This window comes from Suricata suricatta, chromosome 6 (genome assembly GCF_006229205.1).
Source record: "Suricata suricatta isolate VVHF042 chromosome 6, meerkat_22Aug2017_6uvM2_HiC, whole genome shotgun sequence".
NCBI lineage: Eukaryota > Metazoa > Chordata > Mammalia > Carnivora > Herpestidae > Suricata > Suricata suricatta.
In genome coordinates, this window is record NC_043705.1 from 15,177,902 (window position 1) to 15,297,227 (window position 119,326).

The 119,326-nt window shown below is 41.8% G+C and overlaps 1 protein-coding gene and 2 long non-coding RNA genes across 5 annotated transcripts in view; all 3 read left to right on the plus strand.

Annotated features, from left to right (window-relative positions):
* Nucleotides 1-38,346, plus strand: part of LOC115294628 (zinc finger protein 474-like) — a 61,693-nt gene extending 23,347 nt beyond the window's left edge. Inside the window, exons 2-4 of one of the 3 annotated variants that reach the window (XR_003910006.1) lie at nucleotides 5,717-6,959; nucleotides 30,886-30,971; nucleotides 35,114-35,202. Coding sequence is in view for 1 of the 3 variants with exons in the window: in XM_029942598.1 (XP_029798458.1) it covers nucleotides 5,925-6,959; nucleotides 35,114-35,294; nucleotides 37,634-37,785 (1,368 nt within the window). In the remaining 2 variants the exon portion in view is untranslated. Of the gene's footprint in view, nucleotides 1-5,716; nucleotides 6,960-30,885; nucleotides 30,972-32,134; nucleotides 32,224-35,113; nucleotides 35,295-37,633 lie in introns of those variants that run through there. The other 2 variants (XR_003910008.1, XM_029942598.1) reach the window with 2 other exon arrangements.
* Nucleotides 38,347-45,392: 7,046 nt separating this feature from the next.
* On the plus strand, nucleotides 45,393-50,283 carry LOC115294629. The gene is made up of 3 exons (XR_003910009.1): nucleotides 45,393-45,500; nucleotides 46,963-47,014; nucleotides 50,187-50,283. It is a non-coding gene; the product is annotated as an uncharacterized LOC115294629 (long non-coding RNA).
* Nucleotides 50,284-52,419: 2,136 nt separating this feature from the next.
* LOC115294477 lies at nucleotides 52,420-111,012 on the plus strand. The gene is made up of 3 exons (XR_003909902.1): nucleotides 52,420-52,540; nucleotides 90,081-90,139; nucleotides 110,911-111,012. It is a non-coding gene; the product is annotated as an uncharacterized LOC115294477 (long non-coding RNA).
* Nucleotides 111,013-119,326: the final 8,314 nt, after the last annotated feature.

Below are 119,326 nucleotides of genomic sequence, written 5' to 3' on the forward strand. Positions count from 1 at the left end.
CCAGCACCACCTGCTAAAGAGGCAGTCTTTTTTCCATTGGATACTCTTTCCTGCTTTGTCAAAAATTAATTGACCATACATTTGTGGGCCCAGCTCTGGGTGGATTGTGAACGAATTTCTTAAGAGCCATTGGTTCATGTCTACAGTTTCAGTTTTTTTATTTCTAATTTTTAGGAAAAATTATATATTTAAGAATTCAGTTTTGCCCCAAATATGTGCTGTCTCAAATAAAGAAAAACTCTCCCATTAAAAAACTTTAAAATATTGCTGTTAGAATTCATTTTGTGCTAGTCCAATGATAGCTATTAAAATATAACTGTTACGGGGCACCTGGGTGGCTCAGTCAGTTAAGCGTCAGGCTTCGGCTCAGGTCATGATCTCACAGTTCGTGGGTTCAAGCCCCATGTCGGGCTCTGTGCTGACAGCTAGCTCAGAGCCTGGAGCCTGCTTCAGATTCTGTGTCTTCCTCTCTCTCTGACCCTCCCCTGTTCAGGCTGTCTCTCTATGTCTATCAAAAATAAATAAACAAAAAAATTAAAAGAAAATAAAATATAACTGCAAGGTTTAATAGATGGAGGCAGAGATGGGAGGACAAAGAGACCACGTTATGGAGCCAAGAAGGCCTTTATTGGGATCTGCGATTCCCGGGCGAGGTTCCGTGACTCTGGAGCAGGGAGTCAGGGAAGTCGAGCCTGACATGGGAGAGCAAGGTCTTTTATGGGTGCAGAAGTTCCGGGTTTGAGCTCAGGTGGGCCGATAGCCACGTAGGGTCATCTTTGGACGGTGGCAGGATTCAATTGGCTGTTCGCTTCGGTGGGGAGGGCGATGCTGGAATTCCATGGTGAGACATTACAGTTTGAGACAGTCCAGATTGAGAGTGGGGGTCGTCAGTCCTGGTGGCGCCTGGATCTGTTATCTGTCCTGCAATAAAATGGCCGCTGGTGCTTTTCAAATGGCTTGGGTCATCCCAGGTTTGCAAGTGGGGGTTGTCAGTGTTTGCAGCTCTCCACATCAAAGTTGCCGCTCAGTTGCTTTCCCACGGCAACTCTTACAATAACTGTCACTCATTAGAATTAGTCTTTAATTATAGATGTTATGCACATAGAAGATTCTTTAAAGGTGACTAAAATAAGAGCACATTTATTTCTATGTAAACAAATGGTGACACTCGAGAGTTTATCTGGTGGCTCCCCTTTTACCAGGGACTCAAATCCATACATGTCTGTGCTCTGTCATGTCGAGGGTCACGTGAATGTAGTCTGGTCCAAGATGGCTGCTAGTGCACCAGCCATCACATCTGTGTTTCTTACATCAGTGTGAAGGAAGGGAAAGGAAGAATACTTCTTCCTTTCAAGAAGTATTCTTGCAAGACTTACACAATCCTGCAAAGGGGCCTTCAGACCTAGCTTGTAAATCATGTGCTCAGCTAAGAATGGGGGCTCTTTTAATTTGAGGGAGTTGGACAGAATAACTACTGGTGGGGAACTAGTCATCTTTGCCAGACTCTGGGAGGGATATTATTGCATCAGTCATAAGCCTTGGTGTGAATAATTCTATCAGCTCCCTTTTGAAACTACATTTCCAAAGTAAGGAAGACTGGCAAGCACATTAGGGCTCCAGGCAGGGGAGAATAGAGCCTCTTGAATGAGGCGGATGGAGAATATTAAAGACAAGCCTCCTCTGTTTTACAGTTTTGCTCAGAGCCAGCACTAGCTCAACTCCATCTTTCTTATTTATTCATTTGTCCATTTAAAGAATTTGGATTCTATACTAACAGGGAAGGGGTCATGCATCACTTATATTTATTTTGTTTCAAAAGACTACATTTTAAAAAAAGATTTAATTCTTGGTTTGTGCTCTTTCCCCTCTTTTATAAGGAAACACCTTCTTGTGCCAACATAGGTTTGGATTTCAATGGTTATTATATTCATCTTTGTGAGTGTGGCTCTCCCTTCCTGTGAACCCCAAAGGGCATGGAAAAAATGGCATCATATCGATAAAATGTGGTGCCTTCCAAGGCATTCTTTAAATATCCTATTTGCAAATATGGTCAAAATGAATAATTCAGACCAACTGTAGTGAACATTTCTCCACGGTTGCTTGGGGTAAAGCTGGCTGGCTTTGCAAAGGAGTTCTCTTTAGAAACTAGCAACATTACTTTATGATGTGACTGCGTGGCAAACCAATTTCTTAAGTGATTCAAGTCTTTGCATTTAGTATTTTTCAGTCCTTTGGCTTTTAGAACTAACATAGGGGAGAGCTTCTGGCCATGTCAGAGTCTGACCTTGTCAGAATCGCTGATGGAAATTTCCTAAGTGTCTCCATTTGACCCCGCCATTCCCCAAAATTTCTCTCACTTCTCTCCATCTTTCCTATTTCGATACTTTTAATCACAATAAGACAGGAATTTCAGGAGGACATTGAAAGAGGAAGGAGATGGTAGAAAAGCAAGAGAAAGATGCAATTAGGAACTTGATGATGCTCTTGTGTTTGCCGCAGATGAGGTATCTAGGGTGCAAACACGCCCGTGCAGGAGATCCCTCCCTAATCCAACCGGTTACCTGGCTGCAAAGAGAACACCTGGCCCCCTGGGGCAGCCTTCACTCCCCCCTGCACTCCCTGTCCCCAATTACCCCTCCTCCCTCCCCATGCCTGGGTAGTAATGTGGATTTCTCTCAGGGATGTTGGTGAGATCAGGAAAAGGATCCATATTGCATATCATGCAGGGAGAAAATGTCATTGAGAAAACCAGTTCCAGCAAAATAAAATGACCCCATTTGGTTGAGGGGGATGCTGTCCCCAGTACCGCCCTCTCTCTCTCTTCTGCTTGTTCGTCTCTGAGGCTTCTCTCCTGCATCTGTTTGCCTCTTCTCCTTTGCCTCTTCCTCCTCCTAAAGGGCAACATGCAGCCTGGTGAGAGCTTAGTTACCTTCCCATGAGACATATGAATTGTACATTAAAAAAGGGATAAACACTAAAAAGAAGAAGCTCTGTGGGTGGAATGTTCGGCAGAGTGAATCATGGAAAGAGCCGGCTCCTGGAGCCGAAGGAGCTGGAAACGGTCCCCAGTTCTGTCACTTCCACATTGACTCTTGGGCAATTCACTTGTCTTTTCTGAGTCACCGGGTCTTTGGTTTATAAAACTAAAAAATGTTTGGCTCATTTGAGATTTGATTGAAATTATCTGTAAAGAATTAGTATGATATCTGATGCATAGTTGGTGTTCAGTAAATATTAATTCTCTCACCTGATCATAATGAGACGGGAGTTGTCAAGGAAAGTTATGGGGCCTTCCCAGTATTCTGATCGGCTGGGAGCCGTGTGTGTATATGTGTGTGTGTGTGTGTGTGTGTGTGTGTGTGTGTGTGTATGTGTGTGTTAGAGATAGAGAGAGAGAGAGAGAGAAAGACAGAGAGGGGGAGGGAGGGAGATTGTGAGCAAGTATAGGGAAAGTAGGTTATTTAATTGCACTGATTTTTTTCTGTCTTCTTAAGTCCTTTTTTTGTCTATAACTTCTGGGTATGAAGGAAAATGGAAAATGAAAACAAAGGGTCCTTGGTAAATAAGATACTAGAACCAACCAAAGCAGTGGTTTGGGGGTGATTTCCCCCATAGGCCAATGAAAACCTAATGAAATAATTGTGCTAGATTCCTTGTGGGTTTTTTTATATTTTTTTAATTTTTATTTATTTTTTGAAAGAGAAAGAGTGGGGAAGAAACAGAGGGAGAGGGGGACACAGAATCCGAAGCAGGCTCCAGGCTCTGAGCTGTTAGCAGAGAGCTCGACACGGGGCTTGAACTCATGAACTGAGAGATGATGACCTAAGCCAAGTAAGATGCTCACTCGATTGAGCCACCCAGGTGCCCCTACTCCTTGTGGTTTTTAGATCCACTTTCTTTTTTGGGTGGTGCCAATCAGGTGACACATTTTGTTCCTCTGAGGTTCATTTTCTGTGCTGGCTAGTCTGGGGCCAATACATTCTTTTGTCACATGTGTTAATATCACTATCTTAGGATCTGTCAAAATGAAGAATAGCTTCATTTTCTTTTCCAAGAACCAGTCTGATAGTCTTAAGTGCAAAGATTCAGGCCTTCCTCTGCATGAAAATACAGAAACTAAGCATAGGTCTCCCAGCTTTTTTTTTTGCCCTTCACAAAGGCCATGCCCAAACAGTGTTTGGACATGACCAGCAGCTGTCCTTGTGCTGCGGGAGTCCAGGCTTCTCTGCAGGGTCCAGCCTCGGATCAGCTGCTGCCCTCTTTATGGTTGGGAGTGAGCACTACCCACAGAGCCTCTCATCCAGACCAGAGTCACTCGTCAGGAAATGCAGAAGGCTCCAAGACTTCGAACAACAGTCTTTCCTGGGGCCTACATGGTAATCTTCCCCCTGGGTGAAGCTGACTCATGCCTTTTCCCAAGGTAAAAATGCCTTTGCCTTTAGCCTATAATGAGATTTTATCAGCCTTTCCTTGTGGTTTGTATGGGAAAATCACAAGCCATGTTTTTATAAAAATTATTTGGAAGATGGATTGATAACCTCTATAATAGAGGTCATACATCATATCATACATAATATGATCATATGCAATTATTTGTAATAATAAATTAATGATTAATATTGATAACTAAAATAACTTAAATTTAAAATAATAAATTATATATAATGTAATATATAATATATAAATATATTAATAGATATTATCTATATCTATCTTCCATACTATGGTTATTATATATTATATACTATGTAACTATAATATATAAATAGATATTTATCTAATTGTATATTATCTAATCTTTATTATCTATGTTATCCATCTGTATAGATATAGATACCATAGAGATAGAGATAATATAAGGAAGTGAGTTCAGTAGCTATAAAAAGAACATGAAGCAAAATGTAAGCATGTTCATCACAGGGAACATCTACAGATATTTTACCAGGAAGGGTATAGGCCTGGGTGGCATTCTTGGCTTGAAATATATGGCCACAGTTTATTCATACTTCATTCGCGTAATAAAGAAGTGGAGACCTGGTAGGTCATAAGAAGTTTATCCACTCTGGGGGCTTCCTGATAACTCTCATAATATTCACTGTTGAATTACTGTAGCAAGGGCCCTTGACCTTCGGCTCCCAGGCACTCATTACGTCTGGCATATTACTGTGTCTCGAATATAACCTATACCACGACCAAAGATATTTGACAAATTATTTCAACAAAATTAGTTCCACCTGTAAGAGTAAGAATTTTTATTTTTGGCCTTTAAAATCATTATTCTGAGAAGAGGTTCATAGGCTTCAGAGAACTATGAAAAGGATCCATGGCACTAAAAAGCTGCAAATCCTTAAGGGAGTGGAAGAAAGTCTTTCTACATGACCCACAGCCTCATTAATGTCATTCTCACAGTTGCTGGTTTTTTCTTCAGTGGTCTCACCACCATGCCCCTATTGCTGTGTGTCCTCTGTGTCTATGCTACACTTAACTGTTGGGCTTTCTTTGGACAGAACACTTCTTTCAATACAGTAAACTTCATAATGGAAATTTTCTTCAAATTTATTTCAACATTTATTGAATGAATCTTATTTACCAGTTACTCTGTGAGCCAAAGAAGAGACTAGGTCAAAAAAAAATTACTGTTCTTTATCAACTTACAATCTAAGAGGGATGTGTGTGTGTGTGTGTAATAACTTCTTGATTTATGTTTTCCCCCCAGATCTTGGAAGCATCTGAGGTTTAATGAGGACTTTCAAGCATTCCAGACCGCTGCCCTGCAATGAAGCTCTGAGTCACGGTCTTTGGGTCTAAGGTGTTGGCAACAATGTGAGACTCCAAGACAGCCAAGCTGATGAGCCTTCGCTGTAACCAGGATCCCAAAAGGAGTCTGGCGTGAAGTCAGAGCATAGAGAAAGACTTGCTTGTTAATGGAAACAGGAAAGGAAAAAAGGATTTCCAACAAATTGCAACAGACTTTCCTCCATTCTAAGGAACCCACCTTCCTTATCAGCCAAACCAATCTATCTAGTGACTCGCAGTCCAGCCTTTTGCCAAAAACAGAGCATGTCAGTCCTACTGGAAAAGTAAAGACAGAACCTCAGAAAACAAGACCTGGAACAGTGATCCTCTCAAAACGGTCCAGTAGGAGAATTATGTCGGAAAGTCAGCCCAGCCCGCCTGTGATCCCGACCCGCAGGCCTGCGTTCCGGGTATGCTATATCTGTGGCCGGGAATTTGGCTCCCAATCCATTGCCATTCATGAACCCCAGTGCTTGGAGAAGTGGCGTATTGAAAACAGCAAGTTGCCCAAGCACCTGAGGAGGCCAGAACCCTCCAAACCACAGCCTCTCGGGGGCAGTGGGTCCTACAGTCTTCAGGCAGTGAACGAGGCAGCGTTCCAAAGTTCCCAGGCTCAGCTGCTGCCTTGTGACTCCTGTGGCCGCACATTCTTGCCAGATCGTCTTCTTGTTCACCAGAGAAGCTGCAAGCCGAAGGATGAGGGGCCCAGAGCACCAAACCCCAACAGTTCTGATGATCTTACTGGTGCCAGGAAAGCATCTGGTGGCATCCCAGCCCGACCTAAGACTCTCCTCTGCTACATTTGTGGTAGGGAATTTGGCACTCTGTCCCTTCCTATTCATGAGCCCAAATGCCTAGAAAAGTGGAAAGTAGAAAATGACCAGCTCCCCAGGGAGCTCCGCCAACCACTCCCCCAGAAGCCTCAGCCCCCTCCAACTGGACAGTCTAACCAGGAGGGGCCGAGTCAAGCTCAGATGGGGCCCTGTGCAAATTGCGGCCGGACCTTTGCCCAAAACCGCCTTCTCGTACACCAGAGAAGCTGTAAAGCTCAACGCAGTGGGCCAAAAGTTCAAAATTTGACCTTAGGCAGTAAGGGTGGCCTGAAAAAGTCCACTAATTCCAAGCAGCAAAGGAACATGGCAGCACCCACTGTGACTGATAAGGTAACTCGTGACACATGAGATGCACTGGGGGGACCTGAGGGTACATGCTGTGTCCCCATGCTCTGTGAACAGTGAGAGAAAACTGTCCCCAGATTGCCCCCACCCCTAGGATGGTTTCTTTCAATGCCTTATTTCTGCCTCCGTGCAGCCTGTCTGAGTGGACCCCTGTCAGACCCAAGGGGCTGTATCTCTGATGGCAAAGTTGATGTAAGAACACCCCTGCCAGGTGGACTTACAGTCTGCCGCCTAAATGCAAGAGAGATAGATGTCTTTCTCCCCTGGTTCCTCATACCAATAATCCTTGGGAGAGACTGTTATTTGAAAGTGAGTCATTAATGCTGTGTCTACATTGCAGAGACATAATCCCCATTCCAACGGCCCATATTTATTACTGGTTTATTTTAGTCATCTACCTTAGGAATTCATTTTTGGCAAGGCCAGGTTATTCTGAGTTTATCTTGCTAAAATAGAATCTGTGTCAAAAACCCCAAATGACTTTAACAACAATTAAACACTGGAGCACTTGCAGAAATAGACACGCTCTTCAAAGACAGTGTGTTTTCCTTTTAACACTTATACCATTATAATATGTGGGAGATTAATCCAGGGGAGACTCCAAAGCAACTAGGGGTGGGTTCATGGTTCTAGGAAGGGCTCAGGCCCCACTGCTGCTCTGTATCCTGAATTTGGGTTGGATACCAGGCTCTGCTCCCCATTTACACAATTGGGAATAAGCATGACCTGTGGGCCTCCAACTTCTATGGTGAAGTATTGTTTACGTGAAGTGTCAGTGTCAAAACCAGAGTCGGGGAAAAATACACGTGGCTCCTCACACAACATAATCCGTGTGCTGTCAAGAACCCCAGGGGGTGGATATGCTGTTCTGTCTCATACCTTGCAGAATGTCAAATCATGAGAAAGCAGTCAAAATCCTTTCTCTATGGCTTGCTACTAAAACACCCACCTCTGCAAGGACTTTTTTTTTTTTTCTGCAAGTAGGCTCCACACCCAGCTTTGGTCTAGAACTCATTACCCTGAGAAAAAGAGTCACATTCTTTTTTTTTTCTTTAAACATTTTTTTTAATGTTTATTTTTGAAAGAGAGAGAGAGACAGAGCACAAGTTGGGGAGGGGCAGAGAGATAGGGAGACACAGAATCAGAAGCTGCTCTAGTTTCGGAGCTGTCAGCACAGAGCTGGACGTGGGGCCTGAACCCACAAACTGTGAGATCATGACCTGAGTGACAGTTGGTGGATTAACCGACTGAGCCACCCAGGTGCCCCAAGAGTCACATTCTTTACTGACTGAACCAGCCAGGTACCCCTGCAGGGACTCTTTAAAGGATGGTATGGGAAACTGAGGTTACCCAAGCTATTGTAAAGGACTCAGCCAGAAGGATTGGGAGGCGGAAGGGTGGAGAAAGCAGTCTTTATTTTTAATGCAACTGTTCTTCCTTACATTTTTTTATTGCATTATATTGGCAAGCCTCTAGTACTTTTCCCTAACTTTCATGTTTAAAATGAACTTATTAGAAACTTACTGGTTTCCAAGACAATGATTCTAAAGCCAAAGGGTCAGACTAAGAGATCCCAGGCAACTTTTCCAACGCACGTTGAAGCAAGGAGGGCTAGTGTCTGTGCCGAAATCAGAACCCAAACTCTTTAAGTGTGACATGGGTTGCAGGCTGGTCATACACATGATCTGTTTTTCCCATCTTCTAGCTGTTGCTTTTCTTCCAAAACGTGTGGGGTCTGGATTCAGAGAACACAGGAATTCACAACTCAGAAAGCCTGTCAGCTCTCTGACTTGCAGCCCTGTTTCCAGATTGTACGCGTTTACTTCCCATGGTCTCGGTACAGATCTCGAGATAGGGAAGACCACGGTCAGGAATCCTGCGCTTGTGACACAGACTGTGTGCCAGCAGGCTGAGCACAGCATGTTCTCGCTCAGTCACGACTGCTGAACCAGGCTGGCCTGGGACCACGGCTTCGCGGGAAGACACCTCCTGACTCACCCAGTCATCTGGAGGGGAGATGTCAGAAGGAGAGGTCAGCGATGGCCCTCAGTGACTAGTGCCTTTAGATCAAAGTAGGCAGAGTCTGTTAGAACAAAGGCGTCTGGAGGATGGGCTCGGTCACAGGGTAACCCACCTGGCTCTCAGACCTGAGAAGGCGCGTGTCAGGGAAAAACTGGCACCCTCTGCTGTCAGATGTCTGCTGGCCTATTCGGGGACCACACAGGCGTTAGTGGAGGGTATAGGGAGGTCATCCAACACAGGGTCCCATTAGCTGCCAGACTTAAAGCAAGCATATGTTAATTAAAATGGAGAAGACGGGGTAGGCTTCAGAGAGGCATAAGATCTCTTGGAACACTGAGCTTTAATCCTTCCCTAGAAGAGATATTTGCCATTCCACAGTGCTTTCCACAGGAAACCTCTCCCGGATAGTGTGGTTTTCTCTTTGGGTTACGATTTGATCCTGTTCTAGTGCTGTTTTTCTTTCTTTGTGTCATTTAAAATTTACACAGTACCGTTTTCTTGTATCATTCAAAGTTGAGATGTTACAGGACATAATCCATTTCCTGTAAAGATCCCTGCTTTGTGCTCAATTAGATTACTGTATTTCATCTGCCAGTGACAGCCGACTTTTGGCCACAACACGACACACACCCATTCTTTTCACAATCGGGACATGTGTTTCTTTTCTTACCTTGTCAATCAGAGCAGTTTTCCTCGAGAATCCTTGAGCCGACCGCAGATCAGAATCTGCAATCTTGCCTGATGCTCTCAGGGGGCTCAATCTCGTGTGAATGCAGGTGAGGAAAAATCTTTTCAGAACCATGATCATAGTGCTGGAAAAGCCATTTGCTCCAGTTGGGCAACAATGACCATTTCGCTTGCAGAGTGAACTCCCCTCTGCTTGCAATGTTCCTCCTACATAGACTGGCTCAGTTCTCTTAGGACACAGGGGCTCCTCTTACCCTTCAGTCAAATCTAAACACAAATAATAGCCACCGAGACAAGTTCTTCTCAAAGACTTTCGTGGCCATTTGGCTTTAGCTCCGCCTTGCCCATGAAACCACGGTATGGGCTGGAGCATTCTCTCTGCTTCTCTTCCAGAAGACAGGCCTGGATTTACCCTTTCTGATCTCACAGGCAAGCTGTGAGGGAGACTAAGCAGGATGTAAGAGGATTAAAGCCCTGGGTGGGGATTTTTATTTCAAAGGTGGAGCTGATCTGGGGTGGCTGCATCCACATGACCTGGTATCATGAGCAGAATCACACTTCGTTTCTTTCCTCCAAATAAAGTGAAAGCCTGCATGAGCCATATCAACTTTAGCGGGATTTTAGACATGGCAAGAAATCCAGATGAAATTTTGAGGCATAATATGGAAACGGATCAGTTATCATTTTACATGTTAATATTGGCCTTTAATCTATTAAATTGCATCTATTTAGTGAGCCTTTTGTCTATGTTAGCAAGCAGTTTCCTAAGTGACACTAAAGGGTCAGTAATAGAAATCATTATTGCTCCTTACTTAAATATGAATGAATACATTTTAATGTTTGCATTTAATATTTGGAAAAAATGTTGCCCTTTTCTAGAAGCCGATAATATTTCATTCTTCGACTCCAAGCCTTTTCTGGCTATTTGGAACACAGAGCAGCAGTTAATTAAATGTAACCACAAACTGAAATGAAGCCTTTGTCGCAGTCCCTTTTATTAGGTAGATAATGTTTGGAGTTATTTTCTTAGAATTTTGCTTATAGCTTGTGAAAATCCTATACTCTATTACAAAATAGGCATGCTTTTCTTTAGGAAATTATCTTTTTCTATAAGTGATTCTCTCTGAATGTAGTTTAAAGCTACTGTTGGCATCTGGGATGCTTAGGTTTGAGCTAAAAATCCCGTCAGACCCATCTCTAGCATCTCATGCTGCCATCTGGTGTTTTCTTTTAAAGTAGAGTGTCTACACTGTCAAAAATAGTATTCTTTTGTGTTACCTCCACATATATTTAAGAAGGTGCCCTTAGAATACAAACCCCAGTTATTGAGAGCTACAATTATACATTTGGTTTCACCTCATAAGTGCTGTTCTATGCCTAAGTATCTCCTTCTCTAAAGGCGAGACTCACTGGGAATGTCACCATCAGAAAGACTCAGAAGGACAGGATGCTTGTTCTTAAATGTGTGTACACATTTGTATCTATTGAGTTAGAAGTATTTAGAGTTTGTAAAAAGGTGTGGGAGAAAAGAAACCAACTTTTTATCACGTACCTTTATGATCAGTACACTTTACCCATGATCTCAGTTTAATATTCCACAATATTACCCAAGATAGATATTATTTTCCTACTTTCTGTGTGGAGAGACTGAGGCTTAAAAACCAGACCAAAGTTACACACTGGGTTTGGTTGTGGGTGTCGGAGCAGATCTAATTTTGAAGATTCTGTCTTTTCAAGTCTATAAGACATGGAATGTGTGCAACACAGCATGGGTGTGGCCACTCTGGCCGGCTGTGAGTGCTGAGTAAGACAAAGTGGACAGAAATGTGCTCCTTCAGCAAATATTTATTGTTAGGCATCGGACTAAGTACTGAATATCAAGTCATAAAAAAGACACGGTTCTTGATTTCATGGAGTTTTCATTCTTATGGAGGAAATAACAGGAAATAAATATACAATTAAAAATTGTGATATGACAGTGTCTAATGACAGGAGGTGGACATTCAGAATCTTGGTTAGAGAAAAGCTCAGTGAAGAAGTGACATTTCAGATGAGCCATGACCAGTAAGAAAAAACTACCCAGGAGCAAAGATGTGAGAAGGGAGTAGTAAGAGGAGGAGACATTCTGGCTGAAGGTGGTGTGGTCGGAGCTCAATGAGGGGGTGACAGGCACATGAGATCATGCTGTAGAAACACCATCATCCCTGCAGCTGTCCAGTGCATCATCAGTTGTGTGGCTCTTGCAGGAAGCCAGCTGAGAGCAGATGAAAGCCTGGCTGAGGCATTGGTAGCAAAGACAGAGATAAGGTGTATGGACAGAATTTGGTGGTCATTGGGATGTGAAGGTGTGAGGAGGGGTCAAGTGTGAGTCCCAAACTTCTAGCTTGGGCAGGTCCTCTGGTACCATTCTCTAAGATGGGAAGACTTGAGACAGGGTAGGCTCTTGGAGAGTAAGACCAATGGTTCCTTTCTGGACACAACAAATTCAAAGTGCTTGTTGTGTATCTAAGTGGGTAAGTCAGGCTGAATATAGATGTCAGGATCTCAGAAGAGAGGATTGGACTGGGATATATGTGTGTGCATTATTAATATATATTTAGAGTCATAGGAATGAACAGAGAGTTGGAAAAGGAGGTGCCGGGCTGACCCCTGAGGCATCAAATGACTTGGGCATCAAAGGAGAAGGGGCTGGATAATAAGAGCCTGGAGACACTGCAACAAATGTCACGAACAAGTGTGTGGAAAGCAAGGTGGGATGCTGAGAGGTGGAGGATGAGGGCCAAAAAATACCTATTCGATTTGACAATGTGGATTGAGTCTCATAAGCTTGGAGAGGACATATCTGCTGTAGTGGTAAGGGTTCGGAATGTGCAGATGCTGAAGATCACATTTGGCATTTCTGCTTTGACTGTCTCCGCCACAGACATCTCTGCCCCAAGCGTTTTGCTACAAACATTTCTACCATGTAACAAATTGGCTGTATGGCAATTTGGCCATAAAATATAAAATAACTCGTTGACAGTTTGATTTCATTTCTGTATTGATAAAGTTCCAAGTTTTATATTATGTAAATATTAGCTAGTCCTCACAAAGCTCTGTACAATGATGAATAGATGTTATCTTAAAATAGTGAACACCAACACCATATGTAGGCTTGAAAGAAAACAGAGTGATAAAACTTACTTGAAGGGGGAAAAAAGAGGGTGTGAAGCCAGACTGCATACTATGCTGAACTGTACCATACTAGAAAATGATAACATACCAGTGCCGATGGTAACAAAGCCCAGTAACAAATGCATTACAGCATTAGCATTTCTTGCACATTTCCCATAGAACTCTGGAACATCTATCGACAGACGTGTGACAATATGCCAAGAATGAACAGCGTAGAAGGCTTTCACAATGCAATGCAAAGCTCACCTTCAAATATGCATTCTCCTATTTGGAAAACTGATACCTCTTTTTTTTTAAGTTTATTTATTTTGAGAGAGAGAGAGAGAGAGAGAGAGAGAGCGAGCACAAGTGAGGAAGGAGCAGAGAGAGAGGAAGAGAGAGAATCCCAAGATACTGGGCTCGAACTCACCTACTGTGAGATCATGACCTGAGCTAAAATCAAGAATCAGATGTTTAACAGACTGAGCCAGCCAGGCACCCCAAACTGAAACCTCTCTTAATGAAGGAAGAAATTAATAATTTAATCACAGTTTTATGTTTCATTATGTCCTTTTTCCTGTCTGCCTTTTACTTTTTGTTATTTTATCTTTTATGACGAAATTGTCTTATGGCCAATTAGCCACGCGGAAAACATGCTTGCAAAAGATGTGTAAGGCAAAACTACCTAGAACCAGTAACAGCAAGGTGTGTGCTGAGAAGTTTGGCTCTGAAGACCAGGATAGAAATCATGGGTGGACTAGAAATAGAGATGTTGGGTTAAGAGAGGTTTCCTTTGAAGATGGGAGCGTCCAGGCCATATTTGAATGCTTAGGATCATGGTCCCATGGAGAGAGGGAGGCTGAGGAAACAGAAGATGGGGGAGACAGGGACAAGGGGGAAGCCTGAAGAAGAAACATACAGTGGGACCCCAGCACCCTAGGGGAGTGCAGGATTTCAGGAGGAGGCGCTTGTGAATGTCTGAAGGAGGTTGACTGCAGATAAAGCAAATTTGGAGACTGCTGGTGGACCCGAGGTACCTACAATCTGTTCACGTATATCTCATTTATTTTTTTTTTGTAAAATACCAGTCATGCTTATCAAGTCTATCACGGCATTGGGAGAACAAGGTTAACTTGAAGAGTCTGCTTAGTCCTTTGTCCCTTCATGTCTTGAGCTAGACTGAGTTTCTAATATCAAGACTAAGCCTCCCAGGGGCACCTGGGTGGCTCAGTCAGTTAAGCGTCCCACTTCGGCTCCCGTTGTGATCTCACAGTTCATGTGTTCGAGCCCTGCATCAGGCTCTGTGCTGACAGCTCAGAACCTGGAGCCTGCTTCAGATTCTGTGTCTCCCTCTTTCTCTGCCCCTCCCTTGCTCGCGCTATCTCTCTCTGTCTCTCAAAAATAAATAAAAAACTTAAGAAAAAGAATTAAAAAAAAAAAGACCAAGGTTTCTGGAACCATTTGCCTCTCGGATTTCCGAGCACAAGAATGTTGCAGAAGTGTTGGCAGGTGGTAGATAAAACGTTCAGTGGGATCCTTCTGGAGATTCGTACCCTTATGGTCAGTGCCTCTAGTTCACCTCTTGAGCTGTACTGATGTCATGAAATCCAGTGTTGACCTCACAAACTGCCCCCTGATGATGTGGTCAGCTGGGCTACTGATGTCCAACCCCATGTGCCATTTCTTCATCTTTCCTTGGTGCCAACCATGCCTGCATATCAGAGAAGCATTCTAGGATCCCCTGGCCTTTAAGTGCACAAAGAACAACTGTAAGGTAACCAGACCAGTTCTCTTGTGCACTCTTGGTTCTAGCAGCCAGGCCTAATGAATCTGTGTGTGTGTGTGTGTGTGTGTGTGTGTGTAGTGCATGGATGGACTATGTATGTATTGAGTGGGGAGGTGGGGGGAGAGGGACAAATTTTCAAGCAACAGCATCACCGGTGAAATTGATGTGTCACTTCCTAATACGAAAATGTGAAAAGTCGTGCTCATTGGTATGAATTACAAACAATTATTTTTTTATTTAAACAATCTTTTTCAATGTTTATTTATTTTTGAGAGACACAGAGAGACAGAACATGAGCAGGAGATGGGCAGAGAGAAAGGGAGACACAGAATCTGGAGTAGGCTCCAGGCTCTGAGCTGTCAGCACAGAGCCCAATTTGGGGCTCAAACGCATGAACCATGAGATCATGACCTGAGTCAAGGTTGGATGCTTCACTGACTGAGCCACCCAGGCGCCCCCATAATTATTTTTTAAAATAAGCCTCAAATTATGATTATATATGTGATGGGAGAGACCATAACAGAGCTACCTAACCCACAGCCCAAAGACCAAAACAAAAGTAGGTAGTCATTGCATTGGTGTTCCAATACGTGGCTTTCCTCCCTCCTAGAAACAGAAACACCAACTGTAAAGTCTGTGAGAGGAAAGTATCACATATGACAAATTCTAATATTACTCAGGCCTAAAAATGAACAGAGCTACAACATGACATACTCTCAGAGAATTAATCCAGCTTAAATAATTTCATATGTCTTCTTATGCTTGCTTCTCCCTATTGTTCCCATCTCTCTGCTTCCAACCCCAAATAGACATCCGTGATTTCTAGTTGTAAATTCTTCGTAAATGTCTCCGTAATGACAGAATGGATGTACATAGTTCTTAGAAATCCAAATTCTAAGCTCAACAACTAGGATCTCTCCCAAGAGTCTTAGAACTTCACTAAGGCAGTACAATACCACCTTACAGAAGTTGTTATGGAAACAGAGGCAATTGTCCTGTGAACAGAATCTTACTGCTAAGCGTCATATGGTTGAGCTTTATAAATAGGTGAGTTTCAAGTGGATCTGACTTAGGACTCTATGTCTCTTTTTTTTTTTTTTGAGAGAGACAGACAGAATGTAAACCAGGGAGGGGCAGAGAGAGTGGGAGACACAGAATCGGAAGCAGTCTCCAGGCTCCAAGATGTCAGCACAGAACCCAATGCAGGGCTCAAAGTGACAAACTGTGAGATCATGACCTGAGCCCAAGTCAGACATTTAACCGACTGAGTCACCCAGGTGCCCCATCGGATTCTATCTCTTGCTTTCCGTTCATATTTTGTAATTCACCTCCTGCTTATATCCATTTCTCTTTCACATTTTTACCTCTATGAGGTTTCCTTACATGAAGAAATGTCCTATGAATGGAAGAAGATCCTAATACACTCAGGAATTCAATAAGTTTCCAATATTTCAATTTATCAATATTCTAATATCCTTCTTTGGCCCTTCCTCAGAGCTCAGTCTCCTGAACCATGAGATCATGACCTGAAGTGAAATCAAAAGTTGGACTCTTAAACCACCAGGCACCCCTTCAAGGAGAGTCATTCTTAAGAATTTGGCAAGACCTGATCATATACCTCACCTTCCAACCTTCTAAAGAATCAGGGGGGAACCACTTTTATCTCAAATGTGAGAATTAAAAAAAAAAAAAAAAAAACTTCAGTCAAGAAACTGTATTCCTTTCAGGAACAGTGACTCCTGAAATTTGGAACTTGTTCTTAGACTTATATTTTTTCAGCCTTGTATCTCAGGATGGGCAATTAAATAACCAAAATGCCAAGCATTTATTCAAAATACCAGGAGTTTTTATTATTTTTTAACGTTTATTTTTGAGAGAGAGAAAGAGCACAAGCAAGGAAGGTGCAGATAGAGAGGAAAATGCAGAAGTGGAAGCAAGCTCCAGGCTCTGACCTGTCAGCACAGAGCCCAATGCGGGGTTCGAACTCACGAATGTTGAGATCATGACCTGCACTGAAGTGAGACCCTTAACTGATTGAGCCACCCAGGTACCCATACCCCTCCTCACAGTAGTCTGTTTTTTAAAAATCAGGTACACGAAGATATTTGAATATTAACAGCATTTCCAAATGATTGGCAAAGGCTTTCTTATCGTTCCGAGAAGCAAAACAAAACTCCAAATCATGAGTAACAGACTCTAATAGTTGGCCAATCCACAGGCTGGATTGGAAAATTCCTTAACGTGGCATCCAGTAATTTCCAAAAACAATTCAATTTCAAACAACGATTTTTCCAGATGTGACATTTGGGTAGACTTGTTTGAAAACACCAGAAGTAAATGTGAAATACCAGTGGTTTTTAGACAATGAAACTACGATTGTTGAGGTTTGAGATTAAGCTACACAGTTACTCCTGTGTATGAAATGCTATTTGTACTTCGTCTGCATGTGTATGACATGCCTGGGGGGAATGGAAACTTAATTATACACATCTAGACCAGTCAAGCTTATTGAAATTCTGCTTTAAATGGCCGCTGGCAAAATTCTGACTTTGGGAAATGAGTCCCTGGTGACCCGGTCTCAGATTCTGATCTTGTTTTCCTTTTTAGCACCTTGGATACCCTGTCTGTCACTGCTCGCTCCCACCTCTTGATCTTGTTAGAAACGGGTTGGGAGATTCTAATAAGATCTTTCCTGGGGAAAATCTCTTCTGTGGGACTGTTTGTAATTTTTTAAAATGTCTTTATTTATTTTTGAAAGAGAGAGACAAAGACAGAGACAGAGCATGAGTGGGGGAGGCGCAGAGAGAGAGGGAGACACAGGATCCGAAGCACACTCCAGGCTCTGAGCTGTCAGCACAGACCCCAACGTGGGGCTTGAACCCACAAACCATGAGATCATGACCTAACCCAAAGTCAGACGCTCAAATGACAGAGCCAACCAGGTGCCCCAAGGCACTGTATGTGTTTTAAAAGAGGATTTGGGGAGAGGGAAGGGCTCATCCCAAAGGAATGAGCATTTGAGGTAGTCGAGAGAACAGACCTGGGCATTTTGCTGGTTTCTCTCAAATCCTACCCGGTGGCTGACTCTGTACACGCCCTCCATGTATGATGCTCCACTGACCACTGGTGTTCTTACTTCCACCATGTTTCTAGAAGCAGCTGGAATCAGACAGACCTGGAATCAGATGATAGGTGGGCAACAAAGTCACACATATTTGAGCAAATTACTAAACTTCTTCAGCTTCAGTCCCTCCACTCTGAGGACTAGGAATGAAAGAGCTCTTGCCAAGGACCTGAGATGTTGTCTGACAAATCATTTCTAGTCAGCTCCTTCCTGCCCCTTCCCAGCAGCTGGGACGGGAGACCTACTGTTTGAGTGAAAACAAGGTTTACTCCTTGCCTAACTGCTCTGTGCCTCAGTTTCCTGGTTTGCAAAATGGGGACACTGAGTCTTGTCCAGAGGATTGTAATGAGAATTATTGCCCATGAAAGCATATTACATGGTTAGTACAAGGCTTGGCACTTAGAAAGTGCTGGGTAATTATTAGCTGCTACTTGGTCAGATATTTCCAATATTGAAAACCAAAAATTTCTTTTTTTAGTCTTTTTTTTTACTGTTTGTTAATTTTTGAGAGAGAGAGAGAGAGAGAGAGTGCACGAGCAAGCGGGGAGGGGCAGGGAGAAAGGGAGACACAGAATCCGAAGCAGGCTCCAGGCTCTGAGCTGTCAGCACAGAGCCCCATGCGGGGCTTGAACTCACAAACGGTGAGATCGTGACCTGAGCAGAAGTCATACGCTCAACCCACTGAGTCACCCAGGTGCCCCTGGAATATTCACAAGGATTTCTAAAAGAGATTTTATTCAAGTACGGAGGAGAAAAACTTTCCCTCTTCTTTCCCCATCCCAACTTGCTGCCTTGTGTGATACCCCTTGTGCACTAACCACAGATTTCAATTATTTGGCCCTAATGGAATCGGGAGTGTGGAAAATCTAAAACAGCAGTGATGGCCTAACTTCTTTATGTTGAATTTTGTCATGCAGAGAGAGGAACTCTGTCAGTGGAATGATAGCCATCCAAAGTGCTGCACAGTCCCTCAGACCGAGGTTTTGACAGCCAGCCACCAGGAGTAGAGGAAGCAAAAATCCTCTAGCATACGCAACTGTGCGTACGGTTACCCTGCAGCCTTGGAAACCAGTTTCTCCTCTTAATATAGGAGCATCTTAAGACCTAAGCACGTGCTTGGAGACTCCATTAACAAGTTCCATTGTACTTGCCTAAGCGCTTAAATTCAAAGAAAGGAGGGAATTTTGAGTGTGACCATCCATTCATTGTCACTGTACCTCCTTTTTCTAAAACACCTCCCTGCTACCTGGCGAGTTTTTATTTTTCTTTTACTGTTTATTTTTGAGAGAGAGCAAGTACGGGAGGGACACAGAGATAGGGACAAAGAGAATCCCAAGCAGGCTCAGCACTGTCAGCGCAGAGCCCTATGCGGGGCTTGAACTCCCGAACTGCAAGATCATGACCTGACGGGAAAGCAGGAGTCAGACGCTTAACCGACCGAGCCAGCCAGGCGCCCCATGGTGAGTTTTTAGTTTCACAGTCTGAGATCACTCCTTTGAGTCAAAGCACTGACTCTGCAGGACATCCCAGCTAAAAGGCAAAAGATTTCCTAGATAGGTCACAAACCCTCTTTAGCCACAGGCACATTAATGCCAAGTGACCAAAAGTGCAGCCCATTTCTTAGAATGTGGGGGAAATAGCTACTCAGAGCCACAAGTTCAGTGCTTTCAGGGGTGAGCAGGCTGCCTGTAGAACCACAGGGAGCAGTGGAGTCTGCTGCATTGTAGACACGCAGTCCCACCTGATGATGTCTCATTTAAAACTTTTAAGAACGTTGTGCTGGTCAAGTAAAACATGTATGTCTGTCGGGTGGCATGGTCATTGGTCCTACAGTTTCCAATCTGAGATCCAGAGCATGAGGCCGTGGGGAGGCTGTTCTGGGGGGCAGCCTGCATGAGATGCTGTAAAGGGGACAGCCTGAGGCGTGAAGGACCCATGAAGGGACACCCACAGTTATGTGACAGTTGTGTGCCTGGACGACTGACATGCGCACTCTGTGCCTGAGCACAGGCTAACTTGCCTCAGCCGCCACCGTCTATTTGGATCACCCATGGGGGATCCCCAGAACAAGCATTCTGGAATGGCAAACATCCAGGCGCCAAACCTAAGAATTTTACAGGGCCACCGAAAGCGCAGGATCCAAGAGATGTTCCTCAGTCTGGAGCGTTGTTTTCAGAACTTACAGTCTGAGTTTAAATATATCAGTGGGTAGAGAGGTGAAGAAATGCTTCCTTAACTTAGTGGGTTCCTTCATCACCCTGTGCCTGCTTCTTGCTGTGGGTTCCGTGCGTGCCACATAGCCATCTGTCCACCTGACCTACTTCCCCAGAGAGCTTTAGAAAAAGTGAAAAAATATTTCCCAAATCATGGTGGGGAGTTAAGTACAGTTATCCCAACTCTTCGGACCCAACTCTTAAGTTGTGTACCTAGCATGGTGCCTGGCACACAGCCTGTAACCAGAAGATTCTTCCTGAGCAACAACATCTGGGCTGCACGGAATCACCTCCTGATGGACAGCCCGTTCCTCCAGATGCATTTCCGCTTAGGGTAGGTCTCAAACTTTCAATAGCCTGAGCTGTGCTTTTCGTAGATGTCTCTATGTTTTTTCTGCTCACAAGCAACTTCATTAGCAATATTTTTTAAAAAACTCTTTGGTGTTTATTTTTGAGAGACAGAGGCAGCATGGAAGCAGTGGAAGGGCAGAGAGAGAGGGAGAACCAGAATCTGAAGCAGGCTCCACAGGGCTTGAACTCAGAAGCTGTGAGATTATGACCTGAGCTGAAGTCGGACACTTAACTGACTGAGCCACCAGGTGCCCCAGTATGAATATTTAGAACTTCATTGCTTTACTGGGTTTCTGAAGTTGGAAACAATCTGATCCAACCCAGATATTTACAGACTACCCATACTGTGCTCATTACCAGTCACCCTCTGAGAAATAAACATACAGTTGATCCATATGTTGGATCTGAGAATGGACCAAGGCCAAATCTTGAGATCAGAAGGATTGTCATGTGTATCCCTCTCATGGCCATCGCTTTTTAATCTTGCATCTCTACAAAAATCATTACAGATTAATGATCACAACTGGATGGTTTGAAAGGTGGGGCACCTTTTTCTAATGTACTCATCAAAGTCACAGTTTAGACCAACAGGAATGGTTTCCTTTTTCAAGATGTTCTCACTCCTGACTTCCTTGCTTCCTCTCTGACTCAGGTTGATGAATGTCCCCCAGCGAGCACAAGATATGTGGCTGTTTTGATGTAGGGATGATATGATGCACCCTTAAAAAAAGCACAATTACACTTTCTGCATTTTTGGTTTCATTTCCAAGCAGTGTGTGAAGCATGTTACTTGGAGGAGAAAGGCAGGCATTTTTATTTACATACATATTTGGTAATAAGAAGACGTCTTTGGCGTTTTGATCTGGTCACTTGGACACGGCCCCACTGAAGTGATCTTCTCAAAAGGAACCGCTAACTGCTTCCACGACAGCAGACAAATCTAGCAAACTGCTGCCTCCCAGTGTGCAAATGTGGGCGGCTTCCCCTGTTCCCCAGGAGCAGATCACTAATTGTACATGTGACCCTTCTAGAACCAAAGCTCTCTCTGTCTTTCCTCTTGAGGTGAATGAGCTTCAAGAAGATAACTGTAGGCTGGAGGGAAGGCAAGGACACAGCCAAGGAAAATGTAAAGGAGCGCGATGGTGGGAGGGAACGGAGGCTTTTGATATCCCTGACGTCAACTGAGGAAAGTGACTGACCTGACCTGTGTCTTTTGTGCACACGTTCACACACACACACACACACACACACACACACACACACACTAAAGGACTTTGAAGTTCCTCTTGCTGAAAGATGAGAAACTAGCGTGAGTAATATTTCAAACAGACCAGATGCCGTGCACATGGGCACAGAGGGATAGCCTTGGCCTTGAACTAGTCATCTGCCCCAGGGCTAGGGCCTGGCAATCTAGAATTGGACTTCTCTGGATGAGATTGTTTGTGAATGGGGTTGCCACCTGGTGCTTTGTCTCTGGCCAAAAAAAAATTGATGTCCTGGGGGAAAAAAAACTCAATGAAACAATTTGTAATTTTCTCCTGTCCCTTTTTCTTTTTTCTGTTTTTTTTCTATGGTGTTGACTTTTTTCTTTTTTTTTCAAGAATTTCTCAGGAGACAAATTTAAGGGTTTAGAATCTAGATGACTTAGGGGCGCCTGGGTGGCTCAGTTATTTAAGGGTCCAACTTCGGCTCAGGTAATGATTTATAGTTCATAGGTTAGAGCCCGCATTGGGCTCTGTGCTGACAGCTCAGAGCCTGGAGGCTGTCTCAGATTCTGTGTCTCCCTCTCTCTCTGCCCCTCACCCACTCATGCTCCGTCTCTCTCTGTCTCAAAAATAAATAAACTATATAAAAAAAATTTAAAAAGAATCTAGATGACTTATCAATAGTTTCTAGTGCCTGTGTCACGTCACCCTAAAATCCATTATTTGATTCTGCAATTTCCTCTGACAATGTGTACTGCCGACTTGGAATTGCATCAAGGCAAAATACTCACCGAAACTAGGTCTGCACAAGAGGTTTTTAACCGGCTGTGCTGAGGAATGATACACAGGCAAGAAACTGCATTCGTTAAATGCATGCAATTCAGTGAGTTTTCACAGTCTTATATGCCTGTTATATCACCATCATAATCAAGATAAAGGAAGAACAATTTGGGGTGCCTAGGTGGCTCAGTCAATTGAATGTCTGACTCTTGATTTCAGTTCAGGTCATGATCTCGCTGTTAGTTGGTTTGAGCCCCACGTTGAGCTCTTTCCTGACAGTGCTGAACCTGCTTGGGATCCTCTCTTCTCTCTCCAGCCCCCGCCCCTCCACTAGCTCATGCTTTCTCTCCTTCCCTCTCCACCTCTCTCTCAAAAATAAATAAATAAACTTAATAAAAAGGTACAGAATATCTTCAACATCCCCAAAGAGTCCTTATACCTCTTATTCTTCCTTCCACCTCCAGACAACCCTGATTTCATTAAAAAATTTTTTTTAATGTCTTTATTTTATTTTGAAAGACAGAGACAGAGAGCAAGCAGGGGAGGGGCAGAGAGAGAGGAAGACACAGAATCTGAAGCAGGCTCCAGGCTGGAATCCATGGACTATGCGATCATGACCTAAGCCAAGGTCGGATGCTCAACTGACTGAGCCACTCAGGCGCCACAACCCCTGATTTCATTTGTAAGCCCCAGCCTAGTGTGGATTTTCTATCCCTGGAATCAGGCAGTAATGGACTTTTTCATACCTGCCTCTGTCACCATAATGATTCTGTGTGTTACCCATATTGGCACAAGTAGCAGTAGTATTTTTAGAGTTTACTTATTTTTGAGAGTGCAACTGGAGATGGGACAGAGAGAGAAGGAGACACAGAATCCAAAGCAGGCTCCAGGCTTTGGGCTGTCAGCACAGAGCCCGACAGAAGGGCTCACACTCACAAACCATGAGATCATGACCTGAGCCCAAAGCTGGATGCCTAAGCGACTGAGCCGCCCATGTGCCCCACTTTTTTTTTCTTTATTGCTGAGTCATAGTCCGTTGAATGGCAGTATTATGTTTTATCTGTGCATGGGTGTTTCTAGGTGTGTTACTGTTTTTATTGTCATGTAAGAGTGCTGTCTACATCAGTGCAAACAGAACCAGTTTGTATTTCTTCAACAAGAAAGTGATCAAGATGTTTTACTATATGAAAATAACAAAGTGCTCCATCTGGCCCATTTCTGGATCTGATTCCATCTCAAAGGTATAAGGTCCTCACCCTTATACTCAGGTCTCAACCCAATCGAGACCCTTTTCCTTACTTTTTTCATTGCCCTCTCTCTGTCTGATGCCCCTGACAACCCAGGGCCTGAAGCTGTGGCTGATGTCCTGGAAGAGGAAGTACTGGCTACCAGTACCTTCTGTCATATCGCTACCCAGCACCTGAGGCACCGCCAACTTCTAATGACAGGAAGGTGGAGTCTGGGGTCAGGGCCAAGGTGGGAAGGTGGCAAGACACTTGGAAGAGCCAACCTTGGCATTCTCAAGGACTTCCCACCTGTATTGAACAGACTGCTCCCTGCATACTTTCTCAAATCAGTGTTTGTGATCCACTTTAAGGCCTTCCTGTTAACTTACTTCAGTAATATTAAACAACTGAATCGGTCATGTTCCTTTCTACCTGTTCAACAGCCCATTTGACTAGCCCCTGTGGGTCTCCAGCTATCACAGCACTTACAAACTTGGCCTTCTATCTGAATGAGTACTTGCTGTGTTGGTCTCCATTACTAAGGAGAGCTAAGGCTTGGCATGCCCAAGGACCTCTAGCGTGGGGAAGATGCTTTCCTCAGATTAAAGAGTTACTGCTGGAAAAAGCAGATGAACAAAGTCATGGAGGTTGCAAAGTTGAGGACTGTGGGCTCTGGCTTGGGGACTGGGGCCGAGTTTGGTGGGGCTAAGGTGGGCACAAATGAAGTCAGCATGAAGCGTTTGGCCTTTATTCTATAGCCAGGGAGAACCACGGAAATTCCTGATGCCACATCAGACAGGCCAAGTCTGCACAAAACATACATAGTCAAGTGCAGAGGGGAGGGGGGCCACTGGGAGGCTGAAAATTATATGTTGATTTCTCAGTCCGGCCACAAATAGACAACACAGGACCTATGGGATGGTATGTCTATTTGCCCCTTAAATTATTTTTCATTGACACTTCTCGGTATAAGATGGCTAATACCGAATAGTCCCATTTAGCTATTTCTGAATTCAGATTTTGGCTAATGCAACCAAGCCAGAGAAATGAGCCCGAATAACATTAAAATATCAATAAAAGCTATATTTAGATTACTTTAAAGTGGAAACAATTTCATGCTAAATTTTGTCTTCAAAATTTTTTATTCCAGGTCTTTTCTAATGCTTTTTAAATAATGGAGCAGAGGGGGACCTGGGTGGCTCAGTCAGTTAAGCATCTGACTTAGACTCAGGTCATGATCTCATGGTCCATGAGTTCGAGCCCCATATCAGGCTGCATGCTGGTAGCTCAGAGCCTGGAGCCTGTTTCAGATTCTGTGTCTCCCTCTCTCTCTGCCCCTCCCTGGCTCTCACTGTCTCTCTCTCAAAAATAAATAAACATTAAGAAAAATTTAAATAATGGAGCAGAATTCTAGGGCTTCAGTTAAGTTGCATCATACAAGCATGTAACTGATATATGTTCAACTCTAAACAGTTGACAATATAAAATGGTATTCTTGGAATAATGTAATTTACGATACTGTAAATATTTTCATTTTGTGTTATACTTTCATTTTATGCCTTGCAAAACTATATTCATTTGTAAATTAGTTCTAGTTCCAGTCACTAATTGGTTGCAATACAAGACTATTATATATACAGCCTTGATTATCATTTTTTGTTGGTTACTTAAGGAATTTTCAAAAAGTTCCTTGAACTCCACATGATTTTTCCTTTTAGGACTGATTTTATTACCTAATCCCAACTTAAGTTTTGACCCTGGAGTTGACATTCTTTTTATTATTTTATTATTCTTATAAGAATGACACAAGGTCATCATAAAAATTCAAGCCATTAAGAAGGTATAAAGTTTGGCATAAAAATTACCCCAAGCTCCTTTGAGTTTGACTAAGTGACTACCATCCCAGACATCTTTCTCTGTGCACAGCGTATATAAGTAAATAGGGTGCAGATGTTCCCACAGGACTCAGATCATCATATCCAAGTTATTCAGACAGATATTATAAAGGCAAAACCAGAGACCTTCTATATAATGTTACATGAACCTGACAAAAGAAAACAATGGGAAAGTGATGGTATTGTTGAACTTAAGGATAAGATTTCTTCACTAAAGAATATTCGGTTTTAAAGGATCCGCTACAGTCGCACAACCAAGATAAGTTATCATGAGCTTTGAAAACACAGTTAACTCCACATTTTAATTTTACACTGTTTAAAAAAAGGTTTTTTTAATGTTTATTTTTTTTTAAATGTTTTATTTATTTTTGATACAGAGAGAGACAGAGCATAAGAGGGGGAAGGGCAGAGAGAAGGAGACACAGAACTGAAGCAGGCTCCAGGCTCTGAGCTAGCTGTCAGCACAGAGCCCGACGCGGGGCTCGAACCCACGGATGTGAGATCTGACCTGAGCTGAAGCCGGAGACCCAACCGACTGAGCCACCCAGGTGCCCCTAATGTTTATTTTTGAGAGAAAGAGAGACAGAGTGAGAGTAGGGGAGGGGCAGAGAGAGAGGGAGACACAGAATCCGAAAAGGCTCCAGGCTCTAAGCTGTCAGCACAGAGCCCCACGTGGGGCTCGAACCTGCAGACTGTGAGATCGTGACCTCAGCTGAAGTTGGACACCCAACCAACTGAGCCCCCAGGCACCCCTACGCTGTTTTAAAGTGACTGTTTGCTATGACAGTGAAGACTTTAGTATCACTGACATCTTTGTCCCTCTCCTTCCCTTGGCGAGTTTTGATAAGTAAAATGTATTCATATGTTCCTTTCATATTCTTTGAACCCACAATTTCTAGGGTCATTTCACTTTAGCTCTTTGCTTTACTGGATCCATTGCCAGCTTAGAGTCATGGCCTCAATATTTTGGAGCTTTTCTGGTTGTATCATCCCTTGATTTTTTATATTTTCTTTTATTTTACTATTCCTTAAAGTTTATTTTTGAGAGAGAGAGTACACAAGTGTGCAGGACTTAAGATCACTGTAAAGCCAGAGGTGGTGTATTTCTTGCTTAAACTCAACACTTTTTTTGAGTCATTTAAATGGTGCCAAATGGCTCCTTACACAAAGGAGCATCTATTGGGGGTAAAAAAAAAAAAAAAAAAAGGTTTGGCTCTGACCAAAGATCTAACAGCTCACTTCCTAGGATTAACGGGTAAGTTTTAGGGAGTCCAGCAATCATTCACACTCAGATCCATAATTCTGTATACATGTGTGTTTTCCGGAAAGATGACCATAAAAGTCAGCTATGACTAATTTCTATTGCCCATCAAATATTATTAACTTCAATTTCATCACAAATCTCCAAAAAGCTATATCACTGGATTTTGTTCCCCTCAATCTCCTAGAAATAATATCACACAACTGTAATTTCACATTACTACTACTTAGTTTTCATTATGGGATTAATCTAAGAAATTCCCAAATGTAGAGTGGTTTTGATCTTTAGTAAAACTGCTAGTAATGACTTTGATTTTACTTTTCAGTATCTCTCTCATGAAGATTCATGGAATAAGACCATGTTAGGGATGTTTTTCCCCCTCAACCAGTTGTTAGGCCTCCTTCTATGAGCTCCGTGGTCTATATACCTACCAGGGTAGGCCCCTGGGGTTTCTTTTCCGCCTGAGCCATCAGGGAAGCCACTGAGCGTGGTCTGAAGCTACTGAAATAGGTATCCTGGTCTAGGATCCCTGGCACTATTTCTATTCTTCTTGTATCAATATCTTGCTTAATACCAAAACACTCTCCTTTGTGGTCCTTATTCTGTTTCCATTACTTAGATGGTGGTATTATAGCTATTTTTATTATATTTTACTTTATTTTATTTTATTCATTTTATTTCATTTTGTTTCGTTTCACTTCATTCCATTCCATTTCATTCCAGTATATTTAACATACAGTGTTACATTAGTTTCAGGTATACAATATGGTGATCCAATACTCCCACACATCGCCCGGTGCTCATCAGAAGTGGACTTCTTAATTCCCGTCACCTATTTCCCCCATACCCCCACCCAGCTCCCCTCTGGTAACCATCAATTTGTTCTTTATAGAGTTAAGGGTCTATTTCAGGGAGCCCTGGGTGGCTCAGTTGGTTAAGCAGCTGACTCCGGCTCAGGTCATGACCTCACAGTTTGTGGGTTCGAGCCCTGAGTCAGGCTCTGTCCTGACAGCTCAGAGCCTGGAGCCTGCTTCAGATTCTGTGTCTCCCTCTCTCTCTGCCCCTCCCTGACTCATACTCTCTTTCTCAAAAATAAATAAAACTGTTTTTTTTTTAAAGAGTCTATTTCTTGGTTTGCCTCCCTCTCTCTTTTTTCCCTCTTACTCTTTTATTTCTTAAATTCACATGAGTGAAAACATATGGCATTTGTCTTTCTCTGACTTACTGAGCATTATACTCTCTACCTCCATCCATGTTGTTGCAAATGGCAAGATCTTGTTCTTTTTTATGGCTGAATAATATTTTGCCTGATATATATATATATATATATATATATATATATATATATATACACACACTAGACCTTTATCCATTTATCTATTGATGAATGCTTGGGCTGCTTTCATAATATGGCTATTGTAAATAATGCTGCTACAAACATACGGGTGTATGTATCTCTTTGAATTCGTGGTTTTGTTTTTGGGGGTAAACACCCAGCAGTGAGATTCCTGGATCATATGGTAGTTCTATTTTTAACTTTTTTGCGGCACCTCCATACTGTTCCCCCCAGCGGCTGCACCAGTTTGCATTCCCACCAGCGCTGCAAGAAGGTTCTTCTGTCTCCACATCCTTGCCAACGCTTGTTGGGACAACTCTTTATTTTAAATTGTAAAAGTGAGTAGATGGATGACGGGTCACCTACACGGACTAGGAGAAAAGTTGTTAAATGTCTGCTTTCCTTTGCCTTGCACAGTTCTGGCCTGAAAGATTGAACATGAAGTGTTCCCGACAGAGAAAAGACATTAACAAAAAGGAGGGGAAAATGCGTGGAAAATAAAATGATAATGCCGGGAGTGGCCAGCAAAATGATTGGAAACATATGAAAGTTAGCGGATTCAAGTTAAAAGAAATACACACATCTGAAAGCTTCCCCCGAAGTCTTCAAGCGCCTCGGTCTGTCCGCAGCCGGGTAGACTTTCCCAGGAAAGCAAGAAGCCAAAGCAAAATTGTGATGAGTTCTAACAACCTCCAGGGAGGGGGGCATTTAGATGACCCTCTTCCCCCCCAAAATAGTTCACACCTGAAAAAGCACTTGATTCAGAGATGAAGTTCTTCCAAAATCTTTTACCTTGATGTTAAAAAAGTAACACCTCACTACCAAAATACCTGAAATGTGGACAGAAAAAACTGTTGATCTAACCCTTTGCTCTGCGCAAACTTAAGACTTATCGGCTTCCTCTCTGCCTTCCTTTGATAACAGTTTCCCAGAATCCATGGGCCTGGCAAGGTCCCAGGGATAGGTAGCTCTGCACACAGGGCAACCCCCCCTGCCGGCCGCTGCCTCCTCTTTCTGCTGTGTCCTATCACGTTAGCCCCTTTGCCAAGAAGGGCTTTCTGCCCTTTCCTCAGGGGCGGGGTCCTCTCCTCCCTGTTTTCCCTCTCCACCTTCCCCACGCCCACATCCATCTCAAAACACCAGAGACAAGGCTGAAGAGCGAACCGGTAGCTGTGGCTGTGAAGGCAGATAGAGATGGTTCAGCCTTCTTTGCAAGTTTCAGACTGACAATTGTGAAATTAATGAAAACTAAAAGAAGTTCTCTTATCTCCGGTCCACGCCCCGGGGGATGCATTTTTCTCTTCAGCTATGTCTGGGTTGCTTTTACTTCCCCAGAGCAGGCTTAGGAGTAAAATGTTTAAAACCTAAGAATATGGAGTGCGTTGCAGGTTCAAATGCAGTTCAACCACAAATATAGAGCATGGAGCAAGCTTTGGAAAATATAATATAGAACATCTTAGCCCTTTTATGGTATTAATTTTCTCCCACATCCCTTTAAGTTATTTTGTGCGTGTCTTCTGACCTCTGCGTCTGCCTGTTTTCTTCTCATTTTTCCTTCCAAAAGAAACCTTCTGACAATGTGACATGAATGTCTTCATTAATGACCCGTGCCATTTATTTTGCTTATATGCTTGGTTAAATACTGGATTTGGCTCATACGTTCCATATGGAATATTAATATTCATTATTCTCAAAGTAAAGAGACGAACTTCTCATTTTAAACTAAAAAAGCTGTATTTAATTAACCTTCAAGTAAATGAACATATGAAAAATAGTAAGGAACTTTGGGGTATTTTGCCTCTGCTTTATCCTTAATTGCTTCTGCTTTATCCTTTCTCTTAGGTCTTGAATTCCTCAAATATTTTTAAAGTCACTTTGCAGGCATTAGACCCTGTTACATGGCTAATAAAAAAGAAGGCTAAAAACTAGGTAGCCATTTTTTGATGAATGTAATGTATTGGCATAATTCAGTATAGAGTTAATAAAAGAAAAATATTCTACCTCAAATAATCTGCTTTTAAAAGATTACACTTCTGGGGCACCTGGGTGGCTCAGTCTTCAGTTCAGGTCATGATCTCATGGTTTGTGAGTTCAAGCCCCGCATCAGGCTCTGTGCTGACAGCTCAGAGCCTGGAGCCTGCTTCAGATTCTGTGTCTCCCTCTCTCTCTCTCTGCCCCTCCGCTGCTCATGCTCTGTTTTTCTCTCTCAAAGATAAATAAACATTTAAAAAATTATAAATAAATAAAATAAAAATTAGACTTCTTTAATTATTAAAGTAGGTCGACATACAATGTTGTATTAGTTTCCTGTATACAGTGATCTGACAATTCCAGGTGTTCTCAATGCTCACGCCGGTAAGGGTAGTTACCATCTGCCACAATGCAACACGATTATAGTGTTACTAACTATATTCCCTATCTGCACTTTTCACTTTCGTGAATTATTTGTTGTATAACTGGAAGTTTGTACCTCTTAATCCCTTTTACCTTATTTCACCCATCCCCCGCCCCCCGCCTCCCCTCTACCAAATAACGTGCTTTTTAAAAACGTGGATCATCGCAGGAGTAACTCCGTTTTCCGTTTTGCTTGGTGTGTACTAGTGGCCTCGCCCCACCCCATTCCCCGAATCTGTCACGTTGGCTCAGGTATGCAGAAACCAGAAATGTGTTTTCTTCTTATTTGATGTTGCTCTGTCTCTTTCCACTACAGGTATAGCCCTCAATAGCTTGAGTGAAAAGCTGGCTGATTCTAAAATACACACACAGTTTACCCTAATTTATTACCTCGATATTTAATTTTTACCTGGATTCTTCCCTTGGGGAAAAGGAACATACCGCCAACTCAATTTGTTTCTGTTTCGTGCCACCTTAGGGCTACTTATGAACATACTGGAAAAGATCATTTCATTCCACTGAAATTTCTTGCAGCTCAACTTAACTGGGCCTTTCCATTATTTGGTGAGTATTCTTCCCTAATTGAAGCAGTATCACAATTTTTGCAGTGCCTGGAGTATTCCAGATTTTTTTTTCAAAAAATTTCAGTAATTTTTGCTGTTCTGTTTTCCAGAATCTGAATCTCTTCATTCTCTGACAATGATTTGCCTCATACTTAGAAGATTAAATTCATCTTATGGGAGATTGGCTTATGCTTCACTTTTTTAAGTTACTTGTTTTGAGAGAAAGAGGGAGGAGTAGAGAAAAGGATAGAGAGAGAGAGAGACAGAGACAGAGACAGAGCTGTCAGCACAGAGCGCAACACAGGGCTCAAACCCATGAATTGTGAGATCATGACCTGAGCTGCAATCAAGAGTCTGATGCTTAACCCCCTGAGCCACCCAGGCACCCCTTGTGCCCTACTTCTTGGCGACCCATCTCTGTCTTCTCTCCCTGTCCTCGGAGGCTAACATCTCCATCACATCCCAGATCCACCTTCTCCTGCTGTGTCCGAGAACGCTATTCTCACACTCTCCCTCTTTTCTTAGTCCTAACCAGCTCTCTCTGCCTGAGACACTCCTACCCCTAAAACAACAACAAAACACTTCAACTTTACTCATCTCTCAAATTTCCTTTCTGCAAACTTTTTGAATGTCTATTTCTGTTTTCCTTGACCTAATCTTTAACTTGTAATCATTTAGTTTTTATTCTTATCCCTCCATTGAAACTAATTACCCCAAAGTCACTGGTATGTAATCTGCCAGCAACCAAATCTAGTGACCTTCCTCAACTGCCCCCCCCCCCGTCTCCATTACACATGGTTGCACTGGACAGAGCTGAGGACACTGGACCTTTCTGGAAACTAGAAGATTTTCAGAATTCTGAATAGACTCTTTTGTTTCTATGCCCTGTTTCTTTAATTGCAAAATTGAAATCCTTTCAGGCTGTGATTTCCCGTGCCCAATCTCTTTGCTGTAGATATTCCCTCAAGAATTTGCCTTCATGCATTCTCTATATACTCCTTTTCTAGAGTTTTTGTGGTTTTAAACATCTCTGTGTGCATAGCTCTGAAAACCATTAATTCTGAATGACAGGTCTCTCCTGTTTTGGCTGGACTTAGTTAAATTCTACTAGTATATCAAATACAACAGGTCTGGAACAGACTCCATTTTTTTCTCCTCCCCCAGGTTTCCCGATTTCTGCGAGTGACATCACCACTGATCTTCTCTTGGATCCATGATTTCCTACCCCCAGAGCCATGGATGCTCAAAGATCTATGCTGGCAAGATCCCCCTTTGAGATACTTTACTGGCTGACAAATATTGCTTAACAGCTTCCTCTCATTTATAAAACAAAATCCAGATCTTAGCATGGTATTCATTGTTGTTCCTAGCATGGCTGCAACTGAACTATCTGATTCTAGTTTCAAGTCTACACTGAACACCAGACAACTATTTGTTATTATTAATGTAAATGCTTTCTATTAATTGCTATTCTCTGTACTCACCTTCAGGTTCCTCTCCCTGAGGCTTTGCTCAGGCTGGTTCCCATCTCCAAAACTTTCCCGTGATCCAAATTCTACCTATTCATCCAATGCTACATCCTTCAGGCTTTCTCTTATGTTCACAACTGGAAGAAGCGTTTCCAACTTCTGCACTTTGTTTGTGTGTTACTAATATAGCCATATGAGTTTTCCTTTGCTTAGTGTTTACATGAAACTTCTTCCCCATCCTTTTGCTTGTCATCTGTTTGAGTCTTTATTCATAAAATGTGTTTCTTATAAACAACATAGAGTTGGTTTTTGTCTATAGTTTTTTTTTGGTTTGTTTTTAATGTTTATTTTTGAGAGAGATAGAGAGACAGAGTGCCAAGCAGGGAGGGGGAGAGAGAGAGGGAGACACAGAATCTGAAGCAGGTTCTGAGCCATCAGCACAGAACCCAATGCGAACCCACGAAATATGAGATCATGACCTGAGCCAAAGTTGGACACTTAACCAACTAAGCCACCCAGGTGCCTGTCTATAGTTGTTTGGTTTTTTATTAATCTAGTCTGTTAATCCTTGCCTTTTAATTATGTTCTTTAGTCCATTTATATTTGCTGCAGTTGTTGATATGTTTGAATTTAAGTCTTTCACCTTGGTGTTTTAATTCTATTTGTTCCTCCTACCCTTTTTCTTATTTGTTGTTTGCTTGATTGGTCTTCTATTCCTCCTTTCCTATTCTTCTTTGGCACGTGGTTAACTGTATCATTTTTAAAAAATATTCTATCTCCCCTGTTAATTTTTTCATTCAGCCTCTGTGTGTGTCTTTGTGCTTTGTGATGACTGTAGAGAATGAAATTTGCACTTTAGTATATCTAATTCTCTTTCAAAATTACTTTAAGAAGAATCTAAGAATTCTACGACAATCTATTTCCAATGTTTAGTCCTTGCTTTAGTTAAGTTCAAGGCACTATAGGCTTTAGATTCCCCCAGTGGGAAGCTACCCCTGTTTTGTGCTTAGTATAAAGCCTGGAGCCAAAAGGCTCTTCCATGTTCACCTGCTGCACCCTTAGACGGCTGTGGACCCCTCATGCCTGCAGCCCACAGGGAGTCCTTCCTACAGCCCCCTCCCTCCTTAGTTCCCACACCTCCATCAGAGTAGACTCTTCTTATCTGGTACCCAGCACAAGGCCAAATTCTCCAACTCCACCTTCAGATTCAGGCAGATCCTGCGTTCTTGGATTGGTAAAGATTTCTCTGAATAGTCCTACCTCTCTCCAGTGTTAGACTGCCACCCCCCGTTACTGGATGTGAGACCTGGTGAGTGGGAGGGCTTATGTAGACAGTTCCTGCATGCCTGCCCCTTAGTAGGGTTCATGCTCACGTGTCCTGCCTTGTCTCTGTGGTGGACATCCACCGTCTCATATTCTTTTAAGGTCGGAGCCTGGGAGGTATTGGTTGTGCTGATCTACTCTCAAACTTAGCCATTCCTTCTAGTTCTTAACTTACCTTGCAACTGTGAGTCTCGAATAGACTCAAAACTGATAGTTCTGTAAGCTATTTGTTTTGTTCTAATTGTTTAAATTTTTTTTACTTTTTTTTATTTATTATTGAGACAGAGAGAAACAGAATGAGTGGGGGAGGGGCCGAGAGAGAGGGAGATACAGAACCTGAAGCAAGCTCCAGGCTCTGAGCTGTCAGCATAGAGCCTGATGCAGGGCTCGAACCCATGAACTGTGAGATCGTGACCTGAGCCGAAGTCGGCTGCTTAACCAACTGAGACACCCAGGCTCAGGATTTGTTCTAATTGTTTAAATGGGAGCCATGTTTCTTGTAGCCTTCTATACCCTGGACAGAAGCAGAAACACCCTCTTCTGTTTTATCCTTAACTCTTCCTTAGATTTAGTTCTCCCAGAAACATACGCTAAGAAAAGGATTTGAGTTCAAGGAGCTTATTTGGGAGGTGATCCCAGGAAGCCCCAGGAAAGTAATGATAGGAGAGACAAGGAAGAGAAGGAAGGTTATACAGTGCGTGAATGAGCGCCTGAGGTGCACTCCCAGGGGCTCCAGGAACACTGCTCGGAGTCAGCCTCAGTGAGGAAGTGGCTATTTATTCAACAACTCCTGCCTGTGATTGATTAGCTGCCCTGCCTATGGGGGAGCCTAGACCTGGTCAAAAAGGGTTGAGAGTCACGGGTGCCCGCAGGGGGAAGTTGTCCATGTGTCACGGAATGTGGGAGGGTACACAGTGTCTGTTCTAAACTCTCCAATGACACTTACAGCTTTAATTCTCAGGCATATCAGCATACTAGAGCCTGATGTTACTGAAAAGATGATTCATACCTGACTTATTTCTGTAGTCTCCTCGATGGAGAATAGCCAGGGGATAATTATCAATAATTATTAGATGAGAAAACACATTTTATTAGAAAAAACAATTTGTAGATTTCTGGTTAGTTCTTTATTTCCTCTCGTCCTCCCAAACCCACATCCTCACCCCTGCCCCGATCACTTGGATGGCATGGTTTATTCTCTGAAATGCCAAAAAAAGTTCCATTTACCTGACTAGTTGGAATTAAAAGCCAAAAACCATGTGATTGTCTAGCTAATTTGAATGTACTCTAATTTTAAAGAGTAATTTCTACACCTGAACTTTATCTAACAGATATTTTATATTACTTGTAGCCAACAATGATAAGGCGTCCACCAACAGTTGTCTGCTACATTTGTGGTCGTGAATATGGAACAAAATCTATTGCCATCCACGAGCCGCAATGTCTGAAAAAATGGCACAATGAAAACAACTTGTTGCCTATAGAGTTAAGGAGATCAGAACCTAAGAAACCAGAAGTCAGGACCATTACTGGTAAGTTTAAAAAAAGAAAAAGAAAAAAGACTCGAGCACCTATGGGGAGAATTTTCTCTCTGGAATTTTAAGAGAAGAGGCATTCCTTTCTTACTTATTCAAACAACTGAAATCAGCAACCCTTACTGTCTTCGTTAGAACCAAACAGGAAAAACAGTTCTAGGATGCCTGATCAAAGTGCCTTCAGACGCTGAGACACAAAGACACTACTTCTGGCAAAACCGTGCAAGGAAGACTCCTCATACAAGTGGGAAAAGAGCTCCAAATGTGCACATTTATCCATTGAAATGAGAGCATTTGCCCACAAGGATGTTGTTTCTCTCATTGGAACTCTCTTCCCAGCAATTCTCTGTGGTGTCGGAAAAGCTGTTCTCTTCACTTCTGACCGTATTGGGTTCTCTGCTTGAGCATAATTATCACAAGCCTAGAGGAGCAGAGAGTAACGACTGGCTTGAACCCCTCAGGGGTTCATTAGTCAGTTATCACCACAGAGGTTGGGCCCGGTGACCGCCCTTCTCTGCAGCTTTCCTCTTGGCCTCATGCTGTTTCTATTTCTGAAGGCATCTGGCCTCTCTGTGCAGAGGGGCTCTTCATTCCTGTTCCCATCCCACCAAATTACTGTGGCCATAAAGCCCAAATAACCCTTCCTCCAGATCCAAAGTCAAAGCCCTACTCAGAAACGTAACAACATGATGACTCTTCCCCAATGAGACACTTTAATGAGTAGACATAGTCATGATGAGTAATGAGAAAGTCAGTGCCATTTTTTTTCAACAGTCTTCAAAGCTCTCAAAATTCATATCCTGCCTAGAGAGTGGTACTTGGTTTGTCTAAAGGAGAAATACTAGGTTGTACTGGGGTTCAGTTTTTCATGGAGTAAAATAAAGAACATGAGGAGTAGCAGGAAGAAATCTAAAGTTCACGACGGTTGTGTGAATCATTAGGAAGAAGTCCTAGGAGAATTGTCGGGGCTTTCATGAACAAATATATTATGTGAAAATGATTTTTTTTAAGTATGTAATTTATGTTTGAGTGCCTGGCTACATTTAGGAGAGGGGGCTATTTGGGGCAATTCTAAGACACAGTCAATTTAATGTACTAAGTCATTCTATTTAAATAAGGTTTTATCAAAGCTCAGTCCCACACTGTTGCTCAAAATAAAGCCATCTACCTTTTTTCCTGGGCTCTGTCAATGGAGATTGTACTGTAACAGGGTGATGTCGAAAAGACTACCAAATGCCGAATAAGAGCGAGACAAGATTTTATTTATGGCTGGCCAAACCTAATCTCCTGGTTTCTAATGGGCAGAATATGTCATTATTTAGTTAACAAATTACAATCTGTAGCATTCCATGGTAGCCAATTACATTGTAATACACAGACGTTTGGTTTGGCAGGAACCTATCATTTTAGTTCTTTGTCCCTTTAAAATGACCAATCATAGCGGGGCAGTGACTAAGGGATTTTCATCTACTGACCTTGACTTTGACCAGGTCTTAGTAAAAGGGGTGGGGTTGCTTAACAGAACCTTGAAAAACAAGTCAGCCTTTAGGTTACAATCAATAGTTGTACCGTAGGGGCTTTCCAGACCCCAGTTACTCAACCTTTAATTATTCACCAGAATGGGAGTTTAAACCGAACTTATATACAGTAAGCTCTCTGATATCCTGTAAGATAACCCATTTTTCCAGAAGTTGACCTATTACAATACATCATTCAGATGTCTTGGTTGTTTTCTTAAGGAGACTTCTTTTTGTCAGATTAACTATTCTGTTTGCATTCTTTTGTTTAATTATTTAAAGAATCTCCAAGTTTATGACCATGAAGAGATGATCAATTTTTAGGATATCATTCATCCTAAATTCACCATGAACTGTCAGCGTTGGCCTTTAAAAAACATTCCACTGAAGGATTACAGAAGAGGAAAATACAAATACATGTTCTTTTCCCTTTGTAAGCTTATATTTAGAGTCTATTGAAAGAAGGCCAAAAGTTATATTTGCAAGATAATCGTGTGTAAGCAAAGATGTTAATAATTAGTGAAGAATGCATATCATAACACATAAAACAATGTCTTCCCCTTTTTGAAATCCAACAAGTGAAAAGTCTCTGGGTCAGAGCTAACTTGCAGTTTTTTTTTTCTTTTTGGCAAAAGAAGCATGATTTGTTTCAAAGCCTCAGTCAACAGGTATTTCCTGAAAATATTTTCCATAAAAAGTAGCGTATGGTGCTCTGTAATAAAAACGGATCCATTTTTACCATTTTCTTCTTCTTTTCTTTCTCTTCTGTTCCTTTTTTTCTTTCTTTACTTCTTTTCTTTTTTTTTTTTTATTTTCCAGCCAAAGGTTTCTATGATCTCGATGCCTTAAACGAAGCTGCTTGGACAAACGCCCTGAGCCAGTTGGTTCCCTGTGACATTTGCGGGCGTACCTTCCTGCCAGACAGACTCATTGTTCACCAACGATCCTGTAAGCCAAAAGTCGCCAAGTAAAGCCCTTCCTCCCAGCAAAAGTGTTACAGGACTTAGATCTTTTTGAGAGAGATGGGGGTATGGAGGGAAGGAGAAAAAAGAGGCGAGGAGAAGATACAAGAAAAACTGGACTTGATTGTCCCGAGGCTGTCTGGTATGGGAAGCCAGCTGGGGGCTCTGGTGGCACAAACGTGACCGTGACGTGGTGGGCAAGTGCTCTGCTTTTAACGAGCAGCCGTGTGCATGTGCACAGACACATGGGGGCCGTGTCCCACACTCTATTGAGCAGAATCACAAGTGGGCTGCCCCTCATCAGGACTGGGTTTTTTTTATCTCGAGAAAATTCCCAGGCCAACTGTTGCTGCTTTCCCTTCATCCTGTCTCTCCCCTTCCCCCCAACCCCCAGCAAGATTTTGAACTTCACAGTTAGGTCTGTTATTATTCCTGGAGCAGAGGTTTCAGGTGGTCATTTCAGGCAACTCCTGGGTCTGAAGAAAAACTGGATTCCTTCCCATCCCTGTGCTTTCTGAAATAATGTACCATTCCTTATTTCCTCTGATCCAGGTAAATGTTTTTAATTGAGCTCTTGATTGGGAATCTTCTTTTCTCTATAAAATCCTTATACAGCAAAGACATGCATAAAAGAGCAAAGAAGGTCAAGTATTAGAACCATGTCTAACTCCTACTCCCTTGCTAAGAGCGGGAAATGCTAAAGAGAAATTTCAGAATTGGTTCCAGCCTCTTATGTCAGAAGATCGCTACAGTGCCATTCATCAAATGGGTGGAGGCTAGCTCCTTCCTTCTATAGAAGTCCAGAGAGTTCTCTCTACCCTCACAGGGGCTTATAGGTGTGTTATTGTTGGGGTCTGAAAGCCTGCCAGAAATTCTGCGCCTCCCCACCCATGCAATGGGCTATGAAACTGCCCTGTATTTCAGACCTTGAATGTGTATTCATAGAGGCGAGGCTCTCCTGGGAGGAGGCCAGGGTCAGGGAGGTGCTCTGCCCAGGAAATTCTGCTCCCCCGGACAGCACTGCTTTGCCTGGACTCCTGGCAGTTTTGCTTGAGATCTTTGTTCCTTTTATGGCTGAAGTTCAGAGCCATTCTGGATCCACTGGGTCCATGCAAACCTTGCATTCATGACCTAAGCCAGCATGTTAGCTCCAAATTATACAAGCAGATTCTTTTTAAATTTTTTTAATGTTTATTTATTTTTTGAGAGAGAGAAAGAGAGACAGAGAGAGACAGAGTGTGAGCAGGGAGGGGCAGAGAGAGAGGGAGACACAGAATCTGAAGCAGGCTCCAGGCTCCATGCTGTCAACACGGAGCCAAACACGGGGCTCGAACCCACGAACCACAAGATCATGACCTGAGCTGAAGTGGGCCACCTAACCGACTGAGCAACCCAGGCGCCCCTATACAAACAAATTTATTTGACTTAATATTTTAGTCACACATCTCCATATTATAAGAAGTTAGGCTAAGATAATTGCCCTAATCATTCTTTTTTTTTTCCCTGCCTGTTTCAAAGGAAGAAGAGATTAACTTTTTAAATAGTCTTTAGATACCCTCAGAGAAGATGATCATCTTGAGAATGACAGCGTTTCATGACCTGTTGATGGTTTAGTTCTTTCATGTTGCTGGCAAAAATGACATCTAGTAAGAGTTAGCAGACTGTGAGTCAGACCCTGTGCCTCGTGTTTCCCATACTTCAGTTTATATAAATCTCACATCAACCCTGCAAGGAAATGTCACCTATATTTTACACCTGAGGAAACTGACATTTAAATAGGTCCATAGCTAACTAGAGGTCACACTGGGCTGGAGTCGAGGGTTGATTTGGGAAGCAAACTCGCGACCGTTGGAATTCCAAACTCATACTCTTTCCCAGTGCTATTTTTGTGCAAGATCTCATCATGAGCACAATGAACTATACTAATAAATGATCTGCCAAGTGTGATTTTTTTTTTCCAGCCAGTGTTTAGTACCTAAGGCAAATGGGAATCTGTGCTTGCTTGTAGTTTGCCGGCCGGTTGGAGTTTCTCTTACGCTGTGGAGGTGAGAACAGAAGTGTGAACTGCACACACTGTGTTGCAGAGGCCACGGGGCCTTCTGCTGATGTCAGCAGTCAAATGAGGGAAATAAAGCAAAAGTGCTGGTCTCAACTTCGAGAGCCGTTGCCGGTTGGGTTCCTAAAAACAATACCCTTACACACATCTCTTTCAAAGCATGACAAAAAAAAAATCAAAACAAATGACTATCTGTAGGAATTATTAGGTCTGTGAGTACTTTTTTTTTTTTAATGTGTGTTTATGTTTGAGTGAGTGTGAGAGAGATATGAGTCGAGGAGGGACAGAGACGGGGAACAGAAGATCCAAAGCAGGCTCTGCACTCACAGTAGCAAGCCCTATGCGAACTCAAGAGCCATGAGATCATGACCTGAGCCAAAGTCCGACACTTCACTAATGGAGCCATGCAGATGCCCCAGGTCTGCGAGTTCTTCGGGTGGGAAACCATTATACCTCCAGCCCCACCTCACCTGGCCTGCAAGTGGTCCGTGGAGTTAAAGCTGCAAGCTCAGGAGACGACATCAGCCCACGAGTTCCTGTCTGTTAGCAAGGCAGGCTGTCAAGATCTTCCAGCTGATAGCAAAGAGCTGGCCTGTTCAGCCAACTGCCCTCCTCCCAATTAATTCACTTCTGCACAGATATTCGTACTGTCCAAGGAAATCCTGTCTCAGTTGTTAGCACTTGTGTGAGTTGTGAACTTGAACCTGGCCATGGGCCCCACAGGTAGTCTCCTAGAGGATGAGGGGCAGATACAAGAAGAAGTTACTCAGAGCTCTTCCACTCACACTCAACGCTGACGCCCAGGCAGTTCCTGGTCCAGGATTCAATAGGATTGTTACAGGATCGGCAACCCTGCGCTTTGCCCACTGCTCTGTGAACTGCCGTGGACTCTCATGAAATTCCCCTTTAGTTGAGGTTCCTGGAAGAATTCCAGGATTTCCTGATGCTCATTTGCACATTCAATTCACATCACAGTTGCAGGGCATGTCTATCAGCAGGGGACCCTGGGGACCGAACAAGCGTGTCCTAGTAGGGGTGTGGAGAGGAAGAATCACTTCCTGTGAGGGAGCATGGAAATCTGTGAAGAGCTCCTCCACTGTAGGGACCCGTCAGGCAGCCCCATTGTAACGTCTTCTGACAGACAAGTATTTCCAACTGGGGTCTCAGGGATAGCTCCCAGATGACGCTGCTTCTGCCTGAGGAATACCCAAGTCTTTTCATGGAAAAAGAAGCTTCTATTGATAAACAGACTCATTTGTGGAGCAGGAGGAGATAGAGAGGGCAGATATCCAATATCTTATACTTCCTGAATGCCAGAAAACAGCCCTCGGTTTCTCTGTACTTGTCCACTTTTGACATTAGTATCATTTCTTCTTTATACGCTATAGGTCAAGGTTTTCAGATGATCCTAAGTCGAGAGTGTGTGAAGCAAAATCACAGCTCCTCCCCCAAATGTTGATGCCCAGCCCCCCAAACTTCTGAATATGTTACCGTATGTGGTGCGAGAGACCGTGCAGATGTGATTAAGACCTTGCAGTGGGGGGGCTCCTTCATATTATCTGGATGGGCCCAATCTAATTGCACAACTCTTTAAAAGTGGAATTAAAAAGATGGAATAAGAGGGGGGCGCCTGGGTAGCTCAGTCAGGTAAGTGCCTGACCAGCTCAGGTCACAATATCACAGTTCCTGGGTTTGAGCTCCACGTCAGGCTCTGTGCTGACAGCTCAGAGCCTGGAGCCTGTTTCAGATTCTGTGTCTCCCTCTCTCTCTGCCTCTCCCCTGCTTGTGTTCTGTCTCTTTCTCTCTCTCTCAAAAATAAATAAATCATTTTTAAATGATAAATAAAAAAGGGAAAGAGGTGGGTCAGAGACGTGGCAGCATGAGAAGGAATCATCGCCCCATTCCTGGCTCTGACATGCAGGCAGCTGTGTGCACGGACTGGAGAGATGCCTGCGGGAAGCGTGTGTGGCCCCAGATGACAGCCAGTGAGGAAATGGGACCCTCAGTCCTGTAACACCCGTTGCTGGGGCCTGTCAACCACACAGATGAGCAGGGAAGCCCGCCCTCCCCGCCGGAGCCTTCAGAAAGAAATGCCACCCTGCCAACAATTTGTTCCTATCTGATGAATCCAAGGTCAAACTCCTGACCTGCAGAGCTGTAAGAAAATAAATGTGCATCATGTTGACCCATCCGGCAGGTCAGTCAACGCAGGTCCTGAGGGAGGGAGGGAGAATTGGGGGGCAGGGGAACCAGAGAATGGAGGCAAGACAAGTCTCTGATCAAGCCTCGTTTATTGAGAGAGCGCATACACCTTATAAAGGGTAGAAGGTGGGAAGCAAGGCAGCTGACCTAACTGCAATTTCAGCACAGCGCCTGAGAGGCCGATAAGAAAGCCCAGCCCGACTGTCTCCAGCCCTGAGCTGGGAGCGATAACACGGCCCTGCCTGCAGGCGGCTGATCTTTGGTCAAGGCACATCTCTTTTCTTCTGGCAGCTCCCCACATCATGTAAGCCAGCAAGTTTGCAGTCTTTTTTTTTTCCCTCAGCAACAGACACCTAATAGGAGAAGAATCTATGTGGCAAAGGGAGGACCAAGGAGACTCCCCAGCGAGGGAGCTGAAGCTGTCACATCCGTGCGAGATGCCGGCTGGCCACCTCCACGGCTCCGTCAGTGACAAGACAGCACAACTGACATTCTGATCGGGCCAGTTGCCCAAGGGGGCTGGCTCCAGGGCTTGCCACCTCTGAATCCACAGCAGTTTTGTAACGTGGCACATTCTGGGCCCATATTTTTAATGTTCTGTTTAATCATTGTGAATTTTAATGTTCTGTTGACATTTTAACCACAAAACTGAGTGTTACATGGACATACTTGTCTTAAAAATAATAGTATGGGTGCTTGGGTGGCTCAGTCACTTAAGCATCCAACTCTTGATTTTGGCTCAGAGTTCCTGAGTTTGAGCCCCGCATCAGGCTCTGTGCTGTCGGCATGAAGCCTGCTTCAGATCCTCTGTCCCTCCCCCTTCTCTGATCCTTCCCTGCTGGCACTCTCTGCCCATATCTCAAAAATAAGCATTTTTTAAAGTTTCTTTTAAAAAATTATAGTAAATAGACAGATGGTATTGAATTGTTTGGTCACCAACCTTTTGTGCCAATAACCCCAGTGGCCCTGCCCACCTGTCTGTCCTTTCCATGAGCTGTGGAGAGAAAATCACCCCATAATCTGAAACAGCAGTTACTATTATAGGAATCTCTAAGGAAGGTACTGACTGAAAAGTAGTCAAAACATCCAAACCCCGAACATGCAGGTAAGGTTTGAACAAATCCCAAAGCTCGGTTATGACTTCCCACCAGGCTTTCCTGAGGGGCCATTGGCAGATCTAAAAAGGAGGCTGGACCATCACAATAACTCACTTCCAATGTAGGGAAAGGGTGGGCAGATGCCCTGAGGACCAGTATTTAGCCAATTTGTCAAGCAAGAAATTTACCTTCCATGCCTTCACCTCCCTTCTTTGAGCCTTCTGATTCTCCATCAACAATTCTCAAGAATCTTATGGTCACACACCCCACCCACTGTTGCCCTGGATTCCATTTCTGTCAGATCAAAAACCCAAGTTCTCCATGCTCTAGATATCCCTCTACCTCTCCTTCAAACGTCTGCCTGTCGAGGGGTGCCTGGACGGCTCGGTGGGCTAAGTGTTTGACTTTGGCTCTGGCCATGATCTCATGGTTCATGGGTTGACCTCCATGTCGGGCTCTCTGCTGTTGGGATCCTCTGTTTCCCTTTCTCTCTCTCTCTCTCTTTCTCTCTCTCTCTCTCTCTCTCTCTCTCTCTCATAAGCATTTTAAAATATCTGCTCTTCAACTCTCTCACTCTCTGTATCTCTTTCTCAACTTTTCACTAGATATTTCAGCAGAAAGACATTTGAGAAAGTTATCTGTGGGGGGGGGGTTATGAAAGGGAGTGTTTTTATGTGCTATCTCTTCTAGGTGATATAGTTGTTGCTTTTTTAATTCTGGTGTAATTCACATCAGGTGGTGGAATTATTTCACAAGAAGCTTCTTGGAAATGTTATGTCTTTATCCAAAGTAATAAAATCTATGTGGTGGGATTTCAGACAGAATGTAGAGATGGAAGTCAAGAAGGCATGTAGGGGTGGGGGTGGGGGGTGGGGGTCCCCCCTCTCATCATACCACTCTGCCAACTCCACGTCTGAGTAGGGGCATCTCCTTTATCCAACTCTAGCTCGTGTTAAGGGGAGACTGATGGAATAGGCCCAAAGCACGATTGTTGAAATAACACAGAAACTTCTTTCTTGCATTAAATGGAGCACCGACCAAGTGAACGATTTAGTGGTCTCTTCGTCCTGATATCACTCAGGGCCGCAGGATGATGACGTCCCGCAGTTTTCACCATGGCCCAATCCAAAGATACCCCGGGAGAGCGGCCCCTTCAGCCCAGCCCCAAGGAGAAAACGCCGTGGAGTTCGCTATTTGCCGGGTTTGCACGATCAGACTCAGAAGATGGGCTCATCACTCCGTTCACATCCTTTGGCTGAATCTCAGCTGCGTGGCTGTCCCCAAGTGTGAGGGAGGCTGGGCATTGTTCTCCTTGTAGCTGCTGGAAGAAACGGTCACAGAGATTTAGGGGAACAAGGCACGGGCCCTGCTGCTCCAACATGAATCTATTTCTGGCTCCTTATTAGGGACCACTTTTCTTTTTGTGGAGACTGATGTATGGGCAACACACCCAGGAAACCAAAGCATTGTTCTTGCCGTCGAGGCAGACAAGTCTGTCAAATTGGGACCAAACAAGGCAAAACTTAAAAAAAAATTCAGCCATATTCACCTATCTGGAATAGTAGTAACATCATTTAATAATGGAAGGAAAAATTCTTTTTGTTTATTGTTGGAGGAAACACTTTAAAAAGCTTTTATTTAGGGGCGCCTGAGTGGCTCAGTCGGTTAAGCATCCAGCTTCAGCTCAGGTCATGATCTCACGGTTTGTGGGTTCGAGCCCCACGTAGGGCTCCGTGCTGACAGCTAGCTCAGACCCTGGAACCTGCTTCAGATTCTGTATCTCCACTCTCTCTGTCCCCTGCTCACACTGTCTCTGTCTCTCCAAAATAAACAAAAACCATAAATTAAAAAAAAGAGCTTTTATTTTATTATAAATTATTTTATTTTTTATTTTTAAAAGAGGCAGCACACAAGCAGCAGAGATAGAGTGATAGAGAGGGAGAGAGGAAGAGAGGATCTTAAGCAGGCTCCATGGAGCCTGATGTGAGGCTCGATCCCATGATCCTGGGATCATGACCTGAGCTGAAATCAAGAGTCGAAATCAATAGTTGGATGCTCAATCAACTGAGCCACTCAGGCACCCAAAGGGGTATTTTTAATACTCAAAGCTTAATCCTGCCCTTAGTCTCATAAAAGTAGTTGCTACAAAGAGAGAAACCATTTTGAAAAGGAATATGAATGGCCACTTGTATAGTGGACAGAGCTCCAACTTTGGGGAATTCTTTTTGTATTGTACTTCAGGCTCTGGGGTTAGAGCTTGACAGAAATGAAATTGAAGTTTTGAACTCAGAACTGGGTCCACGGAAACCTGCATCTGTATGAGGAGAGACTGGAACCCTTGCAATGTGTCCCCAAGAAGAAAGACTGAGGTGAGAGACAACGGGTAGGGGACTCCGTACATTGGGATAAGGCTGGTGGGCGTGGGAGCCGTGATCAGTGCTTCCAAGTTCTAAAGATTCATTGCACACATTCCAATTCGTATTCTGTATCTTCAAGCCTCCACTCTGCCTTCTTGCTGGCTGTGCTGGGATGTGGGGTAGAGCTGTAAGATAGGAAGGGAGCCAATGTCTGCACAGGGGCAGACGGAGCAAGGGATGACTTGACCCTGCCCCGAGCCTGCCAAGCAGGAGTTAAGAGCCACAGAGGGCAAGCAAGAGCCAAAGGAGGTGCCTACTCTCCAGTAATCCCCAGAGCCCCCTGCGGTGGGGATTAGGATCCCTGACATCATCTAATGAAGACTGAAATCTTGGTCATTTTGGCTAGAAGAGGGATGTGAAGCCCCGAACGGCCACAGAACATGGGTAGATGGTGAAACGCTTTCCAGTGAAATGTTAGTGAACAACGCAAGGCTGCGTGAAGTTGTGCCTAATGGTGGTGGCCAGGCTCTCACTCCTGCAGCCAGACCAGACGGGACAGCTGAAGTGATTAGGAAGATCTCGCAGCAGAGAGAGGTCAGGGTGGGCTCTGAGAGGACGAATGGGCAGAGGCAGCAGGGACCCCTGAAGGACACCCCAGGAAAGAAACCCACAGAAATCATGGTCTGCTCCAAGAGTCAAACATGTTTTGTTTGCATTCAAACTGGCTTGTTTTTCCTTCTTACTCCCTGGGGTTTGTCCACAGGATTTCCTGATAACTTGATAAGGCCTGCTACTTTGCCATCATCTGGTGCATTTTCTAGACCACAAATTCCCAACCAGTGTGCCCAGTATTGGTGCAACGCTAATGCCTTTGTCCCTCCGGGCTGTCTGCCTGGTGGTGGTCACCTGCGACTGGAGCAGCCTGGGTGGTTATCACCAGCACACAGTCACTACCCGAGCCAGCACTTCCTAGGTGTTCTGTAAAGCAAGACCTGTTGGGGAGTTCTACAGCCTATATGTTGGCAAGTGACCTTGACCATGATCAAGATGAGCACAGAGCCTTTGGACTGTGGGATCAACTAGAAAAGAAGTTGCTGAAGTTGCTATTTCTCTTCCCTTAAATGTACTTCCTTCCTAACTTCTATTTCCGGTGTGGAATTTTCTAGAGAGATGAGGAACCCAGAGTCAGAGGGTGGTGAAGCGAATTCCATAGCCCTTGTAGCAATGAGGGATAGAAGGAAAATGCCTGCTGCCATTGTGGAAGGCTCCCTAGGGGTTGGAGAGCAGGTCTGTTGTGTGTGGAGGTTTCGGGGACAGTGACCCGCACAGCAGGTCTGAACAAAAGTGAAGCAGGATTCAGGTCACAGGGTGGGGAGGGACCATGACAGTTGTGGCTTCATTCTGCCATGCCCACAGCTTACGGTAGGTGCCAAAGCAAGTCGATGAGTTGTATCACTCGCCTATTTTCCTCCAGGAGGGCAATGGACAAGATGCAGGAGGCGACATGGGGGCGAATGGACATCAAGGTCAGTGGGCTGTGGATGTACTTTTCCCATTTTGTTTCCACATTTGTCTTGTGCTGCTTGTCATTCTCCTGCATTATCACTGCCTCTAGTCCCATTTCTTATTTCTGTAATGTTTATTTATTTTGAGAAAGGGATACGAGAGCGAGAGCGAGAGCGAGAGCGAGAGAGAGAGAGAGAGAAAATGAATGAGTAGGGGAGGGGCAAAGAAAGCAAGAAGAAGAATCCCAAGCAGGCTCCACACTGTCAGCGCAGAGCCCGGTGCAAGCCTCGAACCTATGAACTGTGAGATCATGACCTGAGCTGAAATCCAGAGTCCATGCTTAACCAACGGAGCCCACGGAGGTGCCCTCTCTATTCCCAGTTTCATCTGTGTCCCCTAACCAGCCTCCTGTCACACAGCTCCGTCAATAAACACTCTGGCCACAAGAGGGCAGCATTTGGAAGCAGTGAACGTAGAATTCCTGGCCGCTGCCAGCCCTCGCAGGGCCAGGCCCCCTGGCTTCTTGGATTTTGCTTACTCTAGCAGCAAAACTATAAAAGGGACACAAATTTACTGCTGAAGTCCTATTGAGTGACTCCTTCATCTCGTCCCCTTGCCAACTTTTAAAATAAATCATAAATATTTAGGGTATAAATATCAACTTGGCTTCGTAACAGGCCGTGCCTTGGCCAGTTTTCTGACAAAACTTACACAGAATATAGAACGCAAATAACCTAGATCTTGTGAGTGATTCAGGCAAGAGGGCTGCTTTGCTTAAACTGTGCCTGCTTTTATTATGCAGCTGAAAAGTCTGCATAATATATTCTACCCGGGTTTTTTTTTCCCCCAAAAGGATTGCACAAGTCATTTGTTAACTTTTTCAGTACCTTCTTCTTGGATACCTAATTAATGTCATGTGCTTGGTGGACAAGGAGAGGGACCGCAGCAGGAAGAGAGAGCAGGTGACATGGATGGGTGGATGGCGTGGGTTTGGAAGAAAACCCAGAGTTTTGAAAAAAGGAAGAGAAAGTTCTAGAAAGGGAAAGCATTCGGGAAGAGAGAAGACACACACCACACATGGTGTGTGGGGCACAGGAATCTGGCAGCATCCTCAGGTGACAGCTAAGAATAAGTGAGAGTGCGGAAAAATCTTCCCAACATTTAGAAAAGAAATTGAGGCTGCATTTAGCGGATAACAGACCGTAAGGGGCAACAAACAAGGGGTTGGGGCTAGAGAGCACGGACCGCCTTGAGTGTGTAATCCACACATAGAAGGCACTCGTGTCCGCCTTAATGTCCCAGTGTTACCAGCATGTAAATCTCACTCACTTTTGAACAAGGGCCCCCACATTAAAAAAGAAATCTCTTAGTGTTTATTTTTGAGAGAGACAGAGCGTGAGTGGGGGACGAGCAGAGAAAGAGGGGGACACAGAATCCAAAGAAGGCTCCAGGCTCTGACCCATCAATCAGCACAGAGCCCCACATGGGGCTCCAAATTACAGAAGATTCTGACCTCAGCAGAAGTCAGATGCTTAGCTGACTGAGCCACCCAGGCGCCCCAGGGCCCCCACATTTTCATTTTGCACTTGATTCTGCAAACTGCGTAGTGGGGGGTTCTGGATATGTGGAAGTTTGGGTAAAAGTAGGACTCGGGAGTATCCAGATCCCGAGATCGTGCATAAGGGTCTCCACGACGCCCTGGGAAGCTTGAATTTCTGGAGAAAGTGTATAAAGTATGTGGTTATAATTCCCGAGGAGACTCATGCTGATGGTCTTTTAGGGAAAGGCTATTCACACTTCCAATTAAGGAGGGATGGCGGAGGGACGCATTGTTCCAGGAGCTTATTGTTTTGTGGGTCAGGAGAGGTGCTTCGGCCCGGACCTCATGGCCTCACTTAGGCTTAGGGGTACCTGGTGCTCAGTCCTTTCCTTTCTGGACCTCAGTGTCAAGTGTGGGGGGAGGCTAAAGGGAGCTTCGCAGGCCTCCTTTAAACCCCACGGCAGGCAACGTGGTGTCCGGTGTCCGGAAGAAAGGCACCTCCTCAGGAAGTAGTTCGGCATTTGAACGTGGTAAAGCCTGTTAGTTTTCCTTTTTGCTTTCTAAGTATGCTGTCAGGCTGAGAAGCCCTCTCCAGTCCTGCTGCCCCAAGATTCCACAGACTCTCAAATTTCTTCCAAACCTTTTTTTTTTTAAGTAGGCTCCACACCCAATGTGAATCTCATCACCCTGAGGTTTAGAGTCTCACGCTCCACCGACTGAGCAGCCAGGCACCCTGACTTCGATTTCTTCTAACAATATTTAATTTTTCTATTTAGCCCTAAATCGTCTGCAATTTCATTATTTATATATAGGGATCTAATTTTTTCCCCTTCAATGAAGTGTTCCAGTGTCATTTATTAGCTTCTCCCATCTATCCACATGTCCAGTTTTGACATCCCTTCCGGTCTCCTGAACGGCTTTCCCATCTCTGCGACATCATCGCGCTGTCTACAGACTAGATCTCTATCACATATTGGGACACGATATGGCAAAGGCCTGTTTCTTTTCCAGTTTTTTCCAGGTCTTCTTACCGATTTCTTCTTCTGGATGATTTCTAGAATCAAGTGTGTCAAATCACATACATAATTTTGTGAGGCTATTGTTATCGAATCAAACTGAAACTTCCTCCGGAAGAATCCCCATTTTCACACTGCAGGGTCTTTCCTAGAAACACAGTCTGCAATTTGTGCTTAAAATTACAGATCCTCAACCCTAAGTTCCTTTCAACCCACCCGTGCTAATTGGTTTGTTTTGCCAATAACAATCTTTTGGCACATTTCCTACTTTTTGAGGAACTCTTGATATCTCTTTTCAGGGCTATGTGTTTTCACATAACCAAGGATGGGGCAGAGAATACAAAACAAATTAAGAGTTTGAAGTCAATAAAAACTTCATACTTAGATATTTTCTAACTACTAGGAGACTTTGCTTCTTAAATTTGGGTTGTTATTTTGAACTGTTTATTCTCCTAAGTGGTATGGAAAAGATTTAGAACATTTTGCCTTAGAGACTGAGGAAGTTCATATCAACGATTCTTCTATAATCAGGTAGTTAAAATATAAAACCAGATGAAATTAAATGCCAAACATTGCAAATCAATATACAGTTGGAAAAGCACTCATGTTACGTAGCTCACTATTTTTTTTTTGCAGAAAACCAAAACCGTCCACAATACCCATCTTGTAAAAGGAGGATATTCAAAAAGAAGAAACCCGTTTTTATTCAGCAAGTTCGCTTATTCCACCGTCCAACCTAATCAAGGCATGTGATTAATATTCCCTTAAAATTGTACCAGGAAAAGTGTTTTCACTTAGATTTAATGAAAAACACTTGGAAGCAATTGAGCACTATGGCGAGGTGCTGGTGATTATCCTTGCTTATCAATTAGCATGGGTTTAAACAGTATTTGACAAAGTTTTTAATCTCTCTTTCATAACAATGTTGCATCAAAAGGGAAACAAAAAGATTGACAAGTGTCAGAGGGCATCTAGCTTGGGAAAGAATCCAGAAGCCAGAAAATTTGGGAGTCAGAGATGGAGGACCGGATAGTGGGAGGGAAAAGTGGAGCCCAGCAGGGGGCAATAGAGGCCCTCTCTCTCTCCCTCTCTCCCCCTCTCCCTCTCTCTCTCTCTCTCCTTCTCTGCCTCTCTCCCTCTCTCCCTCTTTCCCTCTCTCCCTCTCTCCCTCTCTCTCCCCCCCCTCTCCCTCCCTCCCTCTCTCTCTCTCTGTCCTTCTCTCTCTGTCTCTGTCTGTCTGTCTGTCTGTCTGTCTCTCTCTCTCTTTCTCTCTCCCATGTGCAGACAGTTAGCTGGCTTCTGAGCCTGTCCTTAAGACAAACCTAACGTCAGGGATCTATGGTCTCCTCGTCGCCATGGAAACTAGGATAGCCGGAGTCAGGGTAGAACAGGAGGAGTAAAAGTTTATAAGTAGGATCTGAACCCTCGGAGGACTTTACTTTTCCAAATCACTGGGACTCCTATTCATAAAGAACACACATGTTTCAATAGCCTCTGGACGTGTTATTGTGAGGATCTTTTCATGCATGAACTACTAACGACAGTTTGAAAAAGCACAAATTTAAAAATCCCAAGCGTTCTCAGGCAGAGTCCTGAGAGAACCAAAATGTTACTCATAGGAGGGATTTGGAAGAGGGAAACTTCTCCAGTAGTTTGGATTGGTATTTCCAGGTCACACCAAAGTACGAGACTGTTCTATAGGATGTTTCTCACAGATCTGTCGAGGAAAGAAAAAGGCCTTTCTTTCACAGTCTTTATTTTTCAAGTGTAGTTGGTGGAAATAATACAGATTTTGGAGCTTAAGGGTTGAACTCTATCCATGACTATTTAAAGGATTTGGGGTAAATTACTCCTTCTTCTTTTGCCTCGTTTTTTTTTTTTTAATGTGTAAAAGAAAATGAATATTCGTATTTACCTCCTAGGGTCCTGAGGAGTCACTGCGAAGTGTGCTGTGATATTGTGATTTATAATAAAGTATATATTTTTGGCCTTTGTCTCTGTTTCTGGCACCTGGGTCTTAAAACCCTTGGAATTTCCCAAGGGATAAGCACCCACAAAGGTGTGCCCTATCATGTTAATGAGGTGACTGCGGAAGCCCTTAAGGAAGAGGACTGGCGGGAACCTTCATTCCCGCCCTCAGAACTTTAGGGAGGGGGATGGGCTTGAGTCAGCCGCCCAAGGCCAATGATTTATCCTGTCTGTGTCAGGAAGGTTCCATGAAACCCAAAGGACGGGTTCTGAGAGCTTCCTGGCTGGTGAACACACGGCCACCTGGGTATAGTGGCGCACCAGTACGGGACACGGGAACGCTGAGCCCTGCCCCAGCGCCTTGTCCTATGCAGTTCTCCTGTCTGGCTGTTCCTGAGTCACCTCCTTTTATTATAAGCCGGTAAGTCTGGTAAGTGAACTGTGACTTTGAGTTCAGCGAGCCGCTCTAGCAAATTTGTCTGACCCAAGGAGAGGTCTTTGGAACTTCCAGAATGTACCCGGTCATTCAGCAGCACAGGTGACCCCCTGGACTTGCAACCGGCATCTCAATTAGTAGGGCGGGGGAAGGGGGTAGGGGGATTCCTGCAAGATGAGTCCTTAACCTGAGCAGTTGTCTCCAAGTAGTTACTGTCCGAATTGACTATTTAAAGAACACCAGCAGGTGTCTATGAAGTTGTTGTTGGTCTCAAAACCAGCCTCCCACCTCCCCATCCCCAAGGAACTGGATGTAGACAATTAAGCACTTAGAATTGTATAAAGTGCTCAACTGGCACTGGCCAGCGTGGCAGAGACCGCTGGTGCTTAAAACCTGTCTGTTCCATTACATTTCCCAGTCTCCTCTGCATTTATTTAGGACCCAGTGCCTGAATCTACCCCACAATGGGATCAGCAGGACTGAAACAATTAAGAACCAGTATGCTCTTAAGGTCTCTTTCCTGAGGAAGAAAACTTGGAGGCTACATGGCTCCAGGGTGGAGGAGAGCTACCCAACCGCCATCAAGGTATGATGATGATGACAAATTATTGTGTTATGTCTTTGAGATTCCAAGGTTAACTTTACCACAATGTAAGGACAACATAGATTTGATTTTTAGAGTTTCTTTATAGTTACTGTTAATTCTAGATAATAATCAAGGTAAGTAGCTGATTTTTAGTTTATTTATTTGTTTGTTTTGAGAGTGAGAAGGCATGCAGGTATGGTAGGGACAGAGAGCAAGGGAGAGAAAGAGAATCCTAAGCAGCATCCATGCTGTTAGCCTAAGAGCCTGATGGGGGGGCTCAAATTCACAAACCATGAGATCATGATCTACACCGAAATCATGAGTCAGTTACTTAACCGACTCAGCCATTCAGGCACCCTGACTTTCAGTTCTTAATGCTGTAAGAAGAATGTAATCTTCTTGAGAGTAAGGCCTTTTTCTTAATTAGCATTGAAACACCAGTTTAGAATAATGCTTAGTCCATAATAAATGCAAAATACAGACTGTGTGTGTGTGTGTGTGTGTGTGTGTGTGTGTGAAGGCGCTGTTCATTTTTCCATATACATAGAACTCGTGCTGCATTGTGTAGTACACAAGAAACTAAAACCAGCTCTTTGCCCTCAAGGAATATATAATCTCAACTAGCTCTCTTCTATTACTATTCCCACCTTCCCCCCCCTTGCATAAACCAATGGCATTGCTGCTTTGATGCCACATTTAAATGCTAATTTATGCCTCAGCCTGAAGATGTGCAGATAATGGAGTGCTCAGCAAATGCAGCAGAAAGCCGGGACATGGAGTGATATCTCAATAGGTTAGAGAAAGAGAGGGACGTGGATTAGAGAAATAGGTTAGTAAAACAGCTGGAGGAAAGACCCAGGATTCTCGATGTGAGACCATGCATACTAATGAGGCAGGACCAGACTATAAGAATAATACGTGTTGGAGAAGAGGAAGAAAGAAAATGCATGGTGGTGCCATGGTAGACCACCCAGATCTCTGCCTTAAGAGTATATTAACTCTTACCCCAGTCCCTTGGACTGTTGCATTCAGACTTTCTCAGCTGAGATCCCTCCAGAAACTGCCTTCAGCTGAAGAGAGCCATTTAAGCCAAGGTTTCAACCTTTCTCCAGAGGCAGCCCATAGGCAATGATTGATTGATGTTAAGATACGAGGGCTGGGCCTCTTGCCTCAATGCAGTCCCTCTGGGCCATCCCAGCTCAATGCATCCCATGGGATTCTCAGAGGTCTCTACCTGGGTCCATCTCCTGGCTGACCTCTCTTCTGGTTTCCCTAGTCTAGCTTCCCTTACTTCCCCTAAGATAGCTATTCCAAAAGTAGGCCCAATGCTTCCCACATGCAAATATCCACCTTGAAATTTGCTCTGTAACAAATAGTAAGGGTGAGACAAATGTAGGGAAGGTCACTCAAGCCAGGAGGAGGTTACACTTGTTGTAGTAGGAAAAGAGAGTTTCTAATGGATGCCGAGGAAGAGAGTCTAGGAAGGATTTGGCCTGGAAATAGAATGGAGAGTAGGTGGAGGTATTTGCTGGAATGTGTCTAGTATTTTGAAGTCCACTTAGGACTCTGAGCTAAAAGTCTAATTAAAAATAAAAGGAATGAAATCCGTCCTTGACTCCATTTCAAACAGCATCATTTGGAGTAGCCAACATTAAATGTGAATTGTAGGTTTCCCAAAGAGAATCTCAGCATTTTGTGACCTTTCACCATGTAGAATTGGGAGTGCAGGAGAATGAGCAACTAAACGAAAGACACGACCTGATATGGGGAGCGGGCCGGTGCTGCCTCGTTCCTCCCAGTCAGGTCTTCGTGTTCAAGGGTGGCATTGGCCCTGGAATTAAAAACCAGCTGATAGTAGTGTTCTGCCAGAGCCCACGCAAACACACAAGCCAGGACAGATAGGCAAGAGCAGCCACGTAGACATAAGCTATGGAAAACGTTGATCAACTAATAGTGTAGGTTGTTTGATATGGTAACATTTTCAGACATAACCTAGGTAACATTTAGGAAATCGTCTCTCCACAAATAGACATTTTCTCTCTTCTCAAGTGTTTTGTTTCCTAACTCTTGTTTCTAAGACGGTTATAGGACATTGAGAACACCAGAACATCATGTCTTAAATCTGATCACTATTCCAATGTAGGTCATTTGACAGAAACCACACGCAAATCTCATAAATGTTATCAATGGAGTTTGGAAAACCATTATTTTGACTGGAGTAGTTTCTAGAAGTGTTTATTGAATATTTAAAGAAAACTTTGGGGAAGAGCTTAGCCCCATAAAATGTTTTCATAATGGGGCCATTAGCTCAAGTGAGTTTGGCATGCTGTACTGGTGATCCCAGACTGGCGGAGCAGATGTTATAAGGTGTCTATGTGGGAATTCATGTCTACAGAGGGAAGAACAAAGATGGGGCGTCCTTCAGATAGGATGTGTGCAATGAATAGTTTTGACACTGATGAGTTCAGTAGGGTGGGAATTACCTACTTTCTTAACTCTTTCAGCAAATGTTTCTTGAGCCCCTGCCCCCACACTTTGTGCCAAATGCTCATGGGAAGATATTGAACAAATTTAGAAAGAATTAGAACTGGTAAGGCTTTCTGAATTTCGAAAGATGAGGGGAAAGACTAAAGGGATGAAGGGCTTGGGGAGAGAACTAAAGTTAAAATATTAATTTTAGGCAAATTAAGAGAGCTGAATGGGGACAGATTGTCCAGTGCCTTTCCTTTATATGCCCCAGGTACCAGCAGCTGTGTGAGCAATCCTGTGACTTCTGGGACCAGAGGCATATGTGGCCTCAGGAAATAGGGGAGTCTGTCCTGGAGTCAGGCTGTGTGAGTTGACATCACAGTTTTATCCCCACAACTACAGGACTTTGCTGGGCTCCTTCATAAATGGGGTCATGCTTGGATAGTTGCTAGAAATTAATGAAATATGGGGGTACCTGGGTGGCTCAGTTGGTAAAGTGTCATACTCTTGATCTCTGCTCAAGTCAGGATCTCAGGGTTGGTGAGTTCAAGCCCCACGTCAGGCTCTGTGCTTTCAGTGTGGAGCCTGCTTGGGATTCTCTCTTTCCATTGTCCTTTTCCTGCTCTCTCTTTCTCTCTCAAAATAAGTAAACTTTTTAATATATAAAAAAGAAATTAATAAAATATTGCATGTAGGGTATTCCACACCTTGCCTCTCATTCCCTAAAAGGGAAGAAAGGTTCATGAGCTATATGACAGGATACATGCTGTGTATGGAGAGAGAAATTCCTGGGGAACATGAAAGGGCACCTGTCCTTGGCGTGGTTTTTTTCTAAATGTTCCCTAGGGGGTGACAATGGAAAAATCATGTGACCCCACAGCCTAAGGAGCAAGGCTGGGATGCATTCTCTTTGGGCCCTTCCATCTCCCCACACACATCCATGCCAACATGGAATTGCTTTTCTCACGAGTGTGTAGCTTATAGAATGTCTTAGCTTCTGATAGACTGCAGGTACCTTCTGGAGAGACTGAAGCAATTTTCTCCATTTTTGCTTAATAGGAATAATTCAGCCTAAGTGCCAAGTCTGCATAAATACTTTCTGCCAGATGAAACAGTTTATAAATCCTCAAGAGCTTTTTATTCTGCCTGGAAAACCCTTTCCACTCTCTGTCTGCCATGAAGGCCTATTGTACGAGAAGGCCTCACACTCTAAAGAACAAAGGCAAGGACTTGGTTGGGTTTTTTTGTTTTTAATTTAATTTAATTTACTGTGTAGAGAGAGAGAATCCTCAGCAGGCTCCATGCTGCCAGAACAGAGCCTGATGTGGGGCTTGATCCCATCAACCTCAAGACCATGACTCCAGCCCAAGTTGAGTTGGACGCCTGACTGAGCCACCCACATGCCCCAAGCACTGGGGTTTAAAACAAACAAACCAACAAACAAAAATAGGTATCACTGTTCAGCAAGACTGAGGATTGCTCTGACTCCCTAGTCCTGTCCACTTTGGGCATAAATGCATTAGCAAGAGCAGAAGTGAGCCAGATTCTCAGGAGTGCCCTGTCAGCACTGCTGCGTCCTTGCTTGTCAGGTGACAAAGGACTTCACTTCTTTTTTACTTTCACCCTCAACTCCTGACACATCTGAACTCTTCCTCTTGGGTCTTCTCTGGCCTTTGAGGATAACAAAGCAGCTGTGTGTTAAGCAGAGGGAAAGTAGCCTTTGAAAAGGTTATTTTGGCTTTCATAAGCTCCAAGAAGGAATAAAGAGAAGTGATTTAACTTGCCCCAAATGACAGTATATTCTGACAGGAGGGAAGAATAGCATAGTTGGGGGTTTTCTCATTGTTGTTTTTGGCGTCATTCAGTAACTCCCATCTGATGCACCAAAGCCAGCGGAGAGAAGGGGTGTTCACCTCCTACCCTCTCTTCTGAGCAGGACACGTTGCTTTCTAATTCTTCACTCCTCTTACGTCATTCTCCAGACGTTAGCATGTGTGTGAGCTATGGAGAATACATAGAGATAGCTCTGTGTTTTTCTTCATAAATATTTTTGTGTATCATTTACCTTAATAAAGGCCCTGGGGAAGAAACTTCCCAACGTGGAGTTGGGAGACGATTCTTCATGAGCCTCTCAAGTGTCTGCACATATTGCCAAAGAAACACTGATTGTACTTTTTTCTGTGCCATATTTCTAAGGATATTATAGATCAGTCTTGTATAGTAGTGTCTCTCCCACTAGAGCCAAGTGAAGACAGGTTCACTGCCCATTATCAAAGATCCAGGTTACCCGAGCTGAGGTATAATCCACTGTGGCATAACCCACTGAATGTGCCAGTGTATTATGGCTTTCTTCACAGTGCCCTGTGGGGCCTAAGACTACTAGCATAGAAATGGTACTGCTACTTCAGCGTGTAATAATAATTAGCTGTTCTTTGTCTCTGATCCAAGAGACTTGTGTCTTCGGCTAACCTCCATGAAACTGTGGCAAGCTAACATGTTTGTATGCAAGTTATAATCTCTATCCCTTCCCAGTTGTTGACCCATAGCCCCAATTTAAAAATTATGAAGATTTACTAATGTCCAAAACTCCTGACAAGGATTCTTAGTGTGTTGATGGTGTATCAAACTGGTCAGGACGCCCCATCGCTTTTCCAGATTCTCCAAAAGTACCCTATGTGTGTGCCACATAGGGTAAGTGCACTCATTCATTGTTCTCTTTGAACCGTTATTTCTGGAAACTTCATAAAAGTTTGCAAAAAAAAAAAAAATCCTACAACTTTCAGACTACTCTCTAAATCTTTGATCCATGCACTAAGGATTAAGCCCTACAAATGGCTATGACAATTTGTGTTCACGAAGAACACAAAATGTGTCTCTGTTACCATTGTATAGATTGGTCTACTTATTCTGAGTCAGTCACCTATGCAAATCAATTTATGCATTCACTTCAAAGTATATTTCACAGAAGTGCATGAGTCAGGAACATTCCTGCCTTCACGAAACTCATATGTAGGTTAGTGGGAAAATGATATGGAAAATAATGACATAAAAATTACTTAATAAGTTATAAATACTGCAAGTGAAATAAGGACTATGGAGTACTATGAAACATGATAGAGGATGTGGTCAGTTATTTTTAAAAAATTTATTCTCTGAGATGTCAAAAGCAGGATAGGTTAGCAAATAATGACATCACAAAATTACAAAACTTTGAACTGAGATCTTTTCCCTTCCTTTTTTCCCCCTGGGATCTTACAGATAAACAAAAGGCAAGAACTGAAATGTCTCTGTTCTTCACAAATTTACCTCAATAAAGTAACATTTTCACTCAGTGAAGTAGATTTTTGGAGGCTTTCAGGAAAATCAAGAAAATCTCTGTAGAGAAAGAAGACATTGCTTCACTGACCATTTTTGAGGAGATGCTGAAGTGTGTGGGGGCAGTTGTGTAGGGATTAGAAGCCGTAAGTGTACACAGTAAGATAGATTTGAGATCTGAGTTTTCACAGTTTCTCAATCATGTTTTCTAGCTCTATTTAGGTGGCTATAGTTCGTGATAAACAGCTGAACTGTTAAGTATTAAATTAAGTCATTTGAAATAATGAGGAAGGAGCCACATATAAAACAATGGATAGTTTACAAACAACGTAAAGTTCCATAAACACAGAAATTTGTACAATTTTCTAGTCAATTCTCAGCTTCTTCCAATTCACAGGTTAACGTGAGCAGAAAAATGGTAAAATAGCAGAATTGGCTGGTAGTCTAGAGGCATAGGGAGTAGTCTGTATGTCCTATGTGTCTGTCACTTTGTCCCTGTTCCTCTCTCTTTCTCTTATGCGTGTGAAGTATATTTAGCTCCTCAGTTTTCTGAATAATTCAAACATTTGTGTTTGAATTCGTGAATTATTCCAGATTATGCAGATAATTTGCTAAAATCACACTTTGGCCTCATGTTGGCATGTTTAGTGATAAAATCCAAGAAATAAAAGCTATCTTCAGGTGGGAATGAAGAATGATTGAGGGATGGTTAAAAAAAAAAAAAAGGTATTATTATGTTCATCTAGATTAAAGGAACCTAATCCACTTGAAATTACTCTTTTAAGATGGTGCCAGAAAGGAATTTCTTTTTCTTTGTAATAAGGATAGGACTTGAAATAACTTAACTAGCAATTAGTTACTTCATGGGAAAGCAACATCTCATTTGTGTTTGCATTATGAAAAATTGAAGGTGAAGAAGCGAAGATGCAGTAGACCAGCTCTCTTCTTCTGTGAGTAGCGGTAGAGGAGGCTGAGACTTGCTCATGGCCACAGCATGCAACACCGACCCTAGCTCTCCAGCACACCCTCTGACTCCCTGCTCTTGATTCGGGTTGGATGACCCTCACTGAACCACGTGACTCACATTGGACAGGGATTATTCTCTAGGATTGTCTCTTGCTCCCGAAAGGGAACACCTCACAGACTGCTACATGATTTCTGGTTTGATTTCAGAGCAGTATTAGAGAAGTGTGTTTTCTCTGACTCTTAGTAGCCCAAATGGCCTCTCATTTTGTGAGACTTTGATCCTTGCCTTCCAAGTCAAATAAAAGTTCAAAAGGCTGCTACCCTTTCTTTTATTTCTTCATCGCTTGTGAGGGAGGGAATCCTGGGGTGAGGCATAGTTGGGATAAAATGCCTTTTGATGTAAAGGCAACACTTTATTATGTTGCCTGTGTTTGGAAATATCCACATGGTATTTACGTTCTTTCTTCACATCCAACACTGGCATCTAACAAAGTTCTGTTGTTTCCTATAGGAGTCTTGGTAACTGCTATGACTTAATATGACTTACAGCTTGTAGAATGATAGAAACGACAACTCCTGTTGTGATTTTATAAAGGAAATCCTCTTGCTGGATACGAGTCTCATGGTGCCTGAACAGAAAGCAACTGGATTGGATTTATAAAGGCATTGTTAGTCCAATCTATCCCTATAAGAGTGGATCTAAGTGAAACTACCTTGAGAATTTGTATAAACAATTTCCATTTTTTAATGTTTATTTTTATTATTTATACACTGAGAGAGACAGAGCATGAGCATGGGAGGGGCAGAGAGAGGGGAGACATAGAACCTGAAGCAGGCTCTAGGCTCTGAGCAGTCAGCAAAGCCTGACACAGGACTTGAACTCAGAAACCGCAAGATCATACCTGAGCCGAAGTCTGACATTTAACCGATGGAACCATAGAGGCGCCCCTAAACTACCACTTAATGACAATTGAAACTAAAACAAATATTTTCTTCTTTGAAAAGCTATCCTACAAAAATTTCCACTGACAATTTGAAGTGTTGTGAATCAGTGAGACCTTATAGATGGTAAAACTTTGGATGCATTTTTAAGTGGGCTAGAGTAGGGGCTCTTGCTGGATTCCTTCTGTCTCCTAGGCTTATAAAGATAGAGACATTTACCTTAAAGATTCATTTTGGGACTAACTATATCATAATCAGTGGAGGAATTTCAAAAATACTACAGATTTGAAGACACTAGTCCCGGGGCGATATTGGGCAATATGAGGTATGACTTTTTCAGTCAATATGAGACAAAGCTTTGCAGTCAGTACTACTTATGTCTCTTATTTGATTTTAAGATGCCACTTTTGGGAAATAGTTTTTCAATCCCTAAGATACTTCAGGTACTTTTTCCTATAATGCTTTTTCATGAAAACATCAAGAAATAAAATAATTTTTAATCATGTCAAAATGAATATTCTATTGCTCTTTTTTTTTTTTTTGGTTGGTTTTTATTTTTTAAAAAAATGTGGTAGTGGCAAATCACTTGGGGTAAGAGCCAGCTTAGGCAAACTTGGGTAAGTTGTCAAATACCTTTTAGGTACTCTTGAGCAGCCCTTTCTTTGTCCATGGTTGCCTAGGTGTCTGTACGAGTCAGGACAAATTAGGTTATATCCTGGAAACAAACAGCCCCCAAATCTCAGTGGCTTGTTGACTGTACAGGCTACAGACCCATATGACTGACTGTGGCTTTGCTCCACAACATTTCCTCTGGGGCTCAGGCTAGCAGAACAGGCTCTGTCTAGAACATTGCTGGTTATTATGGTGGTGACAAAGAAGACATAGTGAGCCACGTGCCGGCTCTTAGAGCTTCTGTCCAGGCAGGGTCACACAGCCACGCCTGAATTTTCTGGGGAAGGGTGTGTAATCCCCCAACAGGAAGGGATAGCAAATATTTGAGAGAGTGTACCACATAAGTCTTTTCAGAAAATAAATAGTGCTGGTCTTAAACCAATAGAAAACAAGTATTTATTGAGTACCTACCAGGTTCCAGACACTGGGAATACTTTAGTCAATGGAAAATACAAAATCTCTGAACTCCTACGACTTTCCCTGAAGGAGTGGAGGGGAAATAAAAGTAAATATCGTTCTCTGAAGTAAAACAAAGAGTAGGTAAGAGTGTTAAGATTGTAGGGAGTTCTATTTAAAGTCATCAGGGAAGTGTCTTGTGGGATCTTTGAGTATAGAATTTAAAGAAGAACATGGAGTCTGTTCTAAAACCTGTAGCCAGAGGCTTTGAGATAGGTAGCAGTGATTGTAAAGATCCTGAGGCAGGAAACTGTATGGACTGATAGGAAGTACAGAAAGTCCAGAGTGGATAGATAATTCCATTCCAAAAAGGAGAAATAGAAAAGAAAAAAGAGGTAACAGGTCTCAAATAAGTCTAAACTTCAAGGCAAAGTCCATGAGATCTTACGGCTCAAGCATCATCCTCTTTGGCTTGAGGTCTACCCTCCGGGTCCAGAGGGGGCAGATGTCCCACCTTCCAAACACACTGGAGCGGAAGTCTCACCTCATGGACCCACTAGGGTTGCAAGCTTGCTACTGAGGCTTTGCCCAGTTGATGTGAGACCTCCCAAAGGCTCTGAGCAGCCCCATACCCACAGCTTTGGCAGAGACCATCTAGCTGTTGGGAATTGAAGTGATGGCGTCCCCTTCTGAAAACAAGGAGGTAGTGGCGATCGTCTCTGATTCTAAGATTTTGTCTTGCAAACCCATGAAGGCCACAGTCTTCCTTTACCCTTCCAATCTCTTTCTGCTTCTTCCGTTTTAGCTTCACAATTCCATCTTTAAGTCATTCCTATTGTCTCACATTTTACTGTGAGCAGTCAGAAGGAGCCAAGCCATACCTTCAACACTTTGCTTTGAAAATACTTAAGCTAAATAGTCCATTTCATTGCTCACAAATTCTAACTTCCATAAAACATCATAACAGAAACACAATTCAGTCAAGACCTTTGACACTTCTTAAGAAGGATTTCTTTGTCTCTGGTTTTCAGTAACATGGTATTCATTTCTTTCTGAGACATCATCAGAATGGCCATCGTTGTCCATATTTCTACCAACATTCTGTTCAGGATTATTGAGAAAATCTCTAAGAAGCTGGAGCTTTCCTATAGCTTGCCCCCTCTCCTGAGTTTTTACTAAATCACCTTCAGTGGTCTTCTCTGGGCAAGATAGGTGTTTTCTAGAATGTACCTCAAAAATCCCCCAGCCTCTACTCAATGTCCAGCTCTAGAGCTGTTCAGGTATTTGTTAAAGCCGCATCTCACTTTCAATACCAAAATCTGTCTTAGTCCATTCAAAATGATAGGAAAATAAATAAATTTATTTCTCACAGTTCTGGAGGCTGGGGAGTCCTTGTGCACAAGGCACAAGTCTGTCTGGTGAGGGCCACTTTCTGGTTCCTAACCAGCGGTTATCATGCTGTGTCCTCTGATGGTGGAAGGAGTGAGGGAACTCTCTGAGCTCTGATTTGTAAAGGTGCTCACCCCAAGAATGACATAATCAACCCAAAGGCTTACCTCCTCTTCAGGATCAGGATTTCAACATATGAACTCTACGGGGATAGAAACATTCAGTCTAGACGAAGTCTGTTGGTCATTTTGTGAGAGGCTTATGTGAAGTTGGCAAGAATTTAAAAGCTTGTCTTGAGTGATAACGGAAACAGAATTTGGAGAACAAATGGAAAGTCTGTTTTAAAAGGTGTCATTATAAATGGGAACAGGTAGCTAAGGCCCACTGCTTATTAGTTCTTTTCTATTGTAATTGTATCATTTTATACTTACCAGCAGTACTTTGAAAGTCCCATTTTTTGCCACATCTTTGCCAACACTTGGTATGGTCAGCTTTTGTTAATTCTAGCCATTCTAATGTATATATAGTTGTATTTCAGTGTGGTTTTAATTTGCATTTCTCTGATGACTAATGATATTGATCATCATGTCCTGGGGTTCTTACCCACTAGTATAGCTTCTTTTGTAAAGTATCTCTTCAAATTTTCCACTTTCTTTAGAGGTTCTCAGTCTATAATTGGGTTGGAGGAGTGCTTCATGTATTCTGGATACAAGTCCTTTGTCTGGTATCTGGTTTCCCAATAGTTTTCCATCCTCCGTGGCCTGCCATTTTATGTTTTCTCAGTGGTGTTTTTCAGTAAGAAAATGTCACTAATTTTGAGGACATCCAACTTAACAATTTTTCTTTTATGCTTCATGCTTTGAGTATTCTATTTAAAAAATATCTATCTACACCAAGGTTGTAAAGATTTTTTTATGCTTTCTTCTAGAAGTTTTCTCATTTTGTGTATTATGCTTGGGTCTATGATTCTCTTTATGTTAAATACTGGGTATCATGTGATGTGAGGGTTGATGCTTGAATTTGCCCTGGGATTTTCCATTCGATTCAACAATATTTGTTAAAATTAATTTCCCATTGAATAGGATTGGCAACCTAGTCAAGACTCAATTGACAATACATATTAACTTTACTAAATAGTTGGGCAGTGATCTGTCTTCCTCTTTTTTAAAAAAATATATTTGAGTAAGATTGGTGTCATGTCTTCCAACAGTGCTTGGTAGAATTCACTCGTGAAACCACTGGGACCTGGACTTTGTCTTGCTGGGAGGGCTTTCATAATGAAGTACTTTGCTTTAATAGCTGTAGAGCAACTCATATTGTTAATTAATTTTAGTATGTTGCATTTTTTGGAAATGTATTCATCTTCATATTCCAATTTTTTAGCATAAAGTTATCCATAGCATTGTCTTACTGTTCTATAATGCCTGTAATATTGGTAACCCTCTTAATTGGTGATATTGGTGATTTTTATTCTCTCTTTTTTTTCTTGATTAATCTTGGTAGAATTTTGTCAATTTTGTTGATCTTTTCAAAAAGCCTGGTTTTGGCATTGTTTAGTTTATTGTCCATTTTCCATTTTATTGATTTCTATTCTTATCTTTATTATTAGTTTGCTCTTCTTTTTCTAGTTTCTTGAAGTGAAACTCAAGTCAGTGCTTTTAGATCTTTCTTTCTAATATAACTCTGGTTGAAAATAAATTGTCCATAAAGACAAGGGTTTGTGTGTGCCTGTGTGTGTGTGTGTGTGTGTGTGTGTGTGCGCGCACGCGCGCACACTCTAATTCTATTATATTCATCTATGTTTAGCTTTAAGCCAGTACCATATGGTATTGATAACTTTAGATTTGCAGTAAGTTTTGAAACAGAGAGGTATGAGTCTTCCAATTTCGTTTTTCAAGAACGTTTTGTTTATTCTGGGTCCATGAGTGAGCGGCGTCCCACAGATTTGAAATGCTGTATGTTCATTGTCATTCAAATAAAAAATGGTTTCCGTTTTAAAATTTTATTTATTTGAAGAGAGAGAGAGGGACAGAGGGAGAGAGAGAGGGGGAGAGAATCCCAAGCAGCTGCCACACTGTTAGTACAGAGCCCGATGGAGGGCTTGAACTCAAGAACTGTGAGATCATGACCTGAGCAGAAGTCAGGAGTCAGATGCTTAATTGACTGAACCACCCAGGTGCCCCCTGCCCCCTGCCCCTGATTTCATTTTTAACCTGTGACTATTATTTAATTTCCAGATATTTAGGACTTTCCCAAGACGCATTATTGTTATTGATTTCTCATTTACTTTTTTTCTGGTAAGAGAACTCACTTTATGTAGTTTTAATCCTTTACTTCTACAAAAACATGTTCCATGGCCCCACATATGATCTCTGTTTGTCAGTGTTCTCTGAGTACTTGGGAGAAAAAGCTGTATCCTCTAGTTTTTGAATGCAGCCTTCCGTAAATTAGATCAAGATGGTTGATAGTGTTGTCCAGGTCTTCGGCATCTCTGCAGGTTTTCTATCTCACTGCTCTCTCAGTGGCTGAGCGATGGGTGTAGACACCCCCACAGCTTCAGGCTGTGCTTAGGACCTGCACTGGCTCATACTGAGAAGTGGGGCGTGCCCCTCTCCAGCTCTACCCTTTGAGGTTCTTCTCTCATGCTGCAAGCCCTGGAAACTTGTATTCCTCATTCCCCTGGCTACATATATGGGATATTTCTCGGGATTTTAGCCACTCACAGTTATCACTGATGTAGCATTTGAGACCAGCATGCTGTTGGGGCAAAACCACAGGAGAGAAGAGAAAAAAGGAGAAACTCATCCCAATGCCATTACTTTACCAAGTTGTGACTCTTTCCACAATCAGAATGTTTGTTGTTTTTCCTCCACTTTTCAGGGTCCTCAAGTAGTTCTGTGTGTGTGTGTGTGTGTGTGTGTGTGTGTGTGTGTGTGTGTGTATTTTATCTAGAGTTTTCAGTCATAATCCATGAGAGAAACAGGGCATATGTGGATGGAGATTTTATGCTTTGCCAGTATTGAAATGCCCAAAAAGTTCTAGAAGTTTTATGTAGAAAAACTTGATCTTTTTCACCAGAGATTCTGCATCTTGTATTCTTTTCCCTATAATGTCTTCCTTATCCCCCCAAAATACAAAAGTATATATTCTAAGTATATATTCTATATTGTTTCTTGTTGCACTTTCAAAGTTCTTTTGTTTAAGTATGCTCACTAATCCAACTAAAATTTATTTTCTTAATTTTTTGCATGGGATAAAGTGGAGATATAAGTGTAATTTGTTTTTCACTTTAAATGGATAATTGTCAGGGCACCTGGGTGCCTCAGTTGGTTAAACGTCTGACTTCAGTTCAGGTCATGATCCCATGGTTGGTGAGTTTGAGCCCCGTGATGGGCTCTGTGCTGACAGCTCAGAACCTGGAGCCTGCTTTGGATTCTGTGTCTCCCTCTCTCTCTGTCCCACCCTGACTCCTGTTTTGTGTGCCTCTCTCTCAAATTAAATAAACATAAACTATAAATTGATAATTATCTAAATACCATTTATTGTATAGTACATTTTCCCACACAAATTTATTTCTAGATTGTCCAGTCTGTCCTCTTGATCAATTATATTATTAATTTCTCAATATCTAGCATTATTGTTTTAATCCCTTTTGGTTGGAATGTTTATTATTCTTGTTCTATACTTACCATGTTTACTAATTTTCAAAACTTGGAGTAGGAATCTTTTTTTTTAAAAGAAAGTCAATTGTTCCAACATCACTTTTTATATGTAGTCCCTCAAACACACACACACACACACACATAAATGCATTTCTGGATTCTAGATTCTCTATACTGTTCTTTTGTTACCTATTTGTCTATGACTTTTCAAACATTTAGCAATGCTGTGTTAAGCCCTTTTTAATCAAGAAGTGTATTGTTCTTTTAATGAAGTTCTATTATTTTCTCTAACTGTGCTGACCAATGGTAATGAGCTTTAGTCTGGTGACCATTTCACAATAAATACAAGTATCGAATCCTTCTGTTGTATACCTGAAACTAACATACTGTTATATGTCAATTAAACCTCAGTAAGAAAAAGTGCTAATATTTTATTTAGAGGTTTTGCATCTCACTTTACAAGAGCAGAACTGTTGTGTTCCCTTCTTTTAATCTTATAGTCTGATTTTGTATCATCCACCCATAAAATGTTTAGGTCTGATTTTTTATTGTATTTGCCATTTTGTCCATGCTGCTGGACTGTTCTGTTTTTAACTTAATTTAATCCTATTAATTTACATTTTTCTAGAAAAGTTGGTGATTTTGACTTTAGAAATTACTTTGTGTAAAAAAAATTCTCTTTTTTAAAAAAATCTTGTATTTAAAATTTTGATCTTTTTATCATTCTACAGGTTTTAAAATTTTCTCATGTTTACTTATTTTTGAGAGAGAGAGAGAAACAAAGTGTGAGGAGAACCTGAGGCAGGCTCCAGCCCCTGAGCTGTCAGCACAGAGCCCGACGCAGGGCTCAAACCCACAGACCATGAGATCATGACCTGAGTTGAAGTCAGATGCTTAACCCACTGAGCCACACAGGTGCCCTTCCTTCTACCGTTGTTAGTCTTGATCAGATTATCAAAGGTTTGTTTATTTTATTGGAACTTTTGGAAAGACAACATTTCACTTTATGTATATATTCTGTTGTGCTTCTATTTTCTATTGAATTAATTTCCATTTCTACCTTTTAATTCCTCTTCTAGTTTCCTTGCCTGTATTTTTTCATTCCTTCTCTAGCTTATGTTAACTCTTTGGTTCATTTATATTTAATCTTTTATTAAGTACTTTCAAGCCCATTTTTATGATGATTATCTTTTCGTGTGTTTTTCAATTTCGTAGTGAACAGATTTTCCCATTTTGGTTTCTCTTTTTTCCCTATCCCTTAGGAGTTTTTATTTGTTTTATGGCATTTTTGTCTACCTCAGATATATTTTTTTGGTCTACTTGTCCTTCTTTAAAAGGTTTGTTAAAGTCTTCCAAATCAGAATCCTCTCTTATTGCTGGACTAGTCTCAGAGCATTCATCCCAAATTACCTATGGATTGCAATTTCGATGGTTTTCCATAACCTCTGGAACCGGCTTGGAGTTCCAGAGGTGGGGAGCTGCGAAGATAACGCACAAGGGTCCTCAGCGATGCCTGTTGCATCATCTCTATCCCCCTCGCTAAAGCCAGACTGGCAGCACTCTTGACAAGGCCGACCGTCTCTCTGGAGGTAACCGTCTGTCCTTAATCTGCAAACAAGTCTCTCTCTATATAACATTATTTATAAGATTTCCTAGATGTGATGAAGGAAATTGAAAATTCCCTGGGGAAAGTCTTTGTAAACACTCTTTTTACTCACTCACTTCCATCAGATACAAATGTCTGAACTGTTAAATGACCAGACGACTTTGACAATAGTACCTCCTTTCTCCCAGTAAGAAAGTGTGACGTATACAAAGGTTGAAAATGTCATGGCTTTGGAAAAGTTGTTCCAAAGTAAGTAAAACTGTGAGTTTATGGTATTTCCTAGAAAGTTTCATATACGCTAGATGATTTTACACCAGCAGCCAAACTGCCACAAAAGCAAAAAAGCGGGATTATTGTCACCTTTCCGAGGGATACCATTGAGTATTAAGGATCAGAAGGGACTCATTCGAAGTCATCGAGCCCAAGATGCAATCAGTTTTGGGGCCCCCATCTTCTGCCAGATAAGGTCAAGTTACTTTCATTTTACCACAGCAGTGTCCTAAAACCTAGAGACTCAATTTCCATGGAAAAATTCTCCTTGAGTTCCAATCCCTGTGGATGGTCAGGTTTTGGAAATGAATTCCTCAAGTGTAGTTGTTGAATAGATATTGGTAGATTTTTTTTTAATTAATAATTTTTTAATTGAAGTACAGCTGGCACCCCGTGTTACGTTACTTTCAGATGGACGGCACAGGGATTTGATAACTGTGTGTTACATGTTGCTTACCAGTGCACCTGCCATCTGTCACCGTATGACACTGTTTTGATACCATTGATTAGATACTGGTTTCTTTTTTAAATTAAAAAAATTTTTTTGAATTTATTTTTGAGAGAGCAAGCAGGGGAGGGTCAGAGAGAGAGGGAGACATGGAATCTGAAGACGGGCTCCAGGCTCTGAGCTAGCTGGCAGCCCAGAGCTGGGCACGGGGCTCAAACCCATAAACTGTGAGATCAGGACCTGAACTGAAGTTGGATGCTTAACCAACTGAGCCACCCAGGTGCCCTAAGGTTGCTTTTAATAGAATGTGCTAGCTCTCTTCATGGTGCCCCTTCATGCTTTCTGCCACATTCTGCACGCCAAGAGGCCAACTGACATTCAGAGTCATAGGCTCCCTTGCCCTATGAGATTTGATAGAATTGATCCATGGAAACACCAGCAGGACCCTTGAGGGAAGAGCAGAGTGAGTTCAGGCTTTTATTTTCATTTCCTCCTTGCAGGTTGAGTTGAGCTGGTAAGGGAGCTGATGATCCCAGCCTTCTTCACCCAGTTCATTTTTTCCCTCTTGCAGTAGCAATTTCCTCCCCTTGATTTCTCAGGTGTGAAGCAGACGTGCTTTTTTAGAGTTCCTTAGCCCCAGGGCTGTGCCATCCCATGGGCTTTCTCTACACCTGCTCATACATTTGCAAAGGTCTCTCTTTTTTTTTTTTTTAACAATCCTCAAATTATCCAATTTGAATGTGCCAACCCGCTTTTTCCAAGGACCCTGACTGATAAAGGAAACGAACTCCTATTATAGTTTATAGCTTAAGTTGAAAAAGATGGGGCGAAGGAACAAGTTTCCTAGAGAAGCCAAAAGCTATTCATAGACTAACATCTGATTACTACAGTTTTGGAAAGGAGTTGGCTCTTTTAATATATTCTTCATTGGGGATTACACATTTTTCTGGACCCAAATCATAATCAGATCCAAAAGATTTCTAATACTTTGTATATTGTTAATAAAATTTAACAGTAACAGGGAAACAGAAGAGAGAAAAGGAGACCTTTTCGTTTCCAAAGCAGAGCAAAAAAAAATCATGCATTATTCCTAAATCATTGTGTTGTCGTGCAAGCTTCTCTGCCACACCAACCCAGGACATCCCTCAGAAGCCTGAAAAGTCCCTCGGGAGACGTAGATCCTCCTGATTCTGATTCTTGGGGAGCTGAAGCAGTCGTGGGGCACTGCAAGGGCTTCCTTTGCAAAATTCAGTGTAAGCAGTACATTTTTAGCGGGCATCTACATGCTCAGGATTCACACATGTACACGCACATCTCTCTCTCTCTCTCTCTCTCTCTCTCTCTCTCTCTCTCTCTCTCTCTCTCATACACACACACACACACATAAAGCTAGAAAGGCAACCTTGCAGAGAAAACGGTGTTATTCTCAGAATTCATTCTGGTGCTTAGGGACTAGATAGGAATGGAGGCTACTACATTCCTCCTGAGCCTACGGCGGGTGACATGCTAGTAAGTTGGTATTTTCCACCACGTAGCCACAATATGGGTGGGTGGGAAAATAAACTTCCTTCCCACTCTCCTCCCTTATTCCCCTGCCATGGGTTAGTTTTTAATATAATGCCATAAGGAATAATAGAATTCAAAAAATAAGAAAGGAATCAAGCTACGTGATTGCTTAATCAATATAGGACAGATTTCCACTGTCAGAGTGGAGGGGGGTGTTATCTTCCAGCAGATTTGTTTTCCTGTTGTTTGTACTAGAGAAAGACTGACTACATTTCCCTCTTTTGCATTTTAATGATAAGTAGGAGTGTAATCTAAAACAGAATGACTGGTAGTCCAGAAAGCGTGTGAAGTCAGGAAAAGCAAGGGTGGGTCTTTTATACTAACAGTGATCAGTTTTGAATCAGTCTCTGTTGTATTCCAGGTAATGAGATAAAGTGGTCCATAAAAAGTTTTAAAATGTGTGTCCTCAAACAATTATTATAGTTGCTAATCCCTTGGTTTCATTTCTAGCAACGAAATTGGTATTTCTCTGGACCCCTAACTTACAGGAGAAGTGTGGCAGAAATCAGTAATAGAGCGATTGGTAAATCAGCCCTTCCTGGTTTGGAACAAGAAAGGTGACAGTAACTAAAATTACAATTGTATATTTATTTCCTAATTTCCCAAAGTGAGGAGAAATATGCTTTAAATGAAAATTGATGCCTTGAGAGCCATAGGTTTAAACATCTTGTTTAAAACTATAACAAGGGGCACCTGGGTGATTTGGCGGGTTAAATGTCTGACCGGCTCAGGTCATGATCTCGCAGTTTGTGAGTTCGAGCTCTGTGCAGGGCTCTCTGCTGACAGCCTGGAGCCTGGAAGCTGTTTCAGATTCTGTGTCTCCCTCACTCTCTCTGCCCCTCCTCAGCTTACACACACACAACTCTCTCTCTCTCTCTCTCAAATATAAATAAAAAATATTAAAAACTAAATAAATAAAATTACAACTACAATTGCTGCTTAAATTTAAAATAGTCTTTTTTTTTCAAATGTTATAGGAGAAGATAGCAAAGAAAGACAGATGATGTTAAAAGTAGAAAAGAACATTCCTATGACAAGAATGCTAATATATTGGCTTGACAATAAAATAAACAGCACAATGTTCTACTAAGTACAGAAAATGGCAGCTGGAAAGTTCATACTGATACCAAGCAGAGGGGAGTGTGGGCTGCAAGGCTTTTATCTTTTAATGATGCAGGTTAAAATCTACAGAACAGTTACAATTATTTCATTTTCCTTATGAGTAAAAATATGAATGAAATACACAAGTACAGAAGATAAAAGATACATTTACCGAAACAACGCTAGAGGAAGGCAACACCTCTTTCTTCTTTTTAAATTTTTTAAATGTTTTTTAATTTTTGAGAGACAGAGAGAGACAGCACGAGCAGGGGAGGGTCAGAGAGAGAGGGAAACAGAATCTGAAGCAGGCTCCCGGCTCTGAGCTAGCTGTCAGAGCCTGATGTGGGGCCGGAACCCATGAGCCGCGAGATCATGACCTGAACCGAAGCCGGACGCTTAACCGACTGGGCCACCCAGGCGCCTCAACACCTCTCTTTCTTACTGACAAAAAACAGAAAACTTAAATACGGAAGATTTGAATAGTAATATATATAACAATAGTTAACAGGTACTCATTTGTCAAATACCCAGTTTTAAAAACAGTAAAATGAATCTTTTTTAAGGACACATAGATATTCAGATATTTATCATATTTTTTGAAACAGAAAACCTGGTAAGTTCCCCATAGTAGAAACATTGTAGGTGACATTTTCTGACCAAAATGCACTCAACAATAGAATCAGTTAAGAAAATTAGAAGCCAAACAAAAACTGGGGCTCCTGGGGGGCTCAGCCGGTTGAGCTTCTGACCCTTGATTACAGCTCAGGTCATGACCCAGGGTCATGGGATCCAACCCCAAGTCAGGCTTCGTGCTCAGCATGGAGCCTAGTTGGGATTCTCTCTCTCTCTCTCTCTCTCTCTCTCTCTCTCTCTCTCTCTCTCTCTCTCTCATAAAAAAACAAAACAACAAGTGTGTATTAAATAATCCTCAGGTTAAGGAATTAATAAAACTACAATTGTAGAATATATAAAAATACTAGTGAGACAAAAATATTTAAACTGTATCCATTTATATTACTGAGGAAAAAAAGGAAATAAGTGAGTAAGTTGCCATTTGTTAAGTGAGGAAAGTGAAAACCAAAATAAACTTTATGAAAGCAGAGGGAAGGAATTTTCCAAAATGAGGAAAAATGCAGAAAGAGAAAAGGGATAGGCTTGGTTCTGTGGGGAGGAGAAACATCAAACACAACTAAATAAATAAATCATTTACCAATACTGCATATGGGTGAGAACAGAAAGGAGAGGAAAGAAACACAGGTTCGTGAAATAAGCAATGAAAAGGGAAAATGACAACAGATGATGAGAAAATCATCATATGAAAATACTTTGCACAACGCTATACCCATAACTTATAAAACTTGGATATTTTTTTCAAGAAGAAATAAATAGACCGCAAATTGTGGGAGAAATTGGGAATGTTGTCAAAATTTCCCAAAAAGCTTCTGACACAGAAGGAGTCTTTGGTCATTTTTTTTTCATTCTTCCAAGGACCAGATTACTCCAATATGACTTAAATTTGTTCCAGAGAAACCCAAAACAGGGAATTCTCTTCAAATTCCTTTGTGACACCAGCACATGGGTATGATAGTAACATCTAACAGATTCTCTCTCCCTCACCCCCCACCCCTTCCTTCTTCCTCACAAAAATCTTTACTCTTATATTAGCAGAAAGAACTTAGCTGTACCTTAAAAGAATACTACAACATAACCAAGGAGGTTTAACTCCAGGAAGATATCCAGGTCAATATTGGGAAATACACTGATTTCTTTCAATAAGACAAGTCATAGTAGATGCTAAAAGGTATCTGATTAAATTGAGCACCCACTCCTGACTTAATGAAAATGTTATTAAATTATTCAATTTTAATTATTGTAATTAATTTACTAATTAAAGATAAAATAAATGAATAAATTTTTGAGCTCCTCCAAATTATAGATAAATATTCTCATCATGGTAATATTCCAAATTTGGCAAAAGAAAAGATAATATGAGGAAAGTGGTCTTCAAAATAGTCATAAAAACACCAAATGAAATAAAATGTCTGTGAAGAAACTGATTAAGAAATATTCTGCAAACAGGGGCTCCTGGGTGGCTCAGTCGGTTGGGCGTCTGACTTCGGCTCAGGTCATGATCTCACTGTTTGTGAGTTTGAGCCCCATGTTGGGCTCTGTGCTGACAGCTCAGAGCCTGGAGCCTGCTTCAGATTCTGTGTCTCCCTCTCTCTCTGCCCCTCCCCTGGTCACTCTCTGTTTCTTTCTCTCTCTCAAAATAAAATAAAGACATAAAAAAGAGAAGAACTGTAAAAAAAAAAAAAAAGAAATATTCTGCAAGCATGTAAAAGAAAAGTGAAGTTGTCAGTTTTTTGAACTTAATTTAAAAAAATAGATAAGTCTCAGAAAATTTGGAAGGATTAACAAAAGAACCATAAGAATGTATATCCTACTTATTAATATATTAAAATTTATAAATTACATTACCTAAAACAGAGGGGCACCTGGGTAGCTTCGTCAGTTAAGCATCTGACTCTTGATTTCAGCTCAGGTCATGATCTCACAGCTAGTGAGATCTAGCCCAGCATCTGCCTCTTTGCCGATGGTGAGGAGACTGCTTGGTTTTCCTCAAAATAAACAAACTTAAAAAAGATCACAATATCTAAAACAGAATGGCTAGAAGAGGCACAGGAGGAGTCTGAATTGAAACATAATAAAGTAGCCAGAAATAGACCCAAGATATGTGATAGCCAAGTATATATTTCAAATTGGTGAGAAGATGAATAGAATTTCCAGCAAGTCACACTGGGCTTACTAGCTAATTTTGGGAGAAAAACAGCTATATCCCTTATGAGAAAATAGGTCTAGATGGATCCAAATTTTGAATGTATACTTAAAGAAAGATAAGGAAAGAAAGGAATAAATATACTAGAAGAAAATCTGATATGGATGAATACTTTTATAATGTTAGAATAAGGAAATCTTTCTAAGGAAGATAAGTAATTAAGGATCCATAATTATATTTTGATAAGGTTGATTGCATAATACTATAAAATTTATGTACCATGAAGCTTTGAAAGTAAATCAAAAAATACAAGCCAGCAAATATATGAGAAAGAGTTAATACACATGATATATAAAGAATTCTAGCATATCAATGAAATAACCACTCCAACAGAAACGAGTAAAAAACAAAACAGGTGTTTCACAAAAGGAGAAATATAAGAACTGATAAGTGTGGAAAATAGTCACTCTCACTAAGACAAATGGAAAAGAAATTATACATATTATTTTTTACTCATGAAATTAGCAGATGTTTATATGACTATAGGGAATGCAGAAAGGTTCAAGTCTAATTGGTGGGAATATAATTCTTTAGATTTCTGGAATGCAGAGTGGATGTGTAATGTCTTAAATTAAATACCTTTGGCCTAAAAATGCCATTTCTAAAATATTTTCCCTGAGGAGATCATTGTATAGGTTAAACTAATATATATGAGGATTTTCTTTAATGTGTTTAAACAACCTATAGGTTTCTCACAGTATGAAACTGATTCAACAAATTAATGTAAAAATTATAGAACATTATATATCCAATAAAACAACCATACACATCTGAATATAACTACCTAGAGGATGCTCATGATATATATTTTGGTTGAGAAAATCAGGTTAAAAATACAAGGTAGAGAATCAACTCAGTATGAAATTATATATAATAAAATCTACCTTTGTAGATGTACCCCTATAAATATACAAACTTTTGCAATCATGTATCAGTTATATTTCCATTAAATACAAGTGACAGAAACTCAGTCCAAACCCAGTCAAGCTGGAAGAGAACTTTTAGGTTCAGTCATAAAGTGCAGAGTTTTGGTTTGTTTTCAGGCATATCTTCTTCAAGGCTTGAAACAAGGTTATCAGGAAGAGCCAGTTTTTTTGTTTTCAAGTTTCTGCCCTGCTTCCTTTCTGGTGGATCTGTTTTCAGAACAGTGTCTCTCCTCATGGTGACAAAAGGGCTGCCACAGCTTTCGCAACTCCTCCCCATTTCAGCACTAGCATGAAAGAGAAAGTCTTCCTGATTACCTCAAAGCTCAAGGTGCATTTAAAATGTAGGAAACGTAGGATTCTATGTGCTGTGTCTCATGTTCTACCATATATCCACTTGTATATTCATATAGCCATGGATTCATATATTGTAAACCTGTAGCACGTAGCTTGAGCATTGGCTAGGGCAGGGGGAATGAGGGGAGGGGCGTGTCCCTGAATAAAATTGGTGGTAAGATTCCCTAGTAAAGGAGAAGTGGGTGCTGAGTCACTAAAAGAACAAAGGAAATTTGTCTCCTCATGATGATGTTTTTGGACATATTTCTTTCTTCCTGCTTTTGCATATTACTTGAGAATTTATCATTTTTTATTAATACAACAATGAAATACTGTTATCTTACAGCATTGTTATATATATAAAGAAGTCTTTTTCAACATAAGTAAAATAAAATATGTAGATATTTCTGGAAGTCATGCTGTTGTACTTCTGCCTCGTCTTTCCCTCACTTAGTTTTCTTTCCTATAAACCTCTTGGTATTATTTCTTTCTGTTGTCTTTTTTCTTTTTAGAGAGAGAGAGAGCACATGTGTGCACATGCAAGTGGGGGAGGGCAGAGATAGGGAGAGAGAGAGATTCTTAAGCAGGCTCCCAGCCCAGCACAGAGCCCAAAGGGGGAATTGATCCCAAAACCACGAGATCATGACCTGAACTAAAATCGAGTCAGACGCTTAACCAACTGATTCCTCAGGCACCCCTCTGTTACCTTTCCATTGCAGTTTCTCAAGCGTCCAAGGTCACAGGCAAAAAGAAAAAGGAATGATGCACAAAAAGTCAAACTATTTACACTAGGAAGTATTTCACAGAAGGAAGTGGAAAAGTAAAGAAATAGGTGATGGCCCCAGAAGGTTTAAAGGCAGTGTTAAGGGACTCATTTTGAATTTATGTTTGCATAAGAAACGTAATTTTCTACTTTGCTTGCAGATTTATGCGTGGTTGGTTGCTGGAGGGAAGGGTGATTTTCCAAAGCCCACCTGCTGCTAACTGTTTTGAATGGTTAATTTACATCAGCACCTCAGACACCTTCATGTGCACCTGAGTCGCTTAGAGAGCGGCTAAGCTGCGGATTCTGACCCAGTACGTCCATGTTAGGGCCCAAGGCTCTTCACTTCCCACAAGCCGCCAAGGGATGTAAATGCGACAAATCTATGGGCCAGACTTTGAAAAGGAAGGTTTGGATGGCATTTTCCTATCTGTGAAGTAAAAGCCCAAGCCAGCTGTATTCTGCATGTTTTTATTAAAATTAGTGATATATTAAAATACTTACTTTTAGCTATTCCAGGTTTATTTGTATTTGCTGGCATTTTTCTGTTTAGGGTTAAATTTTTTTTTAATGCCCAAAATTTGATTCTCATTTTATTTTATTTTATTTTTTAATTTTTTAAAATTGTTTTATTTCTTTTTGAGGCAGAGAGAGACAGAGCATGAGAGGGGGAGGGGCAGAGGGACAAGGAGACACAGAATCCGAAGCAGGCTCCAGGCTCCGAGCTGTCAGCATAGAGCCCGACGCGGGGCTTGAACCCACAAACCCTGAGATCATGACCTGAACCAAAGTTGAAGGCCCAACTGATTGAGCCACCCAGATGCCCCTGTTACCTAATTTTACAAGAAGGTAAACACTTTGGCTCTCTCCCCCAGTCTCTAATATGAAATCCCAAATCTGTTTTTACATTAATTCCATAAGGAAAAAGAAATGCTTTCTTGCCATCTTAAATGCTATTTTTCTTGTTCTGGAACCAAAGATTACGCACTTCAACTTTGAATTACACTGGGGCTATGGAAAATCCTTTATAGTTTGAGATTTCAACAATGTGCTCCATCCAGAACAAACTGAAAAACTTAATTGTTGCCAAGCGAAGGAGCAAGGTGCAAAGAACGTCTCTTGGAGAAAACATAGTTTATTTTATTTATTTATTTTGAAAGAGTGTGCGCGCATGCGCGAGAGAGAAATCAAGAAAGGGGAGAAGGACAGAGGGAGAAAGAGAGAGAGAATGTCAGCAGGCTCCATGCTCAATTCAAATCCCAACAGAGGCCTAGATGCCACAACCCTGGGATCATGGCCTGAGCTGGAATGAAGAGTCAGATGATTAACGGACCGAGCCACCCCATGTCCCTGTTGAAATCTTATATTCTCCGTCGTGCAAAATGGTGACTCCTCTTCCTCACTGTGAAACTGTGTGACCTTGGGCAGCAGACACAGCCTAGACCTAGTTTTCAACACCAACAACAACTGAAAGCCCAGGCCATGTAACCTGTCAGAGGCAAACGTCTGCGCTGCATATGAATTCACTTTGGATTACAAACATTTTTAATGATTTTTAATGATGTTTGCATTTTTAAACTACACATGCCCTCTCCAACTCCAGGCCCTTTGCCAGTCCTTCTTGGCTCTGCTAAGATTGATGGAATCTGGGAATCAAGATCAAGGGCAGGAGTCTGCTTTGTTCAGAATGTGTGTTTGTGTGTGTGTGTGTGTGTGTGTGTGTGTGCGCGCGCGCGCGCGTGTGTGTGTGTGTGTGTGTGTGTGTGTGTGTGTGTGTAAAACAGAAACGCTCCTCTCCATACCTCCATTGGTATGCCTTTCTTTCAGCTTGCTCTAGGAGCCAAATTTGTGTTTGGAAACTCCAGTAGAAAATTCCAAACTGATAGCTGTGTGAGAATTTTAACTTAGGTTTAGGTATCTCCCTTGCTCTTGAGTTCCGGTGTCTGTTTTTGAATATGGCCTCCCTGGTGGGTGGGCCATGATGCCATCTCGCTTGGGCCCCCTTGTCGCTCTCCCGACTGCGTACACAGGTGACTTACCTTTTGGAAGCTTAACCGGACTTTATAGTCTGTACTCATCACCTACAACTTACCTGTGTTCTTCTCTGGCTCCATAGTTTTCACATCCTTACTTCTTTTGTATTTTTTAATTTTTTAAATGTTTTATTTTTTTTGCAAGAGAGAGAGACAGTGTGAGCAGGGGAGGGTCAGAGAGACAGGGAGACACAGAATCTGAAGACAGGCTCCAGGCTCTGAGCTAGCTGTCAGCACAGAGCCTGATGTGGGGCTCAAACCCACAAACCACGAGATCATGACCTGAGCCAAATCTGGATGCTCAACCGACTGAGCCACCCAGGCGCCCTATATCCTTACTTCTTTAGCTATGCCTCTGTGAGAGTTACTGGCCCTTGTGAAGAAGATAGAGTGATACACTAATATAAAAATTTATAGCAGCAGAGATCGTGTTGATGGAGTACCATGTGACCACAATCTACATTTATTTTTGCTAGAGACATCGAGCTTTGGTAACCCCAAACATGTCCTTTTTAAAGGCTTCTGACCTAGTAAGGGTAGGGTTAGGGTTAGGGTTAGGGCTAGGGCTAGGGTTAGGGTTAGGGTTAGGGTTCTTTTTCTACTGTAAGATCTTAACACTTGTTTGTTAATGGAGAGAAGGTTGGTCAGTGCCAGAGTCCTAACATGCAGGGTTAGCCCTCAGCCTTGCCATCAGAATGATAGGAACAGGGCTGGCCACAGTCCCGCCTGAGGTCTGCACATCCCTCCATACTCCTTTCTCCAGGCCTCAAGCACCTCAGTGACCCTATCCGAGTTACAGAGTTAATGCTTCTAGCATTATATATAGACAGGAAAAAAAAAAAGTCTGGCATATGGATGTGACTAAATTTTAAATGGATAGGAAGAAAATTGTGTTTTAAATTTTCATTGATCTTAGGGTACGAAACTTAAGCTTTGGGAGAAAACCAAAAACTTCAAGTATGTTTTGAATAATCATTTATTCTAGAGCATCTGGCAACCATGAACTTGGAAAATATGGGAGAACCTCCATGTGAACAATGGCCACTTTCCAAAGAACAATAAGGGACATATATTTTAAGAGCAACAACAGAAAAACACGAACCACATCCGTCTGCAACACAGTAATGAGTGCAGGAATTGTAAAGGATGGTGATAATAAGCAGACGGTGATGCCTGTAAGTCTTGCCAGTGAAACCCAATTTAATGAAATGAGACTTTAATTATAAAGCCAGAGATGACTTTCTCTTCTATTTTTAATTTTATGGATGAGAAGTAAGCCGCAGAAATATGAAAGAACCAAATAAAGGCATCAAGTAAGAATAACGTAAACTCCTTTTCTTATCCTGGGTGGTGGGGGGTTGGGAAGTTCGCGAGCAGAGGATCATTTGGCAAGCAACAGATAAATATGAACAAACTGCAAGTTGTCGACTTTGCCTTATGTGGCAAAATGCATGATGAAGACACAACTGAATGAGTCTGAGTTGATAAACATGGAGGCCATTACTGATCTTATTTATTGGCTTATAAAGCACATCTTGCTTAATAGAAGGTGTGGTGCTGAAAAGCATTAAAACCCCGAAGTAGAGATTGTGAGAGTTGAAGTCTTACACAGAGTATTTGCAATTACTCCAGGAAAGAAAACATCCTACGGAGAGCTGAGTACGACAGGCTTGCGCTAAATAGGAATATAATTCCAAAGTGAATCCCATAGCGCCCGCCAGGGTGGGAAGCTGATGTCAAACCTAAGTAAAGAGTTCTGGCTACAGCCTTAAAGCAAATTAAAATATTTAAAACTCAAATGTATTGTTATTCTTCTATTATTTTATAACTGTCGGGGGGGGGGGTGAGGCCTGGTGAGGGGCAAGAGGAGGATGCAGGGAAAGAATTGCACAAAGAAATGCCACCACGGTTAAGGGAAAACTGGTTAACTTAACACAGAGCAATTCAGCGGGAGGTCTATATCAGATTTTCTACATTTCGTAAGAAACCCCAAATTGTATTGGTCTTCATGTGTTTTTTTTTCTAGACTGGCAATTTTATGCGGCTGTGTTCACCTATACCCCGTCTGAGTGGGCATACACACAAACCCCAAAGTTTTGTTGTTGTTGTTAAAAATGTGTCTGTCTCCAGAACCTTTTAAAGCTAATTTATTTTACTTTCCATCATCATTAAGGAAGATTAGTTAAACAGAGGCACAGTCGACTTTTAGACTGTCCTACTCTGAGACTAAAATTAGCAACGAAGCCTTTGAATTTAAACCATTCCAAAGGTTTGGATCCAATCGTATTAACCTTTCTACCAGTTTTCCTGTTTGGGTTAATCTGATAGCCCCAAGAGACGGGCTCTGAAGGAGTGCCTGAGCTCTTGGGGAAGGAAGTGGTTAAGAGGAAGAAGTACATTTCCTGGCAGAGTTTCTGAGAATGCAGTGACTTTACTCAGGCTGGGACAGATAATGCCTAAATATCACTATCTCTAAAAATACAGTGTAGAGTTGTCAAAAGGCTTACCAGCTCTCCAATACCTGATAGTCCAACCCAGAAGTTTATTCCACAAGAGCACATTTGTTCACTAAACCTTTTAGGGGAGAGAGGAGACCTATTTTGTGTTTTGTGTTTCATATTCATGTCTGGTTGGAGTAGGGATAAGATCATGGGCTTTGATTTCAAGAAGAAACTCCCCCGACATTTTCCATTGACCATGTCAAGAGTGCAGATGGAAGCCCCCATACCATATGTGTAAATATTTCAAAGCCATCAGTTAAAATTTTAAACTTTTTGCAGAAATCCTTGCCATATAAAAATTGTGCATATTTAAAACATACAACTTCATGTTTTGATATACATTCTGAAAAGCTCACCACAATCAAGCTGAATAACTTAGCCACTATCTTTACATAGTTACCATTTTGTGTGTGTGTGTGTGTGTGTGTGTGTGTAAGAATATTCAAATTAAGATCTATCCTTCAGGATTACCCACATTAACAGGTATTTTAACTATCCTCATCCCCATGCCGTACGTTATATCTCTAAAACCCATTGTAAAACTGAAAACTGTGGACCCTTTAACCCCATCTCCTCATTTCACCCTTGCTCTTTCCACCCCTGGAAACCACCATTTTACTCCCTACTTGTATGATTTTGACTGATATCACATCCAAGTGAGATAGGTGGTATTTGTCTTTTTGTGTCTCCTTTAATTCACTTAGCATAACATCCTCCAGGTGTCTTCTTTTTTAAGGCTGAATAATATTATCAATTTTCTTTATGGATAGTTCATTGTTAGTATGTAGAAATGCCTCCAGGACACATGGGTGGTTCAGTTGGTTGAGCATCAGGCTCTCAATTTTGGCTCAGGTCATGATCTCTCAGTTAGTGAGGTCAAGCCTCATATCAGGCTCTACTGACAGTGTGGAGCCTGCTTGGGATTCTCTCTCTCCCTCTCTCTCTCTCCCACTCACTCTCTTTCCTTCTGTCCCTCCCTTGCTTGGGCTCTCTATCTCTTTCTCTCTCTCAAAATAAATAAATAAACCTGAAAACAATTTTTAAAAAACTTTAAAAAGAACGTTTGTATGTAGGTTTTGTATCCTGCAACTCTACTGAATTTATTAGTTCTGACTGTCTTGCTGAATCTTTAGGGTTTTCTACAAATGAGATCTTGTCATCTGCAAACAGAGATTATTTTACTTCCTCCTTTCCAATTTGGATGTGTTATATTTCTTTTTGTTTTCTATTTGCTCTGACTACGACTTCCAGTACTATCTTGAATAGAAGTGGGAAAAGTGGGCATTCTTACCTTGAACCAAATCTTTGAGGAAAACCTTTCAATTTTTCCCTATTGTTTATGATGTTAGCAGTGGGCTTTTTATGTATGACTTTTATGGTGGTGAGGTAAATTAGTGTTTTTATCATGAATGGATGTTGAATTTTTCTCAAATGCTTTCTCTGCATCTATTAAGTAATCATATGGTTTTTAACCTTTCATTTTATTAATGGAGCATTGATGTCTTATCGATTGAGTTGCATGGATTGAACCAACCTTGCATCCCAATGATGTCATGGTATAGGATCCTTTTAATGTACTGTTGAATTCAATTTGCTAGTGTTTTATGGGAGAATTTTGCATCTATGTTCATTAGGGATACTGGTCTACAGTTTTATTTTCTTAAGGTGTCTTGTCTGACTTTGGTATCACATCCAAAAAATGAGCATTCCCTGTTTTTCCATTTTTTGGAAAATTAAAGAGCAATTCATAGAAATTAACTTATAAAATAAAAATTACTTAAAGTGGACAATATTTAAATTCTGAAAACACTAAACTATCACTAAATATTTTAATAAAAATAAAACTATTTCTGGAATGCCTAAGTATCTCAGTTGAGCATCTGACTCTTGACTTCTGCTCAGGTCATGATTCCAGGGTCATGGGATTGAGCCCCACAATGGGCTTCATGTTCAGTTTAAGATTCTCTCTCTCTTCCTCTGCTCTCTCCTTCATGCAATCTCACTCTTTCTCTACCTCTCTAAAAAACTAAATTAAATTAAAATAAATAAAAACTATTTGCATTTTTAGCACTGAGAATCTCTTTCATTACCAATGTAAAGAATTGGTAACATGTTCCATGTATGTTATGTCTAGACCTGCATGGATGAATTGTTTAATATTTCAGCTGCCATGGGTAACTCTTGTGAATAGCATACCCACAGAAGCACAAATCAGAAGACAAAGAGAAGCAAGAAGAGAGACTCTTGGCCCAACCAAGAAATGACTATTAGGCAAAAACTTACTGTATTCAGAGAGAATTTGACAGTTTTCTTCTTCCTAAGCACAGCTGTGCTCATCAAATCTTCCCCTGACTTCAGAGCAACTTTAGCCTCTGACCTGGGCATAGGCGAAAACTTTTCAGCATTCAAGTGCAATCCCCTTTGTTTTGGGGACATAAGACAAGAAACATGGCCAAGGTGTCCCTGGAGCGGAACACTTTTGTCATTAAGAGCTGTGTTCAGCATGGCGGGCTACATCGTGTCAGTCTCCAGGACTGAATCTCAAATAACTAAGTGCACTTGGGTTCTTAAAACAAATTTAGCGTTCTGGTGTTTATTATATTGGGGCTCAGGAAAGCATAGAATGTGGGACATGGGCTCTTGCCCAGGACAAGATAGTCCCGCTGCAGAGCCTAGAACACAGCTAGAGAAATTGACACATGCGCATGAGTAGGAGACCAACTGCGGCAGCGCAGTTGTAGAGGACTGACGGTGGTACGCAACTGTTCATGGCTCCCTGGGTGCCACTCTTTTATTTTTTAATTTTTTTTGATGTTTATTTACTTTTGAGAGACAGAGAGACAGAGCACATGTGGGAGAAGGGCAAAAACAGGTAGACACAGAATCTGAAGCAAGCTCCAGGCTCTGAGCTGTCAGCACAGAGCCAAACATGGGGCTCGAACTCAGCAACCACAGATTGTGACCTGAGCCAAAGTTGGATGCTTAACAGGTGCCCCCCTGGGTGCCAGTTTTACAAGCCCTCTACATACATTATTTTGTATGGACCTCACAAAACAGTGAGTGAATATTTAAAAATTACAGAAGAGAGTCACAGAAGCATTAGGTGGCTTACCCCAGTATATGAGTAATCAGAGGCCGTATTTTCAAGTAGATATTTAGTAAATACACTGGTGTGCTAAATCCTATTTTAAATTTTTAAAAGTATGTTCACGAAAGGCCTCTTTTTAATCATGTTGTCAGGTTTTGCATTCTCAAAATAACGTGTGTGTGTGTGTGTGTGTGTGTGTGTATAAATAAAAAAGAGCTAAGTCTAAAATGTATGTGGAAGGGGCATCTAGGTGGCTCAGTAGGCTAAGCATCCAACTTTAGCTCAGGTCATGATCTCACAGTTTGTGAGTTCGAGCTCCACGTCGGGCTCTGTGCTGACAGCTAGCACAGAGTCTGGGGCCTGTCTTTGGATTCTGTGTCTCCCTCTCTCTCTGACCCTCCCCTGCTCATGCTGTCTCTCTCTCTCTCAAAAATAAATAAAACATTAAAAAATTTAATTTAATTTAATTTAAAAAATGTATGTGGAAATGACAAAGGCCAAAAATAGCCACAACGATCTTATGGATCACAGTTGGAAGATTTACACTAGTGGATATAAAGACATATCATAAATCTACCCTTATTAAAACAATATTCAGAAAACAGAAAACAAATCAAAGGAAACTATATAGAACTCTGAAATAGATCTACATCTAAAAGGACATTTGATTTATGACAAAAATGGTCCTGCCCAGAATGAGAAAAGGGTGATCTTTTCCATACATAATGATGAGCCCATTGGAGATCCATATATGAAAATCAGTGAAATTTAATTATTGCCTCACGTTGTACCCAAACATCAATTCCAGGGGGGGAGGTTGTAGTTCTCAAAGTGAAAGGTAAACTATCAGTGCTTCTAGAAGAGAGCATGGGAACATATTTTCTGAACTTTAGGGATGAAAAGATATTTGTAAAACAGAACATAAAAACACTAACATAAAGAGAACAATTTACGAATTGGACAACCTCACATTTAAAAAGCTCCATTGATCAAAAGACAACATTAACAGAATGAAACGTTAAGCCAGAATGCGGCAGAAAACATTGTCAATATATCCTTCAAGGATTCACATCCAGATTATGTAAAGAACTCCCAGAAATCTCAATGACACAATAGAAATATGGTCAAGAAATTTGGCTGGGCATCTCATAAAAGATAACATCTGCATGACCACAAACATGAATGAAACGTTATTAGTCATCAGGGAAATGCAAGTCAAAATCCTAATGAGATGTAACAACACGTTTACCAAAGTGGCTACAACTCTTTAAATACCAAGTGTTGGCATGGATGTGGACCTCTTGCACTTTAGTGGTTTGAATGTGCAATGGTCCAAGCACTTTGGAATACTTATTTACAGTCTATATGAAATCAGAAGTTTTCTTATCCAAAGACTTTGCACCTTAACTTCTAGGCATGTACCCAACAGAAATACGTAAATACGTGTGTCAAAACAACGGACCAAAATGTTCATAGCATTCTTATCTGTAATCGTCCCACATTGTCCATCGGTAGTAATGGAATAGAGGATAGGGAGGGAGTCAGGAAAAAGTTACGAGGAGGTGACCTAGCAGCGAGTCCTGGATAAGAAAGAGACTCATGACAGGAAAAACCAAACACCCTCTGCAGAGGTGAGCACACTGCCTCACTTTCACATGGACAGTGAGTAGTTTTCTGCTTAATTTGTTACTGCTCTTGTGGTCTCTCAAAGAGTAAGATGCCATGACACAGGAGAAGCTGTCCATGTGAGGGGAGGATGTAGCTGAGTGGGCAAAAATCCTGGAATACAGCGTGAGGGCACTGAGCGAGGGGAGGGAGGAATGGCAGAAATGACCGAGATGGAAAGAATATTGAACCCAGTCTTAGCTTCTTCACACCCTTACGGAACCTCATCTCAGACAGCAAGGGGTAGAGTCAGAGCCCAAAACATCAAGAACAAAATGATGGGGAAGGAAGGAAGCGTCTAAAGTTAAGTCACAAAATATTGAGTTAAGTGTGTGGATAACACATGTGTGTAGACCTGTTCATGAGTTCACATGAGTAAAGCCACATGACGGAGCTGGATATAGGGAGTTTATTTTTATTTATGGGGTTTTTTTTTGTTTTGTTTTTTTTTTTAAGAGAGGGCAGGGGAGAGAAGCAGAGGAAGAGAGAGAACCCATGCTCAGCTCAGAGCCCAGCGCAGAGCTCAGGCCTACAACCCTGGGATCATGACCTGAGCTGAGATCAAGAGTTGGACGCTCAGCCAAGTGAGCCACCCAGGCGCCCCGTAAGTAAGGAGTTTAGAGAGGAGCGGGGAAGATGAGGGGCTCCATTAATAAGAGTAATACGCTAAGTAGATGCAGATGTTTGTTTGACATCATGGGGGGGAATGAACCATTTCACTGACACTTCTCACCTTTTTTTCTAAAACTTTTTAAATGTTTATTTATTTTTGAGAGAGAGAGAGACAGAACAGGGAGACACCAAAACCAAAGTAAATTCCAGGCTCTGAGCTCTCAGCACGGGGCTCGTACTCACAAACTGTGAGATAATGACCTGAGCCGAAGCCGGATGCCACCGAGGCACTCCAGCACTTCTTACTTTTTGACAAAAGTATTACATTCATGAAATTTAAGAACTGATGAGTCAGAAGGGGGGAAATGCAAAGTAAAAACCAAAAAGCCTGCTGAATACCTTTCTATGGATAGTCGTTGATAATATGATGGAATGAACTAAAATCCTATTTAGAAACCATAACAACGCAAAAAAACTTTATACTGTGTCCACCTTCAGTAACATTTTACATGATTTCAAAAGTGCCTGTTATGTCACTTTTCTATATAAAAAGATTTTGGATACAAATCTTGAGTAAAGGCTTGTTTGCGCGCTTACTAAAAACTTTGTAGACTGAAGAAAGATTCTAAGCTTCTGAGTGTGACAATAACACCAAAACTCACACATTCACACACAGCCAACTGTGTGAGAGAAAGCTACAGCACAATTAATCCACTCTCCTCTACAACTCTGACTTAGGTATCTGTTGTGCACAAAAAGGCTCCACACGGTCAAGTTAGGTTTTGGTCATAGAGTCTGAAATAAGAAAATGCAAAATCCTAAGACAGTTCACATCAGACTTCTAAAACTATCACGTTGCCAAACTATAAAATTTACTTTTCCAGGTGTGAACCAGATGCTCTAAGATTATTTTAAGGTACTCTCTCTTTTGCAAAGACTTACCTTTCAACATACTCTCAAGGATTACATATCGATGATTCACACTTGTGGCGAACACATTCCAAATTGCTTAGGTAGGAGTTACTTCTAACAGAAATCAAACAAAGGCGTTTGAAAATTTACTTAACTGGTGGTTTTATTAGGTGTCATTTATTTTCTAGTATTGTAGGAGAAAAATCTGACAGTGAATTGAAAATATAGTGGAATATTACAATTGTAATAATAAAAGTCATCAGTGATACTAACTTGGAGTTAGTAAAGCAGTCAGGAAGGAGCAGAAGTCTTCAGACATCTTTTTATTTACAGAATCCTTGTGACATGTGGTAATATTCAGCTCATTACAAGGAAAGACTTTATCTTGGGACAGTCAGGGATGAATTACTTGGCAAAAGAAATTTGGTGTCATAAAATATGCAAATGACAAAGCCCATTGTCTGACGTAAACGTGTATATAGCCTGAACGTAACAGAGGGATTAAGAAATATATAAGACACATTTTCAGGTCAGGTTGAACAGAAATAAATTTATTTTACTGCACTGTAAGTAAAACTGAGAAAAATCTCTGGACTTTTCCCCAAAATTTCCCTCTAGGCCTATGTCATAAAAATGAATATTAGACAAATACAGAGAGACTATAAAGCTGTGAGTTGGTGACAGACACCTTCATGTCACAAAAGGGGAAATGGTGTAAATCCTCAGCAAGGGTGCGTGGAGCAGTCCTGAAATGATGGATCCTATATCCCTTGAAGAGTTGTGGGGAAAACAATTTTACAGCAGCTGAGGCATTTTTCTAGACTAATTGGGATGTGACAATTCTGCAGCAGGATCTCTCTGATTGTCCTTGCTGGTTTCCAGTGACGGCAGCAGAGCAATTGCACCTTGTGATGTTCCTTCCTCTGGGAAAACGACCTGGCTCAGGAGAGCTTGCTCTCAGCTAATTTCATCCATGCCAGTGATGGGTTTGCCAGACACAGCTGGAGAGAAGCTTCTGCAGGCTGTCTACCAGGCAATTATTATGACCTCATTAGACAAAATTGCTGGGGCCACACCCATGAAGACCCTCCCAAGATAAACACCCCCCCACCTCACCCCTCTCCCTCTGACGGATCCCCAGCTCTGTCTCCTCTCCATCTGGGGCTCCTCCTCAGACCCCCATTTCCAGCCTCTCACCTGCTATTTTGTTCTCCACTCCTCTTGTCCTCCCCGTCTTGTTTTCTTTCTCTGTTTCTCTATTTCTTCCTCCATCTTCTCCATTTCCTCTCCTCTGACCTCTGTCTTACCCTCCCTCCCCTTCTATTTGCCTCATCTCTCTCATTGACCTACCTGATTCTTTCCGGATGGATGCCTCTCTGAGCAAATTCTCTGCGGTTTATTTTGGTAGCTGTCCTCAGTGTCGTGTTGTTTGCCCCACTACGTCCCTCACCCTGGGCCCACACTAACTCTTTGTAACCCAAATGTATCATTCCCTCTGGAAGAAGAGAGTGTTTTAGAGCAGTAAACACCTTATAGGAAATCGAAATTCTACTGATTTATTGCCCCGGGCAACACATTTAGGCCAGATTGTCAAAGTCCCTCCCTTTTTAGAGTCTCCTACACTTAAGCTTTCTGTTTGATTGATGCTTAAAGCCTGTAAGTCGTTTTTTGCAAAATAAGAGACCAAAAAAAAAAAAAAAGCCAATTTTATCTAATTAAAATGGAGACCGTTCCTCTGAAAATCTGGCCAGAAATGTGGGTGGGATCACTCTACTCATGAGGCTCAAAAGACTAAGAGACTGGACATCGTTAGGGGAATAGACACGACACTGCCGTGGCTCCTGTAATCTCTTGGTTTGGATATGAGATGTCAGAGTCGGCAGCTGATAGCGCTGTGATGGGTTACCAGGGCTTGCCTATCAGAAAGGAAACCATTAAAGTAAATTAAATATGAAATATGCAAATGAGTCATATACCCTCTGCTGTTACATTGTATGTAGGAAATAGTTCATGGTCAGATACAAGGAAAGAAGACCCCTGGGGGCTCCCTGCAGGTAGGTGCTCTGCTTCCGGCAAACATGGCGCCATGCCTTGGAAACTCCATGAGGCAGATCCCCGCCCCCTTTCCAACTGTCTGATAATACTCAACCCCTAGCTTAGGCACCCACCTTCTTCCCCTTCCAAAATGTGCACTGTTTGATTCTTACGTGACCGGTTTTCTCATGATAAAAGCAAGAGTTAAAAATGGTGCTTGTTTGTTCTTGACAAAATTTCAAATGAAGCCGAATTCTCTCATCCTGCTTGAACCAGACAAGAAGTTACTGCCTTCGTGGTTTGTTATTTTTTTCCTAAATCCTATTAGCCGTCACGATTCACAGTTTTGTCTATGATCATGGCATTCTTTTCTGTGATTAACCCAAATTAAAGTTTACATTGTCTGCTTTTTTTTCTAGATTTTTTAATTGGATGAAAGAAACATACTTAGCATTCAGGGGAAATTATGATAATGAAAATGACCCTAGCCAGCCAGGATGGCATTAAAAATATGTGGTTTGCTAATTACAAAAGGAAAAGAAAGCTATTATGTCAGATTAAAAGCGATCATCTCTTAATGGGCAGCAAGTTGAGAATCTCTTTGTCTGAAGGGTATCTTCAAATCGATTGTTTCCTTTGTATCAGGGTCCAAAGAATCTGTTTTTGTTACTTGAAAATTCAGTAGAGATTTCTAGCTGTATAAGAAATATTTTTACAGAGGTAGGGTACTCTCTTAAGTGAAAAGGATGCTATAGATACAGATAGAGATAATAATACAAAATCTCATGACGTTTAAAAATTTTCCAAATCCTCATAGGATGTTCACATTGAAGGGAACTTTACAGACCATCCAGCGGTTCTCAAATTTAGCCCAGAACACCTGGAGGGCTCGTTAACCACAAATGGTGGGCTCAGGCCCAGAATTTCCAATTCAGCAGTATTTGCATCTGCAACAAGTTCAGGTGATATTGATGCTGTTGTTCTGGAAACCTACTCTGATTGCCTCTAACCCAGACCAACCCTCTCGATTTACAGACTGGGAACCTGCACTTTGAATACAGCGCTCAATGCTAAACAGCTTGCAGTTGGATGAGGTAAGAAAAGAACCTCCTTGCTCCTGGTTCTATCCCTCGCCCCCCCCACCCCGTGCTTCTCCAACATTCCCATGCCTCCACCATGACCTGGGGGACTTAATAAAACACACCGTGATCCAGTAGGTCTGGGGGAGATCTGGGCTTCTATGTTTCTAACCAGCTCCCAGATCCTGACCTTGCTGCTGGTCCACAGACAGACTTTGAGTAGAAAGGTCTTACGCTGTGTTATGCAACATTTGGCTTCTTTGTGTTAATTACTTATTTCTGAAATAGAAAAATATTTTTGTTCTAATAAACTTTAGGGAAGTTTTAGGTTCACGGTAAAACTGAGCAGAAACTACAAACAGTTCCCATGTACTCCCCACCACCACTGCCAACATCCCCCACTAGAGTGGTATGTCTATTACAATTGATGAACCTACGCTCATCCACCATTTTCACCCAAAGTCCATAGTTTACATTAGGGTGCACAGTTGTTGTAGTAAGTTCTATGGGTTTCGAGAAAGGCATAACATCATGTATCCACAATCATAGTGGTATACAGAACACTTTTACTGCCCCAAAAAATGCCCTGGGCTCTGTCCATTCATCCCTCTCTCCCACAAAATCGCTGGTGACCACTGACTTTTTACTGTCTCTCTTGCTTTTGCCTTTTCCAGAAGGCCATGTCATTGCAATCATTCAGTATGTAGACTTTCCAGCATTGACTTTTTTCACTTTGGTTCCTTCATGTGTTTTCATGTCTTGATAGCTCGTTTCTTTAGAGCGCTCCATCATATTGCATGGGCGGGACGTAAGACAGTTTCTCCATGCAAGTCCTGAAGGACATCTTGGTTGCTTCCAAGTCTGAGCAATTTCAAAGAAACATCCCTGTGCAGGGTGTTGTGTGGACATAACTTTTCAACTCCTTTAGGTAAATACCAAGGAGTACAATTGCTGGATCACGTGGTAAGAGTATGTGTAGTTTTGTAAGAAACTGCCAAATGGCTTTCCAAGGTGGCTATAGCCTTGTGCATCCTGCCCAGCTCTTTGGGAGAGTTCCTCACCAGGATTTGGTGTTCCAGAATTTGACCACTGTAATAGGTGTCCAGTGGTATCTCATTATTATGTTAATTTGCAATTCCCTAGTGACATATGATGTTGAACATCTTTTCATATGCCTTTCTCACATCTGTGAGGTGTCCGTTAAGTTATTTTGCTCATTTTTGGGGGGCTATATTTTTTAATTTTTGAGTTTTAAGAGTTCTTTCTAGGGGCATCTGGGTGGCTCCATCGGTTAAGCATCCTACTCTTGGTTTCTGCTCAGGTCATGATCTTGAGATTTCCCGATTTTGAGTCCCGGGTTGGGCTCTGCACTGGCAGTGTGAAGCCTGCTTGGGACTCTCTCTCTCTGACCCTCCCCCCACTTGTGCTGTCTCTGTCTCTCTCAAAATAAGCTTAAAAAAGAAAAAGGATAAGTCTTGGGGCTCCTGGGTGGCTCAGTCAGTTAAGAGTCCAACTTTCGCTCAAGTCATGATCTCACAGTCCACAGGTTTGAGCCCCACATCGGGATCTGTGCTGACAGTGCAGAGCCTGGAGTTCTGTGTCTCCCTCTCTCTTTGTCCCTCTCCCACTCGCACTCAGTGTCTCTCTCTCTCTCAAAAATAAACATTTTAAAAAATGCCTTATCTTAAAAAAAAAGGATAAGTCTTTTATAATGCATGTCTTTTGCAAATATTTTTTCCCAGTCTGTGACTTGCCTCCTTGAATTATTAAAAATATCTTTTAAACTACATTTTTTAAAACTTTATTTATTTATTTTGAAAGAGACAGAGACAGCACAAGTGGGGGAGGGCCAGAGAGACAAGGAGAGAGAGAGAGAGAGAATCCCAAACAAGGCACCACACTGTCAGTGCAGAGCCCAACAATGGGCTCGAACCCATGAAACCGTGAGACCACACATGACCTGAGCCGAAACCAAGAGTGAGACGCTCAACCGTCTTAGCCACTCAGATGCTCCTAAACTACTTTTATTAAAAATATCTTTTAAACTAGAGGAAGACTAGTCTGAATATGCTGAGTGTTTTTATGGGATGTGTTAAAACTGTTTTTAACGAATAGTTGTTAAATAGCTATGGATCGCTAGTTGTGTATGTGTCCATGCATCCAAGAGCGTCTATTTTTAAGCATTTTCCCTGTGTGAGGAATTTGGAGCACGAGAGTCATAAGACCCAGTCTCAGGCATCAAATCTAGTTAGGAAGGCAAGTGAAAGACGAGGAACAGAGTGCAGTGTTGCAGGTGCGACTGCAAGCCACACACGTGACAGTAGAACGGTATGGCAGGGAATGAGCAGGGCTGTCTTCTGAGCTGAGTTTAAAGGTACACAGGGGAGTTCAACAGATTTTGAGAGGGCTGTGGGGGAGGGACAGACATTCCAGACTGAGATGTCACAGAACTTAAAAGTAGGAGAGGAAAGGCCTGAAGACACAACACTGAGGAAGGTTTATTTACGTTTAGGGAGACAAGGGAAGAAGATAAAGCAAAGCAGAGATAAGGGCATCTTCAGAGACTTGGGAGAACCTAATGTCTGGAGCTGAATTTAAAAATAATGTAGAGTTACCTACTGACTGTTTTTGTACTCCAGCAGATATAAACAAGCATCTAGCTTCTTCTTAGATTTCTAGTCTATGGCGAGGTCAACAAACTAGCTCACTAGGACTGATTGTTAAGGCAGACACACCAGCTAAACCCCGGAGACTCATATACATTTAAAAGTTGCAATTTTAAAAACACTATCTGTCTTAAGCAATTAAAACTTAAACTACGTATGAACAGCGACTCTAAGTGTAATATACTTGAAAGCAATCTGGTAAAAACAGATTCAGTTGGTTAGATTGCAAGCTATAGAAGTGCAGGAACTGTGAGTTAAATTCATAAGCTCCTAAAGATGAATTAACTAGTATTTTTACTTCTACTCTTGAACTTTCCCTCTTTTAAAATAGTATATGTAAGCAGCGCTTTCAACAATAGCCAGATTATGGAAGGAGCCCAAATGTTCATCAACTAATTGATGAATGGATAAAGAAGATATGGTGTGTGTGTGTATAAAATGGAGATTATGTATATATAATATACTTGGCAATGAGAGAGAATGAAATCCTGCCATTTGCAACAATGTGGATGGAAATGGGAGGGTATTATGTTAAGTGAAATAAGTCACTTAGAGAAAGACAAATGTCATATGTTTTCACTCATATGTGGAACTTGAGAAACTTAATGGAGGACCATGGGAGAAGGGGAGGGGAAAAATAGTTTCAAACAGAGAGGGAGGCAAACCCCAAAGAGACTCCTAAATACAGGGAACAAACTGAGGGTTGATTGAGGGGAGGGCTGGGAAGAGGGGAAAAATGGGTGATGGGCACTGAGGAGGGCACTTTTGGGATGAGCACTGGGTGTTGTATGTAAGCTATGAATCATGGGAATCTACTCCCAAAACCGAGAGCATACTGTATGCACTGTATGTTAGCTAACTGGACAACAAATTATATTTAAAAAATAATAAAATAAATAAATATATATATATATATATACACACAAACATACACATATACATTTATTACCTATATTTATTTTCTATGTAATAATACATGTTTTAAAACATATATTTATTTTATATGTATATACATATATATATTTTTTAAGAAGGGTCTTGTTTTCTCTCTACATTTATTCTCAACTTAGCTCAGTTGCAAACCTCTGCTCTTTTTGGCAGCCCTCTTCTCTTAAGGGAGCGATCTTTCTTTGACTCAGACATTTCTGTCTTTCCCCTTCTCTCCTGTAAGACCTCTACCTAAATTTTCCAGCTATATTTCAGCTAAAATATCCCTTCTTTCCTGTGTGGGTAATTCATTTCTCTCCCGTTTATTTTCTACTCTGCAGTTTCCCTGTCCTTTCCTGGATGAAAGACCTTTTATAGAACCCTCCTAGCTCTCAACATATCTATGCACAGTGATTTAGAGTTCGGTTGCAAATTGTCCTCCAATAGGACCTTTTAGTTTGAGAGAGAATACTTACAAATACCCAGAATCTCTTCAGATGGAAACTGAAATAAGACTTGAACTTATTCCATGCCAAGGAACTGATTTTCCTGTTTTTTTTATCTTAAATACTAAACACTGTTACTCATTTAAAGAATATTCAGTATTTAACCCTGTTAAAATTGTATTTATGGTCTGGGTACTGTGCCATTTCAGAAGCTGTTAGCTTTTAAAATGTAAAGTATAAACATAGAAATATGTACTTTTGACACCATTGGGCAGAAGGAAAGAAATAATGAAAATTGGAGCATTAATCAATGAAATTGAAAACAGGAAAACAGTAGAGAAAATCAATGGAACAAAAAGCTGGTTCTTTGGAAAAAATCAATAAAATTGATATATCTCTAGCAAGACCGACAAACATAAAAAAGAGAGAATAGATACAAATCACCAATATTAGGAAACAAACAGGGGCTATCCATACAGATCCTGCAGACATCATGATAAAGGAACACTACAACCCACTTTATGCTCATAAATTTGACAACTTAGAAGAAATGGACCTGAAAATCACAAGCTACTAAAACTCAGCCAAGATGAAATAGGCAACCTGAATAGTCCTACAAACATTAAATTGAGTTAGTAATTAAAAAACTCTTGAAATAGAAACCTCTAAGCACAGATGGTTTCACTGGAGAATTCTACCAAACATTTAAGTAATTAATACCACCTTCACACAATCCCTTCCAGGAAATAAAAGAGGAGGGAACATTTCCCAGCTCATTTTATGAGGTTAATACTACCCTCATATCAAAATCAAAAAAATACAGAAAAAGTAAACTATGAACCAATATCTCTCATAAACTTAACTCCAAAATTCCCAACAAAATATTAACAGATATTTTTATAGAAATCCAATATATACAAATAATTATGTACCATGATTTATTCCAAGTATGCAAGGCTGGTTCAACATTTGAAAATCAATTAGTGTAATTCATCATATCAACATGCTAAAGAGGAAAGATCAACAATCATGTCAATTGATATAGAAAACATACTTGACAAAATCCAATACCCAAGCATGACGAAAACCATCACCAAACTAGGAATAAAGGGGAAACTTCTTCAACTTGATCAAATCCATCTACAAAACACCTAGAGCTAACATAACACATAATGGTGAAAGACTCAAGGCAAGGATGTCCATTCTCACCCTTCTTATTTAATGGAGTACTGAAAGCTGTAGCTGAGATAAAGAAAAGAAGGGAGGAAGGAAGGAAGGAAGGAAACAGGGAGGGAAGGAAGACAAAAACAAAAGAAAATCTTTCATAATAGATTAATAATGGAATATCTGATAACAGGTATTACCAGGCAAGAGTTCTTAGACTTGATACCAGAATCAAAATCCAAAAAAGGTAAAATTAATAAATTAGACATCATCAAAATATTTTAATTTTTCTCAGTAAAAGACTTAAAAGGATGAAGAAAACACGCTACAGACCAGGAGAACTGTTTTTAAAGCATCTATCTGACAAATGGCTAGTATCTAGAATATGTTACGAACACTCAGAACTCAAGGTGAAACAAATAATCCAATTAAAAATGAGCAAAAAACCTGGACAGGTATTTCACCAAAAAGGATATATAGATGGCAAATAAGCATGTGAAAATGTATCAGCCATTAGGGAAATGCAAATTATAGGCATGAGATATTGCGACCTACCCAGCAGAGTGACTAATATAAAGAATACTGACACCACCAATTGCTGGCAAGAATGTGGAGAAACTGCATCGCTCATGAATTGCTGATAAGAATGAAAAATGGTATCACTTACTCTGGAAAATAGTTTGATATCTTCTAACAAATCGCAATATGCAACTAGCATATGACCCAGCCATTGCATTCACGCACATGTCATGGATGTTTTAATAATAGCCAAGAACTGGAAATCACCCACATGTCCTTCAGTGGGTGAATGGTTAAACACACTGTGGCACATCCATACGACAGAATACTACTCAGCAGTAAAAAGCATCCCCTTTGAGAACTTGGATGAATCTCTGGGGAAGTAAACCTGCATGGAAAAAGGCAATCCTCAAGGATTATGTACTGCATGATTCCACGTATACAATATTCTTGATGTAAAAAATTATAGAAAAGGAAACAGAGTGCTGGATGCCAGTGGGAAGGGGTGGGGTGGGTGGATGTAGCCATAAAGGGGGCAACAAACAGGCTCTTTGCCTCTAGGGACATCAGTAGCCTGGTTGTGATACGTACTCCTGTTCTGTAAGGTGTGGCCATTGAGGGAAACCGGGTAGAGTATGTGGGATCTCCCTAAACCACTTCTTAAAGCTTCATGTGACCCTCCAATGATCTCAGATTAAGACTTTAATTTCAAAACTCAGGTCTCCTCTTTTCCTATTTTCTAATTATTTAATCAATATTTAATCAATGTAAAAAAGACATAGGAATCAAATTATAACTCTCTGGAGAAGAAAGGAGAAATTATTAATTTCTTTCATGGAATATTGATTAATACTTATAATATTAACGACATGTACTGGGAACGTGAAGCTCCCTATGGGATCTCACAGGACAAACAGAATATGCCATTGCCTCCCCAGATCTTACATGGGACAGCATGGTGTCTGAGAAGCCAAAAATATATTGGGTGTGGTTACATTCTCAGATTCTCTGTATGCAGTGTTGTCAAAGAAGTATTTGTATCTTCATATCCTTCCAATTAGGCTTTCAGTAGTGTTCTGTCATTACTACTCAGACTTAATAGTGAGTGTTTTCCCCTGCTGATGGCATATTTATTAACATTAAGATAGTTAATGCGGATTGTTCATTAGTTAGAGTGATTCTATAATGCGAAAGGAAAATCTCATCATCTCCACGCATAGAAAATCATTATAAGGGTATAGTCTAGGAAATGTGGCGTAGGATTGAGGTTGATACCACGAGATCATGTTTATTCTTGCCACCATCACATATGGACCTTGTCACCATAGGCAACATACCATTCGTGTATTCTCTTATCTACTAATGTATTCAATTTTGGATTCATGTACTCAACTAACATTTCCTGAGAACATAGTATGTGCATAAAATCCACTGGGCCCTGAAGTCAAGTAGAAAGGTAAATAATGCTGTATTCTCAAGCTGCCATCAAAGTAACACACATCCAGAAATATTGACGGTATAAAATAGAAAGTCTAAAATGCCCTAAGATACAGACCATATAAGCAAAGGATGGTTAGTGTTCAGAAGAAATGAATCTTTCCAACCCAGGGAAACTGGGAAAGGCTTTATGGAGAGAATGATGTCTGGATGGAATTTTTAAGGGAGCTACATTTAAACAGAATGAGAGTGAATGTGTTTTTTGCTTTTGCTTTTGTTTTAGTGTTTATTTATTTTTTGAGAGAGAGAGCACAGGGGAGGGACAGAAGATGAAACAGGGCTCTGTGCTGAGATTTCACGAACAATGAGATCAGGACCTGAGCCAGAACCAAGAGTCAAGTGTTTAGCCAACTGAGCCAACCAGCCTCCCTGAGGGTGAAGGTTTAGAACAGAGAAGGAGTCAAGGCCCTTTGGAATTGCCAGGGAAGGCTGAAGCCATCTGGGCTAATAAAGGAATTGACTTAATTTCATCTCAGATACTGGTCACTCAAGCTTGCTTGGATTCTCAGGGAAAGGTCAGTTACAATCGTCCAAAGAAGTTTCTTCAGCCATTCAGTCAATGTGTTACTGGTAACCATTTCCTTATTTATAAGATAAATGATAAACTTCATAGAAATTAAGGAATATCTCAAGTATCTAAATAAATACGTAATTTTAGTATTTTCATTGGCAAGAAGAGTAAGAGGAAGCAGGTGCAAAAGTGTAGCAGTTAGATAGGAGATCAAGTACATCCATGAATTCTGTGGCAGGGGCCTTAGGGTTTAAGAAGGGAAGCCCTGAATTACTAGGAAGCCTTGAAATTTGAATTGGTGTCCACAGAAGGAGAGAAATGGATTCTCATGATCCTGGGGCAGCATTCCAAGTAGATCTTTACCAGAGTCAGTGTGAGGATATATCAGATGTGAATTTCTTTCATTTTCGTGGCTGTTTGTACCTGATGAAGTTCAGGCTAAGAAATAATTAAAATGCCTAAGTTACCTACCATTAATCCTTGAAAGAGTTTAAGGGCGGGGCTGAGATTTTTTAATTTGCATATTTTATTAGTTAATTAGGGACATCCTTTCTGAGGCTTATACATGCACTTACATATTAGACACTTAATGAAGTTAATGTCATGTGAAGTGTCTGCTCACAAATTTGGAACTTTCTCTTTCCCTGTTCCCCCAGAATCTGGACACCCCCAGAATGTGGACCTTCCCCAATCGGAAGACTAATCTTAAATGTCTTTGAAACTCTAAGAACCACTTCCAATAACTAGAGAGGGATTTTTATCTTAGTAAAAAAAACAGCTCAATGAAACATAATGAGCCCTACAATTGTGAAGTTATGTTCACTTGGAGTATGGGTGTTGATCAAGTCCCAGACAAAACCCATTTCTTCAGATAATTTTGAAAACCTCAGGTTTGATCACAAAAAAATTTTAAATGTTAAAATAGTTGGCCTTTATTATGCCCTACGTATAATTTGACTAATGAGAGACACAGGAAGAAAAATCTATAAGGAGTTTCCTGAAATGTAAACACAAGGCCTCTGCATGCCCCTTCCTGCTCCGCCCACTTTCTAATTCCATAGCGATATTGTGAATTCATATAGCCGACCTGTTTTAATCAGCACATTTTAAAAGAAGGAAACTATTCAGATCAACAAGGAGTGTTTTTAATTTAGCCTGATGAGCTATATTTCAAACAGCCATGTAGATAGGACGCTTAAGAAGCATTTGCTTACACACATACACGCGCACACAAACCTCCCCGTTTGAAGCAAATGCCTGTAATCACGGGATTGCAGGACTGAACTCCTTGGGAGACATGTCATCTAAGAACCCACCACTTCACAGAGAAGTTTAATTACTACATTGCCCCACGGAGCTTACCCTCAACTCTGATGAGTAGATTTCATGTTAACCTTATAAACAAAATGTCTAAACTTTTACTGCTCAGAATAAAATATGGCTGCACATTTTCTCAAGCAATCAGTCCCAACATGAAGAATCTCCAAAAAAAACAACCATGTATAAGCTGATGTGGTAATGTCAAATACCAGATACCAGGCGACCAAGACCCAGTATGAGTTTTCTTCCTCATGTGAAGGTCTAGTTCACTCACCTGAATAAACTGGCCTCTGATACACATTACATCATGAGTATGAGGTCAGAGTTTTCTCCCTTAGATAATGTCCAATGCAGAAACATGGGAAGCCTGTGTTTCTCTTAATAGCTGGGTAGTTAGAATGATTTTAAGGGGCACATAACTGTTTGAGGAATAGAGTTTTAAATCCTTGATTCCAAACGATGAAGTGTCCACATTGGACAAATCACTCCACACAGGGACGCCTGATAGCTGTTGTCAGGGAGTGAATTGGTAACTTATCCCGACCCGTAGGTTTTCTCTTAAAATCTGTAGTTACTTAAGGGTCCAAGTAGGAACTGAAAGGTAATTAAAACCACTAGTAAAGCTCTCACAGGAGACTAAAGAATCCAAGGAAACTGATTATTCTGTATCTTTATCTTTCACAAGCGTTAACAGACTGGAATTGTGGGTTTGTAGTTTTTGGCAAATGTGTTGATTTTGTACTGATGGAAATATTTGGCTCTGCAGAATGTGGTTTGGTCAGGTAGACTCATGACCCAGGCCATCCGTCTCTGGGGTAATGTCAAGGCGAGGGTCGTTTGGCAGGTGGAGGACCATGGATTTCCCAGGATATGTAGCAAAAGAGGTCCCTGGATGAGGAGGTATCTGGGGTGGCACCACATCTGGCCCAAGTGCCAGTGACATTTGTAGCCCATTTCCTGTTTCCTCACCCCAAGGCATGTATCTGCAACTCACAGGGTGAATCTGACCTTCCTGACTGTGTGCAGGACCATAGTTGTTTTGCAAAGAGGGAAGAGGTCCATTGTAGGTCTGGGTTGGTCTTGAACACATAGGCATTCCCAGAGAGGCAGGCCATTCTGACGTCTGCTGTGCCAGGCAGTCGGAAGCCTCGGGGGACTTCCAGGCATGGCCCAAACCTAGAATAAGTATCTCCCACAATGGTCAGGTCACATCAAATTCACCGCCCCCTCTCCCCCAAGCAAGAGTGGTCTCTCAGTGGCCAGCCTTTTCTGAAATATAGGGCAGCGCCATGCCATAGGTCTGGCCATGCAGTGGTTGTGAGTGGGGAATGAGAGTCCAGATACTGTTGCTCTTCTGTCCGGAAAGAACACAAATTTGCCTCTGTGGGTTGTGCTCCACATAAATGACAAAGTTTCCAAGCTGTTCTTTGTGTCTGCCTATCGTAACTCAAATAGACTGAGACTCTGTCTACATACAAATGCAAAAACCGTCCCTTGGAGGGGTAGCCAGGCCAGATGTGGCGTGTCAGGAAGCCTGAAGAGTTGGCCTGTGACATGCTAAGATGTTGCTATGACGGCAAACAGGGATTAAAATGCACTCCATGTCTGAATTGCCCCCTGAGCACCTGACCCCAAGTCCGCTCTCCCCACACTGACTTCTATTCAAACTCTGCAGCCCTGAGGTTAGCAATGAGCTGATCCATCATGTGGTAACAGGCTTTGAATAGTTAGGTCAAATAGGACAATACGTAAAATCTCTTCCCATTTTCGTGGACCTCCAAGCTTTCCTCAGGCTTGAAGCATGCTTTGCCTTGCACGTCCATCCTGGTACTGTTGGGGACAAGCTCCTCATATTATTTCCCAGATATTTTGGCTTGGGCTTGTCCCCAGATGCTTTGCCACTCTCAAGGACATTCGTCTTTGAACGGCCTCACTTCCGAGCCAATATGGCCTATCTGCAGTTTCACGGGGTGGGTATTTACACTTCTTCATGGCCATCCTTGCACATCCTGGCAAGTGCCAGGGAATAAGGATTCTCCACTATTCCTTTGAGATCTAGGCCCCTTTGGTGTTTGGGGGTGGAGCCGAAGAGGGGTATTCCTATTAATAGATGAAAGATGAATTGAACAGAGAGACTATTTAAAGATAAGCTCTTGCAGCATGCACAGAAAGCGGTCATGTCAGTTCCCAGTTTTGGACTGTCTGGGATGAGAAGGAATGCTCTCGAGCCCCAGCTGCTTCTTATTTGGCTCACCATGAAAAATGCCCCTCCCCCCATGCCTGCTTTATAGGTGTCACATGGTTCTTGCAGCTGAACTGGGCTTTTCTGCGACTTGGCTGTTCCACATGCAAAATATTTTAAGTCAGAGACACATTAGTTTACAGAACCTTAATTTCAATCTCCTAAACTGAAATTTTAAAACAGAACTTGGGTTTGTTTTTGTTTTTGTTTTTGTTTTTTAATTAAATAGGGAGGGGCTGCCTGTAGGGCCACGGGAGGTCAAAATGTTTCATTACAGCTTAATACCAAGATCAGTACCATGATTGTTTTGCAATTTTTCTGATTATGTTGTTTTCAGGGGCTAGGCAGTTTTATAAGAAACAAGAAACTGCTTTTGCAACATTATGCTGGAAAGGAAGAAAAAAACATGTGCCTTCGTAGAACCCAAATCCAGTGATATTAAACTGATTTTTTTCACCTAATTCCTCAATACCTTCTTTTTTTCTTTTAAATTTTTTAATCTTATTTATTTTTGATAGAAAGAGAGACAGAGCATGAGCAGGGGAGGAACAGCGAGAGAGGGAGACACAGAATCCAAAGACACGCTCTAGGCTCTGAGCTAGCTGTCAGCACAGAGCCTGACGTGGGGCTCGAACCCATGAACCCTGAGATCATGACCTGAGCCGAAGTCGGATGCTTAACCCACTGAGCCACCCAGGCACCCCCCCTCACCCCCTTCTTAAGAATATCTTGAGAGACTATTGAATGCTGAGAATGAACTGAGGGTTGAAGGGGAAGGGGGGGGGGAAAGAGGTGGTGGTGATGGTGGAGGGCACTTAAGGGGAAGAGTACTGGGTGTTGTATGGAAAACAATTTGACAATAAAATATTATGGAGGAAAAAAAAAGAATATAAATATTTAACTAAAATTCATTATCGACATGTACCAAGTTTAATGCCCAGACTTGTGTTTTTGGGGTAAGAGAACCAACTCTGTAGTCTTGGAATCATGCCAAGATTAATGAAAAGGAAGAATTTGAGGAACAAGGGATACATTAGTGAATCTCCTTGAACAGCCTCTTGACTCCCCCTTCCTATACTCCCATTGGCTGAGTCTCTTTATTCTCTTCCAGGAATAAACACCCTCAGGATCACAGATCTGTGATCCCTTTTGACAGGAAATGCAGGGAGGTGTGTATTTGTGGAGACATATTCAAAACATGTGCCCTAGGTTCCATCAGGAATCATTTGTCTCTTAAAACACCCAAATAATCAGGATCACCCACCTTTCAGTGGTGCCCCTCCCTGTATTTTCAGATTTCTCAAAAGGATTTGCTTTCCAGTTTATCTCCTTCTCTGAATGCCTGTGCCTGGCTGGCTACCTACCCCCTTTAATATTCCCTCATGCCATTCTCTCTCGCTACACGGAGCCAGGGGCTGTGTCTAGGGCAATGACATCTTCTGGAGCACATCTAAGAAGAACAAATGGTGTTCCTGGCACTGGGCAACGTAACAGCTGCAAATAACTTGCAAAAGTACTATTAATGCAAGATAGAAGTCCATGGAAAATGTTCTGGCGAATTGAGAGAAATTGTGTCACAGGGCAGTAGACCCTTTTAGGCTAGGTGGGAGGAGGGGCAAGGGCTCAACTCTCACAGCCAAAAGATCCGGGGCATTAGGGTATTTTATTGAACAGAAAAGAATTTTACCTTCTTCCCAAGCCTTTGCCTCCAAAGGCTAAAATGACAGGTATTTTTATTGCCTTGCCAAATGGTTGGAGGAGAGAAAAGGGAAGCCTGAGCTGAGACCACAGGGATGATTTAGGACTATGGCAAAGCCCCAAGATGAAATCCTTGGATTCATCCCCTACTTGCCACTCCACATTATAAATTCAGCTTTTCTCAGCCTGCGAGCGAGGGGCACAGACTGCTCTCAGAAACCAGTTTCTCTTATCTATCCAATGTCAGCCAGTTGTTTACTCTATTGATTTAAAAATCTCCCTCCTGCCCTGGGTCTCTCTCACATTGCCAATTAGCTTGTTCCCAATGTCCTGTCACCAACATTAAGATCCCCCGATTAGGGATTTATAACTGCAATCTTATTTTTATTCAAGTTCTTGAGATGTGAAGTTTTCTCCTGTGTAATTCTTGTCTTGAACATATTTAAGTAAGGGAAAGGCAAATAAATTTTTATTTTATAATTGATATTTGAGAGCTTGTGACAATCTAAATCAAAGTCTTCAATTATTCTTCATCCTTCAAATAGCTACTGCATCGAATATAAAATTAACTAATGTTGTATCTATAAATTTCCTTTATGTTGTGCTAAAAGTTAGGGAAATTGAACAAAGGCCTGCACCTATGGAAAAATCATAAAGTGCTGTGTTTAGATAGAACTATGTCCAAAATAGTCAAATAGCCAGGAAAATCTACTCTTCATAATAGAACATTAGTCACTTCTTTCAAACTACCTTATTAAAGGACCTAATATAACTACAAGGATTGACCAGAGAATGATCAACTGAATGTGAGGACATCTTTATAGGGAAGACTGCAGTCTAGGAAGTGAATTTTTAGTTATGTTGAATAACTACAAATAGATCACCTTCTTCCTGAGAACCTTGGCTTAAATTCTCTTCCCTAGGATCCTAATCAAGAATCGCTTATATGACATACTGCATTTTTCAGCTGCTGCTTGGAAAATAAGATTGAAATACAACATATAGTCTGCAGATCTTTCTCAACTTATGATGAGGTCGCGTCCCAATAAATACATCATAAATTGAAAATATTGGAGGTTGAAATGCATGTAATATGTCTAGTCTACCGTCAAAGTGTAGCCTAGCCTACCATGAACATACTCAGAACCCTCAGTTAGATAGAATCATCTCATACAAAGTCTATTTTATCATAAAGTGCAGAATATTTCAAGGAATTGATTGAATACTGTACTGAAAGTGACAAACAGAATGGTTGTAAGTACGTTGGTTTTTCACCTTTATGACTGAGAGGCTGACCAGGAGCTGTGGCTGCCCGCAGTGATGATAGGGTATTATACTGCACATCACTGGTCCAGGAAAAGATCAAAATTCAAAACCCAGATTCTACTGAATGCGTAGTGCTTTTGCACCATAATAAGATTGAGAAATTGTTAAGTCAAACCAGTGTGACTTGGGCCATCTATGTACTGTTTATTTGTTTTTAATGTTTATTTATTTATTTTTGAAAATGAGAGAGAGAGAGAGAGAGTGAGCAGGGGAGGGGTAGAGACAGAAATAGGGAAAGAGAATCCTAAGCAGGCTCCATGCTGACAGCATGAACCATCAGATCATGACCTGAGCCAAAATCAAGAGTTAGATACTAAACCAACTGAGCCACTTGGATGCCTAATCTGTATTCTGTTTAAAGAAGAAACAGTCATAATACGAAACAAGGAATTTGAAGGTATTAGAAAAATGTCGGGGGCGTCTGGATGGCTCAGTCGATGGGTGGCTGACTTTTGATTTCAGGCCAGGTCATGGTCTCACAGTTCACGGGTTTGAGCCTCAGGTCGGGCTCCGCACTGATAGTGCAGAGCCTGCTTGTGATTTGCTCTCTCTCCCCCATCTCTGCCTCTTCAGCGTGCTCTCCCTCTCTCTTTCAAATTAAATAAATAAATAAATTTTTAAGAAGAATACTTGAAGGTATTAGAAAATGTGGGACTGAATTGAAAAGACAAAACAACAAAAGCAATCACTGAGTGTTTTATTCGGCTGGAACAATGCAGTCTTCTTCATCCCAATTTGACTCAACACGTGATTTTTTGAGCTCCCTTGCTGAACATAACATGGCAGTCATTTAAATGAGGCTCTGTAGAGGGAATCCACACACCTAGAAATTCCTGTTCCTTCTAAAAGACAAGGGCAGGTTAGCCCTGGAGGAAGGGAGAGGTAGGTGTAGGAAAAGGAATCAGTAAAATCCACACATTTCAAACAACACGATCTTTCACTACTTCTCCCATGGAATGTCAAGAAGCTGCCATATGATGGAGAATGTTCCCTGGCAGAGCCCTCTTCCCCTGCTGTGGGGAGGAGCCTAGTGACCGCTAAGTTATAGTTGCAGCTCTGTTAGGATATTCAGTGAAGCTTCCTGTCAGAGCAGCAAAGGGAGAAGGTGGGGTGCGGTTGGCGGGGTGGGCGGCTGCCTCTCAGTGTACATTAAGGAGTCTGTGAAAGCAAGTCTCTGTCACTGAATACCTCCCACTGAGTACCTCCAGAAAGCCCGCCATAATATTCATTTCTTTTGCACAAAGGGGATTCTAACCAGTTTTATGAGGAGACTCTTAACTGTATATATTATCCTTGAAATGTACCCACTAGCAGCCTTCACCTCTTTAAGTTTATCAGCTTTACTCCAGATCCTAAGAGGATCCAGATGCTGTGGGACACAAGACAAGTATATTATTTTGGTGGTGAGTGTTGATTGGAGATAGACAAGTCTGGGATGGGGTACACAGTCCAGATGTAAGAATATGTGTGGTAAGACAGGGCCTATTTTGATAGGTAGAAGTCAGTTGAAAAGTGCAGTGAGGTACTCAGTGCCCAACATAAATTTTGCTTACCCCACAATTTTGCCCTCAAGTACTGTTCTTGAGTACTTGAGTAAGGATGGGACCCTGCTTTGAGGGCAGCCATGGATGACTCGTTGATCATTGCCAATGCAAAACAGAAGAACAACCTAGAAGTCCGGTTGACCTGGGCTTCAGATGCTTTTCTATGTTTCAGGGTTGAACAGGACTCTGCCACCAGGCGTCCATCTTCCTTGTCAGCAAAGAGGCAAGGCTTGCTGTCTTTACTGGCCTGGCTTTGTTGTCCAAATAATCTGCCCCAATCGGAGATTGCACTGGAAAATTGTCTCATGGTTTTTTTGAGTTGGTTTTTTTTGTTTGTTTGTTTGTTTTGTTTTTGGTCTTGTTTTTTTTTTTCTTTCAGTAGAACTGAAGAAAACAAAACAGAAGTGAAAGTGGACGCAGCTGCCTCTCTGGGGTCACAGGCAAGGCCACAGCACATCCTGGACTGCTCAGGTTATCTGAGAACAAGCTGTACACATCAGTCAGCACATTTTACCTTCTAGCCTCAGGCATAAAAATGCCGATGTGAAAAAATGAAGCCAATGGCTGAACCACCACAAGAAGAGATTTTTTTTCAACTTCTCCTGCCTGGAGAAGGTAGAGGAAAATATTACAGGTAATTGAGTCAGGTTTCAGTCACCTAAAGCGCCATAAACCACCTTCCCCTCCCCACCCCAAAGAAGAACTGAAAAGTCTGCAGGTTTAATACTGATGCAAAAGCAAAAAGAAAGGGCTCACCTATTTTTTAAAACTCTAGAACTTTCCCTGGAAAGGAATTAAAGCAAAAGATGAAATAAATGCATCCTCTCCACCAGGCTGATTAAAGAGCAACAACTGTCTGGTCAAACTTGCCAGGACTTAAATGGCCCTACAGAATTCAGAATTAGAGGTGCATGTAAGCCCTAGACAAATGGACAACAGACATCTGCCTGAAGGTGAAGAACTGTTTTACTAACTGTCTTGTGTGGTAATTGACAGAAGCTGACAACAAAAATGGCACAGATATAGGTTAGGGGGTCAGTCATCTGCCAAGATCTGTTAACCTGGGGAAGGCAGCAGTGCAGGGAGGATGTGGGCACGGACCTCATCCATCCCGGGCCAGATAATTTCTGTTCATGTTTCTCTTTCGTTCACACTTCAAATCACGCCTCCCTGCTGCCTATTTCATGAGACCGGCCATGTGCGCACACACAGGGATGTGCAAGATGAAAAATTTAATTGGCCCTTGTCCGAGTCATTAGTTCATAGGTTGTGAGTAGGAAACTACTGCAACAGTAATAAAAGTCATCATAATTTTTAAAAGAGTATAAGAACATATATTCATTCTTATAAGTGTATCACAAGAGCTAATAGCAAAAGCCAACAAAAAAGCAATGACAGACCAAGTGTCCATCAATACATTGAAATATCAATCAGTGGCTAAATCAAATGAGGTGGACCTATATATTTTATGTGAAAAGGTACTTTATGTGATAAGATACTTTCAACTGATAAGAAATTAAGTTGGGAACAAGATGCAAACTTTGACTTGATTTTGTGTTCAAAGGAAAGGAAATATTTTTTGAAACACTCAAGGGGAAGGATCTGGAAGAGTGTACTCAAACTCACACTTGAAGAATAGATTTGAAAAGTAAGGTTTGGGTTTTCATTTTCAAATGAGTTGATTTCTTTACTGTTTATCTTTTTAGAAATGAACATGCATTAGTGGATTTTCAAGTCATTTCTTAATTTAAAAATGAGGGAAATGGTGAATAGAAAAAACAATATGGAAACAGCCGAGAGATATACTTCCAAAATTTGCACTTTTGCTTGCAGAGCACCTTGTATGCCAAGAACAATTAATTTCATTGTGATGATTTAGTTGGTGTTCAATTCCAGTGTGTATGTTAAGATTGATAGTCTCTTTAGAATTTCCGTGTATATGTGTGTATAATCTTAACACACTGAGAGAAGGAAGGAAACATTATGTAATCATTTCCACTTTTCCTCTTTCTTTTCTCTATTTTCAGAAGCTCTTGTTATTTATTTATTTTGCTTTTGTTCTCTCACTGTCTCTCTTTTTTGCACAATTGTTATTTGCTTTCAAACATAGCATACTAATTGTAAATCTTGATTACAAGCAACAAAAACCCAGCTCAAACTAGCCTATGCTAAAAAGGAAAGCAGACTGGAGATTTGGGGATGATGTGAATAGGAAACCAGGGGCTTAAGTTTTTCATCAACATTTTCTTTCTCTTTACCCTTCTCACTATACTGCCTTTCTCTATGTTGTCTTCATTCTCAATTAGGCTGATGACTCAGGGAGCCAAGATGGCTGTCATAGCTGCCCTAAACTGAAATCACCCTCACAGCTAACAACCCTACAGAACAAGAGTGAATGAGTCTCTCTCTGTTGCTCAACCAATCCCCCATTCCTGTGTTATCTCTATGGCCACTAGGATGAGAGACTGATTGGTGAGTTTTGTCCATGTGCCCAACCCCACAGTGAAGGAGGCAGGTCGAGTGATAAACAAATCTATCAACTAAAGAAGGGTGAGTTTCCCCTTTTTACCCCCAGAAGAAAAATATAATAGCTGTTACCAGAAGGGTGAAGGTCTACTAAGTAGGCAAAAACTACAGATATATGCTAAACATGGGATTTTTAAATATGTCACATTCCAGATGAAGAAGTAACAGACCGCTCTCATTTTCTTGGTCTTCATCTCCTTAGGCTTCCATGAGTTCTTAAAAATTCTCTTGGTGGATTGGAAGGCATGACTGCCTGTGATTTTCTTCCCTTGTGTATCCTCTTTCAAGCAAAAACCTCTTACTCTGGCTTTCCCAACTGTCCTGTCACTTGCTTTCCAGTGATTTATCTCAAAAGGAAACTCTGGTAAAATGAAAAATTCTGATTTTAAAGACTTCTTCTTTGATTATGGGGGTGGGGGGAAGAAAATACAGTGTTTCAGAGAGGCGTTTTAAAAGTCTTGAGCTGGTGAGTTTTGCATAAAAATAAATTATGTTCTTTTCCCCTAAGCCAGGAGTCCTTTAAAAAAAGCAGGTGTTCCGGATACTAGAGATGACAAACAGCTTTGTAACTAACACAAGGAAGAGCAGAGGACAGTGAACTCATCTGCCAAGTGTTAAAGCTAAGGGAAAAATATTCCACAACAGATTTTTCTAGAACCATTTCAAAACAGGGGAAGCCAGAGGATTAGTAAAACAGTACGCCTATAGTCTGGTCACTTTGAAGCCTAATGTATTAGCTAGTTAGCTAATGGCATACATTTACATAGATCTTTTTAAGGGAAAAGATTTTTCCTTCAGCCAAGTATGAAGATATAATAGTATTTTCCTCTGTTCTCAGCTCATGCTAAGCATCTTTGACATCTGTTGCATAGTCTACATGGAGTGGGGCCATTGCCATGAAATATCCAGAATATACACTGAATGCCTTAGCTCACTGATTACAAAGGCTGGCTTGTTTTCTGCTTGTTTAGTTGTTGTTTAGGAGGGAGGGAGAGGGAGTTTGGGTTTAAGTTTGGAGAATCACACATACTCTTTTGTTAAAAAAGCACAAGCAGGGGCACCTAGGTGGCTCCATGGGTTGAGCGGCTGAGCATCTGACTTCAGCTCAGGTCATGATCTCAGTTCATGAGGATGAGCCCCAAGCCATGCATTGAGCTCACTGCTGTTAGCAGAGTCCACTTAGGATTCTCTGTCCCACCCCTGTTTCTGCCCCTCCCTTCCTCTTTCTCAAAAATAAACAAATATTTTAAAAAAAAGCACAAGCAATCCAAAGGACCCTATACTCTGCAGCCCTTCAGTCACTTGGCCTGAGGATGAAGTAGTGTTTTGTTCTATTTTGTTATTTTATGCTCCTGGTTTCCTTCTTTGGAAACATCTTCAGAGCACATTAGTAATTTCCTTCCAACACTTATTGATGAGTTTTCTACCAAGCATCAATTTTTTCCAATACTGTGTAACTGTCACATCCATTTGTTACCTTCCACCTAAACCTGAAGCTGGTTAGCCTCCTGTTTTTCCTTCTGACAACACTGCCATCCATTTTGACAGAATGGTTTAGGATGGATGCTTAGGGAGCAGGTATGGTGAAGGTGATTTTTCACCTTCCCTAGAACAGAGCTATCCAATTGAAATACAATGTGAGTGAAATGTGTGAGTTTCAGTTTTGAGAAGGGAGATTTGAAAAAAATTACAGGCGAAATTAATTTTCAGTGTTTTATTTAATCCAACATATCTGAACATTATACAATTATTAATGAGATAGTTTACATTCTCTTTTCTGTGTTCAGATGGTGAAATCTGGTGTGGATAGTACACTGACTGCACATCTCCATTTGGACTAGCCACACCCCACATTCCCAGTAACTACTTCTGGCTACTGGCTACTGTATCGACCAACACGGCCCTAGAGGGTCCCTGGAGACTATACTTAAATTATTTGCTGTGGACTTGTTATGCTTTTATATAATACTATAGTATAGTCTGAATAGGACAGGATGCTGTGAACAATAGAATTGTGTTTTTTTCAAAAATGCTCATTTCCTCAAATCTGTACCAAGATTCCAAGCTCTTTTTCCCTCGTCCATCTAGCTAGCAAAGCCACTGCCAAGGTCATGACAGATTTTAGAAAATGTGGAAAAGTGAGAGCTGAGGAAAAGCACTCCAAAGTTTGAAATGACACTTCTTAAATTCCACAGTAGATACCAAACATTTTTAGATGTATGTCCCTCATTGCTTATGATTCTCATAGACGTTTTTTATCCCTTGCATGATTTCCCGGTACCTGACTTGTCCTGGAAAGTATTTTGTGTTCCAGTCTCCATTTTCCAGGGCTTGAGAACAATGAATCTCCTTTCCACCTCAGCCACATGTGTTTAATAGCATCGCTTGGTTTTCACGCAGGGAGGATATCATGGGAGCTGGACTTTCTCTGAAGACTCGCTGTCTGGGGATGCGCAGCATGCGGTGATGTTGTTCTCACAGATGCTGTGCGAGCACTTTTAATGTGTCAGCATTTCCACCTGGGTTTCCTGAATACATGGCTAACAGCACTGCTGGTTGTTTTCGTGTGTGTGGTGCCAGGCCAAGAGGTAGACTGATAGGACCCTCCTTAAATCACTTAGTTATTTAAGAACTACTTTGGACACTCCTGGCTTCTTAGTGGTTGGTGGGTGGGTGTTCAGCTGTCCCAGCCAGTTCCTCTACCTTGGACTCTTCTCCTCCCTGTTCCGTGGCTTGGCTCCCTCTCATCCCTCAAATCTCAGAGACCTTCCCCAACCCCCGAGGGTTCTATTAGATCCTTAATTTCTTTTGCCACAGCACTATTTTCTGCCTTCACAGCTCTTAGCATCACTGAAATATACTTGTTTATTGACTCTTTTTAAAGGCAGTCCCTTCTGTCCACCCCAGTACATCCTCAACAACTAGCATATTGCCCAGTGCACAGCAGGTGCTCTCTGACCCTCCCCTGCTTGCGCTGTCTCTCTCTATCTCTCAAAAAAAAAAATAAATAAAAAACATTAATAAAAAAAATATCAAGGTAGAGGAGCTACATTTTCTTTTTTCAATTTAGTTTTTATTTTTTTAAAGTTTATTTTTTTCTGAGAGAAAGAGAGCATGAGCAGAGAGAGAGAGGGAGACACAGAATCTAAAGCAGGCTCCAGGCTCTGAGCTGCCAGCACAGAGCCTGACACAGGGCTCGAACTCATGAACTGTGAGATCATGACCTGAGCTGAAATTGGATGCTTAACCCACTGAGCCATCCAGGCACCCCTAGAGGAGCCACATTTTCAATAATCTTAAATTGCTAGAGCACCCGCAACAATACTTTAACACGAACTGAAAGATTTTCTAAATAATGTAATCTAAGGGCTTATAATAAAAGTAGGGTCATGGATAACTATGCACATGCCACATAGGAACCCAAGACATACTTTTATTCTGGTTCGAGAAGCAAAGTTCCCCAGTGCTATTTAATGCTGTGATGTAAGCAGAGAAGATGTGAACTCTACACACAGGTAGCACAGCCCTAGGTTTCAGAATCCATATTTCCAGGGAAATTTCCAGAAAATTCACGCAGGTGCTATAGACCTTCCACAGTTCATTTGTTTGACAAATGAACTTATTAATATTATTAATGTGAAATGAACTTATTAATATTCTTAATGTGTCCAAGTTTAAGTTCCCTTAGAATATTGACTTACTCAGTTATCATAACGATCGTGTGAGATAGGAACTATTAGCATCCATTTTGTAGTTGTGGACACTAAGGCCTGGCCACATTAACTAACTTCAAGGCTGGTACAAAATGAAGCTGAGAGGTCAACCCAGAAAGTTGGACATGGAGATCAGTGTGCCTAACCTCTACTTGCAGGGCTGCCCTAGACTTTAAATGGAAAAGCCTTTAGTCTATCAACAATTACGTCTTTCTCTCTTCTTCCCACAAGCCACCTTTAAAACATAGCCCATGATTTACAAGGAACATTTTTCATCGGCCATCAGCTTTCTTCATCGAGTTCAATATGAATTTAGTTTTTCTCTCTCCTTGTTTTCTTCTAAAGAGGACCATATGTCCCCAAGCTGAGGAATTGGGAACTGGAAGCTATAAATTTAGAGAAAAAAAGTAAAACTCATAACACAGTCATATCAAAGAGGACTGCAAACCTTACTTCATTTTAAGAACTAGTTTTTCTTCTGAAAAGCTGCTTGGAAACAGGATTTATTCTGCTTTGGAACAGAGGGGATTATAATTACTTATGCATTCCATTCACTGACAGCTTCTTCTGCTGCTTAGAGGTAACCAGTTCGAATGTTTCTGCGTGGCTTATTCAAGGGGAAAGGTTTTTGTTCTATTAACTTAATAGAAGCTGCTTAGAGATAAAGCCCAAAACTAGTGCATCCTGGCCTTAATCCCCATAGCACTGAGACCCCTTTGTCACACTTCATAATAGTGAGCGTCTTCTGTAGACCTATGCAGTCATCTCCAAATGCCTGGGTTTGGTCTCAAAATAGGACCGGTAAGAAAAAAGGTGAGTTACTTATAAAGACAGCAGAAGCTCTGAATCCAATATACATCACAGTAATATTCAAGGCACAGAGGATGTGTTATAGTGAAATGATTATCAAAATGAAGAAGAGAGACTGTGGTAATGCAATTAAATCCACACTGCAGTTACAGCTGATAAGTAATCAGTGGAATGCATGTTCTTAAGTCTCCTGTTCTGCCACTGAGGCAGGTCCATGTGAACGCGGCACAGTGTTCGGAAGTTGACTCACATTCCTCTTCAAATCACTTAACCGCACTCAGCTGACCTGCATTCCTTTTTAGAACAATCTAATCAAATTCATTTCAAATACCAAAACCTCCAGTTCGAGATTTAATCGATGTTTATGCACACATGTGAAATCTCTAGTGTATATGTGTGCCCTTGGCAGTGAAGATTCCATGTTTACAGAATTTCGCAGGACCTCCAAGCCATAGTTTTCCAATCTTATATGAATTCCCTCTCTCTCTCTCCTACTCCCCCTTATCCTTCCCCTCTCCCTTCCCCTTCCTCTCTCTCCCTCCTCCCCTCCCGCAGCCCTCCTCCCTTTCTTAAGAGGTCTTTAATCTGTGGGATATACCAGTTGTTGAAAATACCCATCCTGGGCCTGAGTCTTAGAAACTATTTCTCTCTCCTATTGGCCCACATTGGAAAGTAGTGTAAGCCAGTAGGCAAACTATTAATGTAGAAGCTCTGGGAAATATATTAATCCCATGGTATAGAATAAGGAATCTGGCTGAGTAGTTAAAACTAAGATATTGTTATGTATACGTGTCATATTATGGAAGCAAATATGCTGACCATTTGGCAATTTATAGCATTTTCATTTATCCCTAATGAAGTTGAATACCCTGATGTCAGAGGGCTATGTAAGTCACCAACGGCAAAAAACAAATGTATGGAAAAGCTGAATAATAAGACTGCATTTGGAAGGATTTAAAACACTTCTCAGTTATTGTTATAGAGTGTTAGGAATTTCCCTGGCAGACAAAAAAGTTGGATGTAAAACTTTGCTTTGAAATAACCATCTTATGATGACATAACAGGTCCACGACATCAGTTTATGCCAGTGACTAGGGTAGCTATTCGTGTAGATGAAAAAAGACACAAGAACCCAAAGTGGGAGAGGATGGTATCAAAGCCAAGCACAGACAAGTAAGGTTGACTTTATTCGGGTCTGGCAATAGCCTGAACACCCTAAATCCAAGTATCTGAGTGTTTCTGCGTGGGGATTTTGTGTTAGACTTTTCTAGGGAGGGAGACGCAAGCTGCAGGTGGGGGAAATACAGTTGGGATTGCTTTGCAGTCAAGGGAGGTCTAGATCAGTTAGCTGAACAGGAAATGTTTTTTCTGTGTCTAGCAGGTTTCAGAGGGACAAACAGTTTAATCTTAGCTATTTATTCATGAGACAAAGAAAAGGAAGTTGGAGGGTCTGTGTCTAGTCTTGTCAGCACGTTCATGCAGAAAGGGAAAAGTCTCTGGCTGGCCTTGGTCATAGGTAAACACGGAAGGCACCTGTGAATCTTATGAAATCATGAGAAAAAGTAGACCGTGAGGTTTATCAGTCCTATGGGGGAGGTGGCTCTTTGTGGTAAGCCATTTCCCAGAACACAAAACAGTGGGGGCATTTCTCATCCATTGCTGATTTCTGGGAGCACAAGTCTCAGACACATTTTGCTATTGTCAGTGGCAGCCTGATTCAGATTGGAGGTGTCAGTAGACAGATAAGGAGATAGGATATAACCCAGCGGGGCGTCTGTTCAAACAGATCTGAAGGCAACAAGCCACCCTGAGGGGGAAAAGGTTTTCTATAAAAAGTATATAGAAAAATGCAGTCCGTGGGTGGCTCAGTCAGTGAAGCATCGACTCTTGATCTCAGCTCAGGTCTTCATCTCAGGGTTCTGAGTTCAGGTCCACATTGGGCTCCACCTTGGGCATGGTCTACCTTAAAAAAAAAAAAGTATCCAGGGAAAAGGCGAACTCTTAAAGATGATGTGAGTGGAATTCCTGGAAAAGGAGACCAATCTATTGGGGTCAGGTTGCTGAAGAAATTCCTCTTTTAAATCAAAACTGAAGGTTTTTGGATGAAGCGTTACAAGAATGGGCAGAGAGTCTCTTGGGGGTGCAAGTGAAATGTGAGCCCAAGTCAGCCTCAGGTAGAATAAAACGCTAACCTGCAAAAACTCTGCCTACTGGGTTAAAGTGTATGTAGTTAAATCCAGTCATGAAACTTACATACTGCCTGCCCGAATAGAGTATGGACCCAGACTTCCTCTAGGTATTTCAGCAGCTTTACAGACTCACTGTGCTCTCTGTTGGTAGTGCACTATGGAAAAGGAACATAGAGGAAAGACCATGGCCCTCAATCAGGTGATTTACCCAAACCCCCCCCCCCCGCAAAAACCCAAAGAAACCCCACAAATAACCCTTTGCCCCTGGTAGAGTCTTTTTGTATTTTTGCCCCAAACTGCCTTAGAACATGTCAAGACACTCTCCTTGATCGGATCGAATTTTTGCCCAAGATTTCATTGTTTCATTTAAAAATACCAACAGTGAAACTTCCAATGATCTGTAAGGATAGGTAAGGCATAGTAACAGGATTAGTTGAAATCCCAGGATAATCTCAGTGAATCAGCTTAACAATCCATAAAGTTTTTTCCATACCAAACCTTTTATTAAAGCTGCTATATTATAAGCAGCTAAGCTGCTGGATTTGAATTTCATCTCCCTCCCAGTTCTAAGTTTATTAGAAGTCTAAGATGAAGCAAAAGGCTAAATCTCACCCTAAGAAGAGAGAAAAGAAATATTCAAGGGGAGGGGCGCCTGGGTGGTTCAGTTGGTTGAGCGTCCAACTCTTGATTTCGATTCTTGGTTCAGGTCATGGTCTCACGATTTGTGAGATCGAGCCCCCCATTGGGTTCTGTGATGACAAAGACTCCTTGGGATTCTCTCTCTCCCTTTCTTTCTGCTCCTCTCCGACCCGAGAGCTCTCAAAATAAATAATTTCTTTTTTAAAGAAGGGAAAATCTACGTTGAAAGAATAGGAAAAAAGAGAATGGTATTCTGCTTAATCACTGACAGTGTTATAGCAGATTTAACCAATTTTTGTAGCACATAAAGATATATAATGGAAACTGGGTAAAAAGATAGAGGCAGATGTTTAATGTAATAATTGAATGAACAATTAGATGTCAGCTCTTTGGCAGATGATATACAGTGAAATGCACTTCTGTACTAATTATTTTCAGTAGCTAACTCTTGAGTATAAAAATGTGCTCAGTGCTGAAGATCAAAATATGAGTAACATGAACTCCCTGGTATCTTGATGGGGTGTGACAGTTGAAGAGTAGAGGATAAGAAATGGACATGAAACAGAAATCATTCTCCAAAATGTGTACATCCTGTGTAGTGTTAGGCGTGGGAGGGAGTATTCTTAAAAGGGGTATGTGGCCCGTAGCTGTGGTTGCTAAGCCCTATCACTGGTACTTAATTAGCCACTGAGGCAGATGCTTGATTAGGAAAGTGAGTATCAGAGACTGGTTGGTAATAAGCAATTGAAAAACCTAGGCAGAGTAGTTTATGAGCTTGATAAAAAAAACTAACAGGATGTTGAGGATGCTGGCTTTCTTGCCATCCAGTCTACAATCTAGCAGCTCTGTTCCAACCCCACTAGTTCACGACTTCCACACTTTGGCATGTGGTTCAGGATTTAGCAACAGACTGCACAGGAGAAGCAAACCAACAAACAATCCAAGCAAAAGCAAACTCATAGATGATGTAGGAAAGTATATATAAGCATAGGTTTAAATCACAGTATAAAGATAATCACATGGAAACAATGGTAAACATGTAATCAAAAACATGTTAGAAAGAGAGTAAACCCTAACAAAAGAACTATAAAAAAAAAAGGAAAATGTCTGAAACAACATCTCAAAGATTGCCCTTTCACACTCTTCCTTTGGCTGCACAAAAACAGAGAACTTTTCTTTTCCTCGGAAAACCCATTTTCTGTACATGCAATGCAGTCGGGGCCTCTCTTATGGAACCATTTAAACGGAATTAACACCTGACTCATTGTTAGAAGCTAGGAGATGTTTACAGCAGTGGGATGAAGATGTCCATTTATTATTCTTCAACAATTTAGTCCTTCGATAAATTAAAATCTGGTTTATAAAAATCAGGACGTCAAAATATTTAACAAGCTGGCAGTGAAACTATGCTCTCTATAGACTACGTCAAGGATGACACCAATTTCCATCCATATCTACTGGATGAAAGCAAGATGTACTTTTCTCGGAGTTTATACAAGGCAAAAAAAAAAAAAAGAAAAACACAAAAAAACAGTATTTTTATTTTAACCAGATGTGAATGAATTAAGCCCAATATTTTCAAGTATTTTTAGTGCCATATGATGTCATCTGATTTTATATTTTCTACTGAGGGATAATATGTGTTTTTAAAATTGTGAAGCCACTTTCCATGTATGTACTTAAAGTCTTATGTATGATAAATTACAGTAAACAAATTACAACACTGCAGGACACACTCTTGGCTGTTTATGTCAAAAAGCAGAGAGAGAGAGAAACTTAGTGTTTCAATAGGAAATCAAATTAAAAGCATGTGAAATGTCTTCTGCTGGTCTTCAAGGTAGTCTTCATTTCAGTAATTATTGTATTTGTCCAAACCAGGTCCAGAACAGGATTGCTGAGTTATGTCCTCCTAATCCTACAACTTGCCTTTTTCCGGCCAACAGAGCAGCCCAGGGACTCCACGTGCACTGTGTGCAGTGTTACACTAGTCATCCAGAGAACTCCAGTTTTTAATTTTTTTAATGTTATGAGAAAGTGACAGAGACAGAGACAGAGCGTGCATGGCAGAGGGGCAGAGAGTGAGGGAGAGGGAGACACAGAATCAGAAGCAGGCTCCAGACTGAGCGGTCAGCCAAGAGCCCAACCGGGGGCTGGAACTCGCTGACCTTGAGATCATGACCTGAGCTGAAGTCCGACAACGCTCAACGGACTGAGCCACCCAGGCGCCCCCAGACAACCCCAGTTTTTAAACTACCAGGTCGTTTCTGATTATCATATACCGAATCTATATTGTAATGAACATATGTAATAATATAGTATTACGTGGCGTTAACGTATAATTTACTACCATTATTCTATGGAGTAAATATATTATCGATGATGTATCTTCAATGACAGGCTCACACATGCTACACATCCCCAGTGCCATTAACCCAGATTAAGTGCCGAGTTTCCCAGGATCGTGGCGCCACTCTTGCTCGCTTGGACCTGGCAAGGGAACAAAGAGGATGGATGGACGAGAACTTGCTTCCTCACACTTTCCTCCGGGGCAGTATCAGGCAAGTAGCCACACCCTGGAGCCAGAGAGTGGCCCTCAATAGCTTTTGCTGAGTGAACTTCTCCGAGTCATCTCTCCTGGGAAAGAGAATTTCTTAAAAACCATTTAAAGCCTTCCAAAGGGCAAGAGCGAGATGATCGTGAGCCAACGTTACCATAAATGCTTCCACTCTCCCTGATTTCACTTCGGAAATAAGGAAAGAGGCGGTCACCACTGCTGGCTTGCCCGCACGGCTCTCCAGCTGCCCACCGACACCGCCCCCCCCACCCCGTCTCCCATTAAGAAAAAGACGCTGAAAGTAAAGTCAGTATTTCCTGTAGGGACGGTGGTGTGTTAAACGTCGTAGAATTCAAAAGCCATTATTTCAGACCCAAGTCTCCATCTCGCACCCACGCTTGGGCAAGGCACGTTCCAGGCCAAGCCCCCTCGTCCTCCACTCGCTGGCGAAGCCCGGGAGGGGACGCGCCTCCGCGGCGGGAGGGAAGAGTGGGGACGAGGACTCCGTGCCGGCGCCACATCCTCTGCCAACGGCCTCTCAGGCACGCCAGTGTCCCAGGACCGTGCCCACCTTCCGTTTCCCCTCCCCGAGTCCCCCGTCCCGGTTCAGGCCGGACTGCTGGGCTGCTTTGGGGACCAATGAGGTGGCAGCGGCTGACGCGTGGATCCTGGTGAGGGGCGATTTCATTTCCACGGGGAGAGGCCGCCGGGCGGGGGGCGGAGGAGAGGGAGGGAAGCGGGGGCAAAAAGTAGGAGGGGAGGAGAGGGGAAGCCCAGCTGGAGAGAAGCGGAGGCGGCGGAGGCGAGCGAGCGAAAGGTGGAGAAGGAAGCGCAGGTTGGCGGACCGCGGCGGGCGGGTGGGGAGGCGGCGCGGCAAGGGCGCGGGCCGCGCGGGGAGGGTCGCGGGCGGG